This window comes from Mastigoproctus giganteus, chromosome 13 (genome assembly GCF_048544385.1).
Source record: "Mastigoproctus giganteus isolate SK-2022 chromosome 13, ASM4854438v1, whole genome shotgun sequence".
Taxonomy (NCBI): Eukaryota; Metazoa; Arthropoda; class Arachnida; order Uropygi; family Thelyphonidae; genus Mastigoproctus; species Mastigoproctus giganteus.
The window spans coordinates 8,608,200-8,735,192 of record NC_143587.1 but is presented as its reverse complement, the minus strand read 5'-3'; the positions used below and the strand labels follow the sequence as shown (position 1 = coordinate 8,735,192).

Below are 126,993 nucleotides of genomic sequence, written 5' to 3'. Positions count from 1 at the left end.
TACTGGCTAAAGGCAAATTTCTGCATGTCTATAATTGTCTTTAGATTATTTGAACTCAAGTTTGTAATCTCAGCAAGAGGAAGAATCCCATCAGAATTTGGCGTGCTCAGCCCATTCAAAGCCTTATACACCTCAATCAGATCACCTCATGGGTGCCTAGTCTCCAGACACTTCAATTTGCAGAACTTAAGCCTTTCTTGGTAAGACCACCCCTTTGTTCTCCTCGCCAGTCTCGTTGCCCTTCTCTGTACTCGCTAATGCAACTCTACATCCTTCCTAAAATGGGGCCTCCAGATCTGTATGCAGTACTCAAGGCGTGGCCTGACCATTGCCTTATACAAAGGTATAATTACCTACTTTTCCCTACTAGCAAAATTCCTGTATATATCATTGACAATACCTCATGACCAGTGCCTCCATAGCCAGGTGGAAAGGAGCAGCAGTGCATAGCACACACTTCTTGATTAGACCGGGGTTCGAGCCCGTCACCACCAAATATGGAGGATGCGGAAAGGTGAGGGAATGACCACTGCACCAGAGCAATATGGCCTTAGTTGCTAATGCTCCTAAAAACCAAATAACAACAAATAACATAACCTCATGACTTGCTCTGGTGCCTGTCTGCAGTCAGAAACTGCAAAATTACTCCTGGGTCTTTTTCATTTTCTACTACCCTAATTGGGCAGTAGAAAATGAAAAAGTACGTACCACAGAGTTGGTACATTACTCTGGGATTACTTCTACCCATATGCATTACTTTGCATTTTTGAATGTTAAACTTCAGTTACCACTTCTCAGCCCATCTGCCCAACTTCTAGATCCTGTTGCAGTAGCATGCTGTCATTACTAACCCTGCCAACGTCTGCAAACTTGGACATTAAGCATGATATGCCTTCTTCAATATCATTGATAGATATGCAAAACAATAATGAGCCCAACACTTGGGGACTCCACTAATAACATTAGTCCACTGATTACAACTGTCTTCTCCCATTCAACCATCCTTTTATCCATTGTAGCAACATGCCCTTAATGCCATACTGCTCCAATTTGTACAATAGTCTTCCATGTGCAACAGTAGCAAAAGCTTTCCTGAACTCAGTGTGCGATATGAAAATTATTTTTTGCATCCAGTTCCTTTGTGACCATGTCACAGTATCCAATCAAACTGGTCTTGTCTAGATGATTTTGAGTCCAGTGATGCAATCATAATTATGCTAATGGTTTGCTTAGTTCCTTTGCTGCCTCCTTTAATATAACTGGATAGATTCCCATCCACCCAGGTGCTTTTCTTATGTTTTACTTCAACAGTTTCTCCTCCGCTTTACTTTGTTATAACAAAATCATTTAACTTCCTGTTAGAGGTAGATAAACTTCTGGCCTTCCCCTCCTTGAATAACTCGTGTGAATGTAGAAGCAAAATACTCATTCAGCTTGACAGCTATCTGGGCAGGATAATCTACAGTCAAACCATCAATATCAAGTGGACCAATCTGATTTATCCAGGCACCTACGTAGCCAGGTGGGAAAGAGCAGCAGTGCGTAGCACACGCTTCTTGATTAGACCAGGGTTCGAGCCCGTCACCACCAAATACGGAGGGTGCGGAAAGGTCATGGAATGACCACTGCATATCCCGGAGCAATATGGCCTTAGTTGCTAATGCTCCTAAAAACAAATAACTAACTGATTTATCCCTTCTTTTTTAGTTTACATAAGAAAAGAAACCTTTGCTGTTTTTCTTTGCATCTTTTGCCAAAGATTGCTCATAATCTGCCTTTGCTTGGCTAATCTCCTTTGTGATTTGATTACAGATTAGCATATCTACCATAGGCTTCTGTCGCCTGATAATTCATATGCATCCCATGCATTTTTCTTCTCTGCCACAAGTCTCCTTAGTTCATCTGACCTCCATTTGGGCCCTAACCTAGAACAGTATTTCGTAATTAGTATGAAAAGCCAAGTTGTGTCCAAGATTAATTCCTTGAATGCTTCCCATTTAGAATTTGCTATTGGTAACATCATCAGTTTGTCCCACTGTATAGAATTTAAGAAATCTCAGACCACTGTAATCACCTTTGCAAAAGCAAAAACCCTTCCTTCTGCTGCTGATGGTAGTTAAATCTTTAAGTAAATCCCACATCAGTACACTGTGATCAGTGCCACCTAGTGGTTCCTTTATCTGTAAATTCTTAATGCATGAATAATCGCTGCTGATAATCAGATTGATTATTACTCCCTCTGGTTACCACTCGACCATGCTGCTGTAGTAAACAATTCACCATATTTTCATAAACATTTCATATGTTAGCCATAACCTCTGTTATAAATCCACAAAAGCCTTGCTAGTGTGCAAGTGACCAATCCACAAGTTCCATTCAATATCTGGGAAGTTAAAATCCCCCATTATAAGACATTCTGATTTACTGGCCCATTCTATTTCTCTGTATAACCGTTCATTGTACTCATCAGAGTCATTAGGCCTATAACAAACTCCTACCCTCGTTTTTGCTTTCCTGCTTATGTTACACCAAACTGAGTCAATATTGCACTGTCTCACAACAATCTCACAAAAGTTGTTTTGAAAGATTTATTATTTTTGCATCAACAAAGATAAACACAATGTTCCCTAAAGCTGTCTACTACTCTGGGGAAAGCAAGATGCATACATTCCAAACTTGATGTGCTTCACATCTTTCCCATTCAAAATAAAATTTAAAAATAGAAGTGAAGAATAGTTTCTAAAATAAATATATATATATATATATATATATATATATATAGAAATTACTGCTTTAGCTGTTGTGAAACAGGAATTAGAATTTTTAAAATTATAAGGGTTCAGGAGGGTGAAAAGTTATGGTTTCAGTACATTGCACCTGCCTCAATGTAAAGAACCATGGGGTAAGGTGAGGAAAGGCCTAGAATGGATTTTTATGAAAATATGGCAAATACAGTAAACCCCCCACTATTTGCGGTATCTGTATTCTCAGTCGCTGATTTAATATGAAATGAAACCTAAAAAATATGAATTTTAAAGTGCCATGAACATTTTTTGCCATAAAAAAACATGGGCATGGCAAAAATAATCTTTCACTGTCAAAACAGCTCTCAGTGAGTGGGGGGAGAGCGGTGACAAAATCGCGAGTGTGGATATTTCCCACTAATCCTTGTTCAGTATGTCTTATGCACTTGTGGAAGGTTTCGTTGTTTGCTTTTAAATGCTTACAAATTGAATAAATTTATTCAAGAGAAAGTAAAGTTGCAAAGAGAGGAAGTCAAAGAGCTCCAAGTGATTAGTGGAGTTGGGAGAACAGTAGAGACAACAGATGAATTTGACACGGTGAGGTAGAGAGATTTTAAGCCAGAGAAGACCAAAAAGAGAGGAGATTCCAAGTTACGAAATCTGACAGGGAATATCGAAACAGACATATGCACAAGTACTACCTTTGAGGCGAAAGGAATCATACAGCAAATAATTTGGGCAACTGAGATGAGCAGTGGCTGAATCAACCGATAACTGAGATTCTGTCAGAAAAGGTACGAGGTTTGGCAAGCTAAGTGGAAATGGACATCACTGAGATTAGAACTGTGACCACATATATTTGTGAAACGAACTAGAAAGTGTTTGGGAGGTTTAGATCTTTTCACAGATAAGTTTGCTCTATTACTTTGACAATTCATGTTGTATTCAATAGTAAGAAAAAGTTGGGGGGCATGCTGTATGAAGTAATGAAATTTTTGGATATAGCATACTGGATGAATATATCCAGATCCTTGACATAACATGGCCTTGACAATGCCCCTTACATACACACTACTTGGACTCCCTCCAGTCACTAGCTGGTAGAATAGAGGTAGCTGATCTAGTGAATTACCAATAGGTTTGGTCTGGTGTACTAACTAGTGGCCGGCCGGCCGGCCTGCAAACAACATTTTAGAGCTGTACCTTCAAAATGTAAGGAGGTTTGGATCGCGCCATGGTGTTCATCATAACCTCAAAAGGCATCAATCATACTGCATGATAGAAGAGATAGGAAGGGTTAACCAGAACTTAGCTCTGGAGACTAAACAATGGGTTCCACCACTTTAAGCTTCCAATAAGCAAAGTGGTGTTATTGCACCGGTTGATGAGTCATCTACCACCTAGTATTGCCTGGTAACACAGAGGGGTGGCATTCATCCGTGTGGTGTGGGTGCCAAGCCCCTCTCCCTGCTCACGTTGGTTCAAACCTGGGTGGTCACTCAGTGTACTTGCACATGGGGGTTATACCCAGGATTACTAACAGTCCTACCATTGTGGAGGTGCAAGCAGAGAATTTGGATGGCACATAGACTTGCTGCTAATTTTTAGAGAAAGTAAATAAGATTACAAATACTGTATTTCTTTGATTCTAAGACTCAAATTTTTCCCCCTATAAACTTCTCTGAAAACGGGGTGCGTCTTAGAATCGATAGTGTCTTACAGTTGCAGTGCTTTTTTTTTTCCCCCTTTTTTTTTTAATTTCCTGCACTTTGCACAGCACCACACATTTTACTTGAAAACCCCACCTCCACATTATCGCATTCTCCAATTCCATGGGAGAATAAAGTGGCGTGGGTGATTTCACATGTTTCAAAATGTGAAGCCACCATTATTTCATTATAGTGCAGCTCACTCAGCGAAAACTTGGGAAGTTTTGTTTGTATCTTCGAAAGTACATAAGAAGTGGAGTTACTGTATTTTGTTAATTGTGATCCCTTATTGCGCATTATAAAGATTGCACTACGAAGCCACATTGAAACAAAATGTTATTGTGTATGCAAGACAACATGGAAATAGAGCTGCGGGTCGACTTTTGACATTAGTGAAGTAAATATTCGTCATTGGAGAAATGATCGCGATTCCATATTTTCGTGCAAAGCAACAACCAAGTGCTTTACAGCACCTGAGAAAGGAAGATTTCCACAAATCGATGAAGCTTTGATACATTTTGTAACGGAGACACGTGCTAAAGGATTACCCATCACTCGACAAGCCATGCGATTGAAAGCTGGAGAAATTGTCAAGTCCCTCAGAATATAAAAAATAATTTTTAAAGGCAGTCGCATCTTGTGCGACAAACTTGTGCATCGTAGGGGATTATTGTTAAGTGCCGAACATCTATTTGTCAAAAAATTCCTGCAGACTTTCAACAGAAGTTGATTAACTTTCAGCGACAGGTGATGAAATTAAGGAAAAAAAGAAATGGAGTTTAGTCAAATTGGAAATGCTGATGAAACCTCAGTCTTCGACATGCCTCAAAATTACAGTCAATGCTAAGGTGCTAAAGAAATCGAGATCATAAGCACAGGCTACGAAAAACAGCATATCACTGCTGATGGTCGAAAGTTGCCACCAAATAGAAAAACCATACCGAAGAATGAAATTTTCCCCAAAGATGTTATTGTGCGTGCACAAAAAAAATGGATGGATGTCAGCAGAGCTTATGGAAGACTGACTAAATGTTGTGTGGAATAGACGTCCTGGAAGTCTTTGCAACCCACCTAACATGCTAGTACTAAATGCATTTCGTGGACATTTGTCCAAACGTGTCAAAAATAAAAACGTGGTGACTTGGTTGTGATTCCTGGTGGCATGACTAGCCAACTGCAGCCACTCGACGTTTCACTCAACAAACCATTTAAGGATTACTTGAGAAAGGAATATGAATCCTGGCTGTTGACTGACTACCTTCTGGAAAAATTAAAGCATCGGCATCAAAATTGGCAGAATGGGTATCAGCAGCTTGGAAGCTGATCCCAGAAAGAATAGTAAAGCACTCATTTAAAAAAATGTTGCATTACGAACTCTCTCGATGGCTCAGAAGATATATTATGGAATAATGAAGATAACGAAGGCTGAGATGAATCTGACCCTGAATGTGAAGTAGACTCTGATATTGATTCAGATATCAATGGCTCAGAAGAAAGTGATGAATAACATACCTACTGATAAACACCAGTACTATTGTTAGTAAATTGAATTCTATTATAATGAAAATAGTTGTTAGATTTACTTTAGTGTTTTATTTTATTTATTTTTTTCTTAGAATCAAATCTTTTTTTTTTTTTCTGAAAATAAGGTACGTCTTACAATCGAAGAAATACGATATTTTGCATAAATTTATAATTTTTTTTTTTTACTGCTTCCAAAAGCCTTACTTAACTTAAAGGAACAAAATAAGATGGCTGACTAAAATGTCTTCATAATGGAACACTTAAGGCATTTTGAATATTGGTGTCAGAAGATTTTCCCCCCATCCCCGTCCTCTACATACTCCAGCATATGTCACACCGTAGGTTTGCCTTAAATTCCTCCTTAGTTATATTTGCCATATGACTAAGGAGGAATTTCTTTTTTTAAAGTCAACCTACAAATGCAAAAGAACTGCACAAAGAATAGCCTACCTTCTAATTCAATTATCACTGCTCTTATAAAAGTTTGCATTGTGCTATTTTATTACACTATGCAGTAACCATATACAATACTCCCTTATGTAGCACATCTTGAAACCAAAACTACATGCATAGGTAACGATGTGATATTGCTCATTGAAATTATGTAAACATAGAATGCTTTGGTTATGTAACTGAACCATTGCTTGTACCCCACCCCACTATACTGCTAATTGGTTTCTCTGTAAACAGTAACTCAGTATGGAAGAAAATTTGCTATTACAACTAAAACCAAGCTTGAAGCAATATTCAATGAATTCCATGAATCGTTTTCATCTGATGGCATTGAACAAACGATGTATGTTTTTGAGAAATCCCATTTCACCCATCCATTTGCTCCAAAACTTTGTCTAGTTCTTTCTTAAATTTATTTAAGCTATCACCTTACACAATGACAGATGGACGTTTGTTCCAGCAATCGACTACCTGGTCTCCAGACGCAGCAATTTGCAGTACTGAAGCCTTTCTTGGTAAGAGGGTCCGATTTGTTCCCCTCACCAATCTTGTTGCCCTTCTCTGTACATGGTCAAGCAACTCTCTACATCCTTCCTAAAATGAGGCCTCCAGACCTGTATGCAGTACTGAAGCCTGACCATTGCCTTATACAAAGGGATAATTTCCTTTTCCCTACTTGCAAAATTCCTGTATATCACTGACAAGACCCCATGACCTGCTCTGGCAGCACTACTCAGAAAACTTCATATCTGACTGCACAATTACCCACAGATCTTTTTCATTCTCTACCACCCTGAGTGTAGTACCATATGCTTAGCATGTTTCTCTGGAGTTACTTCTACCTGTATGCAGTAATTTGCATTTGTCAAACTTGAGTTGCCACTTCTCAGCCCATCTGCCCAGGTTTTCTAGATCCTGTTGCAGTATCATATTGTTATTACTGTCAATAACAAACTGCAACTTTGTATCATCTATAAACTTCGACATTAAACCAGATATACCTTCATCAATATCATTGATAAAAATACAAAACAATGGGCCCAACGCCGGACTCCACTAATATCATTAGTCAACGAAGAGCAGCATCCATTGATTACCACTCTATATTCTCCCGTTCAACCATCCCGTTATCCATAGCAGCAACTTGCCCTTAATGCTCCAATTTGTGCAACAGTAGCGAAAGCTTTCCTGAAATCCAAGTACAGTATACGGAATCAAAATTATTTTTTGCATCCAGTTCCTTTGTGACCATATATTATCCAATCAAGTTGGTGAGATAAAGCTTCCCCCTTAACAAACACACTGAGTCCGAATTATTACTGCAGTCTTGTCTAGATGATCCTGCAATGTTTCTTTAACCATTTAATTCAAGACTAATTTTATATGATTTTTTAATGCTTGAAAATAGACTTATGCTGGAATATATGGTCAACAGGTAAATGTGCATTAAATTGCATATTAGGGAGTATATAGGTTTGAAATCATTATAACTATTAATAAATGTACACCAATATAGGATTTTTTATTTTATTTTCAGTGAGATTCACAATATTCTTACTTTCAGGAAAATTCGCTAATCATTTAATTAACAAATCTAGTGGAGGTTAATTATGGATCAGTTATCACATAAACATGGAATGGTTTAGTGAAAATGACAGAATATTCTTTTTCCTGGCATTTGTTTCAGAACATCAGCATGCCTATTATTACATATTATATATCTAGTTATGCAAGAAGTAAATGGATGAGGAAGGAGATGGGGGAGAGGATCTTAGTATACATCAAAGGAATGCTATCATTATGTGCAAACAACTTGAGCAGCACTTGCAATCTACAAAATATAATGTTCACAAAAATATAATGTGGCTGGTGAAGAGCAGCCAGGCCACAGAATACTATCTCACAAAATAGACTATTTACAATAATCCTTTAATATTCATTTTAATAAATGGAAGACTTAATATCTGGACTTTTACAAGCTATTAAACTTTAAAGATTCTGTCTACTGATAGCAAGAAGAGAGGAGAGGGAAAAAAGCCAACTGAAGCATCAATTTTAAAATAAGAATTTATACAAAAGACAAGCATAAAGAATGACAACAGTACTTACAAAGAGCAATTAATAAAGTAAAATAAATAAATACATTAATATATATTTGTATAGCATAAACTATAAAAATCCAAACAAAAAAAAATTTAATTATAAGATTACCAGCTATGCCTCAATCAATGTGTTGGACAAGTGTAAAAGATAGGTGGTTTTTTTTTTTTTTTTTCCATTATCTGGAGCCGCATGGGTTCATTTTGATTTTCACTTTTCTTTTTAGCTCTTTTTTTCACTTACACGTTTTAAAAAAAAAATTTTTGTGCTTTCCTTGTCAAATTCATTAAATTCCAGTCACCCGAATAAAAATGAAGGTTGACATACCTATGAGTTTTGATGCAAGTGCCATCGGGATAAGGTTGAAATAGCTCCAGGATAACATGTTAAGTGATTATAACTATACAGTATTTATTTTAAAACAGCACTTAACTAAAGTGCATAAAGTATCATTCCACTATTATATAAAAACAACAAATGCCAGATAAGTGGAATTGAGAATACTTGGTTCCTGTCCATGCACACACCAGTGAATATTATATATGAAACTTTTAAAATTAATATCCCTTGTGATAAATTCTCAATAAATTTTAAAATCATTGTAAACGTGGATTGGGTGCCTCCGTAGCCAGGTGGGCAGGAGCAGCAGTGCGTAGCACATGCTTCTTGGTTAGACCGGGGTTTGTGCCCATGACCACTGCATATCCCCAGAGCAATATGGCCTTAGTTGCTAATGCTCCTAAAAAAAAAAAACCAAAACATGGAGTAAATATGTAAAAATCAGCTTTCCCCCTATACCACTGTTGATGCTTCATAAGTCTAATATTTTGCCTGAATTAATATCTGAAAATGAATGTTAAGTGGGGATAGGGTGATTTTTATTTACTTTGTAGCTCCTTTGTACCACTGGTTGTCCACCTGTAATTTAGTACTTCTCAAAAAAGTTCCTTGATTTCTTTGTTCACCTCTTCCACAATATAAGGTCATTTCAAGTATATTTTAAAATATGGCCATTTATGCACCAACTGTTTTAATCTTCAAGTAACTGTTGAAATCTCTTATTTGTGTTTCTAAAAGTAATTACAGGTACAATTTAAAACAGACTGGTATAAAAATAGCTCTTAAAATTGGAGGAGGAGCTGATGTCTGTTGGATATTGTTTGATTTCACCTTACAAAATTCTCTGGAATTCAAAACCAGTTGATAAAACTGAATAGTGATATATAAATAGATGTACAAGATATTATTTCATCAAAAAAAAGAAAATTTTTTTTTAATTGTGATTTCATTTTTGACATTATAATTTTGGGCAACCAAATCAAAAAAAGAGGATTTTAAGCATATACAAAGTTTATTTTTACAAATTTTCAAAACTCCAAGAAGAAATTCTTTCTCCAAAGAGCCAACTGCTAGCAGGAAACTTGCAGCCCAGAGCCTGCACATTCAGAACATGCACTGGAAATGGTTAAAAATTTGAACTTTTTTTGAATAAGTTTCAAAGTACAGTCAGTTCTGCTATAACGTGCATTTTCACAACATGAATTTGCTCCAATGTGATTGACATATTAGGGAACAATGCAATTTTTGTATTGGCTCATGCACGGTTTCATCTGCAAGTAACACCAAGTGAATGTAAAACCCAGCACCAAGCTGAACGTAGCAACCTGTGCAGCAATACATACAAGTTTATGAAGCTTAAAAAATTTCAAATGCTGTAATTGTATTGGTCAAACTTATCATTCACTGTATATACAAGATTTTCTGTTCGAACAGAAAATTCATGAGGTGGGATAGTGCGAGTGGAGGAGCACATTCTGGAAGTCACTACCATAAAACAAAAACAATTTTCAGTTCCCAGTTTATTGGGCTTTTCTGTTAGTCTAGTTTAATTATAAACAGGGAGTAAATTATCTTATTAAATTTGTAATAATACTGATAGCTGGAATTCTGTGGTTTTATGTAATGCTGAGATGTTTCCCCTTCCTCTTCAAATCATATAAAAAACAAATACATTTTCAGAATCTTCTCTATTGCACTTGCCGTGTTCATCATTGATTGCTCATTTTTTTTTTTTTTTTTACTGTTTTAAATTTTAGAATTCAAAAAATAAAATGTCAGTGAACAGAATATCAAACTTCATATCTTGTCAAGGTAAAGTGCTATATTTACTGTAATATTTATTTAATCATTAGAAATTTAAGATGTTTAAACCTGTGTTAGCAATAGTATTGGGTTGCTAACTTTTTTTACTCTTTTACCTCACTGAATTTTTTTTTTTTTTTTTTTTGAGTGTTTTGCCCCTGTCCTTATTTTTCCCATAAGTCCTGTTGTTTTTAATGTGCAAAATACCATAATGGAGAGATTTTTAGGAACACATGTTCTGCATTATAGCAGAACTGACTAACCTATATAAATTCTGATGAACTAGTGATTAATTTATAACAGCAGCTGTATATACTTTTGATATACTAGACTAGATTTATATTAGGAAAAAACTATTCCCCCCCCCCCACACACACACAGTGATACTAATTCCACATATAAAAGATATCTACAGAATATCACCTCCTTATTGCACACTATATAAATAGCACTTCGTACTGAGAAATAACATCAAGGTAAACGATAGTATCTAAACACTTATTAGATATTTCATGGTGTTGCTGTTTCGTGGAGGGGGAAAAACCGCTGAATACAAGAAAAGGGTGTGCAAAAGAATTTATACTTATTGTGGGTGTGAAGGCTCTTAATTTTTTTTATATAAGAATTTACATTATTATTAAATTGTAGAAACAGTTCATTTATTGAAATAAATATGACATTAAAATAAAAGAACAGGAATGCTTATTTATGTTTTTTAATGAAAAATATAATTCAACATAACATTTTAAAGATTCAAGATGCATTTGGATTCTCATTTAAAAATTGAAGTGAACTTAGATTATTAAATGGCTCACTTAAAAACACTACAGCTTCATATTGCTTTCAGAATCAACTGAAATGATATATATCAAAGCAAAAATAAATACAAGTGGTCAAATGAGTGATTTTTTCCCTCTCCAAGAAGGTGCATTTTATACATGTGTATGTATTAATTACATAGATAACAAAGACCAGAATTTAATTCTTCATAAACACCATGGTATTAAATACATTTCGACAGTATACAATTTTTTTCTTGTTGGCACATCGGCCATAATGCACCTCCCAAAGTTTTTGCATTTTACTCTGATCCAAGCCCAAGGTGGGATTCGAACCCACGACCTTTGGGTTTCCAGGCAAGCACTTTACCCACCTGGCTAGCCCGGTTGGCCACAGTATACAATGAATCATCAACCATTAAAAATATAAAATTAGTTGTAAGGAGGGTTGATTCAGCCTTTTGATAATGATTTTGACAGTCATTTAAAATACGAAATTCCGTGCTGCCACCACCGGTTGTGTTCTATTTGTTTTCCCTGCTCATGGACTATTGCACAGCATCGCAATTTCTATTGAAGTAAAGTATGCTGCAAAACTGCCAAGTCGATCTTGTCCCATTCCTGCTGTCAGACTTTCCACAAACCTTCAACAGTTTTGGGGCGGCGGTTTCCGAGAGCTCTTTTCAAAAGTCCGAATGCGCAAAAATCCATGGGTGCGGCGTCAAGTGATTTAATAGGTATATCTTCAAGTGGGATCGAACAAATACCTGTCACCGCTTCCATTCTCTGCAAAAAAGCATGGGTGGAACGTGACTGTGGCTGGATGCTTTATCCTGGTGCACCCAGACCTTTTCAGCATCAGAACCATACAATGTGGGTATTTCACATTCAAACAATGGCTGTAGAACTTCAGTCTGGTAATACACTGAGTTGACTAGCATTTTTAGTGACTATGCAACTCAAATTTGCCGTTATAACAAAAACCGGCTACAACCATAAAACCTTGGCCACAACTTTCCTTGCACTGATGTGCCCATGTTGGAAAGGCCTTGTCACCCTGTGAACGGTAATAAACTGCTCTAATTTTGTTGCAATAGGGGAGGTACACCCATGCTTCTTCGTCCAGTGTTGCTACAAATTTCCACCTTTCAGCTGCCAGATATTTTTTGTAGGGTTTGAGCATTGACCTGCCACTCTGCAATGTGCCTTGCTCCTAGGTAGCGTTCGAGGGCCTTGTGCTTCTTTTCCAGTTGCAAAATTTTCGTTGATTATGCGACAAACGGTTGACTGGAATGTTTCCACACATGACACTAGAGCTCTTTGAGTTTTTGGATTTTCACCGACAAAGAGCGACTGCACTTTTTGTACTACCTCCCTCGTTCGACTTGGAGCAGGTTGCACTTTCTTCGGTGTTTCCCGCCCACTTGCAGCAAGCTTTGCAATTGAAAATCTTATGGATACCGAATTTCAATACACTAAAATTTTTTGGCTTGCACCTATCAATTTTCACATAACTGTACCCTTCTTCAGAAAGTGCAGTTATGTAACCTTCCAACCATGGGTCCAATTTCCAAAGTATGCCGACATTACAACAACTTATACACCTGTTCATAAGGTTTGGGACTGCGCCTGTGGGGGGTGGGAATTTACACTGCTACCATACGTCACAAGCAGGATTGATGTCAAAATTGTTATCAAAAGGCTGAATCAATCCTCCCTATTTGTTAACACATTAAGTGAAATAATGAGTTATGCTAACTGGGATTAGTACTGTAATGAAGTGGGTGCTTTCGGAGCATGGTCCATATACCAGTCTACACTAAAATTATGGCAATCAATGCTTCTAGTGAATACCAAGGATGAAGCAAGCTGATCTGCAAACCAACAGCAAAAGTGATTGAATGAGTAGAGCTTGAATTTCTTAATATTTGCACCTATCAATTTGGTCCTTGAGGCTCTCAATTGCAAATATTGCAAATATTTAAAAAAATTGCAAATATTTAAGTTCAACACATGAAATTATAAATAATTACAATGGAAGAATTATTAATGCTATGAATAAAACACTATACAACATTGAAGTATCATAATAAAACTATACTTTAATTATATTAGATTTCAGTTGTGTGTCTGACGATAATGGAGCCTGAAGAGGTTCATAAACATCCAATTTTTGGGCAAGATGATTTGGAACTTATTTCATAATTGTAATACACTTAGGAACCAATAAGCTATAATTTTATCTTTTATCGCATAGAATTACATATTTTACTTTAAAATGAAATGAAACATTTGTTAAAACAAAACTTCAGTTTATTTGGTATATTACAGATGGAAAAAATACACCAAAAAATAAGTAACAATCTCCTACTATCCTTGTTGTCAGCTATTTTAAGTGTTTTTGTTTTGACCATGCACACACACACAGTACATAGCAAGCTACCACCTCCAAAGAGCCCCACCCATAGTTTTCAAGCAACAGAATTGGTTGCTTTGCATGGAATAGCAATGCGATCTGTATAACTGCAAGAACTTGCATTCCATACAACCTACTAAGCAAATCTGTTGAACTGTGTACATTTTTTTGTTTCATAATGTAATCGAACTACTATTGCTAATTCAAAAATTAATTCATTATTTATGCACTTAATGATTTGTATCACTGTAAAAATTTTCATTTATAAATCTACGTATGGTTTTTGACTGTTGCCTCAATTATGGCTGGCAAGTTAAACTTTTTAAGCAGTTTAATGCACAATAAGAATGTATTTAATTCTGATGTACTTCAACAAAAGGCATACAGACCTCTTATTAGATCCCATTGAAATATATATCTTTCGCACAGGAATTTATTGTGCCCAATTGTGATGAATACATACTTCACTGCAGATGAATGAATATATTTAATGGATTGGAAAAGTTTGACATCTTCCCTTCAATCTTGTATTACAAAAAAATTCTTTTAAGAACACTAGAGTCATTGTGCGGTACATATTCAGAGGCTACTTACATGAAAAGAGTATTATTATACATTATCTTAATTTAATCTTTTGATTTTATTATCCATTAAAGAAAACCAGAGTAAGTTTGCAACATCTTACTAACTTCTTTCTTTCTTTAATTTAATCCCAGTTATGTGTATTTTCAATTCCATTAAATGTATTCATTCATCTATGCAGTGAAGTGTTTGATCATCAAGTTCTTTGAGATTTTTCAATAATCACCATAAAACAGACTATCAAGAGCTTAATGTATTTTGATATCTAAATAATTTTTGTAGAAAACACATTACAATTAGTAAAATTGCACTTTTTTTTTTTTACTCCAAGGTCTAAGTAAAGTTATTTTGCTTATGTTTGTTAAATATCCAATGCACATATCATTACACATCAGTTGTAAATCTGAATGAGTTTTTTTTTTTTTTTTTTTAAGGAAAATTCTTTTCAAAAAGAATTGATAGCAAATGTCTTGTTGAAGTTTTGGAGAACTTTTCATATTATTGTGGCTCCCAAAGCCAAAAGTATTTTCAATACAAATTACAAATAAGGAAAGATGGTCATAGCATAATTCAAAAGGCATGGCATTATTGATTCCCAATTCAAGAAATATTGTTATGGCCATCAAACTCTGAAGAAGATATGAGGACTGAGATATGAACACATGCTCCAAAACTAATCCTGCTTAACTACAATAAACTTTGTAGTTAAGCAGGATTAGTTTAATACTTCACTAATGGAAAAATTTCTAAATGACACAAGGTCAACTCGAGCCCATATCATATTTAAGTTTCATCCCCATCTCCAAGTTTGATATTAGAAATATTTTCAACAAATTAATTAGAATTTTAATTAATTAAATAACGTATGTTGCCAGCAGTGATAGTTAATATCACTTTTCAGATCATGTAAAGAGAAGTATAAACCTTTATATGAAATTGGCAGCATAAGAGTACTTCACTATAGAATATGTATTCCAGTATTAACAAACAATGGCATTACATTCCCTAAACACATCAATATTAAACTTTAAAAAAAAAAAAACAGTTATATAAAAATTAATACAAAAACTCTGATATTTACATATACACAAACATTTAGTTCACATAAAAAATATTCTTGGGCACTAGAAATAGTACAACAGAGTTTAACTCTGCTGTGATTTTAGTTTCTTTGCTCCAGATAAGCACTTCATGTAGGATTCAACAATTTGTTCACTGAAGCATTTGCATGTGGATCCTGAGCTGCCCTCTGGCGTCGTAAATCTGACTTAACAAAACCTAAAAAAAAAAAAAAAGCATTAAAATATAACTTTAAAACTCCTTTGCTAAACATATTTAGCTATTTTTAATATTTAACAAATATTTTATTCATAAATTGTCAGATTTAAAAATTTTGGAGATCACTTTCTTAAGAATACACTATTATCACAATATTTATGTCAACCAGTGGCATATCCAAGTATCATCGATGGTGGGGGTTGGGGGGGGCATGGTGACCGGGCTTTTGAGGGTTTTTTTAAGAACGCTTTCTGTTTCTTTAATTTCAAATTTTTGGTTAAGGGGGCATAGCCTCAGAAATGTCAAGAACAACTGCTTCAGTTTCGCCAAACGTTTTCATTGAATTTGTCCAGAGGGCAGTAACATGCAAATACATCATTAGTGGATCGACACTGATGGAATCCATATTGGTGATCAGATGATAGGTTGAGATAATTTAGGAGTTGGCAGTTAATGGATCCCTCCATTACTTTCGAAAGTAGAGGTAAGTGCAATGGGAACGAAGGTTGTATGGAAGGGACTTGTCACCTGTTTATGAACTGACTGTAGATGAGCAAATTTTCAAGCAGAAAATTTGAAAGAAAAAAAAAAAATCAATGTAAGAAAGTGAAAAGATGACATAAAACAGCAACGTAAGTTTTGAGAAAAAGTGGAGAATTGCTGTCTTGGTATCAAGACTTCAAAATTCTGGTATCTTTTTGATGAAAGACCACAAGAGGTATTGAGTAGAGTACACTGGGAACAGCAGCAGGTAGTTTATCTAGATTGTCAATACAACAGTTAGAAGAAAAGTAGGATACTAGTAAGTTGGCTTTACCTTTAGCAATGGAGCTGGGAGTACATGTGGCCAAAAGTTGCAGCCAATAGCTTTGGCAAGAGAACAGAATGCTCAAGTCCAATTTTACAAGATGCAAGTTTTCTACTTTTAGCCTGTTCAAGGTTTAGTTTGAACTGATTAACTACTGTTTTGGGTGTGAGCCAATTTCAATATGCAACATTCTCTATTGAACAGTGTTAGCACATTTATTTGAAAACTAAGGTTTAGATAAAGGACAAGATTTTGAGGTGGAGTGTGGAATAAAAGGTTTCATCTCTGGAAGAATAATTTCACTAACTTGATGTGAGCTAATATTGGCATTACAAGATTTAAAATAGTAATCCAAGCAAGGAAAAGAATAAATCTCTCAGATCATTCCATTTTGCAATCTTGTAATGCCAGAAAACACAGACTGAGAAAGCCTATGAGAAATATGCTTTGCTCTGTTGGAGAAGAGAACAAGTTGTGATTCGAGATGCCTAGACGTCCCCTAATGTTGACCGTGTAATTTGAATGGTTGTTTGGGAGAAAAACATCATGAATATTGAGTGTGTGGTTAGGATTGTCTGGTATTCTGGTAGATGAATGAATATCTGTGTGAGGTCATCAGTCATTGCAACAGCCTCAGCATCTCGACCAGCTCAGTCCATGTGATTAGAAAACCGAAGCTAGATGAAATTGTGAATGTTAAAGTTGCCAATGAAAATTACCTCATTGTTAGGAAAACTGGACTGGAGAATGTCAAATTCCAAAGAAAGAAAAAAAGTCAGAGTTGCAAGTTATTAGTGGAGTTGGAAGCATGATCGAGGAAACAGATGAATTTGACAAAATGGAGTAAAGAGATTTTAAGCCAGAGAAGATACCAAATTACTGTCTTTAACAGGAAATATCAGCAGCCATGCACACAAGTACCACCTTTGAAGTAAAAGGAACTGCACAGAAAATAATCAGCACAACTAAGATGAGCAGTGATTGAGACAACCAACAACTGGGATTCTGCCAGAAAAACTAAGTGTAGCTTGGCAGTCTGTAAGTGGAAATGGATATCATTGAGATCATGTACATCTATTAGATAGTATGAATCAGAGCTGTATTACTCAATATGTTCTACGTTGGTAATAATATTAGTAAATTGATAAGAGGAGTTTACCTCAATATAGTACGTGGAACACTTCCGTATGATACCCTCCAGAAATTAAAACGGAAAAAACGAAAAAATCGACAACTTACCGGTACATTAAAGTAAAATATAAATAATTAAAGTGAAATATAAATAATTAAAGTGAAATATAAATAATTAAATAATCAATTTAACACAATTCAAAATCAATTCAAAACAATTAAAATTCAAATTAACGCAATTAAAAGAATCTAACGAAAATATTCAAAACGATTTTCCTTCCTGAAGCTGACAATGCTTTTCGACCGACTGTCGTGATCACAGGAATGAAAATTTTCGAATCAGGCTAAACCTGCAACTGAAATAGTGATTATGTGTCTTCGCGCATGCGCATAAAGGTCCACGCATCGGAGATCAAATATGGCCGCCGAACATTAACAGAATTCTCGTGTAATTTAATTTCAACGGTTTCTGCAATTAATAGTCGCGTATAATTACGTTGAACGTTAAGTATTTTGGCCTCGTTAAATAAAAAAGTATGTTTTTCGTTAATGGCATGAAAGGCTAATTCTGACGCTGCTGAACGAGAAGCACGAACAGAGGCTTCGTGTTGATTTACACGGATATTAAGAGAAAACCGCGTGGAACCCTGATAAGACGAGTCGCAATCACCGCAAGAAATGTTGTATACTAGATCATTAATTTGTGTTGCGAACGCCGAAAGAACCGAGCGATTGTTCAGTATAGTGTGTAACTTCCGTATAGGCCTAGCTATAATTTTAAATTCGGTATCTTTAAAGAATCTGTTAAGCTGTTTGTGCCACTGTTCAACATATGGGACAGAAATAAAGTATTTTTTGATATTACTATTGTTGATTGGTGCAGTATTTTGTATCCTATCCTTAGCTTGTACCCTAATTCGATTTATTGTGTTAATGGGATAACCCCTGTTCAAGAATCTGCTAGTTAATATTTGTATTTCTGAGTCTAAAGCAGAATCCGTCGTTGAATATTTATAGGCATTTAGAAATTGATTAAAGATAATCGATCTTTTGTAGGTGAACGGGTGGTAGCTATTATAATGTAGAAGCATACCGGTGTTTGTGGGTTTTCGATAGATGCTAAATTGTATTTTGTTCGAGTCCCGGGTAAGCGTGAAATTTAGAAAGTTTAATGACTTAGTATCCGTATCTTCCCTTTCCAATGTAAATTTGAGTCTAGAATGAATATTGTTAAACGAATGTAAAATATCTTGGATAGTACTACTATCGGTAATAACTAGAACATCGTCTAAATACCTCCCATAGTATGTGATACGGGGACGAAAAGGTGTCAAATGTATCTGCTCAATCGTTGAGAGATAGATCTCTGACATTAAGCCACTCAGGCTCAAACCCATTGGTAATCCAAAAATTTGTTTGTACACCTTGTCTCGAAAGGTGATGTAGTTAGCCTCAACTAATAGTTTAATTAAGTGAAAAATCTCCTTTATAGGCAGCTTCGTATAATTAATCGGTGTCGAGTTTTTATTTAACATATCCCAAATAATATCTAATGTGTATTCAACGTTTACATTCGTATATAATGATGTAACATCTAATGAGAATAAATTGTCATTGTCGCCGAGTTTACAGTCCTTAAGATTATTAAATAATGTATCGTAATTCTTAATCCCAAATTGTATAACCTGTCTAAAAGGTTTTATAATGTTATATACATGTGTGGCTAAGGCTGAAAATGCCGAGTTCCTGTAGGAAACAATAGGTCGAATCGGAAATCCAGGCTTGTGTAATTTTACCTGACCAAAAAGTGCAGGAATATTGTATGTTCTGGACTTCAATTCCTTCAACTGAACCATAGTAATGTAGTCGTTTTTACGATATGTGGTTAACGTTTTATTGTATTGATTTACCAAATTGGTAAACAGTGTCGGGTCCACTTCACAATAAGTGGAGCTATCAGATACAACTGAATCTAACTTATTAATATAATCATGTTTATCTAGTATTACCACTGTATCTCCTTTATCTGCCCTCTGTATAATAATGTCCTTATTTTCTCGAAGTTCTCGTAAAGCTGAACTGTCATGTGTATTCAATTTAGGAAGTCGTGTTTCTTTTATGTTATTCACTACTTGGTTAACTTGTTGAATAAATACATCTTTTTGTGGAACACTACGAAGTCCAAATTCAAAATCAATTACGCATTGTTTTTTTGGCAGCTTTCGAGGTGGTAAATTATAATTTAATCCTTTGGATAAAAGTGAAATCTGGTCCTGCGATAGTGTACACGAGGAAAGATTTGTAACCTGTTGATATGTCGGTTCGTTGGATACTGGGTGAGGGGGTGTTCGTGAATTAGCCGACATATTCTGTGGTAGTGCGTTATGTGTCTGTGGGGGGGATGTCACCCAACTCGTGTGAACTTGGTCGCAAGCTCGCGACAATGTGTTAGAATTCGTATGAACGTGTCTTGAACTATTCGATAATGTTTGCAACTTATTAACGTGTCTGTTTTTTATTTCTGAGGCTTGTGCTTCCCGTCGCAAATCTATGGAGGTCTTCAATACAGACCAATCGTTCGGATGTAGATAATTTTTTAATTTATCGCGAGGTAGATAATTTTTTTTTAAAAAAATTATCTACATCCGAACGATTGGTCTGTATTGAAGACCTCCATAGATTTGCGACAGGAAGCACAAGCCTCAGAAATAAAAAACAGACACGTTAATAAGTTGCAAACATTATCGAATAGTTCAAGACACGTTCATACGAATTCTAACACATTGTCGCGAGCTTGCGACCAAGTTCACACGAGTTGGGTGACATCCCCCCCCACAGACACATAACGCACTACCACAGAATATGTCGGCTAATTCACGAACACCCCCTCACCCAGTATCCAACGAACCGACATATCAACAGGTTACAAATCTTTCCTCGTGTACACTATCGCAGGACCAGATTTCACTTTTATCCAAAGGATTAAATTATAATTTACCACCTCGAAAGCTGCCAAAAAAACAATGCGTAATTGATTTTGAATTTGGACTTCGTAGTGTTCCACAAAAAGATGTATTTATTCAACAAGTTAACCAAGTAGTGAATAACATAAAAGAAACACGACTTCCTAAATTGAATACACATGACAGTTCAGCTTTACGAGAACTTCGAGAAAATAAGGACATTATTATACAGAGGGCAGATAAAGGAGATACAGTGGTAATACTAGATAAACATGATTATATTAATAAGTTAGATTCAGTTGTATCTGATAGCTCCACTTATTGTGAAGTGGACCCGACACTGTTTACCAATTTGGTAAATCAATACAATAAAACGTTAACCACATATCGTAAAAACGACTACATTACTATGGTTCAGTTGAAGGAATTGAAGTCCAGAACATACAATATTCCTGCACTTTTTGGTCAGGTAAAATTACACAAGCCTGGATTTCCGATTCGACCTATTGTTTCCTACAGGAACTCGGCATTTTCAGCCTTAGCCACACATGTATATAACATTATAAAACCTTTTAGACAGGTTATACAATTTGGGATTAAGAATTACGATACATTATTTAATAATCTTAAGGACTGTAAACTCGGCGACAATGACAATTTATTCTCATTAGATGTTACATCATTATATACGAATGTAAACGTTGAATACACATTAGATATTATTTGGGATATGTTAAATAAAAACTCGACACCGATTAATTATACGAAGCTGCCTATAAAGGAGATTTTTCACTTAATTAAACTATTAGTTGAGGCTAACTACATCACCTTTCGAGACAAGGTGTACAAACAAATTTTTGGATTACCAATGGGTTTGAGCCTGAGTGGCTTAATGTCAGAGATCTATCTCTCAACGATTGAGCAGATACATTTGACACCTTTTCGTCCCCGTATCACATACTATGGGAGGTATTTAGACGATGTTCTAGTTATTACCGATAGTAGTACTATCCAAGATATTTTACATTCGTTTAACAATATTCATTCTAGACTCAAATTTACATTGGAAAGGGAAGATACGGATACTAAGTCATTAAACTTTCTAAATTTCACGCTTACCCGGGACTCGAACAAAATACAATTTAGCATCTATCGAAAACCCACAAACACCGGTATGCTTCTACATTATAATAGCTACCACCCGTTCACCTACAAAAGATCGATTATCTTTAATCAATTTCTAAATGCCTATAAATATTCAACGACGGATTCTGCTTTAGACTCAGAAATACAAATATTAACTAGCAGATTCTTGAACAGGGGTTATCCCATTAACACAATAAATCGAATTAGGGTACAAGCTAAGGATAGGATACAAAATACTGCACCAATCAACAATAGTAATATCAAAAAATACTTTATTTCTGTCCCATATGTTGAACAGTGGCACAAACAGCTTAACAGATTCTTTAAAGATACCGAATTTAAAATTATAGCTAGGCCTATACGGAAGTTACACACTATACTGAACAATCGCTCGGTTCTTTCGGCGTTCGCAACACAAATTAATGATCTAGTATACAACATTTCTTGCGGTGATTGCGACTCGTCTTATCAGGGTTCCACGCGGTTTTCTCTTAATATCCGTGTAAATCAACACGAAGCCTCTGTTCGTGCTTCTCGTTCAGCAGCGTCAGAATTAGCCTTTCATGCCATTAACGAAAAACATACTTTTTTATTTAACGAGGCCAAAATACTTAACGTTCAACGTAATTATACGCGACTATTAATTGCAGAAACCGTTGAAATTAAATTACACGAGAATTCTGTTAATGTTCGGCGGCCATATTTGATCTCCGATGCGTGGACCTTTATGCGCATGCGCGAAGACACATAATCACTATTTAAGTTGCAGGTTTAGCCTGATTCGAAAATTTTCATTCCTGTGATCACGACAGTCGGTCGAAAAGCATTGTCAGCTTCAGGAAGGAAAATCGTTTTGAATATTTTCGTTAGATTCTTTTAATTGCGTTAATTTGAATTTTAATTGTTTTGAATTGATTTTGAATTGTGTTAAATTGATTATTTAATTATTTATATTTCACTTTAATTATTTATATTTTACTTTAATGTACCGGTAAGTTGTCGATTTTTTCGTTTTTTCCGTTTTAATTTCTGGAGGGTATCATACGGAAGTGTTCCACGTACTATATTGAGGTAAACTCCTCTTATCAATTTACTAACATGTACATCTATGAAATAATGAAGTTTTTAGGAGGCTTGGATCTTTTTGCAGATAAGTTAGAAATTAATAAAGAATTAAATAATACATGATGGAAAAATTACAATTTATAATAGAATTAGTAATAAAATGTCAGAATTATAAGGGAACATCCTATTAAGAACTGTATTCCAAAAATTAACATTGTACAACTAAGCTCCTTTTATGGTATTTTATTAAAGGATAACCTGGAAATAACATGTGCAGTAATGTGACAATTAATGCTCAATTACGGTTATGTTTGGCAGGGTAAAATTCTACAAATGAAAATAAATTATAAAATTAAGAAAACTTATTTTTATAGTTTTACCTTATTTTGAACACTAACAATACATTAGTTAATTTGTAGTCATAACCTCTCTCAGGCTTCTGGACTCCATTCTAACTATACATTAGTTTAATGTATGGGTAGAATGGAGTCCAGAAACTTGAGGTTATAGAGGCACCATTCCAGGTGTGGGAACAATATTCCACAGTAGGGTGGACCTGAGATTTGCTGAGTGAGTAGCTGTTTAGAAAAAAAAACTAACACAAAAGAAAAAGGGAAATCCCAGTTTTTTATATACACAGGAAGCAATATTTGCAATGTGCTTATGACAAGAGAGAGAGAGAGAGAGAGAGTCCAGGGTAATCCCAATAAAGATATGTGATTTTATCTAGAAATCTGAGTGTTGAATATGCTGCAAGAAAGCAAGCATATAGAGCATCAGCCAGAAAAAAAATCCCATTTCACACAACCATTCACTCTAAAAATTTGTCCACTTCTTTCTTGAGTTTATTTAAGCTTTCAACTTCTACAACAGATAGAAGTTTGTTCAGCAATCAAGCACCTGCTGGCCAAAGGCAAATTTCCAAAAATATCTATTTTACAACTATTCTTCCTCAATTTGGATTTATGCCACCTCACACGATTAATCTGAGCAAGAGGAAGAATCGCATCAGCATTGAGCCTGCTCAACCTATTCAAGGCCTTATACACCTCAATCAGTGGCAATTGAATTGGAAGGTGCCTAGTCTCCAGATGCTGTAATTTGCAGAATTTAAGCCTTTCTTGGCAAGAGCACCCCTTTGTTCCCCTCACCAATATTTTTGCCCTTCTCTGTACATGCTCAAGCAAATCTATAACCTTCCTAAAATGAGGCCTCCAGACCTGTACACAGTACTCAAAGGTGTGGCTGTTGTTGGTATTGGATTTACTCAAGGTGTGGCCTGCCCACTGCCTTATATAAAGGAATAATCACCTCCTCCTACCTATTAGCAAAATTCCTGTATATCATTGACAAGACCTCATGAAGTGCTCTGGCAACCTGCCTGCCCTGATCTGAAAATTTCATATCTGACTGCACAATTATTCCCAGGTCTTTTTCATTTTCTACCACCCTAAACATAGAACCACACAGTTGGTACGTTTCTCAGCGGTTACGTCTACCCATATGCTTTGTACTTGTCAATGTTAAACTTCTGTTGCCACTTTTCTAGATCCTGTTGCAGTAGCATACTGTCACTACTTTTAGAAGGACTGAATTAACTAAGTTGCCTTGTCCCATTGGAGAATTACCTGGAGACCAGCATTTAAGGAATTGGTGGTGGATATTCAAGAAGTTAAAGCTGTTTGTGAGGGCAAGTTCTCCAACTGAAAGGTGGAAAGCAGTGTGCTATCATCAGCAAAACTCCCATCAGTGGAAGGTCATTAATATACAAGAGTAGGAGAAATAACAACCTTTGGGAACACCAGCATTAGTGGAGAAGTTAGAAGACAGAAAGCCATCTACCATCACTCACAGTGAGCAGTCAGAAAGATGAAAACAAGTTTCATCTTCTAAACAAGATGAAACTTGTTTAGAAGATTTTTATGCCAAACACAATCAAAAGCCTTTGAAATGTCAAGAGCAACTGCTTGAGTTTCAAACTTTTCCACTGAATTTGTCCATAGATGGTTAATATAAGGCAGTATACCACTAGTGGATCGACAATAACAGAATCCATATTGGCAATCATTGATCACATAGTAGGATTTATAGAGAGTTGGATGTTAATGGAATTCTCCATTACTTTAGAAAGAGTAGAAATAAGTGCAATGGGACAATAACTGGATGAGATGGATTTTTCTCCCTTTTTAGGAACTGGCTGGTTGTGAGCAAATTTCCAAGCAAAAGGGAAAAAATACCAGTGGAATAAAAATTGTAAAAACATCACACAGAACAGAATTATTCTCAGGAGCATTTTATATGTTGTGTTTACCAATGAGTGTATTCTCAGGATGAGAATTCTTCTGAGTATTCTCAGGAGAATACTCATTTAATGATATTTAGGTCAAGGGAATTCTCAGAACTGATTATGGTTGTTTGTTGTTGTTATTTGGTTTTTAGGAGCATTAGCAACTAAGGCCATATTGCTCCAGGATATGTGGTGTTCATTCCCTGACCTTTCCGCATCCTCCGTATTTCGTGGTGACGGGCTCGAACCCCGGTCTAATCAGGAAGCGTGTGCTACGCACTGCTGCTCCTTCCCACCTGGCTACGGAGGCGGCAACTGATTATGGATTAAATTCAAAACTTCTGAGGGCTTCCATAATTTAATTACTTGTTTAAAATTACAGTTTAATTGCCAGAGTATCACTGTAGTATTAACTTTTCACTGGTGAAATGCACATTTATCATCTGAGATTAACTGTGAATAACTGTTGGATCTTAAACTAAATAAATGCTAATCAAGTCATATATAGTTATTTTCTTAACCATAAAAAAATAAATCTCCTTTTTACATACCTGTTAAGATAGAGCCAATTACTAACATTACTACAAGACAAAGATTAGATGGTAAGTCACCATATTTTTCAAGAACAAATGCTGATCCCATTGTAAATAAAATACCAAACACCTATGAACAAAAGAAAAGGGGGAAAAAAAAAAAAGACAAGTCAATAAATTCATTCAGTAAACTTGTTAAACATGACATAACAGATAGTCATAAAAATATATTTTTATTGTCCCTAATATTCCCTATACCAGAAATATTATTATTATTATTAGCTATATGGTGCAAGGATGCCTGAGGCTTATGCTGCATCAGCCGAAAAAAAAAAAAAAAAATTCTGAGAATTACCCTGGGGAGAGAGAGAGAGAAGTAAAAGGGAATCACCAAGAAAGAGAAGAATGATGATATCCAGCTCAGGACCCTGGGTGTGCCAAACCCATACTCACCAGATATGAGCCCCTGGGGTTAAATATTAATGAGATATAAAAATATATATATTATTATCAAGTACAATGTTAATACGTTTCTTCCTTCTCGACGTACAATCTATTCACCACACTAAAATATGATAATTATTTATTTAAACAAATTCTGGAAAACTGGTTTGCACATTGAAATGGGAGTTCAATTAAGTATTTTATTAACAACAGAGCATATGATGTGGAGCTAGAAAAATCTGTATCCTTAAAGAAAGGCACAATTTTTATACTGTCACTGTATTATGATAAAGTGTGTATGCCTAAATAGTAAAAAATGGCCTGAGAATTCACTTGATCTAAATATCATCAAAAAGTTATGCCATCTTTTCCGAAAGTAAATAATAAGAATGAAGCCTACATACTTCTGATGGCTGTGAGAAATAATAATTATTCATTTGTGGTATCAAGGCACTAATTAGAAGTTCATCGGGCTATAATTAATATCAGTATTACCAAGCTAGTAAAAAAAAAAAAGTTAGGCAATACAATGATACTAATTATAGATTCAAAAAACTGTGCTCCATGTAAATTTTTGAGAAAAAATTTACCATGATTGAGATACCACATGGTCAATCGTTTAAATTTTTTATTCTATTCTTAAATCTTTTTATTCTAGGTCCAAGATAATCCCAACCAATGTACCACAAAAATCAAAAATAGTCAACCCACCAAGCTTTGCTGATGTATGGCTTCAATTTTCATGGCACGCATCTCAATACAGTACACTGTTGAATATAAGTTAAAGTAGTTAGTTCCGCAGATCATAGGTGGCTCTTGCTACATTTCCTAGAGCTAGTAGTCTGTGCATATTCTGGATTCTTTTTTCCCTCATCATAATATTGGTATTGCAAAGAGAAAGAAAAATTAGAATCATTGTAGCCTCCTACTTTTGCAGTAAAATAATTGTAAGACTACCAATAATAATGGAAACATTATTCTTGATTTTGTGCTCTAATTGTATTTTAAACAGACACGTTTGAATAAAGAAGGAAGTTAGATAAACAGCATGTTAATATAAGTGTATAATAACAAATTCTAAAGAATTTTTATTATACAAATATTTGTTATTCACATCTGCTTTTGATCACTTACTTTCCATCTATTTCTATGAAGAAATAGAGTGGATGATTACACTATGATTCTTCCCACAGATATTTTCAACATTGCATAAAATCTCAGTCCTTGTGGAAATGGAAGAACTTAATGAGTTAGCTTGTGACACAGTGTTTAAATGAATTAATGTTCTTTCTCTACCTGCATTTTGGCTGTCCCTGGAAGAAGAATATTCTGCAATATCTGGAAGAGTTCTGGATATTTTGTTACCATTCTCAATTTCCTACCAATGAGAAACTACATTTTCAGCCATAAAAACACTAAAGCCATAAAAATCATGCAAAATTACAAGATACAGAAGGAGATCTATATCTGCCAATCTCCTATCAGGTCCAAGATTAAGAACAGACTGCAAATAATTTATTTTATCTGCTTACTACATGACTTTAAAAAAACTCATAAACACCTACAAAATTGTATATTATGAAAAATGTAAATAAATTTTTGCAAAGCAGTTCAAAATTATGCAAAATCTTTGCATATGTAACATCCTCATAGCTAAAAGGAGGGTTCTATGTACACAACTTTTTTTTGAAATACTGGTCTATGTTCCAGGGCAACACCAGTGATGGTGAATAAGATTTTCATTTATCTAATGACAAACCAGAACTCTTGAAACAGCTGTCACTATAACTGTCAATCTTTAAGTAAATAGTAGAATCATCTTGCTCATAATGCTATTGCTATTAAAATATTACAGTTTAAGCAAATTCATGGATAAGGTATCTCTAATTATTATTATTATTAGCCATAAGAAAAAAAAAAGTTGAGAGAGAGAGAGAGAGAAGTAGGAGGGAATCACCAAAAAAGAGAAGAATGATAATATCCAGCTCAGGACCCAGGCTGTGTCAAGCCCGTACTTCACTAAATGTGAGCCCCTGGGATTATGTGAATATAAGCCCAAGCTCTTGAAGGTCAAAAGTCTGTCTCTGCCACTGAAGAGACTAAGATATTCCCAAGACAAAAATGTCTAAATTTCCAAATTTTTCCAGGTTTTTTCCAATTTCCAGCACAAATATAAAAATCAACCATCCCAGAAAACACTTCAGAAAGCAAAATGCATATGCTAAGTGCTCTTTCAGTAACATGCATGAAACTGGTATAAAGCAGGTAATTTTGGCTATTGCCAAATAAGTCAACTACTGCTATCATTAGACCATGACAAATGGTTTAAGAATCAACTGTTAAAAATGAAGTCTGAAATGGATTAGCTGATTCTCCACCCTCCTAAATAACTGGTACATCCATCACAGCCACAGCTTAACAGCAAACAATGAGGGATTACCTCATGGGTATGGGTTAGCCTCTTAGTTATCAGTACAAAACTTCAACATTAGATTATTATTATTAACTACATGGTGCAAGGAAGCCTGAGGCTTATGCTACACCAGCCAAAAAAAAAAAAAATTCCCGAGTTACCCTGAGAGAGAGAGAGAGAGAGAAAATGAAAAGTAGAAGGGAATCACCAAGAAAGAGAATGATGAGATCCAGCTCATGACCCTGGGTGTGCCAAGCCCATACTCACCAGATGTGAGCCCCTGGGGTTATGGAAATTTTATATGTATATATATATAAAAAAATTAAAACTAAAAAATAACAAGCAGTTTCAAATTATCTCACCTGTGCTGATGCATTGAGTAAACCTGATGATGTTCCTTCTGGTTCTGGATACGTTATTTCAGCGGCAAATTCAAATCCTAATGGAAGATATCCAGTCATAAAGAATCTAAAAATAAAAAATTAAATTTTTTTTTTAATCATAAATATATGCTAATCCCTGCTGGCTAATCAAATTCAAAATTAAAAAATTTGCAGAATAAAGTGTTTCAAAAATAATAAATAATTAAAAATAACTTTAAAATAAATAAAATTAAAAAACATATACTGCAAAACCAGACAAAACTTATTTCTATCTTCTGCTCATATAATACACTGCAATACTGGCTATGGTGTGTGCTGAAAGGCAAGTCAAAATATAATCAGTTTTTGATTAAGTTGAATTTATTTCTGCATTCTGCACTAATCAGATATTTTCCAAGTAACTGACAAAAGAGATGAAGTATGGTCCCAACAGGGTTGCTGCAATATCCTGTTAGTGCTCAGCTTTTCATTCTACCAGGATGCTGATCCAGCAGAGAGATAGGTAGTCTTAGCATACATATATAACACACATCTTTGGTTGCTTTAAAAAATCTTTTAAAAATATGAAACAAACACAATAAAAACAAACATTTGTTGAGAATTTTTGTTTGAAAAAAACAAACTTATCTCCTCTGCCAGCTGTGACAATCAGAGTGCAAAAATTCATAAATTGGCGCCTCCGTAGCCAGGTGGGAAGGAGCAGCAGTGCGTAGCACATGCTTCTTGATTAGACCGGGGTTCGAGCCCGTCACCACCAAATACGGAGGATGCGGAAAGGTCAGGGAATGACCACCACATATTCCCGGAGCAATATGGTCTTAGTTGCTAATGCTCCTAAAAACCAAATGACAACATAACATAACAGAGTGCAAAAATTCATAAAGTAATTAGGAAAAAACTAAACATTAATGTCGATGGCATATATTCTATGACCTTACGAAGATATTTTTCAAGATATTTCCAATAACCACTTTATATTACAAAAAATAAATAAAAAAATATTAATACTGAATGGCAGATTTATCAAAAACTAAATGCGAGTTAAATGTAAAGATGCAAAATATACACAGAAGACATTCATCCACCAAAGCTCTCAAACTTTTAAGGAAGCAAAAGGCCTTAGTAAACAAAAAGAAAGGATGTAGCCTTTCAATAATCTCTAAAACCTGAAAATGGTATGGACTGAGTTGCTAATCTATGCTATGACAAGCACAACTCCAGAGGGACTGTGTGAATCTAAAAATCAAAAGGATTTGAAAAAAGCTTTGGAAAAAAACCCACACTGTCACCAAATACCATCCTCTCGATGAACACAAATCACAAGTGCTAGTAGAAAATCTCTCATCAAAATAAACTTTGTGGGAAAGGTTAATATTATTATTGGTAGTAGTAGTGGCAAATGATGCAAGAAAGCAAGCTTTTACAGAATCAGCCAAAAAAACCCTTCCCATTTCACCTACCATCCCCTCCAACTCTTTGTCTAGTCCCCCCTTAAATTTAATCAAACTATCCACTTCCACAACATTACATGGAAGGTCATTCCAGCAATCAACCACCCCGTTGGCTTGCACAAACTTGCATTTATCTATTCTGCAACCATCCTTCCCAAATTTGAATTTATGCCCCTCATCTGCATAGTCTGAGCAAGAGGAAGAATCCCATCAGCATTGATCAGCATACAGGTAATTCCTGACTATAGGAGTTAATTCGTTCCTAGTGTGCACTTGTAAAGCGAAAACTCTTAAAGCAGGAATTTATTTCCCATAGACAATGTTAAAAATAGGGGTTACATTATGAATAACTATATAATATCTATGCCGATATTATACAGTTAAGAACAATGAAATTAGTTAGCTAATTAGTTTGTTTAAACAATGATTAATTTATCCAAAGAAATGAAAATGTAGCCTGTAAAATCAAGCAAATTATAATAATAGAGAAATTATTTATGACTTACAATTGTTAAAGAATGTTTATTCTTCATCATCATCATTGACTAAATGCACACTTGTTTATCAAGTGTGCATTTAGTCATTCATTATTGGCCCGGCACTTGTTGGTTTGTTGCACAAAGAGTCGTCTTCTTCAGAAATGCTTCAAAAGGCATTTATTTCCATAAGAGAAGATAATCTTCTCTTTTCTTTATAAATTTCAATAGCATGCATAAGCATTTTTTAAAAAAACGCACAAATTGCAACTAACACGATTTGGGCATAGTAACAAGTTTACGAAGCTTAAAAAAGGAATGAAGAGAAGATTCTGAAAATTTATTTGTTTTTTATACGATTGAAGATTTCCGTAAAGGGGAAAACATGTTTCACCAACATAAAAACCACATAATTCCAGCTATCGGTATTTTCTCAAATGCAATAACATTGAGTTTACTATTCATTTATAATTGCTTGCAGTAACAGAAAAGCCCAATAAACTGGAAAGTGCAAATTGTTTTTATTGTTTTATGGTCGTGACCTCCAGAAATGTGCTTTAGAAAAATATCACAAAGCCATTCAAAATTGGTTCTTATAACAGAATATATGATAACGATGAAAGTGTAGTGCATTTTAATGATTTGAATTGGTAATTAATTGGAAATTAATATCGGGGTATACTGTAATGTATAGCTACGTGTGTGGCTTGAAATGTGGTATTTATGAATGTTTAACATTCATTTTTTGCAATTACTGTTCATATTTTTGATTTTGTTGATACTTGAAGAGAAAAAAAAAAAAAAAAAAAAAAAAAAAACTCTTAAACCTGGGAACTCTTAAAACGAAAACTCAAAACAGGAACTTCCTGTACTGTCATTAATCACCCTGCCAACCTTGGACATTGCACCTGATATATATTCATGAATATCATTAATAAATACGGAAAACACCGAGCCCTGGGGAACTCTACTAACAACATTAGTCCACAAAGAGCAGCGTCCATTGATATCCACTCTGTTTTCTTCCACTCCTTTTAACCATACCTTTATCTGTAGAAGAAATTTGCTCTTAATGCCACACTGCTCCGATTTGTACAGCAGTCTTTTATGTGCAACAGTATCAACAGCTTTCCTCAAATCCAAGTATATGATATCAAAATTTTTTGCAACTAGTTTCTTTGTGACCACACTGTAGTATCCAAACAAACTGGTCAGACAAGATTTCCCCTTAACAAGCCCATGCTATGTCTGAATTATAACTGCAATCTTGTCTTGATGATCCTGCATTACTTCTTTAACCAGTGACTCCATTATTTTTGCTAGAACAGAAATTAAACTCACAGGTCTGTAATTACTGGTGTCACCCTCTGATCCTCCTTGTGAATTGGGGATACATTTGCACATCTCTAGTCTGTGGGGACCTCCCCTGAGCCCAAGGATACTCTCATAATTGTGGCTAAGGGTTTGCTTACTTCCTTTGCTGCTTCCCATTATATAATTGAACAGATACTACCATGCACCCCAGGTGCTTTTCTTGTTTAACTTCAAATATTTCTCTTCCACTTTTTCCTCTCAGGTATTACAAAATCATTTAAATCGGTGTTAGAGTTTGATAAACTTCTGCCCTACACTTCCCCAGACAATTCCTCATGTGTGGATGTAGATGCAAAATATTCAGTTTGTCAGCTGGGCAGGATTATCAACAGTCACACCATCAATATCATGTGGGACAATCTGATTCAACCCCTTCCTTCTACCATTTTCGTAAATAAAAAAGTCTTTGTTGTTTTTCTTTGCATCCTTTGCCAAATATTTCTCATAATCTGCTTTCACTTGCCTAACCTCCATTGTCACAGACTAGCTTATATCTACCATAGGCTGCTGTGTCTCCTTATAATTTTTATGCCTCCTATGCTTTTTAATTCTCTGGCATGAGTCTCATTAGTTCATCTGACATCCACTTAGGCCTAAACCTTGGTATGAAACGCCTAGTAGTTTCCAAGATAAATCTGTAGATTCTTAATGCATGAAGAATCACTACTTATAACCAGATCAAGAGTATTACTCCCTCTAGTTGCCTCCCGAACATGCCACTGTAGAAAACATTCATCGAATAAATCCACAAAAGCCTTGCTAGCGTGTGAGTGACCAACACACAAGTTCTAGTTAGTATCTGGAAAGTTAAAATTTACCATTATAAGACATTCTGATTTACTGGTCCCCTCTCTTTCTCTGCACAATTGCTCATACTCATCAGATTCATTAGGCCTAAAACACACACCTACACTCATTTTTGCTTTCTCAGTGCTTATGTCCTACTAAACTGATTCAACATTGCACTAGCCATCCATGTGAACTGAATGCACTGCCTTCAATTATGTGTTTCTTAAATAAAAGCATAATCCCTCAAAATAACCTTTGAGTTGGAAGTTGTGAATTTGCACTGCTGAAGACGTGTTGATTTGTCATTTTATTTTTATGACTAGTTTATTTTGATTAGCATTAGCATTTAGCATTAGCAGAGGCATTTGATGCAAGAAAGCAAGCTTATGCAGCATCAGCCAAAAAAAAATAATAAATAAATAAATAAATAAATAAAAAATAACCACTTCCACTTCACCCCTCTGTTCGTTCAAAATACCTGTCCGGCTGAGCCTTAAACTTATTTAGGCTATCAACTTCCACGACAAGGGATGGAAGTCTGTTCCACCTACCAACCACCCGCTGGCTAAAGGCAAATTTCCGCACGTCTATCCTACATCTGTCTTTCCTCAATTTGAATTTATGCCCTCTCAGGTGATTATTCTGAGCAAGAGGAAGAATCCCATTAGCATTGAGCATGCTCAAACCATTCAAGGCTTTATACACCTCTATCACCTCGCTGGTGCCTAGTCTGGAGACTAGGCACCAGCGAGGTGACACTGTAATTTGCAAAACTTAAGCCTTTCTTTGTAAGAGCACCCCTTTGTTCCATTCACTAATCTTGTTGCCCTTCTCTCTACTCGTTCCAGCAGCTCTACATCCTTCTTGAAATGAGGCCTCCAGGCCTGTATACAGTACTCTAGGTGTGGCCTGACCATTGCCTTACACAAGGGAATAATCACCTCCTTATCCCTGCTAGAAAAATTCCTATATATCATTGACAATACACCATGAGCTACTCTTGCAGCCCATCTGCACTGCTCAGAGAACTTCATATCTGCCTGCACAACCACCCCCAGGTCCCTTTCATTCTCTACCACTGTTGTGTAGTACCACAGAGTTGATAGGTTGCTCTGCGGTTACTGTTTCCCATATGTAGTACTTTACATTTGTCAGTGTTAAACTTCATTTGCCACCTCTCAGCCCATATCTGCTCAACCTTTCCAGATCCTGTTGCAGCAGCATAGTGTCACTAGTGTCCTTGACAACCCTGCCAACTTTCGTATCATCTGCAAACTTGGACATTAAGCTTGATACACCATCATCAATGTCATTTATAAATACAGAAAACAATAATGGACCCAATACTGAACCCTGAGGGACTCCACTAATAACATTAGTCCACGATGAGCAGTGTCCATTGATTACCACTCTCTGTCTTCTCCCCCTTAACCACCCCTTTATCCATAGCAGCAATTTGCCTCCAATGCCACACTGTTCCAATTTGTGCACCAGTCTTCCATGTGCAACAGTATCAAAAGCCTTTCTAAGATCCAAGTATATAATATCAAAGTTATTCCCTGCATCCAGTTCTTTTGTGACTGCATCATAGTATCAAATTGGTCAGGCAAGACTTACCCTTAACAAAACCATGCTGTGTCCGAGCTATAACTGAAGTCTTGTCTAGATGATCCTGCAGTGCTTCTTTAACCAGTGCCTCCAATAATTTTCCGGGAACAGAAGGTAAACTCACAGGTCTATAATTACTTGTGTCAGCCTTTGATCCTCCTTTGTGAATTGGGGTCACATTTGCACATCTCCAGTCTATGGGTACCTCTCCCGAGTCCAATGAAGCTCTCATAATTATGGCTAAGGGTTTGCTTATTTCCTTTGCTGCCTCCTTTAATATAACTGGATGGATCCCATCCACCCCAGGTGCCTTTTAATAGGATAATTTGGTGCTCAGGTAATGGAAATGTACCTTTCAATAAAAGATGGAAGAGAATAACAGAATGATGTTTCTATTTGGTCTAAGTTTGCCACAATTTCACAATATATTTATATTATATATATATATATATATATATTTTTTTTTGTGCAAGGTATATTAAGAGTTAAAACTTGATTATAAAAATTAAATGTGAACATACTCTGTCAACATATCATAAAAACTGTCAACAGAGTCCATATACATTTTTTTTTTCACCTAATTTTTTAAACACGTATAGTATGTGGTCACTATACTTAGTCTAAATACAAGAAGGATCGTCTAAAGTTGGCTTTTAATCCAATGGTTGTGGCATGTGAACTTAGAGGCAACTTGCAAAAATAATGTTCCCACACTAACTTTAATTAATGATTAAAAATATAAATTTTTTCTTCCTTCCTAAATATACTCAAACTTTTCAATTTAGCATTTTTGTATTCTATTCAAATAATTTTCTTATAAAAACTTTGCAATAAATTAAAACATTAATAAAAAATACAATGAAAAGAGGGAATGCTCTGAGAGAATAGGAAAAATGAAAATTTAGTAGCAATTCCTCTAAAAACAATCAAATTTCAATATAGCAACAAAGTATTTGAACAGTAAAAGTTGGAAAGTGAATTAAAAACAAAGTTTAAATGGAAACTGAGTTACTACTCTGTCCTTGCAAACAAAACCAAAAGAGTTAAGTAATGGCAAAACTACAACAACAGACCTTGGGCTTGTGTGTTTGAACGCATTCAAGATTTTGAGAAGGAAGAGAGCAGGTGGAAGACTAGGATCAACCAGGCCATCCAGTATCCATGAAAAACGATGAAAATGTGGACCAGATAAGTACATTGATTAGAAGTGATCATCGTTTAAGGATTAGAATTGTTGCATTAGAACCCAATTAAACAAAGAATCAGTTAGACAATTTTTAACCGAAAATGTAGTTAATCAAAAAAGGCAAGAAATGTCAACATCAAAATTGAAAACCATGCTCCTTATTTTCTTCAATATTAAAGAAATTATTATGGCTGAATACATCCCACCAAATCAGACTGTCAAAAACATATTACGCTGAAGTTCTCACAAGGCTGCACGAAAAAATTCAACAGAAGAGACCTGAACTGTGGAAGATGGTTGGATGCCCAACATGACAATGCTCCAGCACACAAAACGCTCTGTCTGCCAGTTTCTGGCCTAAAAACAAATCCCTGTATGTGAACTTGCACCCTACTCACCAGACCTAGTCCCTTATGACTTTTTTCTCTTCGCTAAACTGTAAGACGTACATAAGGGAATCCATTAAGTCCACCAAAGACATTCAGAAAAAAACAACCCAAAGTGTAAAAAGGGCTTACAAAAGATTACTTCTAGAAATGTTTCTATGCTTAGATGAAACATATAGAACAGTGTGTGCAAGCCCAAGACAATTATTTTGAAGAGAATAATTTGTAAAGCATTAGCATTATTAGAGGCATATGATGCAAGAAAGCAAGCTTATTCAGCATCAGCCAAAAAAAAAAAAAAAACCACTACTCCCATTTCACCCCTCCATTCGTTCGAAATACCTGTCCAGCTGAGCCTTAAATTTGTTTAGGCTATCAACTTCAACAACAAGTGATGGAAGTCTGTTCCACCAACCAACTACCCGCTGGCTAACGGCAAATTTCCACACATCTATCCTACATCTGTCTTTCCTCAATTTCAATTTATGCCCTCTCAGGTGATTATTCTGAGTAAGAGTCCCATTGGCATTGAGCATGCTCAAACCATTCAAGGCCTTATATACTTCTATCAGATCACCTCGCCGGTGCCTAGTCCCCAGACTCTGTAATTTGCAAAACTTAAGCCTTTCTTCGTAAGAGCAACCCTTTGTTCCATTCACTAATCTTGTTGCCCTTCTCTGTACTCATTCCAGCAGCTCTACATCCTTCTTGAAATGAGGCCTCCAGACCTGTATACAGTACTCAAGGTGTGGCCTGACCATTGCCTTATACAAGGGAATAATCACCTCCTTATCCCTGCTAGAGAAATTCCTGTATATCATTGACAAGACATCATGAGCTACTCTTGAAGCTCGTCTGCACTGCTCAGAGAACTTCATATCTCCCTGCACAATTACTCCCAGGTCCTTTTCATTCTCTACCACTGTCAGTGTAGTACTGCAGAGTTGATACGTTGCTCTGGGGTTAGTGTTTCCCATATGTAGTACTTTACATTTATCAATGTTAAAACTTCATTTGCCACCTCTTAGCCCATATCTGCTCAACCTTTCCAGAACCTGTTGCAGCAGCATAGCATCAGTAGTGTCCTTAACAACCCTGCCAACCTTCGTATCGTCTGTAAACTTGGACATTAAGCTTGATATACCATCATCGATATCATTTATAAATACAGAAAACAACAACGGACCCAACACTGAACCCTGAGGAACTCCACTAATAACATTAGTCCACGATGAGCAGTGTCCATTGATTACCACTCTCGGTCTTCTGCCACTCAACCATCCCTTTATCCATAGCTGCAATTTGCCTCCAATGTCATACTGCTCCAATTTGTGCAGCAGTTTTCCATGAGCAACAGTATCAAAAGCCTTTCTAAGATCCAAATATATAATATCAAAGTTATTCCCTGCATCCAGTTCTTTTGTGAGTACATCATAGTATCCAATCAAATTGGTCATGCAAGACCTTCCCTTAACAAAACCATGCTGTGTCTGAGCTATAACTGAATTCTTGTCTAGACGATCCTGCAGTGCTTCTTTAACCTGTGCCTCCATTACTTTTCCTGGAACAGAAGTTAAACTAACAGGTCTATAATTACTTGTATCAGCCTTTGATCCTCCTTTGTGAATTGGGGTTACATTTGCACATCTCCAGTCTATGGGGTACCTCCCCTGAGTCAAAAGAAGCTCTCATAATTATGGCTAGGGGTTTGCTTACTTCCTTTGCTGCCTCCTTTAATATAACTGGATAGATCCCATCTGACCCGGATGCTTTTTTTATGTTTATCCTCAACAATTTCTCCTCCACTTTCCTCTCAGTTATTACAAATTCATCTAGCTCACTGCCAATGTTTACTTCACCTACGACATTCCCGTTCCTGAATAACTCCTCATGTGTGAATGTAGATGCAAAATACTCGTTTAGTTTGTTAGCCACCTGAGCAGGATGCTCAACAGTTGAACCATCAATATCCTGTGGACCAATCTGATTTATCCCTTTCCTTCTTGAGTTTAAATAGGTAAAGAACTCTTTTCTGTTTTTCTTTGCATCCTTTGCCAAGGATTTCTCATAATCTGCCTTTGCCTGCCTAATCTCCTTTGTGACTTGATTACAGACCAACTTATATCTATCATAGGCTTCCATGTCACCCATTAATCTGTATGTATCCCATGCAGGTTTCTTCTCTGCCATATGTCTCATTAGTTCATCTGATATCCATTTGGGCCTGAACCTTGAACAATATTTCTTAGTTGGTATGTAAAGCCTGGTAGCTTCCAAGATTAGTTCTTTGAATGCTTTCCATTTTGAATTTGCTGTTGGTAACATCATCAGTTGGTCCCACTGTATAGAATTTAAATACTGTCTCAGACCATCATAGTCGCCTTTACGAAAGCAAAAACCCTTCCCTTTACCTCTGATGGTAGTTACCTCCTTGAGTAAATCCCACTTCAGCACACTGTGATTACTGTCGCCTAGTGGTTCCTTTATCTGCAGATCCTTAATGCATGAAGAATCACTACTGATAATCAAATCAAGAGTATTATTCCCTCTAGTTGCCTCCCGAACATGCTGATGTAGAAAACAGTCATCCAATAAATCCACAAAAGCCTTGCTAGTGTGCGAATGACCAACCCACAAATTCCAGTCAATATCTGGGAAATTAAAATCTCCCATTATAAGACTCTGATTTACTGGCCCACTCTATTTCCCTGTACAGTTTCTTGTTATACTCATCAGAGTCATTAGGCCTATAGCACACTCCTACTCTCAATTTTGATCTCCCAATGCTTATGTCACACCAAACTGACTCGACACTGCACTGTCCATCGATGTCGACTGGCTTCACTTCCTTGAATTTTATGTGTTTCTTAACTAATAGCATTATGCTGTCTGTTCTTTCTATACACATTGTATTCTCCAAATTCCAGTTCTGCATTCCTTATCTGTGTGACACCACGTCTCTGATATCCCAACAATATCTGCCTTTGATGTTTTGAGCAATACCTCAAATTCATCAAATTTATGTACCAAACTCCTAGCATTGGTGTACATGCAAGTATACATGCACCTGGACTTATTCTTAGCTGCCCTAACACAACCCATGTGTTTACTTGTACCACGATGACTCCCAGCAGTCTCTGAAATATTCTGCATATTGTTTTCCAGGCTGCTGCACATTTCAATAGAAGCAGTGCAAGAATCACTTTCACCTCTGCCAGTGGCTACTGTTAACCTATTAGTCCTTGTATCCCCCAAACTAGCAGTTTTCCGACCCACCTAACACTCCCTCAACAGCATCAGCAAATATTCTTGCACCCTTTCTATTTAAGTGTATCCCATTCCTGTAGAAGCAGTCTCTCCTGTTAACAAAAACACAAAAGTACAAAATATTTCATCATTTTAACAATCTTGTTATTTAATAGCCACACCTTTATAATCACAGAAGAATGGAAGTTCCCATTCAAAGCAAATATATCTAAATTACAGAAATTGCACTTTTACTATAATTAAAATAACTATTAGTGAGCATCCAGCGCAGCAACTATATAAAATATATATTTTAATATTTGAAAATTAACTTACCCTAAGAGAGCTGCCATGAGGAACACGGACCATAAATGCCCCAGAGTTAACACAAAACTGTAAGCTACCATACCACAGAGAGAAAATATGTACACTGCTAAAGTAGTTTCTCTGGAAAAAAAAATAAATAAATAAAAAATAATAATAAATGCATTTTTAATTCATTAATTCATTTCAGTGTAAAAAAATTAAATTTTAAAATGGATTTAGATTATAAATTTAGATTTTATTATTAGTATTATTTTGGCATTATTATTATTGCTCTTATATTTTTCTCCCTGATTGGGGGATTCCACACCGTGATGGGTACTGCTACCAAGTACACAGGGTGGTTGTAATGTCTGGTGTTACTGTTGGTCAAGGAACTATTCTCTGACTATCCTATAGGTGTTCAGAATTGAGACTTTCTGGAGTTCCTTGTAGGTGTTCTCTGGGAGACCTATTGCTGTTAGACTACTATGTAGGGTCTTTGGTACCATACCGTGGTTGACACAATGATCAGGACAGTGGTTACTTCTTGAATATGCCACATCTCCTTGACCTCGTGTCTCAGGTTTGTGTACTTCCTAATTTTTTCCTCGTGGGTTTTCTGGACATTGCTAGTGTTGGGCACTGCATTGTCAATCAGGTAGGTAGCCTTTTCCATCTTGTCCACAACAGTTATGTCCGGTCTGTTGTGCGGGATGGTCTTATCTGTTATTATGGTGCAGTTCCAGTACAGCTTGTGGGTTGGGGTCTCTAGTACTGCCTGGGGTTCATACTTGTAGTACGGTACACTTTCCTCGATCAACTGGTATTTCCTTGCTAGCTTCTGATGTATTATCCTGGCTACCTGGTCGTGTCTATGAGCATACTCAGTCTGGATGATCACCTTGCATCCCCCTGTGATGTGTTGGATCGTTTCTGAGACCAGGTTGGATCGTCGACATATGTCATTTGACATTCCAGGCTCCTTTGCGATGTTTTTTCTATAGTTTCTGGTGTTGGTCACCCAGTCTTGGATGGACAGCATGAATCATTCAGTCTCAGGGAACAGCATCCTGGTTGTGAGCCATGCATTGGAAGCAATACACGAAAGGTATCAAAACCTAGAGTACTTGGTACCGTTCATGGGTTGAAGGAGAAGTATGGGGGGGGTGCCGGAAACTTTGCTCTAGAGACTAAACACAGGTTTCACCACTTCAAGCCTCCAATAAGCAATGTGGTGGTATTGCACCGGTTGATGAGTCATCTACTACCTATGGAGTCATTATAGTGTCTGCCATGGAGTGTCTTCTTTGCCCATCTTTCTAGCTTTGTTTCTTGTGCTGTGTGGGTGGGAGGGCTCCTCAAGTAGGTTGAGTGCGGTATACCACTTATCTATCTTCCTTATGGTCTGATGGAGTGGTGCTATGTTGTTCTCGAAGTAATCCTTCAGGTTAACTATGGCTGTTTTCTGTTGATCTATCAGGTCTATCATGTCCCTTTCTCCCTCTTTCCGAGCTATTGTTAGTCTCTCAGAAAGAGCTCTATCATGCCCCTTCTCCCTCTTTCCAAGCCATTGTTAGCTCTCTCTCCATTGCTGACTTCGGGTGGTGTTGGTGGCTCTTCGACATCATTGTCCCTGTCTTTCGCATGATATCCTCTAGCTCGGTGTTAGTCCAATCTATGACCCCAAAGGAGTATGTTGGTACTGAAGTTGCATAGGTGTTTATGGCTTTAACTGTGTTCCCACTGTTCAATTTTGCTTTCAGCAGGCTTCTGAGTCTCTGATGATATTTTTCGGTCAGGCACTTCTTGATTTCCTTGTGCTTTAACTGCTGAGCCTGCATTATCCCTAAGTATTATCCCCTTGTATAAGGTGATGATCAGGCCACACCTTGAGTACTGTATACAGGTCTGGAGGCCTCATTTTAAGAAAGATGTAGAGCTGTTGGAACGAGTACAAAGAAGGGCAACAAGATTAGCAAATGGAACAAAGGATTGCTCTTACGAAGATAGGCTTAAGTTTTGCAGATTACAGTGTCTGGAGGCTAGGCACCTGCGAGGTGATCTGATTGAGGTGTATAAAGCCTTGAATGGTTTGAGCATGCTCAATGCTGATGGGATTCTTCCTCTTGCTCAGAATAATCACCTGAGAGGGCATAAATTCAAATTGAGGAAAGTCAGTTGTAGGACAGATGTGCAGAAGTTTGCCTTTAGCCAGTGGGTAGTTGATTGGACTTCCATCTCTTGTTGTGGAAGTTGATAGCCTAAATAAATTTAAGGCTGAGCTGGACAAGTATTTGGAATGAACGGAGGGGTGAAATCAGAGCATTTTGGTTTTTTTTGGCTGATTCTGCATAAGCTTGCTTTCTTGCATCGTATGCCTCTACTAATGCTAATGTGGAACAGGCCTTATTGCAGATATTTTAGGATATTTGGTGCTGTCCTTGCTTTTTCTGGACCTCCCTGGTAATTCTGTCATGCAGAAATAGCAACTGTCTATTTAATTGCATGATTTTTGCCATATGATAGGAACAGCAAAAGGCATGCTTTTAATTTTCTCAGTTAGCCTCATCTTAAGATTTGTGGTGCAAGTAGTGCAGCACACATGTAGTCCACATTTTCTGCTGATTACCAATCTTGCAACCAGAGTACAAAGAATAAACATATTTAGTAATACTGTAGATTTTCTTCCTGAGTTTTTTGTTGCAAATCATCCATACTCATACATGGCAGAAATTGATTCAGGGTGATTCGGGCACTTTCTTTGTTTCTTCTTAAACATTTTAACAATCAAGCTAAGCAAAACACAGCAGAAACACATAATATGCAATAGATATGCAGATAAACTGTACACTACAAATGTTTCTATTACTGAAAGAGAGGTGACTGGCAGGAAGACAGACAAGGTTAGACGAGTTAATGCCCTACATTACTGCTATCAATGAGCATATACAGGGTGTCTCAAAAATATTGGTACAAACGTTTAGGGGAGGTAGGTAACATCTAAAGGAATGTGAATCGCATAGGAACCCATAACCGGAAACGTCACAGGAAAGTAGTAGCAGAGGCACAAGAAGCAGAAATGACACAAGACAGTAATTAGTGGCAAACATTTATTTGACATAATATTAACAATGGAGTACATGATGGATGCATTTCATGATGTTACAACAGATGCTCGAAGGTTCCACCATGAGACACGATACATGCGTGACACCAACGCAGCATGGATTGGCGGACATGGGTGAACACAACTGGAGTTTCTTTGACAGTAGCAGCAGCGCAGACGAGTCTCGCCACAAGATCCATTTTAGTCTCCACAGGCGATTTTTTTAGTCCCCAAAGAAAGAAATCAAATTTTTTTAGTCCCCAAAGAAAGAAATCAAGGCTTAATAAATCAGGTGAGCGTGGGGGCCAGGCAAACAGGTCCACCACGGCCAATCCATCGACGCCCAAAACACCTGTTCAAATGGTCACGAACACACCTTCCATAATGGGCAGGAGCCCCATCATGTTGAAACCAAATGTTGCATCCCACATTTGCTGGAACATTGTCAAGCAACCCTGGTAGAATTTGTTCAAGAAAGACCTGATATTTAGCGCAGTTCATGCAGGATGGTAACAAGTATGGGCCAACTACTAAGCAGTCACCGGCCATACCTGCCCACACATTTACTGCGAAGCGATGTTGTGCTGCATGGGGGCGTACACCGTGTGGGTTGTCGTGAGCCCACACATGAGCATTGCGCTGATTGAATAAGCCTCATCCGTGACCGAACCATAGCCTGGGAAATTCAAGTCTTGAATACTTTCTTGGAGAAACCACTGTTGCAAAAGCCACATGTGCAGGATGATCTTGGGGGAGCAATAACTGAACCCTTGGAGATGAAAGGGGTGTAAGGAATCATCGTGCCAGACACGCTGTACACTGCAACGAGACACTCCTAAGGCAGAGGCAACGGCACGTGTGCTGGTAGTAGGATTATTCTGGACAGGATTTCACATTGAACGTGGTCTGCCCGCACTACTTCTGTTACCTCTAAATGACCCATAATATGCACATATTTTGATGCACACACGCAAACAAATGGTGGTCTGGTACATGTCTGTCTGGGAAGCATTCTCCATAAATTCGTTGAGCGGCTTGTCCATTTCCCTCTGCTAATCCATACACTAGGTGCATGTCTGCCAGCTCACAGTTCATATATCAATGCATGCTCTTCGTGCGGCAACTACCGCGCCATCTACCGACTTACGTTGACGTTTCTGGTTATGGTTCCTATGCAATTCACATTCCTTTAGATGTTACCTACCTCCCCTAAACATTTGTACCAATATTTTTGAGACACCATGTATGACCGGCAATTAATAATGTTTATACATGGTGTCTCAATGAGTCTAAAACACTGATAGATCCAATTTCTTTCTATTTTAGAAGATTTAGGGGAAGTCCAATTGGTCTGCCTTCCTAAAATCCACTCATGCATACCTCGTTGGTAAGCCCTGTTACGTCACTTTGGTGGCAACAAACATGTAGAGTGGTTCTCTTCAAGGCGCCTGGTAAGAGTGAAAAGGAAAAGGCCAAACCCTCCAGCACTTTATTAAATATGGCAAAACATGGCAAAACAAATGGGTCTCAGTCCCCAGCGGCTTTGACTCTCCCTCTTACGGCAGTGAGAGAATCTCTGGGTACGACCAGGCTGCCATGCACAGAAACTGAACTTGGCCTGTTACAATGTAAGATCGCTCATCAGTGACAGTAGGATATTAGAGGTGGAAAAGGAATTAAAAAATGTGAATTGGAATATCATCAGCTTGGCTGAAACAAGAAGAAATGAATCACTTACAAGTTTATCGAGTGGAAATCTGCTGTACACCAATGGAAACAGTGAAAAGAGTGAATGTGGAGTTGGCTTTCTGGTGCATAAATATATTAAAAACAACATTTTGGAATTCAAAGATACCTCACCAAGGGTGTCAAGACTAGTACTCAAGATGGATTTCATCTTCCAATTCAAATGTTCACAATAGCCAGTTTCGGAATAACAAGTCTCATCAGCATACACAATCCCAGAACTACATGTTTATTGCATATACAGTGCATGTAAACTTCTCAGCAGATGGTCATTTGGTAAGGAGGTTCAATATTTCAGCTGTAAGAACTGAGAGAAAGTCTTTGTTACTAGGCCAGGCTTGCCCCGAACACACAGGCAAATGACAAAAGCCACATTTCCTGAAGGATACGGAGTCCACACAAAAGTCGAACAGCTGAAAACAAGGCACCCTTTGTATTTGTCATTTGTGCTTACATGATCCCTTGATGACCTAAATCTGATCCTTGAATACAATAACTGGCCACTGGGTGATTGGTTAAAAGATTTCAGGAAAAGAACACAGCATACGTGCAGAGATCAGGTAGTACACATCAGCCTATATAGCAACTAAAGAAGGAGAATGTCCCTTCTGGAGAGAGCCAGGCCATTTACATTTTTATTCAGAATATTAGAAGTGTTGCTAAAAAACTGCACATTACAGACCATCCTACACCTTGAAGAATAGGACTGTATTTGTATAATGGAGACTTTGCTAAATCATAACAGACAACTAGACCTGCTGGTCCATTCCTCTAGTTACAGATTTATTGGTAACAGCAGAAAAGAAAAGAGGAGTGGAGGAGCTGCAATCATGAAAGTTTATCATGAAAGTCTTCATCCTACAAGAATTTTACCAAGTCAGTCTGAAAACTGTGAAGCTATTTTCTCCTCCTTCAGGAAGGCTCAAAAAATCCAAGTCTGCCGATCTATCTTCCACCAACACAGTGCAGACATCTGGACTGAGCGTCTGGTGTGAATAGCAGAGAATCTTGTCACTGATATTCCCGTGGTTGTAATTGGAGACTTTAATATGCCTAGCCCAAGACACGATTATGCTAAAGATCATCTAGATGCAACCCTCCAACCATTAGGTCTGACCCAACTGGGTACACTTCCAAAAATGTCATTTGGATTTATTGTATCATAATCTGATTAACATAAAGAATGTTACCCCCTCAAACTAAATTCTAGACAGATCACTGCCTAATTTGTTGTGAAATTTCCCCATCCAAAAGTGTATAATAATGCAGGTGAACAACATAACGATGAGCAAACTCATCAAACCAAAAAAATATACTCCCTTAAGCTTGAAATTATTTTAGATCTTAGGACTTACAACTGGATTGCTCTGTATAATAAACTGGTGGAAAAAGGTACCAACTTGATTGATAAAGAGCTCTTATTTATTGCTTACCTGGGGGCTTAGGAGGTAAGAATCACTAACCAAACTAAACCGTGGTTCAACAAGTATTAAAAACATGCATTTGGGCCAAGTAAAAAGCATATAAGAAATGGAAAAATTCAAGATTTAACAAAGATCTCAAAGGACTATTAGAAGGAAAAGAGCCATTTTCTTGAAAAAGAAGCAACATGCTCACTACAAAGAGGTTCTAAGAAAACTATGACATTCAAAATGAATTGAGCAAAAAGGCTACTAAATTTGAAATGGAGGAAACCACATTCACATGCTGGGCTAAGAATGCTTTGAAAGACAGCCAGTTACAGGTAAAGATAGAAATGGTCAAGAGTATCAGCCAGAGGATTTGTTACGTTACTTCCCACAAATGCTCCCTCAGAAGCAAGAGGGAGCATTTGTGGGAAGCAATTATCCAACGTCACTATTTCTAGAGAAGATCTCATCAATGCTATTAATTTCTTGCCTAACTAATCTACGATCAGCCCTGACAGGTTCCCTATTTTTATTTTAAAAATATGCAGCACCTATATTGTTGATGTATTGTTGCACATATTCCAAAACATAACGAAAGATGGAGTTCCCCCTCCAAAGAAAGACTTCTCTTCGAAAGACTCCACCTCATAATGTAGTACAGAGACAATCCACTACTACTAATTTGTTGGAGACCCTCTTCAGAATCCAACAAGCTTTAAATGAAAAGGCTCAAATTGTTATCATATTTCTTGACTTAAAGGCAGCTTTTGATAATGCATTGTTACTTGCACTTGAAAATATATTGAAAGTTTATTTCTGCATTGAAGGCAAACTATTCCAGATTATCAAGACCATTTTAAATAAAAAATCTTTATTTGTCCTTTGGGGTCACAGATTGGATTAACACCGAGCTAGAGGATATCATGCAAAAGAGAAGGATGACCAAGAACTGCCAACACCACCTGAAGTCAGCAGTAGAGAGACTAACAATAGCTCAGAAAGAGGGAGAAGGGATATGATAGACTTCTTTCTGAGAGACTAACAATAGCTCGGAAAGAGGGAGGAAGGGGCATGATAGACCTGATAGATCAACAGAAAACAGCGACAGTTAACCTGAAGGATGACTTTGAGAACAACACAGCGCCACTCCACCAGGCCATAAGGAGGAGAGATAAGTGGCACATCCCATTCAACCTAAGTGAGGTTGAATGGGAAACCAGATGGCACAGGAAATGAAGCTAGAAAGGTGGACAAAGAAGACACTCCATGGCACACTACAATGACCTCCATCAAGATCACATTGATAACAAGTGGGATGCTCTTCACCGAGATTGAAGGAGTCATACTGGCCATCCAAGACTATGTAATCAACACCGGAAACTATAGAAAATACATCACAAAGGAGCCGGGAATGTCAGATGACACATGTCGACGATGCCACCTGGCCTCAGAAACGAGCCAACACATCACAGGGGGATGAAAGGTGTTCACCCAGACTGAGTACACTCATAGACACAACTACATAGCTGGGATAATACATCAGAAGCTAGCGAGAAAATACCAGTTGACCAAAGAAAGTGTACCGTATTACAAGTTTGAACCCCGGGCTGTATTAGAGACCCCAACCCACAAGCTGTACTGGGACCGTGCCATAATAACAGATAAGACCATCCCATACAACAGACCAGACATAAGGGTTATGTCTGGTCTGTTGTGTGGGATGGTCTTATCTGTGGACAAGATGGAAAAGGCTACCTACCTAATTGACATAGTTGTGCCCCAACACTAGCAATGTCCAGAAAACCCATGAGAAAAAAAAAATTAGGAAGTACACGAACCTGAGACACGAGGTCAAGGAGATGTGGTCCCCCAGGGGCTCACATCTGGTGAGTATGGGCTTGGCACACCCATGGTCCTGAGCTGAATATCATCATTCTTCTCGTTCTCGGTGATTCCCCTCTCTCAGGGTAACTCAAATTGTTTTTTGGTTGGTGCAGCATAAGTCTCAGGCTTCCTTGCACCATATGGCTAATAGTAATAGTAATAATAGTGGCATATGCAAGAAGTAACGACCATCCTGATCATCATGTCAACCACCGGTATGGTGCCAAAGACCCTACACAGCAGCCTAGCAGCAATAGGTCTTCCAGAGAACACCTACAAGGAACTCCAGAAAGTTGCAATCCTGAACAACTGTAGGATAATCAGAGAGTTCCTCAACCAACAGTAACATCAAACATTACAACCACCCTGTGTACTTGGCAGCAGTACCCGTCACGGAGTGGAATCCACCAATCAGGGAGAAATAATATAAGAGCAACAATAATAATATCCCAATTTTTCTGAAATTGTAAAATAATGAACCAATGTATATTCCCCACCATGACTTATGAAACTGAAACTTGGGCACTCACCAAAATAATGGAAGAGAAGCTGAAAAATATACAAAAGAATATAACGAATTACAGCGGTATCTCGGTATACGTCCTTAATCCGTTCCAGATCCTTGGACTTATACCAAACGAATATTTCCCATAAGAAATAAAGGGAAAATGATTAATCCGTTCCCATGAAAAAAAAAAATCCTATTGTTATTATACATTGCTCGGGTTGTATAAAATAATTTAAACACTGCTTAATACTAAAATATGTAAATACAAAAGCAATAAATGATGCAGTGCACTAAAATATACATACAAAAACAATTACCCATGTTTTCCGGCTTATAAGACGCGGTTTTTTTCGTGAAGAAATACTCAGAAAAATCACCCTGCGTCTTATATGGTCAATGTCAGATTAGGCCTAAAGACTACTGGCAATGCATTTTCGATGACGCAGTGCCAGTAAACTGAGTTCTGAAAACTTCCCTTTGAAATTCGCACCAATTTTACTTAAGATTTATCTGTTGAAATATATTTAACAATTATCAGTGGTTACAATCTATGGCAACAATACATACCAGTAATCTTTTTTTCGTGGAAAATTTGTTGAAATCTGAGTGATATGAATCTCAACAATCAGACGTAAGTAAAAACTTGTTTCATTTTCCCATGTGTTTGCTTCCTCTATAATATGATCTCGTGCTTTCATAGTATTCCTCTATGATCTCGCGCTTTTATGGAACGGTGGGATAATTTGACTGGATCAGGATTTTTCAATTCCAACCGTCTTTTACAAGGAGAAAGTGACGCCCGTATTTGTCTTAGGGTGAGTAAGAATTTCTGTTATGCTACTTCTGTCAGATTTTTTCAGAAACAAACATTTCATTATTGGTTGAACATTTACCCAAGCGTATACCATTATTTTGAGAAAAATATATTACCGTATTTAATTTTATTATTATTTTCTCCAAAATATTATTTTTATTATTTTGGAGAAATGTTTATTTTTTTATTTTTTTTCCCCAAAATATGTGGCCAAAACTAGGGTGAGTCTTGTATGCCAGTGCGTCTTATAAGCCGGAAAATACGGTAGATGAAATAAATGAAAATTTAGCAAACTTTAATTTTCTCTTTTCTGTCTCTTTTCCCTACTTTGACCTGGTTAAGGAACCAGGTTTGACGTTTACTAAAAATCTGTCCAAAGAACTTTGCTTCTGCCTTCTCCTCAGGATGTTTCGGAAATGTGACATTGTCTGGTCATTCCAGACAATGCTATTACGGCTTGTTTGGGCTTTGTTGGGGTGGTACTTCTCTGCAAAGTTTTTGACATCCATCCATTTGGCAAACATTTCCTTGATTAATGAAGTAGTGGCTTCCTCTATCTTCTCCTCTGAGCCTGAAGAGAGTGTATCCATCTTAGTCTTGTGTTCCTCATTCTCAAGTTCCTGCAGCTCCTCAGTGATCAGTTCTTCCCTGTGCCCCTCCACTAATTCCTCCACATCACCATCACTCAACATCCAGACCCATGGACCTGCCCAGAGAGACAATATCCTCCACTACAGGCACAGCCTCAAAGTCCCTTTCAGTCATTGCTTCTGGCCAAAAATTCCTCCAAGCAGAGTTCATTGTTCTGTAGGAAACTTCCTGCCAGGCTTTGTCAATGAGAGATATGCAATGGACGATAGTAAAGTGATCTTTCCAAAACTCTCTTAGGGTTAATTCTGTCAGAGGTCACTTAAAAGCACCTCTGGAATAGTGCTTTTAAGTGCTCTGACATGGTTAGGATCACCTCCATGGTGATCCTAACCATTTTCTTTGTTGCTTGGCTCTTCCCATTAACTTTCTTAGAACTCATGGTTAATGAGTTTCTTGAAATTACTGAAGACCTGCTGGTCCATGGACTGAATGAGAGGAGTCGTGTTAGGGGGGGAGGAACTTTACAGTGATGAAGTCAAACTCCGGCAGCACATAGTCCTGCAAGCTTGGAGGGTGAGCTGGAGCATTGTCCATTATGAGGAGGGCCTTCAGAGGCAGGTTTTTCTCCTCTAAATAACTTTTTACACTTGGCCCAAACATAACATTAAACCACTTGCTGAAATATTCTCTGGTTACCCAAGCCTTGCTGTTTGACCTCCACATCACAGGTAACTGAGTTTTCTGCATGTTATGTTTCTTAAAGGCCCTTGGGTTTTCAGAGTGGTAGATCAGTAGAGGCTTCAGTTTGCAATCCCCACTTGCATTGCCACAGAACAAGAGAGTTAGCTTGTCCTTCATTGGCTTGTGCCCTGGCAATGCCTTCTCCTCTTGTGTAATATAGGTCCTGTTACGCATTTTCTTCCAAAACAGGCCTGTTTCGTCACAATTAAAAACTTGTTGGGGAACAAAACCCTCAGCCTCCACAAATTCCCCAAACTCTGTAACAAAGTCATTGGCGGCATCTTTATCAGCACTGGCTCCCTCTCCATGCCTCACAACACTGTGGATGCCAGTCCTCTTCTTAAAATTATCAAACCAGCTATGGCTGGCTTTAAACACTTCACTTTCTTGGCTAGTTCCTGCCTTGTTTTTCAAAAGATCGGTATGCATCAGTTTTACCTTTTTGCAAATCATTGCCTCCGATACGCTATCGCCAGCACACTGTTTTTCTGTTATCCAGATCAACAGCAATTTCTCAACATGCTGTAATGTCCCTGATCTTTGTTTGGTAAATGATTTCACCCCTTTCGCAACGTTAGCAGATTTAATAACGTCTTTGTTTTTCACAATCGTAGATACCGTCATTCTTGGCATACAGTATGCAGCAGCCAAGTCCCGGATATGCATGCCACCTTCATACTTTTCAACAATCTCTTTTTTCACCTCCATGGTGATCCTAACCATTTTCTTTGTTGCTTGGATCTTCCCATTAACTTTCTTAGAACTCATGGTTAATGAATTTACAAAAACTTTACACGAAAAAACACAAAATCACGTGAAAATTCACAGAGTTATAGCGCAGGTTGTTCACTGAATGGTAGAAACTGTCGTACTGACGCTCGTGGGCAGTCGTGGCAGAGATGCCAGATCTTACCCCGCTCTCCAAAAACCGAATTCAGTTGACCGAGGAGGTAAGTGCACACCGTACACGTCCTCGGTCGGTTTTAGTCGGAAAGCTGAGTGAGGACGGGCGCACGTACTTTGCTAGCATCCGTCCATGGTCGGCTTTTATTCGGTTTTTGGAGAGGGGGTAAGATCTGGCATCTGAGTCGTGGCTTTGTCTCGAGAGAGGTAAACAGGATAGCGCGCAGTGTCGTGACTCATTTTGACGCACGCAAGTCGTATTCCAAACAAAATTTTTCGCGTCCAAACAGGACATATACTGAGGTACCACTGTATATTAGGAATCAAGATGTTGGATGAGAAGAAAAACACAGGGATTAGGTAGCAAATTCAAGTAAAGGATATTCTTATTAAAACTAAAGAACTGAAATGGACTTTGGCAGGACACATAGCTCGAAGACATGACAGATAGACTAAGAAAATAACAGAATGGTATCCAAGAGGAGCTAAAATAAAACCTGAAAGACAACAACAGAGATGGACAGATGAAATTCAAGAGTTCATTTGCATTAAATGGATGGCCATTGCACAAAACAGAAGGTACTGGAAATTTGCTGGAGAGGACTTCATCCGGCCATGAATTGAAAATGGCTGATGATGATAGCAGGTTTAGTGTCATATCTATTTCCCTAAATTGTAGTGATGTACGTCTATATGTAGTGTATGTATTATGGGTTAAAATAAAAACCTGTATATGTAATAATTGTGATACAATGTGAAATTTTAATAATTAAATCCATACATAAAAATTGACTGCAAAGAGCTGATACATTGGTGGACATAAGAATCAAGTTGGCCAATGTTATTAGAAGGGATGGGGCAAATGAAATGGTACATTTTTTTTGTGCTGATGTTGTTATAAGCTTGATTCCTGCATCATTCTGCCAATACTTATATTATACACCAATGTTTCCCAACCTTTTTTCAGGTAGGCACCACTTTCACAGTTGGAGTAGAGGCCAAGGACCACAAAAAATATAAACTATAATTGAAATATATTAACAACAACTGCTTTTTAAATACAATGACATGTATTCATAATTAATGTATACATAGTATATGTTAGGTTTTTATAAGCATACCTGTATCTTCCATCACTGTTAATGGGACTGTTGCCCATTACAAAAAACTGTTTTACTGCCAAGGACCACTTTCATAAGTTATGCAGACTACAAGTGGTCCACACGTTGGAAAACACTGCTATACCAGGGGTTCAAAATAAAATGATCACATCTGGTGAGTATGGGCTTGGCACACCCAGGGTCCTGAGCTGGATATCATCATTCTTCTTTTCCTTGGTGATCTCTCTCTCTCTCTCTCTCTCTCTCTCTCTCTCTCTCTCTCTCTCTCTCTCTCTCTCTCTCTCTCTCTTGGATGGTGCAGCATAACGGCTTCTTTGCACCATATGGCTAATAAAAATACACCCACGTGGTATAGCAGGTTTGGATGATGATGACTTTTTCAAATTATTATTAATTTCTGTTTAATTAAACAATATTTGATCAACTTACTTGAACCTGTGTGTTTTATCTAAAAACAAACCACTGACTACTGATCCAAACATTCCAGAAACAACAATAGTTAGACCCATCCATCCTGCATTTTTCTCTTCTCCCTAAATGTTAAAAAAAATATTTAATAATGATGCAAATAATTTTGAGAACAACTATATGTAATTTTAATTTTGTAAAGCAAGATTATACTAAAATTTACACTAAAAAATTAATTTTTCATTTGTCATATCTGCCAATTTCATGTCTTTTTTTTTATGTAAACCCCAAACACGAGAGGTATTAGAACCTATAGTACTTAATACCATGCTTGGGTTGGAGGTTGAGAAGAAAAAAGAAGATATTTGTTGACATTGGACTTCAACTTCTGTAGTCTGTAATTTTCAGGAAATACGTATGAAGGAAGGTTGTTCCAGAAAACGGCAGTTGAATGAATAAACGAAGAAGATGAAAAGTTGGTTCTGTGAGTTTGAAGTTGGACAGTAAATGGATGTTGGCTGGTGGCGGCACATGTTCGGACTGTTTTGAAAGAGAGAGTGGGAATTATAGAAGCCAATTCAGAAGAACAGTGCCCATGGAAGTATCTGTAGAAGAGGCATGCAGCAGAAACAGTACGTCTATGAGACAGCAAGTGCAGAGACTCTGTTAGAGATGAATCATTAAAACCTAACTGCCCTCTTCTGAATAGAATAAAGAAGCCTAAGAGAGGTTTTAGGGGCACCACCCCAGATGTTGAAACAATATTCCATGGCAGAATATACAGAGTGAGCAGCTGTTTAGAAGAAAAGTAATGCCAAAAGCATAAGAGAAAACCAAGTTTTTTGGATGCAGAGGAAGCAATATTTATAATGTTCTTAGGCCAAGAGAGATCAGAAGTCAGGGTAATCCCCAAAAGAGATATATCATTTTGCTTAGAAATCAGAGTATCACTAAAGGTAAGCATAGGAGCAGAAGAATCCTTTTTTGCAAGATATAAGACAAGACTGAATTTTAGAAGGGTTGAAATCAACTAAGCTGTCTTTGCATTTAAGGAATTCGTAGCAGATTTTCGAGAAGTTGAAGCTGATTGAGCAGGACAAGGTTTCTCAAAATGGAAAGTTGAATGCAATGTGCTATCATCGGCAAAACTATGGATAGGATTTCCAGTCAATGGAAGAAGGTCATTGATATACAAGAGAAAAAGAGTGGGGGAAAGAACTGAACCTTGGGGGACACCGGCATTAGTGGAGAAGATAGAAGACAGAGAGCCATCAACCATCACCCTCAGTGAGCGATCAGAGAGAAAACTGGATAACCAATTACTAAAAACAGTTGGCAAACCATAAGATGGAAGCATGCTTAAAGACCTTTATGACAAACACGATCAAAAGCCTTTGAGATGTGAAGAGCAACTACTTGTGTTTCACCGAACCTTTCCATTGAATTAGTCCACAAATGGGTAACATAAGCCAGAATATCACCAGTGGATCGACACTGACGGAATCCATACTGGCGATCGTTGATCAGATGGTAGGTTTCTAGGTAGTTTAAGAGTTGGCGGTTAATTGATTTCTCCATTACTTTAGAAAGAGTAGAAGTAATTGCAATGGGATGATAATTGGATGGGAGAGGTTTGTCACCCTTTTTAGGAACTGCCTGGATATGAGCAAATTTCCAAGCAGAAGGGAAAAACACCTTTGGAATAAGAAAGTGAAAAAAAAACGTGGCAAAGAATAGGAGTAAGTTCAGGAGCATAGGTTTTGAGAAAAAGTGGAGAAATACCATCGGCACCTGGAGCTTTCTTAGCATCAAGATTCGTCAAAATCCTTTTGACATCCTTTTGATGGAAGACCACAGGAGGCATTGAATGGAGCGTGTTGGGAATGGTGGGAGGTGTTTTACCAAGATCATTAATACATGAGTTGGAAAAAAAAAAAAATGGGATGCTAGCAGGTCAGCTTTATCCTTGGCTGAAGTGACAACAGAACCATCTGGTTTGGAGAGATGGTGGGAGCAGAGATGGGCAAATGTTGCGGCCAGTAGCTTTGGCAAGAGACCAAAATGCTCGGCTACCATTAGGGCAAGAAGCAAGTTTTCTACTCTTAGCCTGTTCAAACTCTAGTTGGGACTGATTAATAATTGCTTTACAATTGTTGTGAGCTTTAGTGTAGGCAGAAAATGAAACTGAAGAATTAGAAACAAGCCAATTACGATATGCAACATTCTTCTCTTGAACAGCCTTAGCACATTTATTGGAAAACCAAGGTTTAGATAAAGGACGAGATTTTAAAGTGGAGTGTGGGATAAAGGATTCCATTCCTGCAAGAATAATTTCATTGACACGATCTGAGCAAACGTTGACATCAGAAGTTTTGAAACAGTAATCCAACCAAGGAAAAGAAGAAGTCTCACAGGTCATCCCATTTTGCATTCTTGTAATGCCAAACAACACGAGGTTGGGAATAGGCATAAGATAAAGGTTTCATTGGAGAAGAGACAATCACCAAGTTGTGATCTGAAGTGCCTAAAAGACCAGTCACTTCGACCGGGTACTTAGAAGGGTTGTTTGTGAGAAAAAGCTCAAGCTGTGTTGGCTGCATAGTTAGGATTGTCCAGTATTCTTAGGTAAATGAACAATCTGTGCGAGGTCATTAGTAATTGAAAAAGCCTCAGCGTCTCAACTAGCTAGGTCGGTGTGACTAGAAAACTGAAGCCAGGTGGAGTTGTGAACATTAAAATCACCAAGGAAAATTACCTCACTGTTAGGAAAGTTAGACTGGAGAAAGTCAAGTTGCAAAGAGAGGAATTCAAAGAGCTCCAAAGTGATTAGTGGAGTTGGTCATCACGCAATACAGCAGCAACCCCCAAGGCAGAATGCGCTGGTCCCACAGGAACTAGTAGTTGTTGGTGACTATTGACAGGGAAACGGGGAACATGCTATGTAAAAAGGATAGGTGGAACAGGACCAGGGTATGTCTGTCAGGGTCAAAGGTTGATGACGCTGTACAGCGGATATCAACTTTTAAGGGCACAAACGGTGATATAGTTGTACACGTTGGCACTAATGATATTAAGACAGATGAATTTGACACAATGAGGTAGAGAGATTTTAAGCCATAGAAGATCAAAGAGAGGAGATTCCAAATTGCCAAGTCTCTGACAGGGAATATCAGAACGGACATATGCACAAGTACCACCTTTGAGGCGAAAGGAATCATACAGCGAATAATTTGGGAATCTGAGATGAGCACTAGTTGAATCAACCAATAACTGAGATTCTGTCAGAAAAAGTACATAGGGTTTGGCAGACTGCAAGTGGAAATGGACGTCGTTGAGATTAGAATTGAGACCACGTATATTTGTGAAATGAATTAGGAAGTCCTTGGGAGGTTTAGATCTTTTCTCAGATAAGCTTGCTCTATTAGTTTGACAATTCATGGTGTATTCAATAGTAAGAAAAAGTGGGTGGGACATGCTGTATGAAGTAATGAAATTTTTGAATATGGCATACACATGGTAAGAATATACCCAGATCCTTGACATAACAATGCTCCCCGCATTCACACTACTCTGACTCCCTCCAGTCACTATCTGTGACTAGAGGAAGTAGAGGTAGCATGATTATGCACTAGCTGATCCGGAAGCCTCCTAGAGAGTTACCAATAGGTTCGGTCCGGTGTACTAACTAGCGGCCAGCCTGCAAACACTGTTTTAGAGTTGTACCCTCGAAATGTAAGGAATATTGGATCTTGCCACAATGTTCATCATAACCTCAAAAGTCAATCATACTGCATGATGGAAGAGATAGGGAAGGGTTGACCGGAACTTAGCTCCAGGGACTAAACATGGGTTCCACCACTTCAAGCCTCCAATAAGCAAAGTGGTGGTATTTCACCGGTTGATGAGAGTCATCTTCCACCTAGTACTGCCCGATAACATAGAGGGGCGGCATTGCTCCATGTGGTGTGGGCGTCACACCTCGACCCCTGCTTACGTTGGTTCACACCTGGGTGATCACCTACCATGTGCATGGAGGTTATACCCAGGATTACTAGCAATCTCACCATCATGAAGGTGCAAGCAGAGTATTTGGCTGTCACAAACCGTCCGGACTTTGCCAAAATTGGGTCCACTTGACTTGAATGTCAGCCGAATATCAGATCCATCAATGTTTTAGACTCCCAGGTAGCAAGTACAGCTTGTCTGGCATATCTGAGAGAATGTCTGTGACAATCTCAAGGACCAATAGTGGTAGGGAATTCAAATTTTTAATTGAGGTAGCTAGGTAGCTCTAACGCATAATTATATAGAGTAATATGCTTCACTGTTTCTATTAGATAGCATAGTACTGACATTTAATTAATTTAATTTATTGATCTTATTAATTTAAAATAAGCATGCCTCAAACTAGAGCAGCAAAGCAACGGGCACAAAGTGGCAGGAGTGCTGTGACTCGGGGGAGAACTGACGGAGGCAATTCTCCAATGCATCACAGCCTAAAAAAATGTGCAACTCGTGAAATGTTTGCTGAACTCCCAGGAACGGAACATGATATTGCCATGGGGGATGTCTTTGTGTGTACGCGATGTAAGGAGTGCATGGAAATCAGGCGACAACTCAGTGTTGTTGTGGGCCTATATGAGAGTTTGAAGGATAGGATGGATGCCCTCGAAGGATCTAAATTGAGGGGCCCATCAATCACTCAGCTGCCCACATGAACGCCAGAGCTTGCACTTGGTCATCACGCAATACAGCAGCAACCCCCAAGGCAGAATGCGCTGGTCCCACAGGAACTAGTAGTTGTTGATGACTATTGACAGGGAAACGGGGAACATGCTATGTAAAAAGGATAGGTGGAACAGGACCAGGGTATGTCTGTCAGGGTCAAAGGTTGATGACGCTGTACAGCGGATATCAACTTTTAAGGGCACAAAAGGTGATATAGTTGTACACGTTGGCACTAATGATATTAAGAGTAGGAGACTGGCAGAGTTACTTAACAAGTACAGGTCACTGTTGAAAAAAAACCGTGAATTAGGGTTGGATTTGAAAGTGTCTGCAATTCTGCCCAGACACGATAGGAGGGAGTATATGATGAGAGCCTTGTCGATCAATACGGCCCTGGAAAGATTGTGCAAGGCTCAAGGGGTAGAATTTTTTTCAGCCTGGTCTGTACTTGTTAACAGGAGAGACTGCTTCTACAGCAATGGGATACACTTAAATAGAAAGGGTGCAAGAATATTTGCTGATGCTATCGAGGCAGTGTTAGGTGGGTCGGAAAACTGATAGTTTGGGGGGGGATACAAGGGCTAACAGTTTAACAGTAGCCGTAGGCAGAGGTGAAGGTGATTCTTGCACAACTTCTATTAGAATAAGTAGCAACCTGGAGCGAAGGGTGTTGGGGGTTTCAGGGACGGATGGCAGTCATCCTGAAATAGCATTAGCATTAGTAGAGGCATTTGATGCAAGAAAGCAGGCTTATGCAGCATCAGCCAAAAAAAAAAAAAAAAACCCACTTCCACTTCACCCCTCTGTTCGTTCAAAATACCTGTTCAGCTGAGCCTTAAACTTATTTAGGCTATCAACCTCCACCACAAGGGATGGCAGTCTGTTCCACCAACCAACCACCCGCTGGCTAAAGGCAAATTTCCGCACGTCTATCCTACATCTGTCTTTCCTCAATTTGAATTTATGCCCTCTCAGGTGATTTTTCTGAGCTAGAGGAAGAATCCCATCAGCATTGAGCATGCTTAAACCATTCAAGGCTTTATACACCTCTATCAGATCACCTCGCTGGTGCCTAGTCTCCAGACACTGTAATTTGCAAAACTTAAGCCTTTCTTCATAAGAGCACCCCTTTGTTCCATTCACTAATCTTGTTGCCCTTCTCTGTACTCGTTCCAGCAGCTCTACATCCTTCTTGAAATGAGGCCTCCAGACCTGTATACAGTACTCTAGGTGTGGCCTGACCATTGCCTTATACAATGGAATAATCACCTCCTTATCCCTGCTGGAAAAATTCCTGTACAGTATATCATTGACAATACTCCATGAGCTACTCTTGCAGCCCGTCTGCACTGCTCAGAGAACTTCATATCTGCCTGCCCAACCACCCCCATGTCCCTTTCATTCTCTACCACTGTCAGTGTAGTACCACAGAGTTGATACGTTGCTCTGGGGTTGCTGTTTCCCATGTGTAGTACTTTACATTTGTCAATATTAAACTTCATTTGCCACCTCTCAGCCCATCTGCTCAACCTTTCCAGATCCTGTTGCAGCAGCATAGTGTCAGTAGCGTCCTTGACAACCCTGCCAACCTTTGTATCATCTGCAAACTTGGACATTAAGCTTGATATACCATCATCAATATCATTTATAAATACAGAAAACAATAATGGACCCAACACTGAGCCCTGAGGGACTCCACTAATAACATTAGTCCACGATGAGCAGTGTCCATTGATTACCACTCTCTGTCTTCTCCCCCTCAACCACCACTTTATCCATAGCAGCAATTTGCCTCCAATGTCACACTGCTCCAATTTGTGCAGCAGTCTTCCATGTGCAACAGTATCAAAAGCCTTTCTAAGATCCAAGTATATAATATCAAAGTTATTCCCTGCATCCAGTTCTTTTGTGACTGCATCATAGTATCCAATCAAGTTGGTCAGGCAAGACTTCCCCTTAACAAAACCATGCTGTGTCTCAGCTATAACTGAAGTCTTCTCTAAATGATCCTGCAGTGCTTCTTTAACCAGTGCCTCCATTAATTTTCCTGGAACAGAAGTTAAGCTCACAGGTCTATAATTACTTGTGTCAGCCTTTGATCCTCCTTTGTGAATTGGGGTCACATTTGCACATTTCCAGTCTATGGGTACCTCCCCTGAGTCCAAGGAAGCTCTCATAATTATGAGGGTAAAGGGGTAAAGGAAAGGGTTTTTGCTTCAGTAAAAGTGAGTACAGTGGTCTCAGAAAATTTTTAAATTCTGTATAGTGGGATAAACTGACAATGTTACCAACAGTAAATTCTAAGTGGGAAGCATTCAAGGTGGGTATATGGGATGTGTTAGGGTAACTAGGAATAGGAGCATGTATGCTTCCATGTATACCAATGCAGGAAGTATAGTAAATAAATTTGATGAATTTGAAGTTTTGGTCAAGACATCAAAGGTGGATATTGTTGGGATAGCAGAGACGTGGTGTCACACAAATATAAGGAATCCAGAACTGGAATATGAGGAGTACAATGTGTATAGAAAGGATAGACAGGATAGAAAGGGAGGAGGTGTTGTGCTGTTAATTAAGAAAAACAGCCAATCAAAAGAAGTGCACCCAGTTGATATAGATGAACAGTGCACTGTTGAGTCAGTTTGGTGTGACATAAGCACTGCGAAAGCAAAAATAAGAGTAGGAGTGTGTTATAGGCCTAATGACTCGAATGAGTAAAATGAACAATTATACAGAGAAATGGAGTGGACCAGTAAATCAGAATGTCTTATAATGAGGGATTTTACCTTCCCAGATATTGACTGGAACTTGTGGGTTGGTCACACACACACTAGTCAGATTTTGTGGATTTATTGGATGATTGTTTTCTGCAGCAGCAGCATGTTCGAGAAGCAACCAGAGAGAGTAATACTCTTGATCTGGTTATCAGCAGTGATCATACGTGTATTAAGAATTTGCAGATAAAGGAACCACTAGGTGGCAGTGATCACATTGTACTGATGTGGGATTTACTTAAAGATATAATTACCATCAGGAGTAAAGGAAAGGGTTTTTGCTTCATTAAAAGTGAGTACAGTGGTCTCAGAAAATTTTTAAGTTCTGTATAGTGGGATAAACTGACGATGTTACCAACAGTAAATTCTAAGTGGGAAGCATTCAAGGAATTAATCGTGGATGCTACTAAAAGTTTCATATCTATTAAGAAATATTTTTCAAGGTTTAAGCCTAAATGGTTATCTAATGAAGTAATGAGACTCATAACAGAAAAGAAAAATGCATGGGATGCATATAAATTATCAAGTGACTCAGAAGCCTATGGCAGATATAAGCTAGTCTGTAATCAGGTCACAAAGGAGGTTAGGCAGGCGAAGGCAGATTACGAGAAATCCTTGGCAAAAGATGCTAAGAAAATCAGCAAGGATTTCTTTACTTATATAAACTCTAAAAGGAAGGGGATGAATCTGATTGGTCCACTTGACATCGATGATTCGACTGTTGATGATCCTGCTCAGATAGCAAACAAACCGAATGAGTATTTGCATCTACATTCACACATGACAAATTAAGGTTTGAAAATGGCACAAGGTTATCAAATTGTAGCAGGATACTTAATGATTTTGTAATAACTGAGAACAAAGTGGAGGAGAAATTGTTGAAGTTAAACATAAGAAAAGCACCTGGGGTGGATGGGATCTATCCAGTTATATTAAAGGAGGCGGCAAAGCAACTAAGCAAACCCTTAGCCATAATTATGAGAGCATCCTCGGACTCAGGGGAGATTCCCACGGACTGGAGATGTGCAAATGTATCCCCAATTCACAAAGGTGATCGAAGGGTAACATGAGTAATTACAGACCAGTTAGTTTAACTTCTGTTCCGGGTAAAATAATGGAGTCACTGGTTAAAGATGCATTGCAGGATCATCTAGACAAGACTGCAGCAATAATTCAGACACAGCATGGGTTTTTTAAGGGAAAGTCTTGTCTGACAAATTTGATAGGATATTATGGTGTGGTTACAAAGGAACTGGATGCAAAAAATAATTTTGATATCATATATTTGGATTTCAGGAAAGCTTTCGACACTGTTGTGCATTAAAGACTATTACACAAATTGGAGCAGAATGGTATTAAGGGTAAGTTGCTACAATGGATAAAAGGATGGTTAAGTGGGAGAAGACAGAGGGTGGTAATCAATGGGTGCTGCTCTTCGTGGACTAATGTTATTAGTGGAGTCCCACAGGGTTCGGTGTTGGGTCCACTGTTGTTTTGTCTATTTATCAATAATATTGATGAAGGATATCAGGCTTAATATCGAAGTTTGCAGATGATACAAAGGTTGGCAGGGTTGTTAATGACAGTAATGGCAGTGTGCTACTGCAACAGGATCTAGATAATTTGGGCAGATGGGCTAAGAAGTGGCAACTGAAGTTTTAACCTTGACAAATGCAAAGTACTGCATATGGGTAGAAGTAACCCCAGAGAAACGTACCAACTGTGTGGTACTACACTTAAGGTGGTAGAAAATGAAAAAGACCTGGGAGTAATTGTGCAGGCAGATATGAAGTTTTCTGATCAATGTAGACAGGCTGCCAGGGCTATCATGGGGTTTTGTCAATGGTATATAGGAATTTTTCTAGCAGGGAAAAGGAGGTGATTATCCCTCTGTATAATGCAATGGTCAGGCCACACCTTGAGTACTGCGTACAGGTCTGGAGGCCTCATTTTAGGAAGGATGTAGATTTGCTTGAGCGTGTACAGAGAAGGGCAACAAGATTGGTGAGGGGAATGAAGGGATTCTTTTACCAAGAGAGGCTTAAGTTCTGCAAATTGCAGTGGCTGGAGACTAGGCACCAGCACGGTAATCTGATTGAGGTGTATAAGGCCTTGAATGGGTTGAGCGAGCTGAATTCTGATGGAATCCTTCCACTTGTTCAGAATACGAACCTAAGGGGACATAAATTCAAATTAAGAAAAGACAGATGTAGAATAGATGTGCGGAAATTTGCCTTTAGCCAGTGGGTGGTTAATTGGGAAGAAGACTGGGAAGTCTGCTGAATAGGCTACTAGAGACGGTCGTATTCAAAGCCGCTAAGTGGATTTTTCTTATTTATTGATTTGAAATTATTGTTTTTCTAAAACTTTTGATTTAAATTTAGTAGTATAACATTATTTTGTGATTTTCTGATTAATTTGGTGTATTTATTCTTTACTCGGCCTTGTAATTGCATAAATGTATCGGTCAGGGTTTCCACGTGTTTCAACTCCGCTACCGTTCGTAATTTTCCCGCCTTTGTGATACGATAGTACTTTGTGATACGAGCATTAGTTGAACTTCGTTAGCAGTTAAATTGTACGTTTAAATAAATACATATAACGACTTAGATTACAAACGTAATATAATTAATTATATTTAACATAATTAATAACATAACATAATTAATTATAATTAATTAATAAATTAATTGAATCATGACTCAGACCAGAGCAGCAAAGCAAAAGGCTCAAGCTAATGGAAGTGCTGTGGCTCAGAGCAGAACTGAGGGGGGGCAGTTGTCCTCTGACTCACAGCCTTATAAAATGCACTGTTTGCTTGATGTTGGCAGAGCAATCGGGTACGGAACATGATACGCCAAGGGGGATGTCTTTGTGTGTGCGCGATGCAAGGAGTGTATCGATATCAGGCAACAACTCGGCGTTCTTGTGGGCCTATATGAGAGCTTGAAGGACAGGGTGGATGCCCTCGAAGAAACTAAATTGAAGGGCCCATCAAGCTCTCAGCTGCATACATCAACGCCAGAGCTTGCACTTGGGCATCGCGTAACACAGAGACAACCCCCAAGGCAGAATGCTCTGGTCCCGAAGGAACTAGTAGTTGTTGGTGACTCTATTGTCAGGGAAACGGGGAACATGCTTTGTAAAAAAGATAGGTGGAACAGGACCAGGGTATGTCTGCCAGGGGCAAAGGTTGATGACGTTGTAGAGCGAATATCATCTTTTAAGGGCACAAAAGGTGATATAGTTGTACACGTTGGCACTAATTATATTAAGAGTAGGAGACCGGCAGAATTACTTAACAAATACAGGTCACTGTTGAACAAAAGCCGAGAATTAGGGTTGAATTTTAAAGTGTCTGCAATTCTGCCCAGACACGATAGGAGGGAGTATATGATGAGAGCCTTGTCGATCAATTCGGCCCTGGAAAGATTGTGCAAGGCTCAAGGGGTAGAATTTTTTTCAGCCTGGACTGTACTTGTTAACAGGAGAGATTGCTTCTACAGGGATGGGATACACTTAAATAGAAAGGGTGCAAGAATATTTGCTGATGCTATCGAGGCAGTGTTAGGTGGGTCGGAAAACTGCTAGCTTGGGGGGAGACAAAGACCAGTAGATTGACAGTAGCCACTGGCAGAGGTGAAAGAGATTCTTGCACTGCTTCTATTAGAATGAGCAGAAGCCTGAAAAACAAGATGCATGGTATTTCAGAGACTGCCGGGAGCCATTGCGGTACAAGTAAGCACATGGGTTGTGTTAGGGTAGCTAAGAATAGAAACAGGTGCAGGTATACTTGCATGTACACCAATGCTAGGAGTTTAGTAAATAAATTTGATGAATTTGAGGTATTGTTCAAAACATCAAAGGCAGATATTGTTGGGATATCAGAGACATGGTGTCACACAGATATAAGGGATGCAGAACTGCAATTTGGGGAGTACAACGTCTACAGAAAGGATAGACAGGATAGGAAGGGGGAGGGGTTATGCTATTAGTTACGAAACACATAAAAACCAAGGAAGTGAAGCCAGTCGACATCGCTGGACAGTGCAGTGTTGAGTCAGTTTGGTGTGACATAAGCATTGGGAGATCAAAATTGAGAGTAGGAGTGTGCTATAGGCCTAATGACTCTGATGAGTATAATAAGGAACTGTACAGGGAAATAGAGTGGGCCAGTAAATCAGAGAGTCTTATAACGGGAGATTTTAATTTCCCAGATATTGACTGGAATTTGGGGGTTGGTCACTCACAGACTAGCAGGGCTTTTGTGGATTTATTGGATGATTGTTTTCTACATCAGCATGTTCGGGAGGCAACTAGAGAGAGTAATACTCTTGATTTGATTATCAGCAGTGATTCTTCATGCATTAAGAATCTGCAGATAAATGAACCACTAGGTGGCAGTGATCACAGTGTGCTGAAGTGGGATTTACTCAAAGAGGTAACTACCATTAGGGGTAAAGGGAAGGGTTATTGCTTCCGTAAAGGCGACTACGATGGACTGAGACAGTATTTAAATTCTATACAGTGGGACCAACTGATGATGTTACCAACAGCAAATTCAAAATGGGAAGCATTCAAAGAACTTATCTTGGAAGCTACTAGTTTTTACATACCAACTAAGAAATATTGTTCAAGGTTTAGGCCAAAATGGATGTCAGATGAACTAATGAGGCATATGGCAGAGAAGAAAAATGCATGGGATACTTACAAATTACCACATGACACAGAAGCTTATGATAGATACAAGTTGATATGCAACCAAGTTACAAAGGAGGTTAGGCAGGCGAAGGCAGATTACGAGAAATCCTTGGCAAGGGATGCAAAGAAAAACAGCAAAGAGTTCTTTACTTATGTAAACTCTAGAAGGAAGGGGATGAATCAGATTGGTCCACTTGATATTGATGGGTCAACTGTTGATGATCCTGCTCAGGTAGCTAACAAACTAAATGAATATTTTGCATCGACATTCACACATGAGGAGTTATTCAGAAAGGGGAATGCCAGAGGTGTATTCAACTCTAGCAGTAAGCTACAGAATCTTGAAATAACTGGGTGTAAAGTGGAGGAGAAACTGTTGAAGATAAACACAAGAAAGGCACCCGGGGTGGATGGGATCTATCCAGTTATATTAAAGGAGGCAGCAAAGGAAGTAAGCAAACCCTTAGCCATAATTATGAGAGCTTCCTTGGACTCAGGGGAGGTACCCATAGACTGGAAATGTGCAAATGTGACCCCAATTCACAAAGGAGGATCAAAGGCTGACACAAGTAATTATAGACCTGTGAGCTTAACTTCTGTTCCAGCAAAATTAATGGAGGCACTGGTTAAAGAAGCACTGCAGGATCATTTAGACAAGACTTCAGTTATAGCTCAGACACAGCATGGTTTTGTTAAGGGGAAGTCTTGCCTGACCAACTTGATTGGATACTATGATGCAGTCACAAAAGAACTGGATGCAGGGAATAACTTTGATATTATATACTTGAATCTTAGAAAGGCTTTTGATACTGTTGCACATGGAAGACTGCTACACACATTGGAGCAGTGTGACATTGGAGGCAAATTGCTGCTATGGATAAAGGGGTGGTTGAGGGGGACAAGACAGAGAGTGGTAATCAATGGACACTGCTCATCGTGGACTAATGTTATTAGTGGAGTCCCTCAGGGCTCAGTGTTGGGTCCATTATTGTTTTCTGTATTTATAAATGATATTGATGATGGTATATCAAGCTTAATGTCCAAGTTTGCAGATGATACAAAGGTTGGCAGGGTTGTCAAGGACACTACTGACACTATGCTGCTGCAACAGGATCTGGAAAGGTTGAGCAGATGGGCTGAGAGGCGGCAAATGAAGTTTAACATTGACAAATGTAAAGTACTACACATGGGAAACAGCAACCCCAATGTAAAGTACTACACATGGGAAACAGCAACCCCAGAGCAACGTATCAACTCTGTGGTACTACACTGACAGTGGTAGAGAATGAAAGGGACTTGGGGGTGGTTGGGCAGGCAGATATGAAGTTCTCTGAGCAGTGCAGACGGGCTGCAAGAGTAGCTCATGGAGTATTGTCAATGATGTACTGTACAGGAATTTTTCCAGCAGGGATAAGGAGGTGATTATTCCATTGTATAAGGCATTGGTCAGGCCACACCTAGAGTACTGTATACAGGTCTGGAGGCCTCATTTCAAGAAGGATGTAGAGCTGCTGGAACGAGTACAGAGAAGGGCAACAAGATTAGTGAATGGAACAAAGGGGTGCTCTTACGAAGAAAGGCTTAAGTTTTGCAAATTAAAGTGTCTGGAGACTAGGCACCAGCGAGGTGATTTGATAGAGGTGTATAAGGCCTTGAATGGTTTAAGCATGCTCAATGCTGATGGGATTCTTCCTCTAGCTCAGAAAAATCACCTGAGAGGGCATAAATTCAAATTGAGGAAAGACAGATGTAGGATAGATGTGCAGAAATTTGCCTTTAGCCAGCGGGTGGTTGGTTGGTGGAACAGACTTCCATCCTTTGTGGTGGAGGTTGATAGCCTAAATAAGTTTAAGGCTCAGCTGGACAGGTATTTTGAACGAACAGAGAGGTGAAGTGGAAGTGGGTTTTTTTTTTTTTTTTTTTTGGCTGATGCTGCATAAGCTTGCTTTCTTGCATCAAATGCCTCTACTAATGCTAATGACGCAGTCACAGAAGAACTGGATGCAGGGAATAACTTTGATATTATATACTTGGATCTTAGAAATGCTTTTGATACTGTTGCACATGGAAGACTGCTGCACAAACTGGAGCAGTGTGGCATTGGAGGCAAATTGCTGCTATGGATAAAGGGGTGGTTGAGGGGGAGAAGAAGACAGAGTAGTAATCAATGGACACTGCTCATCATGTACTAATGTTATTAGTGGTGTCCTTGAGGGTTCACAGTGTTGGGTCCATTATTTTTTTCTGTTTTTATAAATAATATTGATGATGGTATATCAAGCTTAATGTTCAAGTTTGCAGATGATACAAAAGTTGGCAGGGTTTTGAAGGGCACTACTGACGCTATGCTGCTGCAACAGGATCTGAAAAGGTTGAGCAGATGGGCTGAGAGGTGGCAAATGAAGTTTAACATTGACAACTTTAAAGTACTACATATGGGAAACAGCAATCCCAGAGCAACGTATCAACTCTGTGATACTACACTGACAGTGGTAGAGAATGAAAAGGACCTCGGGGTAATTGTGCAGGCAGATATGAAATTCTCTGAGCAGTGCAGACGGGCTGCAAGAGTAGCTCATGGTGTCTTATCAGTGATATACAGGAATTTTTCTAGCAGGGATAAGGAGATGGTTATTCCCTTGTATATGGGAATGGTCAGGCCACACCTTGAGTACTGTATACAGGTCTGGAGGCCTCATTTCAAGAAGGATGTAGAGCTGCTGGAACAAGTACAAAGGGCAACAAGGCTATTGAATGGAACAAAGGGTTGCTCTTACGAAGAAAGGCTTAAGTTTTGCAAATTACAGTGTCTGGAGACTAGGCACCGGGAGGTGATCTGATATAGGTGTATAAAGCCTTGAATGGTTTGAGCATGCTTAATGCTGATGGGATTCTGCCTCTTGTTCAGAATAATCACCTGAGAGGGCATAAATTCAAATTGAGGAAAGACAGATGTAGGATAGATGTGCAGAAATTTGCCGTTAGCCAGCGGGTAGTTGGTTGGTGGAACAAACTTCCATCCCTTGTTGTGGAAGTTGATAGCCTAAATAAATTTAAGGCTCAGCTGGACAGGTATTTCGAACAAACGGAGGGGTGAAGTGGAAGTTTTTTTTTTTTTTCCTGGCTGATGCTGCGTAAGCTTGCTTTCTTGCATCATGTGCCTCTACTAATGCTAATGCATCCAGTTGACACAGGTGGGCAGTGCAATGTTGAGTTTGTTTAGTGTGACATAAACTGGAATAAGTTGTGGAATGTGACATAAAATGGAATAAGTTGCCTACATGGGTGGTAGAGGCTGACAGTTTGGGGAAATTCAAAGGTCATCTGGATAGTACTTTCGGGTCAGGGAAGCGCATAGGATGATAGGTTTAATTTCCTTTTCTTTTATTAATTATTATTATTTATTTATATCATTGTTTTATTCGGGTTTTTTTTTTTTTTTTTTTGGCTGGTGCAGCATAAGCCATAGGCTTTCTTGCACCATGCGGCCATTACTAATACTAAACACTGGGAAAGGGAAAATGAGAGTAAGAGTATGTTACAGGCCTTAAGACACTAATGAGTACAATGAACAGTTGTGCAGAGAAATAGAATGGGCCAGTAAATCAGAATGTCTTGTAATGGGGGATTTTAACTTTCCAGATATTGACTGGAACTTGTGGATTGGTCACTCACATGCTAGCAAGGCTTTTGTGGATTTATTGGAGGTTTGTTTTCTACAGTAACATGTATGAGGGGCAACCAGAGGGAGTAATACCCTTGATCTGATGATCAGCAGTGATGACTCATGCATTAGGAATTTGCAGATAAAGGAACCACTAGGTGACAGTGATCAGAGTATACTGATGTGGGATTTACTTAAAGATGTAACTACGATCAAGAGTAAAGGGAAGGGTTTGTTTTGATCTCAGATAGTTTTAAATTCTATAGAGTGGGATCAACTGATAATGTTAACAGACTTTCATCCCTTGCTGTGGAAGTTGATAGCCTAAATAAATTTAAGGCTCAGCTGGACAGGTATTTCGAATGAACAGAGGGGTGAAGTGGAAGTTTTTTTTTTTTTTTTTTGTTTTTTTTTTGGCTGATGCTGCATAAGCTTGCTTTCTTGCATCATATGCCTCTACTAATGCTAATGGTGAATTCTAAATGGGAAGCCTTTGGGGATTTAATCTTGAAGGTTACTACAGGTTTTTCATGCCAACTAAGAAACTGTTCAAGGTTCAGGCCTAAATGAATGAATTAATGAAGCTCATCGCAGAGAAGAAAAATGCATGGGATGCATATAAACTATCAGGCGACACAGAAGCCTACAGCAGATATAAGCTAGTCTGTAATCAAGTCACAAGGGAGGTTAGCCAGACAAAGGCAGATTATGAGAACTCTTTGGCAAAGGATGCAAAGAAAAACAGCAAAGAGTTCTTTACTTATGTAAACTCTAGAAGGAAGGGGATGAATCAGATCGGTCCACAAAACATAGATGATTCAACTATTGAAGATCCTGCTCAAGTAGCTGATAAACTGAATGTGTATTTTGCATCTACATTCACACATGAGTTATTCAAGGAGGGCAATGCCAGAACAGTATCAAACTCTAACCGGGAGCTAAATGACTTTATGATAACTGAGAGCAAAGTGGAGGAGAAATTGTTGAAGTGAAAGATAAAAAAGGCACCTTGGGCAAATGGAATCTATCCAATTATAATCAAGGAGGTAGCAAGGGAAGTAAGCAAACCCTCAGCCATAAATATGAAAGCATCCTTAGAGTCAGGGGAGGTCCCCATTGATTGAAGATGTGCAAATGTATCCCCAATTCACAAAGGGGATTCAAAGGGTGACACAAATAATTAGACTTGTTAATTTAACTTCTGTTCCGAGGAAAATAATGGAGTCACTAGTTAAAGAGGTGATACATGTTCACCTAGACAAAACAGCAGCAATAGTTCAGACACAGCATGGGTTTGTTAAGGGGAATTCTTGTCTGACCAATTTGATTGGATATTACAATGTGGTCATAAAGCAACTGGATGCTAAAAATAATTTTGATATCATATACTTGGATTTCAGGAAAGCTTTTGATACTGTTGCACATGGAAGATTGCTGTACAAATTGGAGAGATATGGCATTAAGGGCAAGTTACTGCAATGGATAAAGGGATGGTTGAGTGGGAGACGGCAGAGAGTGGTAATAAATGGACACTGCGCTATGCTAATAACGGTATAGCCTAATACACATAATGAAACTTGGTGGCTTGGTAGTAGTATTATTGCTGTAGTAATTGGTGAACTGGAGTAGGATTGTTATTGCATTTAACTTTTCATTTTGAATTAGAAGTGCTGTTATTATTTGTGATTCTCTGATAATGTTGTTGAATTTGTTATCATTTATAATCATTAAGGAATCACAGTCAACTTCTGCCGCCATTTTTTTGTATCGATAAACATCTGAATATTAATTATATATAATTAATAATGTAAACTTCATAGCATATACGGCGCATAGTATTATTACTGCATTCGATATAATTATTTAGTGCAATATTTTTAATTATATTGAATTTGAACAAAAATTATTCCTCAGACCAGAGGAGCAAAGCAAAGGGCTCATGCTAGTGGGAGTGCAGTGGCTCTGGGGAGAATTGAGGACAAGGGCAATTGTTATGGGCCTTTATGAGAGTTTGAAGAACAGTGTGGATGCTCTGGAAGGATTTAAATTGGGAGCCCATCAAGCTCACAATTGCCCACATCAACAGCAGAGCTTGCACTTAATCATCAGACAATACACCAGCAAGCCCAAAGGCAGAATGCACTGATCCCACAGGAGGTAGTTATGGCCAGTGACTTTTGTAGATGTATTGGATGACTGTTTCCTACAGCAGCAAGTTAGTGCTGCTAGAGGAAACAGTCATCCAAGAGAGTGCAATACTCTTGATCTGATTATCAGCAGTGATTCTTCATGCATTAAGAACCTGCATATAAAAGAACTACTAGGTGGCAGTGATTGCTGTGTACTGATATGGAATTTACTTAAAGATGTAACTACCATCAAGGGTAAAGGGAAGAGTTTTTGCTTTCATAAAGGTGACTACAGTGGTCTTAGAAAGTTTTTAAATTCTATGCAGTGGGACAAACTGATGATGTTAACATCAGCAAACTAAATGGGAAGCATTCAATGAAATAATCATTGAGCCTGCTAGGCTTTCCCACATGGGGAGGCATAAATTCAGGAAAGATGGTATCAAAATAGATGTGTGGAAGTTCGCTTTGTTGTTGTTATTTTGGATTTTAGGAGCATTAGCAACTAAGGCCATATTGCTCCAGGGATATGTGATGGTCATTCCCTAACCTTTCCACATCCTCCGTATTTGGTGTATGATGGGCTCGAACCCCAGTCTAACAAAGATACGTGTGCTATGCACTGCTGCTCCTGCCCACCTGGCTACGGAGGGGCCTGAAGTTCACCTTCAGCCAATGGGTAGTTGATTGCTATAACAAGTGCCCATCCATTGTTATGGAAATGAATAGTTTCAATCAATTCAAGGAAGAACTAGGATCTCTTAAAATGTTATGCTTGAAAATTCTTACTGTTACTTCAATAATGAAAATTTGCAGATAAACTGCAGCCATTATATTCAGATTTTTATATTTAATACATTGATTATAAATGTAAGTAATTTCCAAGATTTTTTTTTTTTTAATTGAATGATTATTAAATATGCCCTTATTTAAAAATAATAATAAAACAGAAAAAAAAAAAAAAAAAAATTTTCCCAAATATACAAGTAAGGGGGTATTGTAAACCTCATATTGTGGAAGCACTTCATTGTGGGTAGCCTTGTATTTCACTACACACTTTAAATAAAAAGCACTGCTCCAATGAAAAAAGCATATTGCTATTTATTTAAAATGTATATCATCCCTAAAACTCCAGATATGGTGAATGGCACATAATTTAGCTATGCCCTACTTGTATGATTATATTTTACAGCTCTTTGATATAATACATGGTGTCCTATCAAAAGCTGCCTAAAGTTATGGCATTAAAACTGAGAAAATAATTAAAAGAAAGAAACAATTAGTAAGAATATGATATCACATTAAGAATTATTGAAATAATGAGTAAGAATAGTGACATCCCTTATCTAGCTCAACTTCTATTTAATAATCTTACAGTTTAGTATTTTATATTAAAAAAAAACAAACAATGAATTCCTACTTACTGGGAAATGGGTCAGTACCACTTGATTTAGATGTGTAGAAATAGCATAGAAAACGCCAACATTCATACCTATAAAAATAACAATTTAAATTTCTTTCATGAAAGAAAAACACAAGATATAGTGAGTGTATTATTATTAGTCATATGATGCAAGGAATCCTTAGGCTTATGCAATTGTGAATTACCTTGAGAGAGAGAGAGAGAACAAGAGTCAGAAGTAGAAGGGAATCACCAAGAAAGAGAAGAATGATGATATCCAGCTCAGGACCGTGGGTGTGCCAAGCCCATACTCACCAGATGTGAGCCACTGGGATTACTGTGTGCCTCATCATACACTAATATGATGAGGCATATTATAATAGGTATGGCAGATTCACACAGCATATGAGCCAAATAATGATATTAAAATTTTGTGATGAAGGAAAATTCACATTGCATTAGAACTTATAACGTAACCTATCAGAACTTTAAAACAGCTGTTGTCCTTAAGGTGAATGTTGTTTGAGTTTATTAAAATGTTGTATAGAGATAAAGTAAATGTATAGAATGTTAACCAAAAAAAAAAAAAAATTGTGCTTAACTGAACTAATTATATAGAACCATCCTTGCTGTTTAATTATGTTCAATTAAGTGTAGTATCTTCTGAAGGAGATCTGCATTCCTTTCCTAAGGAAAAATAAAATAAAACAAAACAAAACTGTAACGTAGTGAGTACACGCACCACTGTGGGTAATAACATTGGAATGTTTAAACAAAATACGGGAGTTGAAAGACAATACACATAGGTAACGTAAGTAGTATAAAATTTAGAATTTGTTTGACCCTGGAAAATGGCTAATATGGACAATAATAATAATAACGTTGAGTTTACTCAATCCATTCAAGGCCTTTTACACCTCAATCAAATCTCCAGTAGATTTTCATCCTTCTCTGCACCCATTACAGTAGATTTTCATCTGTCCTAAAAAGAGGGTTCTAGACCTGTATACAGTAATCAAGATGCTACCTAACTTGCCTTTACAATGGGATAATCACTGCTATCTCTGCTATCAAAATTCCCGTATTACTGACAAAATCTCATAAGCTGTTCTCATACCCTATCTGCACTGCTCAGAGAACTTCATATCTTATTGAACTATTATTCTCTTTTTTTCATTTTCCACTACCCTGAATGTAGTACCACACAGGTGGTAGATATTAATCTGTGATTACTGCTACCCATATGCAATACCTTGCATTTATCAATGTTAAACTTCAACTGCATTTATCAATGTTAAACTTCAACTGCATTTCTCAGCCCATTTGCCTAATTTTTCTAGATCTTGTTGCAGTAGCTTATCTTGATTAATATCATTAACAACCGTGCTAACCTTTGTATCATCTGCAAATTTAGACATTACACCTGGTATACCTCACATTGTTGTTTTCTGTATTTATTTATCACTAATAAATACAGACAACAACAATGGGCCCGGAATTATATACACTCATGAGCCACAACGTTCATGGATGCGGCCCACAGAACCTGGCAATGTCTTCTACCAGTGCAGCATATATTGTGACAGCACAGGTAATGTGGGCTGCATCCAGTTGTGGATCTAGCAGCCCATCTACACTGCTCGGAGAACTTCATATCTGACTGCACAATTATCCCAAGGTCTTTTTCATTCTCCACTTCCCCGAGTGTAGTACCACACAGTTGGTACCTTTCTCTTGAGTTACTGGATGTTTTGAGTTACCTTTCTCTTGAGTTACTTGAGTCCCCATTTGCAGTACTTTGCATTTGTACTTTGCAGTGTGGGCTGCATCCAGGATGCAACCCACACTACCATGCAATGGGGAAAGGGAAGGACCTAATCAAGTTTGACTAGGAAATGATTTGCACTGACGGGATCACTGGGGCCAGCATCTCAACAACCACAGGTAATGTCAGCTGTTTGAGGTCCGCCATAACGAAGTGTGGTGAGAATGGTCCAAAGAGGGACACACAACCATCCAATGTGCCAGGATGGGGGACCACAACTGATTGACAGTCGAGGTAAATGGTGGAGGGCACATGCTGTCTGGGACAACAGTTGATTGAAGCACAACAAAAGATGGGCTTCCATCTTTTGTTGTGGAAGCTAATAGCCTAAATAAATTTAAGGCTGAGCTGGACAGGCATTTGGAACAAATGGAGGAGGTGAAATGGAAGGGGTTTTTTTTTTTTTTTTTGCTGATGCTGCATAGGCTTGCTTTCTTGCATTGCATGCCTCTACTAAGGCTAATCCCTCAATTAATGGCAGAATACAATCAGAGCACATAGAGAAATGTTTCTAAACACACCATCCACTGGATGCACCTGCAGATAGGCCTACAAAGAAGACGAACATGTTCATGTGCTCATGTTGACCAACTGTCATCGACACCTCTGCTTGCAGTGGGCACAGAAGCACTATTCCTGGATTGGACAACTGGAAAAGAGTCATTTGGTCTGATGAATCACGGTTCCAGCTCCATCATGCCAATGGAAGGGTGAATGTTCAATGGCAAGCAGTGAACTGCTGCAACCGGACTGCACAGTTTGATAAAAACAGACCTGCAGCAGTGGTATCATGGTTTGGAGGATGTTTTCATTGACCATTACTGGATTTCCTCATACCCATTGAACACACCCAGATTCTACCTTGGCATTGCTTCAGACTAAGTTTTGTCCTACATGGTGACTGTGTATCCAGACGCCACAACTCTTTTCAGCAAGACAATTCCCATGTCACAAGGCCAGCACTATACAGGAATGGTTCAAGGGCCATGTCTAAGCATTTTGTGTGCTTCCCTTGCCACCAAATTCCCAACATCAATCCCATCAAACATCTGTGGGATGTGGTGGAATGCAGCATTCATCAGTCCATGCTAGTGCCTCACTCCATTGCCAAACTCCGGGACATCCTTCTTTCCAGCTAGTCCTGAATATCCGAGGACAGTCAAGTTGATGCCACACTGGTGCAAGCAGTTATAGTGGTGAAAGGCAGCCCAATATGCTATTAGATAGGTGGTGATAATGTCTTGGCTCATGAGTGTATATAAGGCATATTTTTTAAATTTGAAATAGACAAAATTTTGCATCAGTAGTAGATCCAAAATCTTACATCTCAGGGATCCCAACTGAGCTAAGCATGCTACTACTACCACTACTCTGATAAAATTCCCCCCCCCCTTCCCAGATTCCTTAAAAGCTCAAGTTAATCCAAAAAAACTCCCATATTTCAGTATACAGTCCCTCATGCCATTCATTTTTCAGCACGCCCCTATTTTTATTCTCCTAAATGTCAGTTTGTGCAAAATTAATATCATTTAGTTTCCACATGGATAATAGCACTGTTTACAGTCCTTTAAAACTATTAACTTATATGATAATTCATAAATTTTCACTCCAGGCAGGTATACCCTGGTTCTAGTCTACTTATCTCTAGTAGACTTTCAAAATAGATAAGCACACTTTCTCTTACAATAGGATCCCTACCTAAAAAAATTACATTCTTCTAAATCAAGCAGTTTGCAATTTAAAATCTTTTATTGAAGACTGAATTGAGTGCATCACCTACTAGATACATTAATTGCTGGCAAGTCTCCAGTTTCCTTCTGCTTTAGGGCATTTGTTCTCAAGTTAGCATTAGCACTGATGCATATGATGCAAGAAAGCAAGCTTATACAGCATCAGCAAAAAAAATAAAATAAAAAACTTCCCCATTTTACCCATTCAGTCACTCCAAATGTTTGTCTAGTTCAGCCTTAAATTTATTTAAGGCTATCAACTTCAACAACAACAGCTGGAAGTCAGTTCCAGCAATTAACTACCTGCTGGCAAAAGGCAAACTTCCGCACATATTCTACAACTGTCTTTTACTCAATTTGAATCTATGTTCCCCCCTCAGGTTCTTAATCTGAGCAAGCAGAGGTATCCCGTCAGCATTGAGCCTACTCAAACCATTTAAGGCCTTATTCAACTTAATCATATCACCTCGCAGGTTCCTAGTCTCCAGTTGCTGCAACTTGCAGGACTTAAGCCTTTCTTCATAAGTGCACCCCCTTTGTTCCTCTCACCAATCTTGTTGCTCTTCTCTGTACTGGTTATAGCAACTCTACATCCTTCCTAAACAAGGCCTCCAGACCTGTACACAGTACTCCAGGTGCGGGACTGACCATTGCCTTATACAAAGAGATAATCACCTCCTTGTCTCTGCTAGCAAAATTCTTATATATATATATACATATATATATATATATAATTGACAAAACTCCATGACCTGCTCTGGCAGCCTGTCTGCACTGCTCGGAGAACTTCATATCTGACTGCACAATTATCTGGAGGTCTTTTTCCTCCAGTATATGTGGTATTACACTCAGGGAGTGTGGTATTACACTCCCTGAGTGTAATACCACACAGTTAGTACATTTCTCTTGAGTTACTGCTCCCCATATGCATTTGTCAATGTTAAACTTCAGTTGCCAATTCTCAGCCCATCTGCCTAACTTTTCTAGATCCTGTTGCAGTAGCATACTGTCTTTGCTGTCATTAATAACCCTGTCAACCTTTGTATCATCTGCAAACTTGGACATTAAGCCTGATATACCGTCATTGATGTCATTGATAAATACACAAAACAACAATGGGCCCAGCACTGAACCCTGGGGAACTCCGCTAATAACATTCATCTACATAGAACAGTGTCCATTTATTACCACTCTCTGCCATTTCCCATTCAACCATCCCTTATTATTATTATTATTATTATTATTAGCCATAGAGTGCAAGGAAGCCTGAGGCTTATGCTGCACCAGCCAAAAAAAAAAAAAAAAAAAAAATTCTGAATTACCCCAAGAGAGAGAGAGAGAGAGAGAGAGAGAGAGAGAGAGAGAGAGAAATAGAAGGGAATCACCAAGAAAAAGAAGAATGATGATGTTTTTATCAATTGCAGCAAATTGCCCTTAATGCCATACCACTCCAATTTGTTCAGCAGTCTTCCATGTGCAACAGTATCAAAAGCTTTCCTGAAATCCAAGTATATGATATCAAAATTATTTTTTGCATCCAGTTCCTTTGTAACCACACCATAGTATCCAATCAAATTGGTCAGACAAGAGACTTCTCCTTAACAAATCTATGCTGTGTCTGAACTATTATTGCAGTCTTGTCTAGGTGATCATGTATCACCTCTTTAACCAAGTTATATGTATAGTAGTGGTGGTACACTTAACTGTGCCAGATGGCACACAAACCCATAAAAAAATTTGAAAATTAATTACAAATAAATAAAAACACTGATATAACTATCAAGATAACTCAGTGGTTATCAAGAGTGAAAGTAATAATCCAACTTTCTGAGCTGTGTTTAGAAGTGCATTTATTTCTCCTTGACATAAATTCCAATTGTTCCAATCATTTTGTAGATTAAAAGATTGGCTTAATTGGCTGATTATATTTACATTGACTCTATAATTAAATTTAAGTTTATATAGTTCACATGTAACTGCTCAAGGATAAAGTAAATTTCACTGTAAAGAAACTTGAATTTACAATTAAAGATTTGGAAAAAAATAAAATTCTTGGGTTTCAACCAAAACTGGACTAAAATTGAAGAAAGATACAAAAATGGTAAATGAATTTTTTTCACACATTCAGAAAATCATTATAAAAAACAAGTTGGACAATACAGTAGGGCCTCAACTTACGATGACATCAACATCCGATATTCTCAGAAACCGATATACCATCCATACGATATTTTATTTTAAGGACCGATGATATTTGCAGGTATTGATGGCTTTCCGATATAGCTGGAATGATACATGGGTGGAAATTTTCAGATGCATGGTGCACGGAACATCACCCATACAATTGGGATTAACCAATTAGCTTCTTTGTTATTGAAAAACATCGTTATCGTTCAACTTTAGAAAAATGTGTGGCACGTGGAACATCACTTGTACAATTGTTTCAGATCTATGACAATCTGAAACTTCAAGCTCCATCAACCAGTGGTGGCAGTGTTGTGCGCTTTGAAGACTAAAGCCAGCAGAGGCTGGTTCGAGCACTTCAAAAAAAGGCTAATATCAAAAGTGTTGAAGGGCATTAGTTGAAGGGCATGGGACATGGGGAGACATGCCCATGCCCTTCAACAACTTTTTTACTGATAATAAAGTAGCTGAGACCTTTAAAATTGAATTTCAAGAGTTTGTTGGTCAGGAGAGTTATCTTCCAGAGCAGGTTTTTAACATTTACGAAATCAGCCTTTTCTGGAAGCAAATGCCATAGGAATACATACATCACTAAGGATGAGGCTAGTTTACCTGGGCATAAGCCTATGAAAGATAGGCTCACTCTTTTGTTGGGGGGTGCCAATACCTCTTGAGATTTTAAGTTGAAGCCTTTGCTTGTGTATCACTCTAATACCCCCCATAGTATTTAAACAACAAAAAGTCAACAAATGCATGATGGGAGTGTTTTGGCACAGTAACAAGGTCTGGGTTACAGGATATGCCTTCAGTCGAAGTTCAACATGCTGGACTGTGTGAGGCCGACTATAAATCTTGGAATGATGTTTCCACTAGGTGCTTAAATTTAGACTGGAAAAAGATGTAGAACATACTATACTACTGATTCTAATACCTTCTGTGTTTGGGATTTTCATAAAATAAATAAAAAAGGTTTTATCAGTTTCAAACTTAAGCTAACCTAACGTAACCACAAGAAGATTAGAAGTAAATTGAATTTGCATTACACACCAGTAGTTCATTTACAGTAATTATGATAAATAAATATCTATATTTAAAATAAAACTAAACTCAGTATAAAGTGATACTGACTATATTACTTACCATAAGTAACAAGCAATATGTCATAATTTATATTCTTGATTAAATTCCTTATTGACTGCCAGTAATTCTTCTTTTCTCCAGACATAGCAGAAACCTGGGCCCAACTTGGAGGTTTGGGTGGTTTAGACTTAAACACTAAAGGGAGGGAAAAAAAAATTTTTTTTTTTAAATACAATAATTGCTATTTAAGCTGTTAAAACTTAAAAGGACAATTATATCTCAGAATATATTACAAGTCATTAACAGTACATGATCTCTTTCAAATGAATATGTGAGATAGATAAATAAAGCTATATAATTATTATTAATTATCTATCTATACATTGAAAAATATTTTCCTCCTAGTGATATTTATTTGAGCCAATGGAAGAAGAGAGAGAGAGAGAGGCAATTACATCACTACAAATGCATTTAATTATTGACAATTGCCTCCATAACGTTCACCAACCTCGTGCACATGATTCATTGTCTAACATTTGATGTTCCATTGTAACATTTTTTGTATATAATTAAATGTTGTATATTTGTAAATACAGTAGTTTAGTATTTTGTAAATATTTGTATAGTTTATAAATATGTCAGTTAAATATTTCAGTCATGCTCTTTCGGATGAAAAATATTCCTCGTGTATAATGGAACCACAAGAAAAAGGCCTTTTCCTAAGTGACCTATGTAAATGCAGGTAAATAATTACATAGTGATATTTCCTGAAGTCCAGTATAGTATACACTGGCAGGTACTTCGATGAAAGCGAGGAAGACTGCAATAATTGACAGGTGAAGGCACCTCTCTTTTCTGATTGTTTTGTGTCATCAAGGGGGGTTTTAGCTTAGGTAGCGTGTTTATCCCTCCATCCCACTGTGTTAAAATGGGAAAACAAGTTCCCGATTTAAAAACAGTGGCAAATATGGAGAAAAACACCCTAGGTGTATCAACATTGGAGGACAGTGGGCGGGGAAAGCAATGGCATCTGCCAATCACTCCTTTGTTCCTGTCTGTTTGTCGAAATATGGGAGTCATTAGCATTAGTAGAGACATATGATGCAAGAAAGCAAGCTTATGCAGCATCAGCCAAAAAAAAAAAAAAAACACACCTCCCATTTCACCCCTCCATTCGTTTGAAATACCTGTCCAGCTGAACCTTAAATTTATTTAGGCTATCAACTTCCACAACAAGGGATGGAAGTCTGTTCCACCAACCAACCAACCGCTCGCTCGCTCGCTCACTCACTCACTCACTCACTCGCTAAAGGCAAATTTCCGCACATCTATCCTACATCTGTCTTTCCTCAATTTCAATTTATGCCCTCTCAGGTGATTATTCTGAGCAAGAGGAAGAATCCCATCAGCACTGAGCATGCTCAAACCATTCAAGGCTTTATACACCTCAATCAGATCACCTCGCCGGTGCCTAGTCCCCAGACTCTAATTTGCAAAAATTAAGCCTTTCTTCGTAAGAGCAACCCTTTGTTCCATTCACTAATCTTGTTTCCCTTCTCTGTACTCATTCCAGCAGCTCTACATCCTTCTTGAAATGAGGCCTCCAGACCTGTATACAGTACTAAGGTGTTGCCTGACCATTACCTTATACAAGGGAATAATCACTTCCTTATCCCTGCTAGAAAAATTCCTATATATCATTGACAATACACCAGGAGCTACTCTTGCAGCCTGTCTGCACTGCTCAGAGAACTTCATATCTGCCTGCACAATTACCTCCAAGTCCTTTTCATTCTCTACCACTGTCAGTGTAGTACCACAGAGTTGATACGTTGCTATGGGTTTGCTGTTTCCCATATGTAGTACTTTACATTTGTCAAAGTTAAACTTCATTTGCCACCTCTCAGCACATCTGCTCAACCTTTCCAGATCCTGTTGTAGCAGCATAGCATCAGTAGTTTCCTTAACAACCCTGCCAACCTTTGTATCGTTTGCAAACTTGGACATTAAGCTTGATATACCATCATCAATATTATTTATAAATACAGAAAACAATAATGGACACAACACTGAACCCTGAGGGACTCCACTAATAACATTAGTCCACGATGAGCAGTGTCCATTGATTACCACTCTGTCTTCTGCCACTCAACCATCCCTTTATCCACAGCAACAATTTGCCACCAATGCCACACTGCTCCAATTTGTGCAGCAGTCTTCCAAGTGCAACAGTATCAAAAGCCTTTCTAAGATCCAAATATATTATAACAAAGTTATTCCCTGCATCCAGTTCTTTTCTGACTGCATCATAGTATCCAATCAAATTGGTCAGGCAAGACTTTCCCTTAACAAAACCATGCTGTTTCCGAGCTATAACTGAAGTCTTCTCTAGATGATCCTGCAGTGCTTCTTTAACCAGTGTCTCCATTAATTTTCCTGGAACAGAAGTTAAACTCACAGGTCTATAATTACTTGTGTCAGCCTTTGGTCCTCCTTTGTGAATTGGGGTCGCATTTGCACATCTCCGGTCTATGGGTGCCTCCCCAGAGTCCAAGGAAGCTCTCATAATTATGGATGAGGGTTTGCTTACTTCTTTTGCTGCCTCCTTTAATATAACTGGATAGATCCCATCCACCCTAGGTGCCTTTCTTGTGTTTATCTTCAGCAAATTCTCCTCCACTTTACTCTCAGTTATTACAAGATTATCTAGCTTACTGCCAGAGTTGAATACATCTCTGGCATTCCCCTCGCTGAATAATTCCTCATGTGTGAATGTCGATGCAAAATATTCATTTAGTTTGTTAGCTACCTGAGCAGGATCATCAACAGTTGAACCAGCAATATCAAGTGGACCAATCTAATTCATCCCCTTCCTTCTAGAGTTTACATAAGTAAAGAACTCTTTGCTGTTTTTCTTTGCATCCTTTGCCAAAGATTTCTCATAATCTGCCTTCGCCTGCCTAACCTCCTTTGTAACTTGGTTACAGACCAGCTTATATCTATCATAGGCTTCTGTGTCATGTGTTAATTTATATGTTTCCCATACATTTTTCTTCTCTGCCATATATCTCATTAGTTCATCTGACATCCATTTAGGCCTAAACCTTGAACAATATTTCTTAGTTGGTATGTAAAGCCTCATAGCTTCCAAGATAAGTCCCATTTTGAATTTGCTTTTGGAAACATCATCAGTTGGTCCATAGAATTTAAATACTGTCTCAGACCATCGTAGTCGCCTTTACAAAAGCAAAAACCCTTCCCTTTACCCCTGATTGTAGTTAGATCTTTGAGTAAATCCCACTTCAGCACATTGTGTTCACTGCCACCTAGTGGTTCCTTTATCTGCAGATTCTTAATGCATGAAGAATCACTACTGATAATCAGATCAAGAGTATTACTCCCTCTAGTTGCCTCCCGAACATGCTGATGTAGAAAACAATCATCCAATAAATCCACAAAAGCCTTGCTAGTGTGTGAGTAACCAACCCACAAATTCCAGTCAATATCTGGGAAATGAAAATCCCTCATTATAAGACTCTCTGATTTACTGGCCCACTCTATTTCCCTGTACAGTTTCTTATTATACTCATCAAATTCATTAGGCCTATAGCACACTCCTACTCTCAATTTTGATCTCCCAATGCTTATGTCACACCTGACTCGACACTGCACTGTCCAGCGATGTCGACTGGCTTCACTTCCTTGGATTTGATGTGTTTCTTAACTAATAGCATAACCCCTCCTCCCTTCCTATCCTTTCTGTACACATTGTACTCCTCAAATTCCAGTTCTGCATTCCTTATTTCTGTGTGACACCACGTCTCTGATATCCCAACAATATCTGCCTTTGATGTTTTGAGCAATACCTCAAATTCATTAAATTTATTTACCAAACTCCTAGCATTGGTGTACACGCAAGTACACATGCACCTGTTCCTATTCTTAGCCACCCTAACACAACCCATGTGTTTACTTGTACCGCAATGACTCCCAGCAGTCTCTGAAATATACTGCAACTTGTTTTCCAGACTGCTGCTCATTCCAATAGAAGCAGTGCAAGAATCACTTTCAACTCTGCCAGTGGCTACTGTTAATCTATTAGTCCTTGTATCACCCCAAGCTAGCAGTTTTCCCACCCACCTAACACTGCCTCGATAGCATCAGCAAATATTCTTGTACACTTTCTATTTAAGTGTACCCCATCCCTGTAGAAGTAGTCTTTCTTGCCACAGGCGCTGCCTAAAATAGGCACTGCTAGATGCACTACTGCATATATATATATATATATATATATATATATATATTAACACACATACGATATGAATTAGGCACAGTGACAAGGTTTTGCCTCAGGCACCACAAACGCTAGAGCTGTTTCCGTTCACAGTTTTAATATTTAATTACATGTTGGTAATTTTAAAAAACTTTTCATTTGAAACACTTATAATTAATTAAGCATTCTCCATATTTAATTTAGAAACTCAATTTTAATGACCTTTGACAAATAACTTATCCATATCGATTTTTAATATAAAACTACCGTATGTTATCCATAATATAAAGCCAAAAGAAAGATTAGTTAATAAAAAGATTAAAAACTTACGACATAGTACAGCTATAAAAAGTGCCGATGTGAAAGCAGCCACAGCATAAAGCATAATACTAAGGTCCTTTCCAACTGTTTCTTTGTTTCCAGAATTGGGAACTAAAAGTGGAGGAAGAAGGAATCCAAAAGCAATACCCAACTATATTGGGGGGAAAAAAATCTGTAATGAATTTTTTTCAATAACTATTTTTATAAAAACTTAATGATAAAAATGACACTGATTATTTATTACAATCATAGATCAGAAAGCATTAAAAATTTTCTTGACAGCAAAGATTTTTTCCTCTACAGAAATAATAATAAAATGTCCAGAATAAACAGTTCAAGCTGTTTTTTTAAAAAATATTTTCTTTTCTTTATATACAGGATGTTCAGGGATAAAAAAAATAAGACACTAGTTTTAACTAGTTATATTTGTCAAGCATAAATGTAAAACATTGAAACACCAAAAATGTTTTGACATTAAATCATTTGCACTGTTTCACAAGTAACTCATGATAAAACACAAAGTAGGAAATGGTACTTCTGTCATTTCCCATTTCATGAAATTTTATATTTGGGCCTTTTAGAAAGATTTGTTGAGCCATCCCAGATTTCATTGAAATTGGACCAAAAGAAACAATTATTATTTCTTTCTCTGTGTCTGTTCACATGTAATAATTCTGCTCCCATTGAATAGATCTGTATGAAATTTTATATTTGGGCTTTTTAGAAATATTACAAAAAGTTTATTAAAATTGGACCAGAAATCCAGAAATTATTTCAATTTTTCATTTTAGAAAGATGTGCAACATATTTGCACATCTTTCTAGTGATGGCCCCAAAAAGGAGCTAAACCCTCCATAAAAAAAATAATCAGTTTTTATTTTTTTATTGCTTCATGGTGATTAAAAAGCTCAATGATTTCCCAAAAATCACTGTTTCAGAAAATCCAGGAACTAATTATTTCCTCTTGCTTATCATCATCAGCCATTTTCAATCCACTGCAGGATGAAGATCTCCCCAGCAACTTTCCAGTTCCTTCTTTTTGTGCAATAGCCATCCAGTTACTACCCACAAACTCCTGGATTTCATCTGTCCATCTCCGTTGTTGCCCTCCAGGTTTTCTCTTAACTCCTCTTGGGTACCATTCTGTTATTTTCTTAGTCCATCTGTCATCATGTCTTTGAGCTAAGTGTCCTGCCCAAGTCCATCTCAATCAAATAGGCTATCCGCATATCAAACAGGGCCACCGCAAGTGGGGTAGGCAAGTTAAGCATTGCTTACAGGCGGCAGTTCAGGAGGGCACCAAAATTTTTTTGACCTATACAAGTCAGACCTCTGTTTAACGAACTTCTTTATAGCAAAATTTTCTGTTTAGCAAATTTTTTTTTTTTTTTTTTTGAATTCCCCTTGATAATTACATTTAAAATAGTTTCCACAGAACAAATAAAATTTCCATATAACAAACGAATTACGGGAGACTTGACTGGGAACACATTATTCGCACCTCTGGCTTTCAGAAATTGAGGCAATTAGTGCTGCTGCTAAGCAGGAATTAAAAGTCAAAGGGATTAACCATTCTGCAACTTAGTAGTAAACGTAAAACCTATCCAATCGCCTGTCCCACATACCCAGAAGTCGCGCTGATCGTCTGATTGGTTAACTTTTACCAGTACAGTAATACCCCGACTTACGCGAACTCAGAGTTACGCGATTCTTGATTTTTTTGTTTGGCAACACTGCCGCCCACTATCTTCAAGGTCGTTTTTCATATGCTATCGATATACGGTGCGACGGCGGAGAGTGAGAGCAAAAGATGAACAAAATTCAACTTTGCTGCTGCATGAGCTGCACACACAAGAATTTGCATTCCAGCTGTCATATTTATATCTGTGCATTCGAATTCGTGTTCAACTTTTGTCAGAAATTACATCGTTGTTTTCACAAATAAAAAAAAAAAAAAAAAAAAAAAAAACTTTCCAGGCTTTAAGGTTTACAAAGACTGATTGACAATGATGGTCGGCGGGAATACAGCTGGTGACTGCAAGTTAAAACCTCTCTTAATTTATCGCCCCGAAAACCCAAGAGTTTTAAAAAATATATCTAAAATTAGCTTACCAGTGATTTGGAAGTCAAATCATAAAGCTTGGGTGACAGCTTCTGTTTTTGAGGACTGGTTTGGTCACCACTTCATACCCGAAGTCGAACATTATTGAAGTCTAAACAGATTCCATTTAAATTAATCCTTCTTACTAACAATGCATCCGGTCACCCTCCTGCCACCCTAATTAATTTCGACCGACATTTGAAAGTTGTGTTTTTGCCTTCAAACACAACCAGCTTGCTTCAACCGATGGACCAGGGAGTCATCAAAACATTCAAGGCCTACTACACGAGGCATTCGTCTGCATGTCTGAATGAAGCTATGAGACAAAATAGTGAGATATCTGTTAAAGACTTTTGGAAACAATTCAATGTTTTAGATGCCGTAAGAATCATTGAAGAATCTTGGGATGAAATTCACAAAAAAACATTGAATGGTGTCTGGAAGAAACTTTGTCCATTTTTTTTCAAAATCGAGACGAAAACAATGCCAGAAACTGATCATGTCACTCATATGATAGAAGAAGTTGTTAATCTTGCAAGGCAATTAGATTTGGAAGTCAATGGTGATGATGTCAACGAGCTGTTGGATTCACATAGTGAGGAGCTGACAGTGAATGAGCTCATAAAGTTCTGTGAGAAAAACGTCACTGAATTATCCGACACTTCAGACCCAGTTCCACCAGAAAAGCACATGACAATTGCAAGCTTGACAGAAGGTCTCAGCTCAATTGAAAAGGGCTTAAAAATTTTAGAAAACATACTCCAACGAAGAACGCGTTATAGCTACAAAGCAAGGAATAAAAAATTATTAGCGTGCTAAGAAGAAATTCTGCGTGAAAAAAAGGCGCTGTTGTCAGACGAATTTGTTAGATTTTATGAAGCCATCGACATCGAAATAACTTTTTTACGTAACTGATTTATTATTTTAATACATAATTTGTATTAATATGTATAAATAACTGCAATTTTATTAAATATTTTTCTTTTAAACTAAACTAGTGTTTTTGTTAGTCCTTGGTTGCAATTAAACAAAATTTATATGTATTATATGCAAAGTTGTATCCCGACTTACGCAAATTTGCCTTAAGTGATTTTCGTCTGACCCACCTATCGCGTAACTTCGGGGTATTACTGTATTCAACACTGGAGGCAAATAATTCATTTGCTTGATGCATAATAATTCAGAGATCCAGATAATTGCCAAGAAAATCTGACAATGAAACAATGTGATTATTTAATTCCAAATTACTAAAAGGAAATGGTTACTTTATTCTTTATTACAAAATTCTGTATTTTGCTTTTGTTGTAGTAATCAATTTGAATTTTTTTTTTTTTTTTTTTTTTATGTGAACCCCAAACACGAGAGGTATTAAGACCCATAGTACTTAGTACCGTGCTTGGGTTGGAGATTGAGAAGACGAAAGAAGATATTTGTTGACATTGGACTTGAACTTCTGTAGATTGTAATTTTCAGGAAATACGTATGAAGGAAGGTTGTTCCAGAAAACGGCAGTTGAATGAATAAATGAGGAAGATGAAAAGTTGGTTCTGTGGGTTTGAAGTTGGACAGTAAATGGATGTTGGCTGGTGGTGGCACGTGTTCGGACTGTTTTCAAAGAGAGAGCGGGAATTATAGAAGCTAATTCAGAAGAACAGTGCCCATGGAAGTATCTGTAGAAGAGGCATGCAGCAGAAACAGTGCGTCTATGAGACAGCAAGTGCAGAGACTTTGTTAGAGATGAATCATTAATTAATTTAACTGCCCTCTTCTGAATGGAATCAAGAAGCCTGAGAGAGGTTTTGGAGGCAAAACTCCAGATGTAGGAACAATATTCCATGGCAGGGCGGATTTGCGATTTATACAGAGTGAGCAGCTGTTTGGAAGAAAAGTAATGCCGAGAGTGAAAGAGAAAACCAAGGTTTTTAGATGCAGACAGAGCAATATTTGTAATGTGCTTGTGCCAAGAGAGATTAGAAGTCAGGGTAATCCCCAAAAGAGATATATCCTTTTGCCTAGAAATTGGAGTGTCACTAAAGATAAGCATAGGAACAGAAGAATCCTTTTTGTGAGATATAAGACAAAACTGAGTTTTAGAAGGGTTGAAATCAACTAAGTTGTCTTTGCCCCACTGGAGAATTACCTGAAGATTGGCATTTAAGGAATTGGTAGCAGATTTTCGAGAAGTTAAAGCTGATTGAGCAGGACAAGGTTTCTCAAAATGGAAAGTTGAATGCAATGTGCTATCATCGGCAAAACTATGGATAGGATTTCCAGTCAATGGAAGAAGGTCATTGATATACAAGAGAAAAAGAGTGGGGGAAAGAACTGAACCTTGGGGGACACCGGCATTAGTGGAGAAGATAGAAGACAGAGAGCCATCAACCATCACCCTCAGTGAGCGATCAGAGAGAAAACTGGATAACCAATTACTAAAAACAGTTGGCAAACCATAAGATGGAAGCATGCTTAAAGACCTTTATGCCAAACACAATCAAAAGCCTTTGGGATGTCAAGAGCAACTACTTGTGTTTCACCGAACCTTTCCATTGAATTAGTCCATAAATGGGTAACATAGCCAGAATATCACCAGTGGATCGACACTAACGGAATCCATACTGGTGATCGTTGATCAGACGGAAGGTTTCTAGGTAGTTTAAGAGTTGGTGAGTTAATTGATTTCTCCATTACTTTAGAAAGAGTAGAAGTAATTGCAATGGGACGATAATTGGATGGGAGGGATTTGTCACCCTTTTTAGGAACTGGCTGGATATGAGCAAATTTCCAAGCAGAAGGGAAAAACACCTTTAGAATAAGAAAGTGAAAAAAGTCGGCAAAGAATAGGAGTAAGTTCAGGAGCACAGGTTTTGAGAACAAGTGGAGAAATACCATCAGGACCTGGAGCTTTCTTAGCATCGAGATTCATCAAAATCCTTCTGATATCCTTTTGACGGAAGACCACAGGAGGCATTGAATGGAGTGTGTTGGGAATGGTGGGAGGTGTTTTACCAAGATCATTAATACATGAGCTGGAAGAAAAATGGGATGCTAGCAGGTCAGCTTTATCCTTGGCTGAAGTGACAACAGAACCATCTGGTTTGGACAGAGGTGGGAGCAGAGATGGGCAAAAGTTGCGGCCAATAGCTTTGGCAAGAGACCAGAATGCTTGGGTACCATTAGGGCAAGAAGCAAGTTTTCTACTCTTAGCCTGTTCAAACTCTAGTTTGGACTGATTAATAACTGCTTTACAATTGTTGCAAGCTTTGGTGTAAGCAGAAAATGAAACTGAAGAATTAGAAACAAGGCAATTGCGATATGCAACATTCTTTTCGTGGACAGCCTTAGCACATTTATTGGGAAACCAAGGTTTAGATAAAGGACGAGATTTTAAAGTGGAGTGTGGGATAAAGGATTAGGGACTAAACATGGGTTCCACCAGGGACTAAACATGGGTTCCACCACTTCAAGCCTCCAATAAGCAAAGTGGTGGTATTTCACCGGTGATGAGAGTCATCTTCCACCTAGTACTGCCTGGTAACATAGAGGGGCGGCATTGCTCCATGTGGTGTGGGCGCCACACCTCGACCCCTGCTTACGTTGGTTCACACCTGGGTGGTCACCCGCCATGTACTTGTGCATGGGGGTTATACCCAGGATTACTAACAGTCCCACCATCGTGAAGGTGCAAGCAGAGGATTTGGCTGTCACAGACCGTCCGGACTTCGCCGAAATTGGGTCCACTTGACTTGAGTGTCATCCGAATATCAGTTCCATCAGCATTTTAGACTCCCAGGTAGCAAGTACAGCTTGTCTGGCATATCTGAGAGAATGTCTGTGACAACCTCAAGGACCAGTAATTGGAAAAATTTTATCTGCTATTTTAGGTAAGCATGAAACAAGTGTAGTACATATTAAAAATCATAAAAAATGGTTAGATCTCTCACAGTTACTAAAGACAATACTACAATTGATGCTACAGAACAGCGATTATATGATAAAGAAAAAAAGATTCGTATTCGGTAACTGAAAGAATAATATAGGTAGATATTACTTATTTCTAACAAAGCAATGTATAGCGTTGAGGAGATCTTCAAAAGATTTATATGAAAATGATAACTCCTTAAAACTTATTTGAACAATTGCTAAATTTTATTCGTTATGGCAGAACATATTTGCTGTATTCAGAAATCTGAATCGAAAAATATCGTGCATTATTTTGGTGATCAAACACAAAATGAAATTATTGAAATGATTTCGCAAAATATAACAGAGAAAATACTAGAAATAACTAGAGAAGCTAAATATTTTGCTTACAATGTACGATTGGATACAACATCCAATATAAGTCGTGTTCAACAGAAAACTGCAATACTTAGATTTGTATTTAGAGACATAAGCACTATGAACGTTGAAATACGCAAACATTTTCTTGGATTTTGTCCTGCGAGCCATTCTATTGGACAGGAATTGTTTGAATATACAGTAGAACCCGGATAAGAAGTTTTTCAAGGAACTGGAGGTTTAGAACTTCTTACGCGGGAAAACTTCTTAGAAGGAAAATGACCTAAGGGTATTAAATATAAACTAGACAAAGAAAAATGAAAAGATACACAAGTTAAAGATCATGTTTAAGTACAATTTCAGAATTTATAAATATTATATTCTGTCTATGGAAAACAGTATACTCTGCCTAGGGAAAACATTTTTGAACTGAGGGTTTCTAATTGCTTAACATTCTGTTCATTAAACTCATTACCAAGTTGGAAGGATGAGCTCCTTTGGAGTTTCAACATACCTTAAATAGTCAGAATTACAATAAGACAAAGCAATAATCCTCTAAGTAATTCAGAACGGTTCACAACTATCTGAACTTAATGGTGAATGCTTCACTGTACTTCATGTGGTCGACAGTATCCAATTATAGATATCGATGAAAACAATTGCAATATGTCACTTCCATTATATCAAAATGTTTAAACTAAAAGGGTTTTAGTGCTGAAAGCCTCAGCTACGGAAAACTCACTAATCGAACAAGTTAGTGCGTACCATCATTTTAGTTTGTAGAAAATCACTGAAGTAGGTGAAATGAACATCGTTTTATCTCATATTGTGATGCCTTCACAATGAGTTGCTCTCATATTGAACTATCTTCAATAAGCAATGCTTTGATACTGGACTCTAGAATAGGCAACACTTCACCAGTGGAGTCTCGGCAGATACCACTACCCAGGAGTATCAGCAGAGAATAAGTAACTTTAGTTTTCTCCATTTGCAAAGCATTGCTTATTGGAGGTAGTGCAATATCAGGGCAACTCATTGTGAAGGCATGCACAATGTGAGATACCAAAAACAATGCCATTTCACCTGATTCAGTGATTTACTATGAACTAAAATGATTCTATGCACTAACTTGTTCGATTACCAAATGTTTATATTGTTTCATATTTTTTTTAATATTAAAAATAAATAATTTCTATATTTAAAAAAAAAACTTACCAAGTGGGAAAATGTCGTTATAATAATACACTGTGTATTCTTTATCACAAACTCTTTATGCAGGAAAATTTTTACCCGGGAAAATATTACATTACAATACATAAAGTTGAAATTGGGACTTAAGAAACCAAACCTAGTACGGGGGAAAACTTCTTATGCGGGAATTTCTTATCAGGATTCTACTGTATATGTCTTTTGAAGTACAGATATTGAATATACTGTAATTCAAATTTATATTAAAATATTACTCCATTTCAAGTGTTACAATTTATTTTTAAAAACGATTTTACACATACTTTTCCAAATGTATCTGTAAGAATTTCCATTAAGAATTTTTCTAACTTTACCAGTTTCAGTTGCCTCGGGGGACAGAGTTTTTCAAAATTAAAATAAATCAAAACTTATTTACAATCGACAATTTCTCAACAACTCCCTAATTTGACAATTTCAATAGAAAATAGATCTTTTGGAACAAATAAACATAAATGAAATAATAAACAAATTCGCATCTCTTAAAGCAAGGAAACAAATTTGTATAATTTTTTTAACATTATAATTTTCTTTTATTATTGTGATAGAGTACGATTATTGTGATTTAGAATTTAAAATTTATTTCAAGAATTTCAGAATGATTTTGTTATTTTTGTTTGTTGTTTAATTATATGCAAGATATATTGTAATTCTTTTCTTTCTCAATAAATTAATAATAAGTGTATTATTTAAGCCTTATTTTATTTTTTAATCCAAATATTTTGAAGCGTAAAATTTGATTTCACTTCCAGCAGCACTTAGGGGCGCAGCGGCCCTGATACCATATATTGTAGCTGAAGCACCGGATATTATGTTTCTTGCCATATATCAGCTGGAAGAACAAATGGACAATGTGGCAGATTCACAAAAACAATGTTCTCGGTTCACACATAAAAGTAGTTTCTTTTTTGCCCACGTTTATTTTATAATGTATTATTACTTTTTTACTAACACACATGAAATGTAATACATTCTGTACAATCACTAACTTGTTTATTAATAAAAGAGGCTTAACATACACAGCATTAATAGTCATTGCTTTCTGTATTATATACCAGTATATCTTACCTGATTGCCAAATACGCCAACAGCACATGCACGAGAGACCTCTTTAGAACTAAACCAAACAGCTGCCAGCTGTGGAGGTATACCTAATATAAATATCTGAGACATTGCAACAATAGTTTGACCAATCATAGTGACTACAAATCGATCAGGAGATACGCTAAGACACTTTATCCAGGAACCTGAAAAAAATAAAAACAGTTTTACAGCAAAAAAACTACGATGTTTGGTTTGTCACAGTTATTAAAGAGCAAATGTGCTCCATTCATGAATCTAGCTGGGTGGAAGGGGTCAGAATTTGCATTTTTGTCACTGGAACTGGGTGTAACCATAAGAACTGTTGCTAGTTCTGTTATTTATAAACACATTTTAGAGATTCTCTGATGACCAAATAATGTTATTCAGATGACTGGGAGAGAAACCCTTTCCCTGTTTTTGTTTACCATTTGTGAGATATAGGATTGTCTATTTATGAAATGCTTCAAAAAATTAGTATTAGCCATGTGGTGCAAGGAAGCCTAAGGCTTACACTGCGCCAGCCAGCAAAAAAAAAAAAAAAAAAAAGAATAAAATTAAATAAAATAAATAAATAATAAAGGAAAAGGAAATAAACAACCAATGCATTTTCCTCCTCTTGTAGGTAACTATCCAGTTGACCTTTGAATTTCCCCAAACCGTCAGCAGCCTCTACCACCCATGTAGGTAACTTATTCCAGTAATTTATAACTATCTGGGTGGCCAAAACAAAACTTTCTACAATCCAGTCTTAAATATCTCCTCCCCTGCAACTTGAATTTATAATCCCTAGTTCTAGAATCATTTATAACTGTGAAAATTTCATCCTCGTTCATTTTACATTTGCCTCTCAGAGCTTAAAGACCACAATCAAGTCTGTTCTAAAGTGCAACCCACATATTCAGTCTTTCTTCATATGGACACCCTTTTGCTGATCTCACCAGGCGAGTTACCCATCTTCCAATCCTTTCAACAAGCTCAATGTCTTTTTTTTTTATATGCAGTCTCCACAGTATTCCAAGTGTGGTCTAACAACAGCCTTATATAGTGGGATTATTACATCCTTACCTTTACTAGCAAATGTTCGATAAATCGTTGATAGGACACCATAAGCCTTCCTTGCAAACCTGTCTACAATGCTCTGAGAACTTCATGTCTGACTGTATTGAAACTCCCAAGTCCCTTTTCTTCCAATACTGACTTTAGTTCAACTCCACCAAGTGTATAAGTGATTTTGGGGTTGCTGTTCCCCAGGTGTAAGACCTTGCATTTTGCTGAATTAAATGCATAGCTTCCACTTTTCTGACCATCCCTGACTGGCCTTCATTCTTTCTTTATGTATTGGAGATACATTGGTACTTTTTTTCCAATACAATGGAATCTCTCCTGAATCCTGTGATGCTATCATAATTAGCTTAATGGTTCAATGGACACTGCTCATCGTGGACTGATGTTATTAGTGGAGTCCCTCAGGGCTCAGTGTTGGGTCCATTATTGTTTTCTGTATTTATAAATGATATTGATGATGGTATATCGGGCTTAATGTCCAAGTTTGCAGACGATACAAAGGTTGGCAGGGTTGTCAAGGACACTACTGACACTGTTTTCAGACTACTTTCCAGATCCTGTTGCTGCTGCAACAGGATCTGGAAAGGTTGAGCAGATGGGCTGAGAGGTGGCAAATGAAGTTTAACATTGACAAATGTAAAGTACTACACATGGGAAACAGCAACCCCAGAGCAACGTATCAACTCTGTGGTACTACACTGACAGTGGTAGAGAATTAAAGGGACTTGGGGGTGGTTGTGCAGGCAGATATGAAGTTCTCTGAGCAGTGCAGACGGGCTGCAAGAGTAGCTCATGGAGTATTGTCAATGATATACAGGAATTTTTCCAGCAGGGATAAGGAGGTGATTATTCCATTGTATAAGGCGATGGTCAGGCCACACCTAGAGTACTGTATACAGGTCTGGAGGCCTCATTTCAAGAAGGATGTAGAGCTGCTGGAACGAATACAGAGAAGGGCAACAAGATTAGTGAATGGAACAAAGGGGTGCTCTTACGAAGAAAGGCTTAAGTTTTGCAAATTACAGTGTCTGGAGACTAGGCACCAGCGAGGTGATCTGATAGAGGTGTATAAAGCCTTGAATGGTTTAAGCATGCTCAATGCTGATGGGATTCTTCCTCTAGCTCAGAAAAATCACCTGAGAGGGCATAAATACAAATTAAGGAAAGACAGATGTAGGATAGACGTGCGGAAATTTGCCTTTAGCCAGCGGGTGGTTGGTTGGTGGAACAGACTTCCGTCCCTTGTGGTGGAGGTTGATAGCCTAAATAAGTTTAAGGCTCAGCTGGACAGGTATTTTGAACGAACAGAGGGGTGAAGTGGAAGTGGGTTTTTTTTTTTTTTTTTTGGCTGATGCTGCATAAGCTTGCTTTCTTGCATCAAATGCCTCTACTAATGCTAATGCCATCACCTGCCACTTCCCTTAAACTTAAAATTCAAAGGTATAGTCTTGACAATCTATACAATACAGATTTGACACAAATTAGATATTCTGATACCTAATTTTCCACCCGAAATGACCCATATCTGCAATGAACATTGATCTGAGGAACCGAGAACAATGATTCCCAGTACTGTACTTACACTTCTCGGGCACAAGGTGCTAAGCTCTTGTGAGGTCCCCTTTAACCCCTTCCCAGAACATTATTTTCCTGAAAATGTGCCATAACGGATAGACTTTTTTTTATTTTACAGATTAAAAGTATGCATCATGCAAATACTCATTTTATAGATTATGTTTTTTATAAATTTTTTAGTAGAAAATACATGGGAGTAATTAACCCATTTGGGCTATCCTGAGTTATCTTGTAGTAGTAGCAGTGGCATGTGATACAAGAAAGCAAGTGTATGAGCTTATGCAGCATCAGCCAAAAAAAAAAAAAAAAAAACACCATTCCCTCCAAATGCCTGTCCAGTTCCTCCTTAAATTTATTTAACCCTATCAACTTCCACAACGACAGAGGGAAGTTTGTTTTAGCAATTAACCACCAGCTGGCTAAAGGTAAATTTCCACACATCTATTCTACATCTGTCTTTTCTTAATTTGAATTTATGCCCCCTTAGGTTTGTAATCTGAACAAGTGGAAGGATCCTGCAATTTGTAGAACTTTAGCCTCTCTTGGTAAGAGGATCCCTTCATTCTCCTCACCAATCTTGTTGCCCTTCTCTGTACACACTCAAGCAAATCTACATCCTTCCTAAAATGAGGCCTCCTGTATGCAAGGCCTGAAGGCCTCATTTTAGGAAGGATGTAGATTTGTGTATGCCAAAAAGTGTGCAAATTATGCAGATTATTTAAATAAATTAGTGCTTGAGCTAAAAGAAAGGAAGAGAAAAACTCTTCACTACTCATTATATAAATAAATTTTATATAATCAAGTGGAACGCACAAGCAGTAACCTCTTGCCACAAGCAATAATCATGAACTAACTACATTCTGACACATGGCCGCTGCAAGTGGATAGGCGAGGTAAGCTAACTTACAGGCGGCAGTTCAAGAGGGTGACGAAATATTTTTTGATATTATTTTCTAATTGGTTAACGCTTATCAGTATTCAGCATTTAGGATGGCAAATTTTATTTTGCCTACTGGCTGCACATAGTGATCAATGAGTGTGCATTTAGTCGATGATAATGATGATGAAGAATAAACATTCTTTAACATTTGTAAGTCATAATTTCTCTATTATTATATTTTGCTTGATTTTACAGGCTGCGTTTTCATTTCTTTGGATAAATCAATCATTGTTTAAACAAACTAATTAGCTAACCAATTTCATCGTTGATAACGTAACCCCTACTTTTAACATTATGTCCATGGGATATAAATTCCCGTTTTACGAGCGCACGCTAGGAATGAATTAACTCGTAAAGTCAAGAACTACCTGCATAATCAGAAAAAAACAATTATTTTTACCAATCTGTTTAAACACAAAGTTGTAATACTGTGAAATATAAAGAACAGTACTGAACTAAACTGTGTAGTGCACTGTTCACACCTCTGGCCTTCAGGCAATAGAGCTTCTGCTGTAGAATGCATGAATTAAAAACTAAAGGGAGAGTCCACAATTTAGTGGTGTCCATAACAATTTACAACTGACTCATACATACTGTACCAAGAAGTCGCTCTGGTCAACTGCTTTCTTGTTTTCATAGCCAGTGTAAAAGACGAAGGCATATTCCCGACACAGATGATACGATGTGTTCAACTGTTACACCCTATTAGAGAATTAGGAAAGAGTGATTTTCCTTTATTCTGGAAGTTAATCTGTTCTGTCGCAGAAATGAGTCATCCGCACTTTCAGTAAATTTCACCTGTCTCTGTTTACACGGTAGGTAAAAATGGGCCCCAGTTTAGGTCAGTGTGTTAAAAAAAGAAATTAATTTAAAAATTTGAGTTTAGAGGCCATGCAAGCACTCCCCCCTCATAGCGAGGTGCGAGGCTAGCACCTCATACACCCGTTCATAAGTATGACCCTGATGATTCCAGCTGATGAAACTGCACTTCACCCCATCACATTTTTTTAATTGCAAAGGCATTTCCATGACTTATTAATTGTGTGGGAATTTGCTGCCCAACACATGCATATTTTATTTATGAATGTATATGTTAAGGTGGAAATGTGTGTCATTGGTGAGCCATGTTAGTAACTGTTGCATTGTTTTTTAAATATTGATGAAATTAATCACAAAAGGTGAATCTCTCTCTCTCCAGTGACTTCTTACTTTATGCATGTTTAAATTATACGAATTTAAAATAATGAGTGGCAACCATATTTACAGAAAGTGCCACGAGAGGGGGGGGGGGGAATACATAAACAAATACTCAACTTCAACAAAACAGTTTTATATTAGAAACAAAATTTCTGATTGCACTTATATTTCCATTGCTGAAAAAAAAGACTGAGAGGGGCTTTAAGGCGGTGAAAGATCGGCTAACACTTCTGTTCGGTGCTAATATGGAGGGTTTATTTTTTGCATGCATTTACCATGCGCCCTTAAAGCAAGGGTCGGCAACCTGCAGCTCTTTGAATATGTAACTGTGGCTGTTTAACTTTTAGCCCATATGAAACAATTTGAAATGGAGTTGGAGGACTTAAAAATCAAGGACATGGAGTGCACGACTAAAATGCCTTAAAACTGAAATTGAGGATACGGAGAGGTTGCCCTTGCAATTCTATATTTGTGTTTGGACTTTTCCCAGTTTTTGGTCTGACGTATTTCCGTGGGCAAATATTTTCGATTAACTGTAACCAAGAAACTGTAACTGTATGGTCTATAACCAAGTCCAAGAAGGTTAGGCAGGCAAAGGCAGATTAATTCTTGGCAAAAGATGCAAAGAAAAACATCAAAGAGTTATTTACTTAAATAAAATCTAGAAGGAAGGTAATGAATCAGATTGGTCCACTTGATATCAATGGTTCAACTGTTGATAATCCTGCTCAGGTAGCTAACAAACTAAATGAGTATTTTGCATCTACATTCAACACATGAGGAGTTATTCAGGGAGGGGAATGCCAGAGATCAATTAAACTCTGGCAGTGAGCTAGATGATTTTGTAATAATCAAGTCTGGGTGCGAGGTTGGCCTGGGCAGAAATTGCTCCTTAAAGCTCTTCAAACAGAGAAGTTTTTCCTGATTTATTTTCTGCTTTATTAGTTTAAATTGTCATATTAACTTATTTTCTAGAGTAGCTTTATATTCCTAGTTACGATACTTAGTTTAAAGTTTAACTTAGACAGAGATTTCATAGATATTACTTAGTATCGGTAATGGTATCAAATCCACGTGTCACAAATTGAACGAGAGGTCTTTTTAACCAAATTTAGTCGATTTATTAACCAATTGTTATATCAAATTATCTTCTATAAGTAGATTATAGACCTAGTCAGGATCCTTAGTTTATTCTAAATTGAGATAGCGAGATTTCGAAGCTAATCAATACTTACGAGTCCGTAAAAACACCGTTCGTGATTTCCCGCCATTTTTACACGATAGCATAAGCTTAGTGTAGTATACTGCATAATATAATATTGTCAATTAATCAGTAAATCTATTAATCTTGATAAACTTTATTGTCAATTAAATTGTATTTTTAACTCTATAAATATATATAACGACTTAATCGTAACAAATAATTAATACATAACTATAGTGGTACACGTGATACGGAAGTTGTATAAAGGGAACACTAGATACCGAAAAAAAAAAAAATATATATATATATATATATAAAAAAATATATATATATATATAACATAACTGTTTTGGGATATAACTTAAGGATTTAATTTTTGTTTTAAATTTTATTGAATTAAATTGGAATCATGACTCTGACCAGAGCAGCAAAGCAAAAGGCTCAAGCTAATGGGAGTGCTGTGGTTCAGGGGAGAACTGAGGAGGGCAGTTGCCCTCTGAATCACAGTCTATTAAAATGCACTGTTTGCTTGATGTTTGCGGAGCAGTCGGGTACGGGACATGATACTGCCAAGGGGGATGTCTTTGTGTGTGCACGATGTAAGGAGTGCAAGGAAATCAGGCGACAACTCAGCGTTGTTATGGGCCTTTATGACACCTTGAAGGACAGGGTGGATGCCCTCGAAGGAAATAAATTGAGGGGCCCATCAAGCTCTCAGCTGCCCACATCAACGCCAGAGCTTGCACTTGGTCATCAGGCAACACAGGGGCAGACCCCTAGGCAGAATGCGCTGGTCCCACAGGAACTAGTAGTTGTTGGTGACTCTATTGTCAGGGAAACGGGGAACATGCTTTGTAAAAAGGATAGGTGGAATAGGACCAGGGTATGTCTGCCAGGGGCAAAGGTTGATGACGTTGTAGAGCGGATATCATCTTTTAAGGGCACAAAAGGTGTACACGTTGGCACTAATGATATTAAGAGTAGGAGACCGGCGGAATTACTTAGCAAGTACAGGTCACTGTTGAAAAAAAAGCCGTGAATTAGGGTTGAATTTGAAAGTGTCTGCAATTCTGCCCAGACACGATAGGAGGGAGTATATGATGAGAGCCTTGTCAATCAATTCGGCCCTGGAGGGATTGTGCAAGGCTCAAGGGGTAGAATTTTTTTCAGCCTGGACTGTACTTGTTAACAGGAGAGATTGCTTCTACAGGGATGGGATACACTTAAATAGAAAGGGTGCAAGAATTTTTGCTGATGCTGTCGAGGCAGTGTTAGGTGGGTCGGAAAACTGCTAGTTGGGGGGGATACAAGGACTAATAGATTAACAGTAGCCACTGGCAGAGGTGGAAGTGATTCTTGCACTGCTTCTATTCAAATGAGCAGAAGTCTGAAAAACAAGATGCAGGATATTTCAGAGACTGCTGGTAGTCATTGCGTTACAAGTAAACACATGGGTTGTGTTAGGGTAGCTAAGAATAGAAACAGGTGCATGTATACCTGCGTGTACACCAATGCTAGGAGTTTGGTAAATAAATTTGATGAATTTGAGGTATTGCTCAAAACATCAAAGGCAGATATTGTTGGGGTATCAGAGACGTAGTGTCACACAGATATAAGTAATGAGGAACTGGAATTTGGGGAATACAATGTATATAGAAAGGATAGACAGGACAGGAGGGGAGGAGGGGTTATGCTATTAATTAAGAAACATAAAGTCAAAGGAAGTGAAGCCAGTTGACATCGATGGACAGGGCAGTGTCGAGTCAGTTTGGTGTGACATAAGCATAGGGAAATCAAAATTGAGAGTAGGAGTGTGCTATAGGCCTAATGACTCTGATGAGTATAATAATATATTGTACAGGGAAATAGAGTGGGCCAGTAAATCAGAGAGTCTTATAATGGGGGATTTTAATTTCCCAGATATTGACTGGAATTTGTGGGTTGGTCACTCGCACACTAGCAAGGCTTTTGTGGATTTATTGGATGATTGTTTTCTACATCAGCATGTTCGTGAGGCAACTAGAGGGAGCAATACTCTTGATCTGATTATCAGTAGTGATTCTTCATGCATTAAGAACCTGCAGATAAATGAACCACTAGGTGGCAGTGATCACAGTGTGTTGAAGTGGGATTTACTCAAGGAGGTAACTACCATCAGAGGTAAAGGGAAGGGTTTTTGTTTTCGTAAAGGCGACTATGATGGTCTGAGACAGTATTTAAATTCTATACAGTGGGACCAACTGATGATGTTACCAACAGCAAACTCAAAATGGGAAGCATTCAAGGAACTAATCTTGGTGGATACCAGGCTTTACATACCAACTAAGAAATATTGTTCAAGGTTTAGGCCTAAATGGATGTCAGATGGACTAATGAGACATGTGGCAGAGAAGAAAAATGCATGGGATACATACAAATTAATGGGTGACATGGAAGCCTATGATAGATATAAGTTGGTCTGTAACCAAGTCACAAAGGAGATTAGGCAGGCAAAGGCAGACTACGAAAAATCCTTGGCAAAGGATGCAAAGAAAAACAGAAAGGAGTTCTTTACATACTTGAACTCGAGAAGGAAAGGGATGAATCAGATTGGTCCACTGGATATTGATGGTTCAACAGTTGAGGATCCTGCTCAGGTGGCTAACAATCTAAACGAGTATTTTGCATCTACATTCACGCATGAGGAGTTATTCAGGAAGGAGAATGATGTAGGTAAAGTAAACATTGGCAGTGAGCTGGATGATTTTGTAATAACTGAGAGGAAAGTGGAGGAGAGATTGTTGAGGACAAACATAAAAAAGGCACCTGGGGTGGATGGGATCTATCCAGTTATATTAAAGGAGGCAGCAAAGGAAGTATGCAAACCGCTAGCCATAATTATGAGAGCTTCTTTGGACTCAGGGGAGGTACCCATAGACTGGAGATGTGCAAATGTAACCCCAATTCACAAAGGAGGATCAAAGGCTGACACAAGTAATTATAGACCTGTTAGTTTAACTTCTGTTCCAGGTAAATTAATGGAGGCACTGGTTAAAGAAGCACTGCAGGATCATCTAGACAAGAATTCAGTTATAGCTCAGACGCAGCATGGTTTTGTTAAGGGCAGGTCTTGCCTGACCAATTTGATTGGATACTATGATGTAAGTCACAAAAGAACTGGATGCAGGGAATAACTTTGATATTATATATTTGGATCTTAGAAAGGCTTTTGATACTGTTGCACATGGAAAACTGCTGCACAAATTGGAGCAGTGTGGCATTGGAGGCAAATTGCTGCTATGGATAAGGGGATGGTTGAGTGGCAGAAGACAGAGAGTGGTAATCAATGGACACTGCTCAACGTGGACTAATGTTATTAGTGGAGTTCCTCAAGGTTCAGTGTTGGGTCCATTGTTGTTTTCGGTGTTTATGAATGATATTGATGATGGGATATCAAGTTTAATGTCTAAGTTTGCAGATGATACAAAGGTTGGCAGGGTCGTTAAGGACACTACTGACGCTATGCTGCTGCAACAGGATCTGGAAAGGTTGAACAGATGGGCTGAGAGGTGGCAAATGAAGTTTAACATTGACAAATGTAAAGTACTACATATGGGTAACAGTAACCCCAGAGCAATGTATCAACTCTGCGGTACTACACTGACAGTGGTGGAGAATGAAAAGGACCTGGGGGTAATTGTGCAGGCAGATATGAAGTTCTCTGAGCAGTGCAGACGAGCTGCAAGAGTAGCTCATGGGGTCTTGTCAATGATATACAGGAATTTTTCTAGCAGGGATAAGGAGGTGATTATTCCCTTGTATAAGGCAATGGTTAGGCCACATCTTGAGTACTGTATACAGGTCTGGAGGCCTCATTTCAAGAAGGATGTAGAGCTGCTGGAACGGGTACAGAGAAGGGCAACAAGATTAGTAAATGGAACAAAGGGTTGCTCTTACGAAGAAAGGCTTAAGTTTTGCAAATTACAGAGTCTGGAGACTAGGCACCGGCGAGGTGATCTGATAGAGGTGTATAAGGCTTTGAATGGTTTGAGCATGCTCAATGCCAATGGGATTCTTCATCTTTCTCAGAATAATCACCTCAGAGGGCATAAATTCAAATTGAGGAAGGACGGATGTCAGATAGATGTGCGGAAATTTGCCTTTGGCCAGCGGGTGGTTGGTTGGTGGAACCGACTTCCATCACTTGTTGTTGAAGTTGATAGCCTAAACAAATTTAAAGCTCAACTGGACAGGTATTTCGAACGAACGGAGGGGTGAAATGGGAGAGGGTTTTTTTTTGGCTGATGCTGAATAAGCTTGCTTTCTTGCATCATATGCCTCTACTAATGCTAATGCTAATGCTAAAAAACTGGAGGAGAAATTGTTGAAGTGGTTTGTTATTTGGTTTTTAGGAGCATTAGAAACTATTGCCATATTGCTCCGGGGATATGCAGTGGTCATTCCCTGACCTTTCTGCATCCTCCGTATTTGGTGGTCACGGGCTCGAATCCGGTCTAATCAAGAAGCGTGTGCTACACAAAATTGCTGAAGATAAACATAAGAAAGGCACTTGGGGTGGATCGGATCTATACAGTTATATTAAAGGAGGCAGTAAAGAAAGGAAGCAAACCCTTAGCCATAATTATGAGAGCTTCTTTGGACTCAGGGGAGGTACCCATGGACTGAAGATGTGCAAATGTTACCTTAATTCCTAAAGGAGGATCAAAGGGTAACACAAGTAATTACAGACCTCTTAGTCTGATGTTCCAGGGAAATTAATGGAGGCACTGGTTAAAGACACTGCAGGATCACCTAGACAAGACTTCAGTTATAGCTCTGACACAGCATGGGTTTGTTAAGGGAAAATCTTGTCTGGCCAATTAGATTGGATGCTATGATTTGGTCACAAAGGAACTGGATGCAAAGAATAATTTTGATATCATATATTTGGATCTTAGAAAGGCTTTTGCTACTGTTGCACAAATTGGATCAGTGTGGCACTGATGGCAAATTGCTGCTATAGATAAAGGGATGGTTGAGAGGGAGAAGACAGAGTGGTAATTAAAGGACTCTTCATGGACTAATGTTATTAGTGGAATTTCCCCAGGGTTCAGTGTTGGGTTCACTGTTGTTTTCTGTATTTATTAATATTGATGATGGTATATCAGGCTTAATGTTTAAGTCTGCAGATGATATGCAGGTCAGCAGGGTTATTAATGACACTAATGACAGTACGCTGCTGCAACAGGATCTAGGAAAGTTGAGCAGATGAGCTGATAGGTAGCAACTGATGTTTAACATTGACAAGTGTAAAGTACTGCATATGGGAAGTAGTAACCTGAGAGTAACGTATCAACTTTTAGGATGGCAAATTTTTATTTTAAATAAGATCCTTGGGGGTAATTGTGAACTCAGATATGAAGTTTTCTGAGCAGTGCAGACGATCTGCAAGAGTAGCTCATGGTGTTTTGTCAATGATATATAGGAATTTTTCTAGCAGGGATAAGGGGGTGATTATCCCCTTATATAAGTCAATGGTCAGGCCACACTTGAGTACTGTATACAGGTCTGGACGCCTCATTTTAAGAAGGATGTAGAGCTTTTGGAATAAGTACAGAGAATGGCAACAAGTTTATTAAATGAAAGGTTGCTCTTAAGAAAAAAGGTTTAACTTTTGCAAATTACAGTGTCTGGAAACTAGGCACCTGCAAGGTGATCTGACTGAGGTGTATAATGCCTTGAATGGTTTGAGCATGCTCAATGCTGATGGGATTCTTCCTCTTTTTCAGTATGACCTGAGAGGGCATAAATTCAAATTGAGGAAAGACAGTTCTAGGATAGATGAGAGCAAGTTGCCTTTAGCCAGCGGGTAGTTGATTGCTGGAATGAACTTCCATCTCTCGTGGAAGTTGACAGCTTAAATAGATTTGAGGCAGAACTAGACAAACATTTGGAGCGAGTGAGTGGATGAGTGAAATGAGGGTTTTTTTTTTTTGGCTGATGCTGAATAAGCTTGCTTTTTTGCATCCTATGCCTTTACTAATGCTAATGATATATTAAAAAAAATCAAGAAACCATCTGAACAATGTGAGCATGTTTAAAGATGAAAATTATGGCATACTCACCTGATGTTGAGAGACTCGCTCAAGAAGTTTAGCAGCAAAAGTCAATTAAATTGTACTTAATTGGATGTTTATGTTTTTTCGGTATTAATATATAATATTTCAAAAAATATATTTTTTTTTTAATAAAACACCTTCCCACTATTCTATTTCTTAAAAAATTCCCCCCTCCCCCCAGCTTGAGCTGAGGTGCGGCTCTTCAGATTCTCTTTTTTTTTTTTAAAATAAGATCCAAAATGGTTCTTCACCCAAAAAAGGTTGCAGACTCTTACCTTAAAGGTTATGACAGTCGAACATGCCCGTGTACTGGTACTGAAACCCTAAAGGGTGGATGACTGCTGTTATTTTCAGAAGGTATTTTGGATCTCAGTTGCGATCAGAATTGTAAGTGTATTGCTAGGCAGAAGGAATTCCATTCAACATTTTATTTATTCTTGATAATGCCACAAGCCATCCACCCAGTATTGTTGATGTCTGTTCCAATATCAAGGTTTGTTTTTTTTTCCAGCAACTACAACCTCAATACTTCAGCCTATGGGCCAACGTGATTAAATCTCTTAAGGATCAGTATTTAAAGTGCATTCTGGCAGATATACAAGGGTGGTTCAATAAAGAATCGCCCTCACCTACTTCCACATATCACAGTCATGATATTTTGTGTGTAGCATCATACATATTTCTGTACTAAAGGTGTAAAATTTCAGCCATGTCTTAATTTGTGTTTCTCTTACAGAGCTGAACATGTGACAAAGTAGCATCATGGATAACATTGAAGCCAGAGCTGTAATCCAGTATCTGTTCTTGAAGGGGAAATCTCCTAAAGAAATCCATGAGGAGATGACTGCTGTATATAAGGATGAAGTCCCATCCTATGGCATGGTGAAGCACTGGCACACAGTTTAGGTGTGGTCGGACATTGGTAGAATCTGAGCCCATTCCAGGTCGTCCCCATTCAGCCATTGATGACAGCACGATCAGAAAAGTGGAGTCATTAATCATGGAAGATCGCCGAATATCTGTGCGTGAATTGTCCCAGGAGGTGAAGATTAGTGTGGGCTCTGTTGAAACAGTCCTTCATGACCAATTCCATTTACGGAAATTGAGTGCAAGATGGATTCCCCAATTATTGACTGGTTTCCAGAAGGCTGATCGACAACAGAAATCACAAGAGTTGTTAGCCCTGTGCCAAAAAAAAAAAAAAAAATGAGGAAGACTTTTTCTCGTCTAATCACTCAGGATAAAAGATGGATACACCATTTCAGCCCTGAAAGTAAAAACAGTCCATGAAATGGCAACATCATGGTCCCCCCCCCCCAAAAAAGGCAAGGGTCCAAGTGTCAGCAGGAAAGGTCATGCTGATAGTGTTTTGGGATGAGAAAGGCATAATGACTGATTACCTGCTGAAAGGTAGAACAATTACAGGTGCCTATTATGCCAACTTACTCACGAAATTACAGGAGAAAAAACATGTAGGCATGGCATGCTGTCCAAAGATGTGAGAATGCTTCAAGACAATGCCCCAGTTCACACTTCTGAAATTGCAACAACACAAGTGACCACTTGTGAATACAAAATACTGCCCCATCCAGCCTATTTACCCGATCTTGCACCATTGGACTTCTTGTTTCCTTCATTCAAATTATTTCTTCAGATGACCCACTTCCCTGACAACGAGACACTCATTTCTGCAACAGAATCATGGTTCCAGGACCAACCTCACCACTTCTACAAAAACGGTATCCGTAGCCTCATCCATCAATGGGAAAAAAAATGTGTAAATCTGCATGGTGGCTATGTAGAGAAGGACTAAAATCTGTGCCAAGAATCAACAGGTTAGCACCTCTGTAGCTGGGTCAGGGTGATTCTTTATTGAACCACCCTCATAATTGACAAGACCGATCACGAACAGATGAGTGGGCAGCAATATTGGCAAGCCTTCAATATAAAAGATGCTTTAAAATCCATTGGTGCTGCATGGTGTGAAGTTCCACATAACTGTATTCAAACTTCATGGCATAAGTTATGTCCAGATCTTAGCAAATCCTTCAAAGGCTCTGATACCAATGAAGATTAATCACAAACTAAAGACAAATGCATGAAACTTGCTAAAAAGATAGGGTTCACTGAAGTGGAGGCAACTGACGTCAATGATTTAACTGATTTGCATTATCAAGAATTGTCAAATGAAGATATGTTTGCACTTGAGCAGCATCACATTCAAGAGGAAGAGACAGCAGCGTGTGAAAGCCCAAAGGTTAAAGAAGAATGGAGCCTGACAGTGAAAAGACTATCAAAATCATTAAATGTTATAGATGAGGGCCTAAATTTGTTAACTGATGAAGACCTTAATCTTTGACAAAGCTATGCTAGAACTTAGTTGCTACTAAGAAGAGGCAACATGCAAATCAACAAATTCTGGATTACTTTTTCAAGCACCCAAGGGAACAGCCAAGAACACCCCTCTACCTTTCAGGAGAGTGTAACACCCCTACCTATCTGGTCCGAATCTCAGAGAACGTAATCTGACAATGACGATCCCTCTCATCAATCTACCTAAGGCCACCTTTCACTCCAATTTCTCACCCTCTCTCTCAATTTTTTTTGTGTTGGGCTGTATATATTGGTTATAGTCGACATACTTTTTTTTAATTGTACAAAAAAACAATAAAATAAAATAATAAATAAGTAAATCAATAAACAAGAATGAATCTCTATGGTTGCTCATCATTTTCTTTAGAGTGCCCAGTCTTCCAACCAAAGAAACTGAATAGCATGTACCGGCAGGGGTAACTTAGCTAGATGCAAGAGTTATTCTCATAGGTCTATTATTGCATTTTTTGGCGATTATTTACATTACGCATGAATTTAAATTGAGTGAGACGTTCTGGATCATAACCCTCACGTAAATTAAGAAGTCACTGTATATATATATATATATATGTCGGGGATTGTTGCATCTATATTTGGCAACTACTCTGGATCATCAAAGAATTCAGCAATGATATCAGGATGGAACTTGGACTAGACAAATGCATCAGGGGAAATTAGTCAGCTAAGACTACCAGTTGCAGACTGATAAAGAGATCAAAGCCATGGCAGCAGGGAGACCTGCACATACCTGCAGTTGAAGTAGGCTCAGCAATTCAAGCAAGGCCTGCGTAACCAAAAAATACCACCACAAACTCAGAAGCCTACTAAAAGCAGAGCTGAATGGAGGAACAGAGTAAAAGCCATAAACACCTATGCAGTCCCAGTGGTAACATAATCCTTAGCGATCATAGATTGGACTAACACCAAGCTGGAGGACATCATGAGAAAGACAAGAACAATGATGACCAAGAGCTGGCAACTCCCCCACCCCTCGTAAGTTGCCCATGGAGAGAATGACCATAGCATGGAAAGATGGAGGAAGGGCTTGAAAGACCTCATCAAGCAACAGAAGAAAGTGAGATAAACCTGAAGGATGCTTCTGAAAAAACACAGTGCTACTCTACCAGGCCATAAGGAAGACAGACAAGCGACATACCTTACTCAACCTGTGCAAGGAAACCTCAACAACACAGATGGAACAAACAAAGCTAGAAAGATGAAAAAAGAAGAAACTCCACAGAAAACACTACAATGACCTCCATCAAGACCAGATAGATAAAATGGCTTCCAATGCATGGTTCATGAGCAGGATGCTCATCCAATACTGTAGGATTCATGCTTGCTATCCATGACCAGGTAATAACGACTGGGTAACCCCAGAGCAACGTATCAACTCTGTGGTACTACACTGACAGTGGTAGAGAATGAAAAGGACTTGGGGGTAATTGTGCAGGCAGATATGAAGTTTTCTGAGCAGTGCAGACGGGTTGCAAGAGTAGCTCATGGTGTCTTGTCAATGATATACAGGAATTTTTCTAGCAGGGATAAGGAGGTGATTATCCCCTTGTATAAGGCGATGGTCAGGGCACACCTTCAGTATGGTATACAGGTCTGGAGGCCTCATTTTAAGAAGGGTGCTGCTGGAACGAGTACAGAGAGGGGCAACAAGATTAGTGAATGGAACAAAGGGTTGCTCTTACAAAGAAAGGCTTAAGTTTTGCAAATTACAGTGTCTGGAGACTAGGCACCGGTGAGGTGATCTAATAGAGGTGTATAAAGCCTTGAATGGTTTGAGTATGCTCAATGCCGATGGGATTCTTCCTCTTGCTCAGAATAATCACCTGAGAGGGCATAAATTCAAATTGAGGAAAGACAGATGTAGGATAGATGTGCAGAAATTTGCCTTTAGCCAGCGGGTAGTTGGTTGGTGGACCAGACTTCCATCCCTTGTTGTGGAAGTTGATAACCTAAATAAGTTTAAGGCTCAGCTGGACAGGTATTTTGAACGAACAGAGGGGTGAAGTGGGTTTTTTTTTTTTTTTTTTGGCTGATGCTGCATAAGCTTGCTTTCTTGAATCATATGCCTCTACTAATGCTAATGCTAATCACCTTTAAGAAAACAAAAAAACTCTTCCCTTTACCCTTGACAGTAGTTACATCTTTAAGTAAATCCCACATCACTACACTGTGATCACAGTCACCTAGTGATTCCTTTATATGCAAATTCTTAATGCATGAATAATTGCTGCTGGTAATCAGATTAAGGGTATAACACCCTCTGGTTGCCTCTGCAACATGTTACTGTAGAAAATAATCCTTCAATAAATTCACAAAAGTCTTTCTGTGTGGGAGTGACCAATCCACAAGTTCCAATCAATATTTGGAAAGTTAAAATCCCCCATTACAAGACATTCTTGTTTACTGGCCCATTCTATTTCTCTGCACGACTTTTCATTGTATTTAGAGTCATTATGCCTATAATATACTCCTATTCTCATTTACCCTTTTCCCAGTGTTTATGTCACAACAAACAGACTCAACATAGCACTGTCCACCCATGTCAACTAAATGCACTTCCTTAGATTTTATTTGTTTCTTAACTAACAGCATAACCTCTCCTTTCCTAACATGTCTTTCCTTTCTGCACATATTGTACTCCCCAAATTCCAATTCTGCATTCCTAATATCTGTGTGACACCAAGTCTCTGATATCCCAACAATATCTTTGATTTTTTCATCAGCACTTCAAATTCATCAAATTTATTTACTATACTTCTAGCATTGGTGTACATGCAAGTATAGATGGATTTGTTCTTACTCTTAGTTACCCCTAATATAGCCCATGTATTTACTTGTTCCATGATGACTCCCAGCAGCTCCTGAAGTCCCCAGCAACTTGCTCTCTAGGCTGCTGCTCATTACAATAGAAGCAGTGCAAGAATTACTTTCGCCTCTGCCTGCGGCTACCATTAATCTTTTAGTCTGAATCCCTCCCCAATCTAGAAGTCATCTCACCCACCTAACACTGCCTCAATAGCATCAGCAAATATTCTTGCACCATTTCTATTTAAGCATATTCCATCCCTGTAGAAGCAGTCTCTCCTGTTAACAAGCACAGACCAGGCTGAGAAAAATTCTACTCCACAGCCTTGCACAGTCTCTGCAGGGCCGAATTGATTGACAAGGCTCTCATCATATACTCCCTCCTATCGTGTCTGGGCAGAATTGCAGACACTTTCAAATATAATCCTAACTTGCAACCTTTTTTCCAGCATTTACCTGTTCTTGTTAAATAAATCTGCAGATCTCTTACTCTTAAGGTCATTAGTGCCAACGTAAAGAACAATATCACCTTTTGTGCCCTACAACGTAACTAACTTTTGCCCCTGGAAACTCCCTTGTCTTATGTGTTCAATGACACCAAATTCAGCCCAATATATCAAAAACCATAAGTGTTCAAAACTGTTTCACTTTTTCTTGATGACCCTGTATTTGACTATATGGTATTTAATGATGAATTCTTAGAACTGGTAATAAACTAGCTAAATGGAAACTATCAATGAGAAAAAAAATGCAAGTTTTGCTAATGCACAGATGCTAAACGTGTTATGTTTCTGATATATTGTCAATAACAAATTAATTGAAAGAGTAGAGCCTGTAAAAATTTTGGGTATTTGTGTGAAAGACTGCTCCTTTTGCACACCACATACTGGGAATTACCAGAGGTGTAATTAGGAGTTTTGGCTTGTATGCCTAAATATCAAGAGGCCTTTTTGATTTATAGTAAGTTTTATTAAATTGTTATTTAATAACTAAATAAATTTCCAAATAATGATTTAATGAAATTTTATTAATATTTAATAAAATATTAATAAATATTATAATGTGGAGAATTATAGCTCAAAGGCTTCCAGTTGTTGAATTTCAATTGTAGTAATTTAAAAACATATTTAAAGAAGGGGATGTTGACTGGTTGCAGCATGTATCCAGACTGGTTTGCGGGGGTGGGGTGGGGGGGTTAGAGAATAATAGAAACCAATTCAGAAGAATAGTGCCAATTGAAGTATCTATAGAAAAGGCATGCAGCATAAACAGAACGTCTATGAGACAGAGAGTGGAGAGACTGTCAGAGATGAGTCATTAATTACCCCGTGACCTCTTTGGAATGGAATCTAGAAGCCTGAGAGAGGTTTGGAGGGATGCCACAATGTGGGAACAATATTCCAACATATGGTGGATTTGCGACTTGTACAGAGTGAACAGATGCAGAAAAAGCAATATCTGTAATGTGCTTATGCCAAGAGAAATTAGAAATCAGGGAAATCCCCAATAGAGACATGCAATCTTGCCCAAAAATCTGAATGTCGTCAAAGATAAGCATAGCAGAAGAATCCTTTTTTGAGACATAAGACAGGACTGAGTTTTAGAATAATTGAAATTAACTAAGTAACCTTTGGCCCAATGGAGAATTATCTGGAGATCATCATTTAAGGAACTGGTAGTGGATCTTGGAGAAGTTGAAATTGTTTGTGAAATACAAGATTTCTCACACTGTAAGTTGAAGCAGACAATGTGCTATCATAAAATAGTGGAAGAAAGAAGTTCCTCGAGAGTTCTTGTCTGTTACCGAAACAGATCATATTAGATCATTATGTTCGGAGAGCAAAAAACGTTTCAAATGAGCAGGTAGCTAATGCCGGGGAAGAGAGCTTAAATAACTTTAAGGGGTGTGTCAGGGTAGTTAACTATACAAGAACACTAAGTCTTAATTGTTTATAAGTTAATGTCAGAAGTGTCATCAATAAAATGAGTAAATTCGAATTGCTGGTTAGGACAAGTAACGCTCACATAATAGGGCTTATGATGAGTTTCAGTATGTTATGTATAATGTATTTATGAAGGATAGGAAAGTTAGAAGTGGTGGTGGAGGGGGTTCAATGTTTCTTATCAAAAGCAGCCTGAGTGCAATGAAAGCTTTCCTAGATTCAGATGTTTCGCATGCTGGTATAGAAGCTGTATGGTGCGAGATAGTTGGAAGCAAAGGTATAATGAAAGTGGGAGGAATCTGTAGCCCAGGTGTTTGTGAAGATTACGATGAGAGCTTCTTCATGCAAATGGAATGGGCAAGTAAGCATCAATATCTTATTATGGGCGATTTTCATTTGCCTTTAATCGATAGGAGCAAATAGGTACGAAACTCAATTACTTAACAAGTACAGGTCACTGTTGAAAAAAAGCCGTGAAGTAGGGTTGAATTTGAAAGTGTCTGCAATTCTGCCCAGACACGAGAGGAGGGAGTATATGATGAGAACCTTGTCGATCAATTCGGCCCTGGAAAGTTTGTGCAAGGCTCAAGGGGTAGAATTTTTTTTCAGCCTGGTCTGTACTTGTTAACAGGAGAGACTGCTTCTACAGGGATGGGATACACTTAAATAGAAAGGGTGCAAGAATATTTGCTGATGCTCTTGAGGCGGTGTTAGGTGGGTCGCAGAACTGCTAGTTTGGGGGGGATACAAGGACTAATAGATTAAAAGTAGCCACTGGCAGAGATGAAAGTGATTCTTGCACTGCTTCTACTGAAATGAGCAGCAGCCTGGAAAACAAGATACAGGATATTTCAGAGACTGCTGGGAGTCATCGCGGAACAAGTAAACACATGGGTTGTGTTAAGGCAGCTAAGAATAAGAACAGGTGCATGTATACTTGCATGTACACCAATGCTAGGAGCTTGGTAAATAAATTTGATGAAATTGAGGTATTGCTCAAAACATCAAAGGCAGATATTGTTGGGATATCAGAGATGTGGTGTCACACAGATATAAGGAATGCAGAACTGGAATTTGGGGAATACAATGTGTATAGAAGGGATAGACAGGACAGGAGAGGAGGAGGGGTTATGATATTAGTTAAGAAACACATAAAATCCAAGGAAGTGAAGCCAGTCGACAAAGGAGGTGGACAGGGCAATGTTGAGTCAGTTTGGTGTGATATAAGCATAGAGAAATCAAAATTGAGAGTAGGAGTGTGCTATAGGCCTAATGACTCTGATGAGTATAATACGATACTGTACAGGGAAATAGAGTGGGCCAGTAAATCAGAGAGTCTTATAATGGGGGATTTTAATTTCCCAGATATTGACTGGAATTTGTGGGTTGGTCACTCACGCACTAGCAAGGCTTTTGTGAATTTATTGGATGATTGTTTTCTACATCAGCATGTTCGGGAGGCAAATAGAGGGAGCAATACTGTTGATCTGATGATCTGATTATCATTAGTGATTCTTCATGCATTAAGAATCTGCAGATACAGGAACCACCAGGTGGCAGTGATCACAGTGTGCTGAAGTGGGATTTACTCAAGGAGGTAACTACCATCAGAGGTAAAGGGAAGGGTTTTTGCTTTCGTAAAAGGCGACTATGATGGTCTGAGACAGTATTTAAATTCTATACAGTGGGACCAACTGATGATATTACCAACAGCAAATTCAAAATGGGAAGCATTCAAAGAATTAATCTTGGAAGCTACTAGGCTTTACATACCAACTAAGAAATACTGTTCAAGGTTCACGCCTAAATGGATGTCAGATGAACTAATGAGAGACATATGGCAGAGAACAAAAATGAATGGGATACATACAAATTAATGGGTAACATGGAAGCCTATGATAGATATAAGTTGTTATTGCTATTTGTTTTTTTTAGGAGCATTAGCAACTAAGGCCATATTGCTCCAGGATATGCAGTGGTCATTCCCTGACCTTTCCGCATCCTCGTATTTGGTGGTGACGGGCTCGAACCCCGGTCTAATCAAGAAGCGTGTGCTACGTACTGTTGCTGCTGTAGATATAAGTTGGTCTGTAAGCAAGTCAGAAAGGAGATTAGGCAGGCAAAGGCAAATTATGAGAAATCCTTGGCAAAGGATGCAAAGAAAAACAGAAAAGAGTTCTTTACCTATTTAAACTCAAGAAGGAAAGGGATAAATCAGATTGGTGCACTGGATATTGATGGTTCAACAGATGTGGATCCTTCTCAGGTGGCTAACAAACTAAACAAGTATTTTGCATCTACATTCACACATGAGGAGTTATTCAGGAAGGGGATGTCGTAGGTGAAGTAAACATTAGCAGTGAGCTAGATGATTTTGTAATAACTGAGAGGAAAGTGGAGGAGAAATTGTTGAGGATAAACATAAAAAAGGCACCTGGGGTGGATGGATCTATCCAGTTATATTAAAGAACGCAGCAAAGGAAGTAAGCCAACCTCTAGCCATAATTATGAGAGCTTCTTTGGACTCAGGGGAGGTACCCATAGACTGGAGATGTGCAAATGTAACCCCAATTCACAAAGGAGGATCAAAGGTTGACACAATTATAGACCTGTTAGTTTAACTTCTGTTCCAGAAAAATTAATGGAGGCACTGCAGGATCATCTAGACAAGAATTCAGTTATAGCTCAGACACAGCATGGTTTTGTTAAGAGAAGGTCTTGCCTGACCAATTTGATTGGATACTATGATATTTGATTGGATACTATTGTAGTCACAAAAGAACTGGATGCAGGGAATAACTTTGATATTATATATTTGAATCTTAGAAAGGCTTTTGATACTGTTGCTCATGGAAGACTGCTGCAGAAATTGGAGCAGTGTGGCACTGGAGGCAAGTTGCTGCTATGGATAAAGGGATGGTTGAGTGGCAGAAGACAGAGAGTGGTAATCAATGGACACTGCTCAATGTGGACTATATGTTATTAGTGGAGTTCCTCAGGGTTCAGTGTTGGGTCCGTTGTTGTTTTCTGTATTTATAAATTATATCGATGATGGTATATCAAGCTTAATGTCCAGGTTTGCAGACGATACAAAGGTTGGCAGGGTTGTTAAGGATACTACTGATGCTATGCTGCTGCAACAGGATCTGGAAAGGTTGAACAGATGGGCTGAGAGGTGGCAAATGAAGTTTAACATTGACAAATGTAAAGTATTACATATGGGAAACAGTAACCCCAGAGTAACGTATCAACTCTGCGGTACTACACTGGCAGTGGTAGAGAATGAAAAGGACCTGGGCGTAACTGTGCAGGGAGAAATGACTTTCTCTGAGCAGTGCAGACGAGCTGCAAGAGTAGCTCATGGTGTCTTGTCAATGATATACAGGAATTTTTCTAGCAGCGATAGGGAGGTGATTATTCCCTAGTATAAGGCAATGGTCAGGCCACACCTTGAGTACTGTGTACAGGTCCGGAGGCCTCATTTCAAAAACATGTAGAGCTGCTGGAACAAGTACAGAGAAAAGCAACAAGATTAGTGGATGGAACAAAGGGTTGCTCTTATGAAGAAAGGTTTAAGTTTTGCATTACAGAGTCTGGAGACTAGGCACAAGCAAGGTTTTCTGATAGAAGTGTATAAGGCCTTGAATGGTTTGAGCATGCTCAATGCCAATGGGATTCTTCCTCTTTCTCAGAATAATCACCTGAGAAAGCATAAATTCAAATCGAGGAAAGACAGATGTAGGATAGATATGCGGAAATTTGCCTTTAGCCAGCGGGTAGTTGGTTGGTGGAACAGACTTCCATCACTTGTTGTTGAAGTTGATAGCCTAAACAAATTTAAGACTCAGCTGGACAGGTATTTCGGACGAATGGAGGGGTGAAGTGGGAGTGGTGTTTTTTTTTTTTTTTTTTTTTTGGCTGATGCTGAATAAGCTTGGTTTCGTGCATCGTATGCTTCTACTAATGCTAACTCCTCATGGGGATAAAATTTTTAAATGAACTAGATGATTGTTATTTGTATCAATATGTCAAGGAAAGTACTAGGGTAAAGAAAATTCTAGACCTCATCATCACCCATGAACCAGATGACATGATAGGGCTGACAGTACAGGAACTAGTAGCAGGAAGTGATTACAGAGTTCTATGTAGGACGATGAAGAGAGAAGTAGCAGTAGTTAAAGGCAAAGGAATGGGTTATAATTTCAGGAAACAAAAGGAAATTATGATGGCTTAAGGTGCTTCATAGTCTCTATTAAATGGATCGATATCGCACAGTGTGAATACAATTGAATTATGCCATAACTTAAAAACATTAATCACAAAAGCCTTGAAAGTTTACACACCATCAGAAAAATACTATGCAAGGAAGATTCCAAGTTGGATGAATAATGAAGTTGCTAGATTAGTTGACCAGAAAAAGATGACATGGAAAAGTCGGAGCAATAAAAAAATACTGAAGCTATCTATAACAGCTACAAAGTGATCTGTAACAGTGCCACAGAAAAGGTTAGGCTGACAAAGGCAGATTATGAGAAATCTGCTGGCAAAGAGTCACGATAAGGAATTCTTCACATATATAAATGCAAAGAAGAGAAGGACAAACCAAATCAGGCCCTTATGTAATGAACATGAGATAGTATTAGCTAGCCCAGCTGAAGTTACAGGTGAACTCAGTTACTTTGGATCAATATTTACAGAAGAGAAAACCTTTACATCAATGAGAAATTATGGGAGTGAAGTTGAAAAAAAATGTAATTAATGATGTTGAAATTTCACACGTTTATTTAATGAAAAAAACTTTTGAACCTACAGGCCAGTAAGGCTCCTGGGGTTGATGGCATATACACTATAATCTTAAGGGAAGCAGAAAGTGAGTGCATTGAGAGCATCACAGGACTCAGGAGTGATTCTGTTGGATTGGAAAAGTGCTAATGTATATCCAATACATAAGGGCAGTTCTAAGAATGAAGTGGGAAATTACTGGCCGGTCAGTCTAACTTCAGTAGTAGGGAAAATCATGGAGACAATGATCAAGGGTGGAATTTAGGTTCACTTAGATAGAAATGGAATTCTGAAGGATGCTCAGCATGGATTTGTAAAGGGAAAATCATGTTTAGCTAATCTGGTTACCTATTTTGACAGGGTCACTCAAGAGCTGGATTTGGAGAACAATTTTGACATTGTTTATTTGGATTTCAGCATTTGACTCAGTCCCACATCAAGGGTTACTTTATAAGCTGGAACAGGTTGGAATCACAGGGAAAATCCATAGATGGATAGCTGGATAGCTTCAGGGCAGGAGGCAGAGGGTTTTGATAAGTGGTTATTCCTCATTTGATAAGTGGTTATTCCTCAGGTCGATGTAAGAAGTGGGGTTCCCCAAAGACCACTATTAGGACCACTGTTGTTTTTGATTTTCATAAATGATATCGATGAAGGGATAGAGGGTGTGATGTCTAAATTTGCAGATGATGTAAAGATTGGTAGAGTAGTTAATGATCAAGCAGAGCTTCTTCAAAGTGACCTAGATAGACTTCAGGGATGGGCAGAAAAATGGCAGCTATGCTTTAATCAAGCAAAGTATAAAGTATTACACCTGGGGAACAGTAACTCCAAAATAACTTATAGACTTAGTGGAGTTGAACTAAAGCCAGTAGTGGAAGAAAGAGACTTGGGTGTTATGTGGTCAGATGTGAAGTTCTACGAGAACTGTAGCCAGGTTACAAGGAAGGCCCATGGTGTTCTATCAATGATTTATCGAACAATTGCTAGTAGAGATAAGGATGCCATAATTCCATTATATAAGGCTATTGTTAGACCACACTTGGAATACTGTGTTCAAGTATGGAGACAGCACCTAAAGAAAGACATTATGCTTCTTGAAAGGATCCAATGGTTTGCCTGGTGAGATTGGCAAAAGGAAATCCATGTGAGGAAAGCCTTTGAATATGAGGCTGAAGAGCTTGGAAACTAGGAACTTTAGAGGAGACTTGATTGAAATGTTTAAGGCTCTGAGAGGCATAAGTAAAATGGGAGGATGAAATTTTCATGGTTATAAATTATTCTAGAATAACATGCAATAATTTCAAGTTACGGGGGGGGGGGGAGATGTTTAGACTGGATTCAAGAAATTTTATTTTAGCCAGCGAGTTATAAATTACTGGAATAAGTAGTGGCAGTTGGGATAATTCAAAGGTCAGCTCGATAATAATTACCTACAGGAGGAGGAGGGAAACACATAGGTTGTCTATTTCCTTTTCTCTTATTAATTTTTTTTTTTTAATTTTCTTCATATTATTATTATATTATTTTATTTATTTATTATTATTATTTTTTTTGGCTCGTGCAGCATAAGCCATAGGCTTCCTTGCACCATATCGCCATTGCTAATACTCTTAATAGAATTAATATTAATTTCACTGTTACTCTATCTGGCAAAATAGATGGAATCTTACCACAAAAAGGCAAGTCACCAAAAAATTTATACCCGATGTCAGTAGGGTATATCCTGTTTCCCTGTCCTGGTTTTCCCCAGGCTTGCACACCACCTTCCTTCTTACGGGACACGGCCCCTTCAGAGGGAAACTCCACGAGCTGGGAATCTCCGACAACCCGAGCTGTAACTGCGGTCAGGAGGAAACCTGGGAACAACTTATCCATGACTGTGACAACAATGAGGACCTCAGATGTCAGCTATATACACACATCAACTCATTGCTAAGAAACCAAGAAGAAATAATATTGCAAGAAAAAGATAATTACCAGGCTTTCACCGTCTTTCCCTGCAAACTCTTTGAAAGACAATGATCCTTGCCACATCATCACTAACCTATGAAAACACAGACGTAACTATCCGAGATGACTGTGAAACTCTGAACTAGTGACCCTGAAGCAGATACAACACATGAATGTAACAAACTGGACCTGACTTCTGGACTTGGACCTCCACTGGACTAATGCAAAGACGAAGATTGCAACTTGGACTCTGACCTCGAAGATTGCATCTTATGATGCCATACAGCGTCCCAGCTCTGTCTAGCCTGCTTTTTACTTCTCTTTCCCTAGCAGGGGGGGGAGTGGACAGCATGCTGTCTCCTCCCCCTCCTGCCACCCCTCTTTCCCTCTGGTGGGGCATGGGCATGTCCCACTATTTCAACAGGGGTCATCTTTCCTATAGACCCCTTACTTCCAATTTCCAACCCCCCAGTCTTCCACCCCCTCCCATCTCTTTCTCCTTACAACAGCGCCTGCCCCACATGTACAAATTTAAAACACCAAAATTCATGCCCGACCTATTAGGAAATCTTATCACCTCCAGCGCTTATCCCTTAAAGCCCCTCTAAGCATCGTATAATGTACCATCTGTGCCCAAAAGAAAAGAAGAATTTTTATTTAAAAATTTTTTTTTTATTTATTTATTTATTATTATTATTATTTTTTTTTTTTTTGTCCTAGCCACTGAAATCTCAGGAAAATAGGTGGTAGGACCTGCCAGAGCAAACTTTAAGGGAACACCTGGCTGGCCTCCACGTGGTGGAGTACATAAACGACAGGTCCCATCTGTGGCCTGGTGACTAACAAGCCAGAGGAACAAGGGGCACAACATATTACACAATACATGATCCACACACTTTTAAACCTCTGGCCTGGACAGCGTACTGTCCTCGATACAAAGAACATACGCGGAGATGGGGTAAATCCCTGGTGCCGTTAGACCCAAAAATACTCTGTACTCTGTTAGTATCTCTTGGTTAAAAATTGACCATGCTATCTTCCAATGAATTTTACTGATGACAATGTTTAAAAAATGACGTTATGTGTATAAGTTATTAGTAGCCAATACTTAATTTTTTAAAAAAAAGTTATGAAATATTCATTCGGAACATTTTTACTATTATGAAGATCATTTAAAGGAGGACTTACCTACACATGTACCAAAGGATCCAATAATTACTGAAAACCGAAGTCCCTTCTTGTCTAATAACCATGAAGCAGGAAATATGAGGGGAATATAAGTAACCATGAAAATAACAGATGTCCAATTAACAGCAATCTCCCCAACATCATAATAGAAAGAAATAACATTAGTGATAATAGAATACTCAATCCACTGGAAAGCATTGGACATAGAATATAAGCAAAACAAAAATAACATAAGAAATCTTGTGGGATAGAGCTTAGTTTCTTCACCAGATATATTGGAGTTTGTGATAACTGGATTTCTTTCCATCTTTCATTCACTTATTACAATGAACTTTCCAATGAAGTGATACCTGTTAAAATAAATAAAAACTGCTTAAAATCAAATTTTTAAAATAATTAAATTAATAAAATTAAATAATCCCTGTATCTCAATTTATACAACTAAAGTAAAATGCTTCAGGCTTCAGCGCCCCAAAAGAAACTCAATCAAAACAAAAACAAAACTAAAGTAACTTTCTCTACATCTAGGCAGGAGATCTGATCCCCAACCTCTCCAAAGGAAAATCTGGGCGTGCTATTTTATCACTCACTCACTCACTCACTCACACACACACACACACACACACACACACACACACACACACACACACACACTCTAAATACTTCCCGAATCAATTCAGGACTTGAAAACAGCAAAAAAAAAAAAAAAAGTCATAAACATATGCCTTAAATCACTGTTTCCAAGTTACAGCTTATTTTTGTGTTCCAACAATTAATTACCTTGAATTCCTGTGCTTGAATATACACATGAATATTCCTCATCATGGACTGCCTGACTTGTTCAAAAATTCCAGGTTTTAAAGTCCAACAGTGATATTTTCCCGAATTAGCCAAAATTATGAGAGCTTCTTTGGACTCAGGGGAGGTACCCATCAACTGGAGATGTGCAAATGTGACTCCAATTCACAAAGGAGGATCAAAAGGTTGTTATTATTTGGTTTTTAGGAGCATTAGCAACTAAAGCCATATTGCTCCGGAATATGCGGTGGTCATTCCCTGACCTTTCCGCATCCTCTGTATTTGGTGGTGACAGGCTCGAACCCCGGTCTAATCAAGAAGCATGTGGTACACACTGCTGCTCCTTCCCACCTGGCTACGGAGGCGCTGGATCAAAGGGTGACACAAGTAATTATAGACCTGTTAGTTTAACTTCTGTTCCAGGAAAATTAATGGAGGCACTTGTTAAAGAAGCACTGCAGGATCATCTAGACAAGACTTTAGTTATAGCTCGGACACAGCATGGTTTTGTTAAGGGAAAGTCTTGCCTGACCAATTTGATTGGATACTATGATGTGGTCACAAAGGTACTGGATGCAGGGAATAAATTTGATATCATATATTTGGATCTGAGAAAGGCTTTTGAAACTGTTGCACATGGAAGACTGCTGAACAAATTGGAGCAGTGTGGCATTGGAGGCAAATTGCTGCTATGGATAAAGGGATGGTTGAGTGGCAGAAGACAGAGAGTGGTAATCAATGGACACTGCATATCGTGGACTAATGTTATTAGTGGAGTCCCTCAGGGTTCGGTGTTGGGTCCATTGTTGTTTTCTGTATTTATAAATGATATTGATGATGGTATATCAGGCGTAATGTCCAAGTTTGCAGACAATACAAAGGTTGGCAGGGTTGTTAAGGACACTAATGACAGTTCGCTGCTGCAACAGGATCTAGAAAAGTTAAGCAGATGGGCTGAGAGGTGGCAAATGAAGTTTAACATTGACAAATGTAAAGTACTACATATGGGAAACAGTAACCTCATAGTAACGTATCAACTGTGTAGTACTACACTGACAGTGGTAGAGAACGAAAAGGACCTGGGAGTAATTGTGCAGGCACATATGAAGTTTTTTGAGCAGTGAAGATGGTCTGCAAGAGTAGCTCATGGTGTCTTGTCAATGATATACATTGACATTTTTCTAGCAATTTTTCTAGCAGGGATAAGCAGGTGATTATCCCCTTGTATAAAGCAATGGTCAGACCACACCTTGAGTACTGTATACAGGTCTGGAGACCTCATTTTTAGAAGGATGTAGAGCTGTTGGAATGAGTACAGAGAAGGGCAACAAGATTAGTGAATGAGAGAAAGGTTCATTCACTATTCTTACTGCTCTTACGAAGAAAGGCTTAAGTTTTGCAAATTACAGTGTGTGGAGACTAGGCACCTGCAAGGTGATCTGATTGAGGTGTATAAAGCCTTGAATGGTTTGAGCATGCTCATTGCTGATGGGATTCTTCCTCTTGCTCAGAATAATCACCTGAGAAGGCATAAATTCAAACTGAGGAAAGACAGATGTCGGATAAATGTGCGGAAGTTTGTCTTTAGCCAGCAGGTAGTTGGTTGGTGGAAAGACTTCCATCCTTTGTTGTGGAAGTTGATAGCCTAAATAAATTTAAGGCTGAGCTGGACAGGTATCTGGAATGAAAGGAGGGGTGAAATTGGAGCATTTTTTTTTTTTTTTTTGGCTGATGCTGCATAAGCTTGCTTTCTTGCATCATATGCCTCTACTAATGCTAAATGCTAATGCTAAAATTAGCATTAGTAATGGCATATGATGCAAGAAAGCAAGCTTACACAGCATTAGCCAAAAAAAAAAAAAAAAAACACCTTTCCATTTGCTCGAATTTCAGTTTATGTTCAATAGTGTAGGTATTTATTATCCTGATTTGCAAGCAACCTTGTCCATATCAGAGAAGCATTTTAACATTGTTAACGGGCATTGCATAAATGATAGATTTTAGATGATTCCTACAGTTAAAAATAAAGTGAATTCAGGTGCAGGGAGCAAGCAAACGATGCAAGAGGCCTACAACCTATTCATTTGCCAGGTAAATGCTCATCCAAATAACCTCTGGCTACTCGACTAAAATCAGGAGCACCAATTATGCATAAATCACATACAACATTGGCTGCAAGGAGAACTTTATCTAGTAAATTTTTCTTTAAAAAATCTGAATAGAATTTTCCAGTTAATCCTTTAAGGAAAAACAAAAGGGCTGTTTAAGCAGTCGATAAATAATTCCTACTCATACATTATTACTAAATTGTTGTTGGTGGAATGACTAGATAATGACATATGGATTCTCTTCTGCTGTCATGATCACCTTCTGCTATGATCACCATTTCTCAAAGACCACCTCATCAGAACACAACACAAAGGAAAGCAAAATATCATGAGCACATTGTTGCAGTAACCAATTACAAATAGCTTCTTGTGATGGGAAATCATCTTCAGTATAGCCTTGTAACCTTGGAAAATTTCCACAAAATTCTCTACACAGCTGTAAATCTTATGTCCTCTATTGCTATCTTTCAAGTGCTGTAACCAGGAGTTTCCTCCATGCAATTCAGAACCCACTCCTCCAAACTAATACAGTTCTGGTGATATTGGTCTACTACAATCTGAAACTCAATTGTTGAATGTTCCTATATCTCCAAGATGCTCATCTATTTTCTGAGGGGATATCACTGCAATGTCTACATTTGATACCGGCATCGCAGTATACACGTAGTATGCAAGTATACATGCACATGTTCTTATTCTTAGTTAACCTAATAGCCCATGTACATTAGACTCTCGATTTTCCAGGATAGATGGTAAAAAAAAAAAACCCAGATAATCGATTTCCCAGTTAATCCAAAATTACAGTAAGTCCCCGACATATGTAAGGGATAAGTTCCAGGACTTCTTACTTGTCTTACGAGACTACTCGTGTGTCTAATATAATTCTTCCCTTTATTTTTTTCGATGCGATTTTAAATCTAATAGTTTCCCTTTACTTTTTACGATGGTTTGGTCACCAACATTATAATGGTTCATTAAAGATTTAATGGATGCACCGTTTTCAAAAACTTTTGAATGATTTCAAGTTTTAGTTTAATTCAAAGTGCAACTCATTTGTATTTAATCGTCGTTTTTCATTATTCGTATACAATAACAAAAAAATAATAATTTTTGTTATCCCTGACATAAATAATGAATAAAATTTTTCCCTTTGCAGTACAACAGAACACAACACTCGAACACAACATGCACTAAAACGAACTAAACATTTGTTCTTTCTCTCTTTTTTTTTTTTTTTTTTTTGGGCGTTAGGTGTGAAGACAGTGGGGTGGGGAGATAATAATCTCCCAATGATGACTTTATAATGCTGTTTCTTGTCTCTTATTTACGACTTGCAAAACATCTGTTTATATGTATTCTAGTTATTACTTGAATTTTGTGATTTCAGGTTGATTTTTTTTTTTTTTTTTTTCAATTTGGACTCGAAGTGTCCCGGTTAAACTGATCCCGGTAAATCAATCCTGGTTAAACTGATCCCGGTAAATATTTACTCATTCCATGATGACTCTTGTATTCCATCGATAGCTCAGTTGGCAGAGCAGTGGACTGTAGTTGTGAAAGAAACTGAAATCCTTAGGTCGGTGGTTCGAATCTGCTTCAACAGAAAATATTTTTGATAGGTAAAACAGGACCATGGTATCTCTGCCAGGGGCAAAAGTTGATGATGCTGTACATCAGATATCATCTTTTAAGGGCACAAAAGGTGATATTGTTGTTCTTCCTTTGCTGCCTCCTTTAATATAACTGGATAGATTCTACACATTGGCACTAATGATATTAAGGGTAGGAGAATGGAGGAATTACTTAACAAGCACAGGTCAAAGTTAAAAAAAGCCGTAAGTTAGGGTTGAATTTGAAAGTGTCTGCAGTTCTTGCCCAGACACGATAGAAGGGAGTATATGATGAGAGCCTTGTCAATCAATTCCGCCTGGGAGAGATTGTGCAAGGCTCGTGGGGTAGAATTTTTCTCAGCCTGTTCTGTGCTTGTCAGGAGAGACTGCTTCTACAGAGATGGGATACACTTAAATAGAAAGGTGCAAGAATATTTGCTGATGCTATCAAGGCAGTGTTAGGCGGGTCGGAAAACTGCTAGCTTGGGGGGATACACACAGGGCTGCATTAAAGCTACAGCCAAACTGGCCCTGGCTGGAAGGCCTCACCCGAAGAGGGGCCTCATTTTCAGTGTAAATATTTTCTAAAGTAATGATAAAAAATTCTAATAATAATAAGCCAAGAAAAAGTGCAATATAAAAGCATTCTTAAACTTAACTTGTTAAGTGTTTAAATTTTAACCTCATACCTTTTTATTGCACAATAAATAAGTTAAAAGTTTCTATTAAAATTGTTTTTATTATTACTTTATTTTTCAAGTCAAACAACAAAACATTTTTGACCTCTTATGTTACATTTTTATCAAGGAATTATTATTCACAATATAAATAAAAAAACCTATGTAGTATTTGTATTTATAAGTATGTGTAATATTATATTATTATTATTATTAGCCATATGGTGCAAGGAAGCCTGAGATTTATGATGCACCAGACAAAAATAGACTGGTGGAATAGACTTCCATCCCTTGTCATGGAAGTTGATAGCCTAAATACGTTTAAGGCTCAGCTGGACAGGTATTTCGAACGAACAGAGGGGTGAAGTGGAAGTGGTTATTTTTTATTTATTTATTTTTTTTGGCTGATGCTGCATAAGCTTGCTTTCTTGCATCAAATGCCTCTACTAATGCTAATGCTAAAAAAAAAAAAAAAAAATTCCTGAGTTACCCAGAGAGAGAGAAAGGAATCACCAAGAAAAAAAAAAAAAAAGGTGATTATATCCAGCTCAGGACTCTGGGACTGCCATGCCCATACTCACCAGACGTGAGCTCCTGGGGTAAAATATGTATGTATAATAAAAGGCAAAGTGCAGCCATTATCAACCCACTGCAGGATGGAAGCCTCGTCAGCAATTCATGCTGAGGGAAATGGACCATAATCTGCCATGCTGGTCCAGTGCAGGTTGGCAGATCCCAGTCAGGGGCTTGAACCCCGGTCTACTCAAAGAACGTGTGCTACTGCACTCCCGCTCCTGACCACTTCGGAGGCACTATATATAAATATATATATAAAAATAATAGGATGTATTGATAAAACTGAATATCTAAAAAAGAACGGAAAAGTTATTCATTTATTTCCATAATTGGATTATGGATCTGGGACACTACTAGTTATAGTAGAAATACCCAGCAACCATAATGAAATATAGACAAATGTATTTGATCAGTGTATTGAGTAGGGTTGCTGACCTGTCAGGTGTAATTACAATGGAATAAATTGAGAATGCCTGCAAGGTAAAAGCAGATTAAATGAAATTTAGATCAACTTAAAAATAACATAAAAATAAAAAAATGGTACCTAATGCTGTAGGTCCTAGGACTAACTAAGTCTTCGTAAGGTCGGCAACCAAAACTGTTGGAGCCACAGCAATAGGCAAGGTTTCTGTTATGATGTATACATTTTGTACGTATACATCATAACAGTATATAATATCTGTGTAAAGACACCATAGTTTACCCATAAATTTAACTACATAAGTAGTGTAATGGCATCATTTGATTTCAAATGAAACAATTCCGTTACACTACTTATGTAGTTAAATTTATGGTAAACTATGCTATCTTTACACAGATATTATATAGATATCATAACAGTGTACAATGTATACATTTTGTACATATACATCATAACAGTATATGTTTTGTACATATACATCTTAACAGAAATCTTGCCTGTTGCTGTGGCTCCTATGGTTTTCGCCGAAGATGCTATGAAAACGTAGTTAGGGTTCTAGGACCTCCAGCATTAGGTACCATTTTTATTATTTTTAAGTTAATCTGCTTTTACTTTGCAGGCATTCAATTTCTTCATCATCATCATCGGCCATTTTCAATCCACTGCAGGATGAAGGCCTCTCCAGCAACTTTCCAGTTCCTTCTGTTTTGCACAACGGCCATCCATTTACTACCCACAAACTCATGAATTTCATCTGAGAGGTGATTATTCCCTTGTATAAGGCAATGGTTAGGCCACATCTTGAGTACTGTATACAGGTCTGGAGGCCTCATTTCAAGAAGGATGTAGAACTGCTGGAATGGGTACAGAGAAGGGCAACAAGATTAGTGAATGGAACAAAGGGTTGCTCTTACGAAGAAAGGCTTAAGTTTTGCAAATTACAGAGTCTGGAGACTAGGCACCGGCGAGGTGATCTGATAGAGGTGTATAAGGCTTTGAATGGTTTGAGCATGCTCAATGCCAATGGGATTCTTCATCTTGCTCAGAATAATCACCTCAGAGGGCATAAATTCAAATTGAGGAAGGACGGATGTTGGATAGATGTGCGGAAATTTGCCTTTGGCCAGCGGGCGGTTGGTTGGTGGAACCAACTTCCATCACTTGTTGTTGAAGTTGATAGCCTAAACAAAT

At 38.0% G+C, this 126,993-nt stretch overlaps 1 protein-coding gene across 1 annotated transcript; it reads right to left on the bottom strand.

The window, feature by feature from the left end:
* Positions 1-15,571: 15,571 nt before the first annotated feature.
* On the bottom strand, positions 15,572-119,817 carry HisT (Histamine transporter). The gene is made up of 10 exons (XM_090387871.1): positions 119,613-119,817; positions 92,457-92,635; positions 83,774-83,915; positions 79,231-79,365; positions 72,374-72,441; positions 52,975-53,078; positions 39,753-39,863; positions 28,880-28,985; positions 25,679-25,790; positions 15,572-15,727 (listed from the first exon to the last, which is right to left on the bottom strand). The coding sequence occupies exons 1-10, from the start codon at positions 119,815-119,817 to the stop codon at positions 15,639-15,641; spliced, it is 1,251 nt and encodes a 416-aa protein (XP_090243997.1). The 3' UTR covers positions 15,572-15,638.
* Between the last annotated feature and the right edge of the window lie 7,176 nt (positions 119,818-126,993).

Excerpts from the sequence above, each read along its gene's own strand:
- HisT (XM_090387871.1), bottom strand. The coding sequence starts at position 119,817 with ATGTCCAATGCTTTCCAGTGGATTGAGTATTCTATTATCACTAATGTT. Across the intron at positions 79,366-83,773 it reads TTTTATAGCTGTACTATGTC|TGTTTAAGTCTAAACCACCC; the intron begins GTAAGTTTTTAA and ends CCCTCCCTTTAG. Across the intron at positions 15,728-25,678 it reads AATTGGCTCTATCTTAACAG|GTTTTGTTAAGTCAGATTTA; the intron begins GTATGTAAAAAG and ends TTTTTTTTTTAG.